We start from the raw sequence: 144,179 nt of genomic DNA, 5'->3' as shown, positions 1-144,179 counted from the left end.
TGGCAGCTGGTGGAATTTAAATTCAATTAATAAATCTGGAATGAAAAGCTAGTATCCATAATGGTGATCATAGAAACCATTGTTTAAATTAATGCCCTGTAGGGAAAGAAATCCACTGGCCTACATGTGACTCCAGATCCACAGCAATGTGGTTGACTCTGTTACAACTGAGTGTCTTGCTAGGCCATTTCAATCTGTGACAGAGCCAAAAAAGAATGAAACTCGATCTTGGCACCAGAAAAAAACAATGGCACACCCAGCCCTGTCAAACCTGACAAATCCTCCTTACTAACAGCAGGGGAGGGTGGCTTGTGCCAAAACTGGGGGAGCTATCCCACAGACCACCCAAGGAACAGCCAGACATAGTCATACTAATGGAATTAAACTATTGAATACCTCTCTAAGGTTACCTGATATCTTGAATACCTCTACCAGTCTTCTCTTTTCCAGGGATAGGAAACCCAGCCTGTTTGGTTGTTCCAGATATGTATATTCTCTCATTTCTGGTATTTTGTGCATCTTCTCCATGGCCTTTTTTTAATAATAATGAGACCAGAACTGTTCAGAGTGTGGTTCAGCCAAGGGTCTGTACAAGTTTGACAGAAGTTCTCTGCTTTTCAGTTCTAGCCCTCTAGAAATGAACTCCAGGGTTTTGTTTTTTTTAGTGACCTTATTAAACTGTGTTGCAGCCTGTCAGTGATCTGTGGATCTGTTACTCTGCCACCCCCCCCACCACAAACCAACCCCCCACCCCACCCCCCCCCCCCACCCGCCCCCACCCCCAGATCCCTCTGTTCCTCTACCCTATTTCGAGTCTTATTTTCCAAGGCTCATTTGGTCTCCTTATTCTTGCTATAAAATGATACTTACTCTATATACTCATACTTACTATACTTTATACAGTACAGAAATTCATTTATCAATTGGATGCCAATTCTGCAAGTTTATCAATGCCTTCCTGTATTTTGTTGCAGTCCTCCTCTGTATCAACTACTTACCCAATTTGGCAGAAATTGTACTTGCAATTCTCAGATCCAAATAATTTATGCCAGAAAGTATGACTCTTATGTTTAACTTTCCCCTGGTAAACTCAAGGTAACTATGGTCATTAATGATGCTAATGACACACACCATCTGAGACAGAACAATATTTTTTGATTTAACTTAAAATGCATTTTGTTTGCTTTATGCAACAAAACAGCAACAAATTTAAATGTGAATAAAATTAATACTGGTGCAAGTAACATTGGATTTCAAAGGTAAGGGCCACTCAGCTCCTGACCTCATTGTACCATTGGTCCAAACAAGGACAAAATAGCTAAGCTCAAGAAATGGGGTGAGAGTGACTGCCCTAGACATCAAGGCAGCATTTGACTGTATGTGGAATCAAGGAGCCCTTGTAAAACTGAAGTCAATGGGAATCAGGTGGAATACTCTCCACTGACTGATGTCATACCTAGCATAAAGGAAGATGGTTGTGGATGTTGAAGGTCAATCATCTCAGTTCCAGGACATCACTGCAGGAGATTCTCAGGGTAGTGTCCTTGGCCCAACCATCTTCAGCTGCTTCATCAAAGACCTTCCATCTGTCATAAGGTCAGACATTTGCAGATGATTGCACAATGTTCAGCACCATTTGAGATTCCTCAGATACTGAAACAGTCCCTGTCCTTATGCAGTAAGATCTGGGCAACATTCAGGCTTGGGCTGATAAGTGATAAGTAATATTCACACCACCCAAATGCCAGGCAATGACCATCTCCCCTTGACATTCAATGGCATTACCATCGCTGAATCCCCTAATATCAATGAGGGTACCTTTAGCCAGGGGCTAAACTGGACGAACCATATAAATACTGTAACTACAAGAAATCCTGCAGTGAGGAACTCACCTCCTGGCTCCCCAAAGCCTGTCCACTATCTATAAGGCACAATTCAGGAGTGTGATGGAGTACTCCCCACTTGCCTGAATGAGTGCAGCTCCCACAACACTCAAGGAATTTGACATCCTCCAGGACAAAGCAGCCAGCTTGATGGCACCCCATTCAACACCTTAAACATACATTCCCTCCACCACCAGTGGCAGCAGTGTGTTCAAACTACAAGATACAATGCAGCAACTCATCAACGCTCCTTTGGCAGCACCTTCCAAACCCATGACCTCTACCACCTAGAAGGGCAAGGACAGTAGATGCATGGGAACATCTTCACCTGCAAGTTCCCCTCCAAACCACACACCATCCTGACTTGGAACTGTTAGAAAATAGAAACAGTTTAAGTAAGTTATATTTGTATTTATGGGTGTTAGGAATGAGTTATACCTTTGAAGTTTAAGTTTGATTTGTATTTCTGTATCTGTGTGTTAAAAAAGGTCAAATGGAGTTTTAGTTTCACTCTAAAAGGCTGCTTGCATTTCTAATGTGAAGTTTAAGACCCCTACAAAGTAAAAGTAAACACATAAGAGTTGAAAGAATAGTGCTGTTGGCTAACAAGGGTTGGTGGGGGAGCGGGGGGGGGGGGTTGTTGCAGATAGGCAGGTTCCTCCCACAGACATACACACAGAAATAAAGAAACAGCTGTTTTAAGTTCAGTTGAAGCCAGGACCCCAGAGAGACTGGAGTCTGGGAGAGGGAACTGCAGATTTCCCAAAAAAAAACAGGTCCCAAGCGAAGAAAAACTCCAAAAATCCAGGAGAGTGGAAGAGGGGAAAGTCCAAAGGAGACCTTGTAGTCAAAGAAAGGGCAGGAACCTGGGAAAATATCCTGTTAAGTGAAGTTAAGAGTGAGGGGTAGAGAGAAAGGCTCCAAGCTTCAGATTTAAAGTGAGAATGGCTTGCAAGAAGTAAGAAGGTTCAAAGAGGCAACTGAAGGTCGATAATTCTTTGCTATGGGCGTGTGAAGCAGTTGTTGTGAGGTATTATACAGGTTGGAATTAGAAATGGCGTTGGAAGTTGCTAAGGCTTTTTTACAGATGGAAAATGTAACTCTGACTGGTTTACAGAAATTAACCAAGAGTAAGTTGATGGAATTGGCAGATTAAGTACAATTAGGATTACCCAAAGGGATAAGGAAATCAGACATAATTGAAGGTATAGCACAGCATTTAGGAAGGAATACCTGAGAGGCCAAGTTCTCCAAGGGGTGGGTCGTTGGAATGGGTTCAAATTCAATTCCAAATGAAAAAGATTGAATTGGAGGAAAAGGAAAGGGAAAGAGCATTCCAAAGGGAACAGGCAGAAAGGCAAGGGAGGGAAAGAAAACAGGAAAGGGAGTTAGAAATGGTGAGGATAGAAAAGGAGGAAAAACAAAAAGAGAGAGAGACAGAGAATTCCAGGTTAAACTGTTGGCAGTTAAAAAAAAGAAACACCAGTAGGGGAGGAGGATTTATTTCCAGATCAGAATCCAGTAGGGCGATGTTTAAATTTGTCCAAACTCTTCCAAAGTTTGAGGAAAGGGATGTAGAGGTATTCTTTATTTTGTTTGAAAAGGTAGCTAGGCAAATGAAATGGCAAAAAGAAATCTGGATGTTACTTTTACAGTCTAGGTTGGTAGGTAGAGCTCATGGGGCAGAATTTTACCCCCATTGGGGGGGAAGTTTAAAAGTGGGTGTGTGGAGGCGTGCCTCCGATTGAGCGCACTGCCATTTCATGTGGGTGGGCCAATTAAGGCCCACCAGCGTGATGTCTGCACAGAAGCACTGTGCACTCCCTGTGCGGGTGGGGGGAGGGGGGGAATTCTCTGAGCCAATAGTGCGCTCTTTCATGCATGCGCACAAAAGAGCGCACTCATCTCCCTGAGGCTAAGTGCTGCCTCTGGGCAATCGGCTATACAATAAAAAATATGAAAAATAGAGAAAAAAAAATTCCCTGACATGTCCCCTCATGTGACACTGTCACATGAGCTGGAACATGTCCATAACTTTTAAATACACTTTAATTACATTTTTAAAAATCTACATGAAACCTCATCCCGCCCATGACAGATAAGAGTCAGGCATGGTGTGTGCTGCCAGATGTGCCCACATTCCCTGTACTCTCATCATTTCCCTTCAAGAAGCAGAGAAAGGACATTCCCATAGGAAATCCCATTGCTGCCTTTGTAGACTGTAAACTCTGCAGGCATAAAATTTGAAACCCCAATGGTATTTGAGGCACAGTATTTGTCAGGGGAAATACAAAAGGGGAAAAAAAGTTACTGTAAAAACAACCAAAATAAATCACCTCAAACTCTGATCACTATGATCTTTAAATTAACTCCTTCATGTAAGCTGATACTAAGCAATGATGAATGTTTTTTATATATAAGCCTGCAACAGGACACTAGCCACCAGTCTCAAATATTCACAAGTTTTCTACTCTTCTTCCCATCATATTCATTCCTTTTGTGATTAACCATAGAAACTAGTGTTTTTCCTGCTTTAGATTGCCTTTGAATTCCAAACATGGTTTATCTTGTGTAAAGGAAATTTCATTTTTTTTCCTAATATTATTGTGGCATACTGAAGCAGGCTTGTATGGGCTGTGTATATGTGTTATGCGTGGGTGACTAATTTAATTCATCTGAAGATAGTTAAACTGCAAGGTTAAATCATCAAAGGGCTAAGGTGAAAAAACAGGCATTTTGAAATGGAAATGGACGAGCTAACATTTGCATTTGTAGATAAGTTGAAAGGTTTGAATTTCAAAGAGGCATGGCCAGAAGTTTTGCAACTGGCAAAATTATAAATAAACAAGGCAAAGTTATTAAATTTATTTTTCCCAAAAGTACTGGCCATAATGACAACATGAAAGATGTTCATATTCTGGGAAAGGTAACTACCAAAGAAAATTTAAAACAATGCATTTTAAAGATCAAAAAGGGAGAAACTATATTTACGGAAAGATTGAAAGCTATATGAGAGTGGCCATGTGAGACCTTGAAAAGTGGGTTGTGTGGAGACAGACATTAAAAAAGCAGTCTCTAGCCACCCCAGAGAAGTGCTTGCTTGTTCCAGAGAGCAAGGTTTTGTTAAAAGCTTTGGATTTCCATTGTCAAGCGAGAGGGAGAGGGAAGCTCTGTGAAATACCTCCCCTATAGCAATAGTGGGTGCCTCGCGGTAATATTACTGGATGTTTTATAGATTAAGAATCCATTTGGACTGTTGCCTGGGAAAAGGGTGTTTATTTGGGAGTCTAGTTAAGTAGAAATCTCTTGGGAAACGTAAGACTAAATTTAGCTGTGTAACTGTAATCTTGTGTGTTTAAGTTTTCTTTTATCTTGTTAATAGATGTTTTAATTTAATATTCAAAATCCCCAAAAGTGGTAGTAGAATCTTTACTTCTGTCTTCAGTGCTCATACTTTCTCATAATAAAAGTATAAATTGCAAATTGTTGTGATAGCTTGGCCAAATTTCCCTTTGGGATTTGGTCAGCCCAGCAATTACCACCTGTCATATCACAACGCTTGATAAAATAAAAAAGATCTGTGGTTCCCATAACCTTTATTTTGAAATACTCACCTTTGTGTAATTATGCATTCTATATTAAACTGGTCTCTCGGTCTTGCTGCAAACAAACCTTTGGAATTAACATTGAGCTCTTTAAAGTTTATATTTGTAAAAACTTTTATAAAAATTTATTTCCACTTTGTTTTAACTAAAGGTTTTCATTTAGCCATTTAAAAAAATCTACTCACAGGATGTGGCACATCAAGACCAGCATTTCTTGCCCATGCCTAACTGCCCTTGAGAAGGTAGTAGTGAGCCACCTTGTTAAACTGCTTTAGTCAATTTCGTGAAGATATTACAGTGGTGCTTGGGCAAGAATTCCAAAATACTGACCCAGGGACAGTGAAGGAACGGCTAGATAGTTCCAAGTCAGGATGTGTGTGACTTGGAGGGACTTGCAGGTGGTGGTCTTCTCAAATGCCCAATGTCCTTGTCCTTCTAGGTGGTAGAGGTTGCAGATTTGCAAGCTACTGTTGAACAAGCTTTTGCAGCTTCCTGCTGTGTGTCTTGTAGATAGTATACAGACTGCAGCCATGTTGCTCCGCTTGTGGAGGAAGTGAAAGTTTAAGGTGGTAGATGGGTGCCAATCATGTAGGCTGCTTGATCCTGGAAAATGTCAACCTTCTTGACTGTTGTTGGAGTTACACTCATCCAGGTCAGTGGAGAGTATTCCATCACATGCCTGACTTGTGCCTTGTAGATGGAGGAAGACTTTGGAAGCTCAGGAGATGATTAGCTCATAATAGCTTCCAGCTTCTGATCTGCTATTGTAGTCACAGTGTTTATGTGGGTGGTCCAGTTTAGTTTCTGGTTGATACAAATCCTCAGGATGACAGTGGTGTGGAATTTGATGATGGGGCAATGCCATTGAATGTTAAGAGGAAGTGCTTAGGCTCTCTTGTGTTGGAGTTATGGCCTGGCACTTGAATAGCATGCATGTAACTGCCCAAACCTGAATATTATCCAGGTCTTGCTGCATGCAGGCATGGACTGCTTCATTACCTGGCATGCTTTCCTCATTGAACCAGGGAAGGATCCCTAGACTGAAAGCGATGGAAGAGTGAGGAACATGCTGTGCCATGAGGTTAAGGATTATGGTTAAATACAATTCTGCTGCTGATGGCCCACAGCATCTCATGAACACCCAGTTTCAAGCTGCTAGATCAGTTCTGAATCTATCCCAGTTAGCACAGGGGCTGTGTCATATAACATGTTGCAAGGTATCCTCAGTGTGAAGACAGGACTTTGTCTTTACATGCACAGTTCATTGGTCATTCCTACCAATACTGTAATAGACGCATCTGTAACAGGTGAGGATGAGGTCAGGTAGATTTTTCCTTCATGTTGGTTTCCTCACCACCTACCACAGACCCAATCTAGCAGCTATGTACTTCAGAAGCCAGCCAGCTTAGTCAGTAGTAATGCTGCTTAGCCACTGATGGTGATGGACACTGAATGCCCCCACCCAAAGTACATTCTTCCACATGGTGGTCAACTTGGAGAGGCATTGATTCATCAGCTGAGGGAAGGCAGGAGGTTGTAATCAGTAGATTTCCTTCTTCATATGTGACTGATGCCATGATACTTTCTGGAGTTAATGAGGAAGACTCCCAGGACCACTCCCTGCCAAATGTATACCATAAACTGGGACTTCTAGCAGATTTGTCCTGCTGGTATGTCAGGACATAATCATGGATGGTGATGAAGGAGTCTAGGACATTGGCTGAAAGGTATAATTCGGTGAGTATGACTATGTCAGATGCTGCTTGAATAGTCTATGGAACAGCTCTCCCAATTTTGGCATGGGCCTCCATATACTAGTGAGGATGACTTTGTAGGGTTGACTGAACTCAGTGTGTTTTTGTCATGTCCGAGGCCAATGTCTAGGTCAATTCTGGGTGGTTGTCCAACTTTATTCTTATGAAAGCCTTTCATAATGATTTTGTACAGCTGAGTGGCTTGCTTGGCCTTTTCAGAGGGCAGTTAAGTCTCAGCCACCTGTGTCTTGAGTCATATTTAGTGCAGAGTGTGTAAGAACAACAGATTTCTTTCCCTACAATACATTAATGAACCAATCAGGTTTTGACTGCAATCCCAGGAGGAGAATTTTCTCCTCGTCGGGTGAGCAATGTACTAGATTATGAGGGGAATAGAGTGGATATGATAAAATTGTTTCCCTTGATAGAAAATTCTAAAACCAGGGACAGAGATTCAAGATAAGTGGCAGAAGGTGTAGGGGGGACATGGGGAAGAATTTTTTATGCAGGGGGTAGTGGGTGTTTGGAATTCACCGCCCAAGTTGGTGGTAGAGGCAGAAACTTTAAACTCTTTTAAAAAGTACCTGGATCTGCACCTTAAGTGCTGTAAGCTGCAGGGCTTTGAGTTGGGTGCAGGAAGGTGGGATTAGAAAGGGCACCTGGGTGTCTTCGGGCTGGCATGGACAAGATGGGCCGAATGGCCTCCTTCTGTGCTGTAACTTTTCTATGGTTCTATGGTAATGAATGGCGGGGCAGCTCGAGGGGCTGAATTGTCTACTCCTGCTCCTAGTTTTAATGTTATATTCTTGTTTTATTAATGACCTTAACAGGCCTTTTGACAGTTCAGCGGATGCACAGCCGCCTCTGGCATGTGCCCTTTGAACAGAAGGTCAGAATGACATGTGGTGACGTTGGGACCCATGCCCGACATCACTGTACATCATTTTACGTGTCGGTGTGCAGGGCCCACCACTGCACGCTGAACAGAAGATTCTGGCCCAGGTCTTTAGTGTTGCCTTTACTGATACTAGCATTTAAATTTATTCTAACTGAATTTAAATCCCCAGCTGCCCTGATGGGATTTGAGCCCATAATGGATTTGGAGTGACTTAAAACTGGGATCCCTGTTTCTGAATCATTATCGTCCAATCCACTGGGACTAGGCCAGTAACATTCAGAAGGGAAAAACAAGTGGTTTATCACACTGGTGTCCAGTTGAAGATTCTGCACATTTCGACTGTGTATTGAACGCCGTCTAAGTTGACGCTCACTTGCTGAAATTGAGCTTTCACATGTATGTTGAGCGCATTTATTTTCTCACCTGACCGAGGCAGGGAATCTATAAAATCTCCAATGCTTTTTTCCAAGGTGCTCACACTCGAGAAGGGGCGATCTGTCCAAACTGCAGCTGCAATGAGGGGACATTTCTCAATCACATTCCCAAACACATCGACAAACTCTTCATAACTCATGGAGTTAACGGCTCGCATCTCCGTGACTGTTCTCCGGCTGTCGCAGGGAGCAGAATGTAAAGGTCGGGAGGCAAGTGCTTGGTGTTTACTCTCGGTGACACTGAACGCGGGGTCAGTGCACCTGTATGTAGAATAAGACCAGGCCGGCCCTGAAGCCTCAAATTCCTCGACAACAATTCCTCATAGGTTTTCGGTTTTGGGGTGGGTACGGGATGCGCGAGGCATCTGAGTTATTGAATAGGTGGTTTCCTGGAACGGGGGGGATCTCGCTATCGGTTGCATGTTGGGTGGGTAGGAAACAGGAGCTGCTGAGGTTTGAAAGGCGAGGCACTGCCTCGCGCCCAGTCCACTGAAATGCGCACCAGCTGCTTTCCAAATTTCCTTCCAGGAAATCAGCGGGAGAATCTGTGGAGAATCACCATGAAAAGGAACAACAGCTTGCATTTATAGAGCACGTCTAACATCGTCAAATGTCACAAGATCATTCAGAGAAGTGTTACAAGCCCAAATTTGACACCAAACCACATGAGGAGATATTAAGACTGATGGGCTAGATTTAAGGAATGTCTTAGGGTAGGAGAGGCTAGACTTGGAGGAGCACAGAGATTTTGGAGGTTGTAGTAGGGCTGGAGGAGGGTACTGAAATAGGGAGGGGGCGAGGCCATGGCAGAATTTGAAACCAAAGATAAAAATGATAAAAGCGAGCCAATCTGAGCACCTCATAAAATTGCTACATTTTAATGGTTTTCGCTGTTCCTCTGTCGTTGTTACAACGTGAAAGCAGAGAATTCCAGAGAAAAAATCGCCTCCAGTTTTGCAGATGTAGAACAAAAAAAACCTGCAGATTTTGCAAATCTTAAATGAAATGCTAGGAGCACTCTGCAGATCAGGCAGAATCTGTAGAGAGAACCCGAAGAGTTGTTGTTTCAGGTGAGGGGCCTTTGCTCTTTGAAACATTGATTATAGTCATGGAAATGTGAACTGATAATTCCATGTATTACAGAGAGTTTAACTGTATGTTTGGGAACAGGCTTGAAAAATGCCCAGATTGCTGCTGACGTTTAGACAAATCATCCCTTTACAAGCTTTTGTGCCTGGAGATTTTATTGATTCCCTGCTTCTGACAGAGAAGAACTTAAGTGCTTTCATATGTATTACTTTAGGAGCTCAATTTAAACTATTAATTCATTACACTCATAAGTTGCCTTGAGGGGCTGGAGGCCCTCCTACAGGGAGATGAGGCAGAGGAGACAAGGCTAGTGCACTGGGAAAGAGGTTGTCAAAATCAGTGGCCAATCGAGGTAGGTGATATTCAGGCCCAGATTTTCGTCACGACGGAGAGCCTTTCCATCGTGGCAAAAATAGTGGAACTGCCCAAAAATCGTAAGTCCCGCCCTCAAACATAGCCCTTCCCATTTTCGCAGGGGTGAGAATGGGGTTGGGGTACATTTCGCACATGCACATTGTATGGAGGCAGCTGGCTATTTAAATCAGCAGCTGCCTCTGCATTAGTCGGATTTTGTTAGCCCAGGGGTGTGAAAACCAAAGTGTGCAAAATAGACCCAGTAAAAGCAGATCTGAACTTGGCATATTTCTTTGGAAAGGTAGGGTACCCTTGTGGAATTTGCCTTAAAATCTTATTCACTGCCCCAGAAATGGCACAAAATAAATTTCAACTCTCTTGCCTTGACCCAAGAGAGTAGGAGGTGGGGCTCCTGGTCTCACAGGGCAATTATTTTTGTCCTTACACGCTCCTGCACCAAGCTGCCAGGAAGAGCTTTGTGCTGGAGAACGGCATATAGTATTTTGTGTGAAGAAACTTCAAAGGTGGGCATGGCACCCTCCCACAAAGAAGCCAAAGAAGCCAGTCACCATGAGCAGCTTGGGGACCAGAGGGATGGCAGAAAGTCAGGAGGGAGAGGCTGCCTCCCATGCACCAGGAAGGAAGAAGAAGAGAGGCAGAACAACCAGGTACCACCCTTTGGGACAGGCCTAGGATATCCTACCTCAATATGATGAAGTACCAGTGCCAAAGGTGACTGAGGCTAAGTTGTGAGGTGGTGACTGACATGTGTCACATGGTAAAGGAATAACTCAAGCCACAATCCATTGAATCTCATTCCCTATCAGTGACTGTGAAGGTCACACTCAACTTCCATGCCTCAGGATCTTTCCCAGTATCATCAGGAAATCTGTTTGATATATCCCAGTTAACACCACACAGCTGCATTAAGGCAGTAGCTAATGCCCTGTTTGCTTGTGTAAAGTGAATACATTAATTTTCCCATAGATTTGACATCTCAGATGCAGAGAGCCATGGTCTTTTCCCAATTAGCAGGCTTCCCTCAGGTACATGGTGTTATTGATTGCACCCATGTTGCCATGAAGGCCCAACTCAACGTGCGAACAACTTTGTCAACCGGAAGCCTGCCCTTTCAATCAGGGTGGTTTGTGAACACAGCAGGGTCCTCCTTCATGTATGTGCAAGGTTCCCTGGCAGGTGCCACGACACTTTCATACTAAGGAGTTTCCAACTCCCTCAGCTATTTCAGTCATCAACACAGATCTGTAGTTGGCTCCTGGGAGGCAAGGGCTACCACTTAAGAACTTGGGTAATGACCCTCCTTTAGATGCCCACAAACTGAGGCAGAATGCAACTACAACAGCAACCATTACACCTTCGAGGCCTTCCATACTTGGTGGGCACCGCGTGGGAACTGGGGTGCTTTATCAAACCCTTTGATCACATTTTGGTTTAATGTTTGTAAGTTTCTTTTGAATTTTGCCTTTTGTTTTTGCAGTTTCCCTTTAAAGGGCTATCTTTTAATTTGTCCCTTGGTTTGTTAATTTAGTTCATTTGTTTGTGTTCAAAAGGGTTACAACAGCAACCATGTCATCACCAGGAATACCATCAAGCAGGCAATTGACATTTTAAAGATAGACTTCTGGTGCCTTCATCAATCAGTTGGAGCTCTGCAATATGCCCCAGGAAGGGTATCAAGAAAAGTAGTGGTGTGCTACATGCTGCACAACACTGCACAGCAGAGGGGCTTACAAATCAATGATGAAGAGGCCGGGGCAGAGCTCCAACCTCTGAGGAGGATGATGAGGGGGAGGATGAAGCCTCTGTCCATTTGGAAGATTCCAAAGCAGATGAAAATGAGGAGGCCACCAATGACAGAGCAGCTGGGAGGCATCACCATGTAGCCAAGGCTGATCCTGAGCAGGAGTGGACCATTGCCAGATGGGTCTTTGCGCAAAATAGTTTCTTATAAGGTCCTCCCATATTACAGTTGCCATCAGCCAGTCCCTGCACATACTTCCACCTAAAGAACCTTGTACGTTGACTCCACAATTACTCAAGGGATTGCCCATCCCCCACAAGGGAGAGAATAAACATCAGTGAATTGGACTCAGTCAAATTCATATGGCTGAAACACCCACCGCCATAACCATGAGCCTCATAATATTGCAAACATACAGGGTGATAAGTCATTCACAACTTCCCTCACATGAACATGTGACTGTAAATGAGGGGCCCATCCCACCAAATTGTCCATAATCAAACCATACCTACAATGCTGAGAGTGACACAACATCAGACTCCAAACCCTTGAAATGCTGATAGGTTTGTATGTTGCAGCGTACACGCAGATAAGACACTTCACACATGATGAGCCCATAACTGTGCAACAACAGTTCTTTGGAAGAACTTGTGCACCATCCATTCCGGTTAATAGTTCTGTTTCTGATGTGGGCGCCACATGCAACATTCCTGGCTTCCATATACGTCTGCTTACCACACAAAGCACATCTTGTGATACCTGGAAAGCAAATGCAGCCAAAGTAGTGGGCAGAGCAGATCACCAATATTACCAGGACAATACATGGTCTCTTGAGCTGTGATGCCTACATCTAGGCCAATGTGTAATACTGCAGTGCAGATGAATGCCTTGCACCCAGCATTCATGCTGAGATGCACCTGCTGCCCAGCATCTCCTCATGGAGTGTGATCATTGAGTCTACCTTAAAGTCAAGCTGGGATGGACAATGAAAGATACAAGGAACATTTCAGTACTTGAATTTTGACCTCTGGAATCTTAAGTTATACAGCAGAGAAGGAAGAAATCCTCCATAACATCACAAACCAGCCAACAACGTTGATCCTATTGACAGCACATTGAGATAGACCTCAGCATGCCATTCTCATTATTACTGGTAAGAACTGCCTTCATAATGTTAACCATTCTTTTTGAGTCGTTTAGTGTACAAACACACATCGAGTTATGTACAAGTGTAAGTAAATGCATGAACCATTCTCATCATATCATCAGTGATTACTGGTAAGGTTTGGTGGGCAAAGTGGCTCTGCACAAATGCTTGGTGCCATGTATGTTGCAGCTGTGAATCCAAGGTGGCATGCTGAGCTCTGTGACCACTGACAGCCCTACTGGCTTTCTCCCTCTTAGTCACATTGTTCTGCAGTGACAATGTGCACCTGGTCAAGGGTTAACTGTGTGGGTGCATCTGATAGATGGGCAGCAAGAGGGAAAGTGGATGGGATAATGAGTGTGGCACTGTTCACCATTCATCAGCCTATTGTGTCTTGGCAGCTAACTACATGACTGCATACTATCTGTACCAGATAGTGGTGGCAAGACAATGCCACCTCCATGGCTGTGAATTGAGAATCCACTCCATGCCTTCAGTGGTTCAGTAGAGTACACTTTGAATAAGCAGCAACAATGACAATTCTCCCACAGGGAAAGCCCATGATGGGCCATATGATCCAGGATCAGTCAACATTTGGACAATATTTAAGTTTTGACACTCCCTGACAAGGTAATGACATCTCCTCTGAGGCACAAGGACTTCACTATTGATGACCAACCTCTCAAATGGGCCTTTCTGAAGGCCCGCTTTTTATCTGTGCCCAAGTTGCCCAAACTGACTCCGGGGTCACCCACCCGAACTCCTAATCTAGCCTGCTCCCCAGAACCGAAAACCAGAAGTTTGGACACCCATTTTCAAAGGTCGCTTCACAGAACCAGGGATTCTCCTGTCTCTGCACACCCAACCCAGGAGTGAAAATCTATGCCTCAATCCCTGTCATAGCACCAAAACATCACTATCCAAGCCCTTTCACTGATATCCTCCAGCAAAAGCTTCTCTTCCCACCCTTCCATTGTCCCTTTGGAAGTTCCCTGAGGATTCATTCTTGGCTTCATCTTCTTCCTTATCTACATGCTGCCCCTTGGTAACATTGACAGCAGACAGTTTCCACATGTTCATCAATGATACCTAGTTCTAGAACAGCATCACCATGTCTGTGGCTTCTGTGCAATCAGATTGTTTGTCCAAATAAAGCAAAAAAGAAAGATTTGCATTTAGTGCTTTTCACATTCTTGGAATATCCCACTTCACAGCCAATGAAGTATTTTTGAAGTGCAGTCATTAGTGTAAGGTAGGAAACACGGCAGCCAAAATGTACTGAACAAGATCCCACAATGTGACATGACCAGATAATCTGTTTTTTTTAGGTTGAGTGATAAATACTGGCCAAAACACCAGGGAGAGCTTCTTTTCAAAATAGTATCAAGTGGTCTTGTACATTTGAGGGGTCAGATGGGGCTTCAGTTTAATGTCTCATCCAAAAGAAGGCATCACTGAAAGTGCAACACTCCCTCAGTACTGAACTGAAGCTTCAGCCTGGATTTTGTGCTGGAGTCCCTGGAGGTGGACCTGAATCCAAAACCATCTGAGTCAGAGGTAAGACTGCCACCCACTAATATCACTTGAGCTGCAATATCCTCCAGGAAATCTAAAATGAGGATCTCTTCACCCTGACACAAACTCTGCCCCCTACCACCAGTTCCATCCCCATCTGAATCACGCTGAGCCAGATTGTTCTTAACTTCAGTGTCCTTTTTGGCCTGAGCTGAACAAAACTAACTTTGGACCTCATATCCTCTCCATCACAAAGCATATTTCCACTTCCATAACATGGTCTGCCTATTCCTACTTCAGCACTTCTGCTGCTGAAACCTCACTCATACCTTTGTCTGGTCCAGACTCCATTACTCAAATGCTCTCCTGGCAACCTTTTCACCTTGCACTTTCAATTCATCCAAAACTCTGCTGTCCATATCCTATCCTCAGCCAAGTCTCACCCACTACTCAAAGATGTAATAGAAAAATATCTAGAAACAGAAAGTATAATTCTGAGTAGTCAATACAAATTTCAAATGGGAAACTCATGGTTGATCAATCTTATCAAATTCTTTGAAGTAATGAAAAGAGTAGACACCGGAATACAGTAGATGTAAATACTTGGGTTTTCAAAAGGCCTTTCATGAGGTACTGCATAGTAGACTAAGATCAGAACATGTGGAGTCAGGCAACAGGTCATAGAATGGATAGCAAGGTGTCAGCAAAATAGGAAACAGAGCATGTTAAGTATAGTTACTTAGATTGGCAGATGGTGGGAAATGGTGTTCCAGAAGGATTGGTGTTGGGATGACTGTTCAGCATTTGCATAAATGATTTAGACTTGGGAATCAGAAATATAATTTCAAAATGATGCTAAAGTTTGAGCAAGAACAAAAAATGCTGGAAAAACTCTGCAGGTCTAACAGCATCTGTGGAAAAAAAAAAGAGTTAACGTTTCGGGTCCATATGACTGTTCTTCAGAGCTAAAGAGAAATGAAAATGTGATGAAATTTATACTGTTTGAGGGGGGTGGAGCAGGTGAAGCTGGATAGAAGACCAGTGATAGTTGGAGGCAAAGGAGAGATTGCCAGAGATGTCGTGGACAAAAGGACAAAGATAGTGATACTGGCTAAAGGAGCTGCTGAAGGTGGCATTAAGGTCAGAAAGCAGGATGTGATAATAGCAGGACAAAGGTAAGCACTCTGGAGAGAACAACACGAACAAGTGACAGATGGCCCTAGTGGGGGTGGGGTAGGGGGGAGGGGACGATGGTGGAAAAGAGATTGAAAATAGGATAAAAGGTGGGGATAAAACAATGAATAAAAATAAATAAAAATAAAAATGAGTGGATAAAAAATAAAAATTAGGAGTGGACCCTAGGAATATCCAATGTCATATTAACAATTTCCAATTCCCTAGCCCTACCCACCTCCTCATCACCATGGATGTCCAATCCCTCTACACCTCCACCCCCACCAGGATGGTCTGAGGGCTCTCTGATTCTTCCTTGAACAGAGGCCTGAACAATTCCCATCCACCACCGCAATCCGTCTGGCTGAACTAGTTCTCTCACTGAACAATTTCTCCTTAAACTTGTCTCACTTCCTTCAAATAAAAGGTGTGACTATGGGTATCCGCATGGGCCCCAGTTATGCCTGTCTCTTTAGTGGGTATGTGGAACATTTCTTGTTCCAGTCCTACTCCGTCCCCCTCCCACAACTCTATTTTTCAGTACATCGATGACTGTTTCAGTGCCACTTCATGCTTTCAACTGGACCTGGAAAAATGTATCAATTTTGCTTCAAATTTCCACCCTTCCATCACCTTCACATGGTCCATCTCTGACACCTCCCTTCCCTTCCTTGACCTCTCTGTCTCAATTTCTGGTGATAGACTGTCCACCAATATTCACTACAAGCCCACCGACTCCCACAGCTACCTCGACTACAGCTCCTCACATCCCGCTTCCTGTAAGGACTTCCATCCCATTCTCTCAGTTCCTTCACCTCCATTGTATCTGTTCTGATGATGCCACTTTCCAAAATGGCGCTTCTGACATGTCTTCCTTCTTCCTTAACCCAGGGTTCCCACCCACTTTAGATGACAGGGCCCTCAACCATGTCTGACCCATCTCCCGCGCCACTGCCCTCACACCTTCCTCTCCCTCCCAGAACCATAATAGGGTCCCCCTTGTCTTCACTTTTCACCCCACCATCCTCTGCATTTAGCGGATCATCCTCCGCCATTTCTGCCAACTCCAGCATGATGCCACCACCAAACACATCTTCCGCTCACCCCCACTGTCAGCATTCTGTAGGGACCGTTCCCTCTGGGATACCCTGGTCCACTCTTCCATCACCCCTACACCTCAACCCCCTCCCATGGCACCTTCCCATGTAACCGCAGAAGGTTCAACACCTGCCCCTTTACCTCCTCCCTCCTCACTGTCCAAGGGCCCGAACACTCCTTTCAGGTGAAGCAGCGCTTCACTTGCACCTCCTTCAACTTGGTCTACTGCAGTTGCTGCTCCCAATGTGGTCTCCTCTACATTGGAGAAACCAAACGCAGACTGGGTGACCGTTTTGCGGAACACATTCGGTCTGTCCACAAGCATGACCCAGACCTTCCTGTCGCTTGCCATTTCAACACACCATCCTGCTCTCATGCCCACATGTCCGTCCTTGGCCTGCTGCAATGTTCCAGTGAAGCTCAACGCAAACTGGAGGAACAGCACCTCATCTTCCGATTAGGCACTTTACAGCCTTCTGGACTTAACATTGAGTTCAACAACTTCAGACCATGAACTCTCTCCTCCATCCTCAACCCCCTTTTTATCCTCTTTTTTCAATATTCATTTTCAATTTTTATTTTTTCATTTTTATTTTTTATCCACTTATTTTTATTTATTTTCATTTTCATTCATTGTTTTATCCCCACCTTTTATACTATTTTCGATCTTCGTTTCCATCACTGAGCCCTCCCCTCACCCCACCCCCCTACAAGGGCCATCTGTCACTTGTCTATGTTGTTCTTTCCAGATTGCTTACCCATGCCCTGCTATTATCACTCCTACTTTCTGGCCTTAATGCCACCTTCAGCAGTTCTTTTAGCCAGTATCACTATCATTAACACCCCTTTGTCCTTTTGCCCATGATATCTCTGGCAATTTCTCCTTTGCCTCCACCTATCACTGGCCTTCTATCCAGCTTCACCTGCTCCACCCACCTTAAACAGTAAAAATTTCATCAGATTTTCACTTCTCTTTGGCTCCGAAGAAGAGTCATACAGACTTGGAATGTTAACTCTGTTTTTTTTTTCTCCGCAGATGCTGTTAGACCTGCTGAGTTTTTCCAACATTTTCTGTTTTTGTTTCAGATTTCCAGCATCTGCAGTATTTTGCTTCTAAATTTGGAGCATATAGTTAATACTGAGGAAAACTGTGACAAAATAAAAGAAGACATTAATAATCTTGCAGAATGGGCATGAAATTGGCAAAATGATTTTAATATAGATTAGTGTGAGGTGATCCATATTGGTAGGAAGAGTAAAGGGGCCACATAGAGAGAATAGCAAAAGCAAAGGGATCTGGAGTTCAGATACACAAATCGCAAAAAGCAACTAGGCTAATAAACCCATTATGAAAACAAACAGAGCACTGGGGTTCATTTCTAGAGGAGTAGAATTGAAAAGCAGAGAAGTTAGTTTAAACATGTACGGAACCTTGGTTAGACCACACTTGAAGTATTGTGGTCAGTTCTGGTCTTCACGTTATGAGAAAAAAAGTGGAGGAAGTACAAAAAAGATAGACAAGGATGATACCAGAACTGAAAGATTATAGCTATCAGAAAGATTTAGCAGGCTAAAGAGAGTCTAAGGGTGACCTCCAAACTTTTTAAGATTAGAAAAGTGTTTGATAGGTTAGATGTAGAGAAGTTTTTTACACTTGCAGAAAAGACTAGAACTATGACCAGAAGCATAAGACAGTAACTAATAAATGCAGTAGAGGGTTCAGGATAATCTTCTCTCCTAAAGAGTGATTAGACTGTGGAACTCAATACCACAGGGAGTAGTTGAGGCAAATGGTTGAATGCATTTAAAGGGAAGCTAGATGAACACATGAGAGAGAAAGGAATAGAAGGATATGTTGATATGGTTAGATGAAGCAAGGTGGGCTGGGGCTTGTGAACATCACCATGGACCAATTAGGCTGAATGGCCTGTTTCTGTGCTGTACATTCAATGTAATTCTGGCTTCAGTAGGTTTGAGAATTGCTAAGAGCAGGCTACTCATTGGTGTCATTAGGAGTGCTGGTCTACCAATCACATGAGGCAATACCCTATGGCAGCAGCACAACTGGAATGAGCACAGATTATGAGGTTGTATTTCAACCTATCCAGATTCTCTGTGTAGAAAGCAAACAGGGCCAGGCAACACACACAGTAGTGGTGTTAGATGGAAGATACTTGGGAGGGCAAGTTGTAATCCTTTTTTGACAATATTTTGACTTTACTAGTTGCTGGCTGTGAATCCAACTGAGCAATTTATTTGTTTCAGATATCACCTTCAGCAGCTCCTTTAGCCAGTACCATTATCATTTACACCCCTTTGCCCTTTTGCCCATGACATCTCTGGCAATCTCTCCTTTGCCTCCACTTATCACTGGCCTTCTATCCAGCTTCACCTGCTCCACCCACCTTAAACAGTATAAATTTCATCACATTTTCACTTCTCTTTGGCTCCGAAGTAGAGTCATACAGACTTGGAATGTTAACTCTGTTTTTTTTCTCCACAGATGCTGTTAGACCTGCTGAGTTTTTCCAGCATTTTGCATAACATACCAAAGCCGTGGCAAACTGGTTACACACTGGGCTTATCTCTGCCACACTGCTGTGAGGTGGCACGAAGTGGAAGCCATTCACCTTCCTGTCATGGAGACTGAAACCAGAGGAAAGCTGTCTCCAGGCCACTGTCTGTTGCCTGTTGGTGGCTAACTCGGAGTGGCATGTAATTCACCCATAGTCAGTCCAGGAGGAGAATGAAAGGATTAAATAGATTCATAACTTTAAAAAATAAAAAATTATTAGTTCAATATAACTGTTAATAAACACTGAAATTTGCTTCACCAAAATTGCAGAATGTACTTCTCTATGTTCCTTTCTAACTGTTTAACTCTGTCCATCACACACAGGTGCTTCCTTAGAATAATCTCTTACAGCCCTTCTAGATTTAGCTGGTTACCAGAAACCTTAGTGAGTTCCTTCTTCATGTTCTCACTTTCCTCCTCAGGTTTCCTCATATGTTCATACTAACCTTCTATGAGTCACCATGAATCCACCACATCCTGTTGTAGTTCCTGACTGTCCTACACTATTTTAATTGTCAGCTTCTAACCTGATTGTATTTAACAAATCATTCACCCAATCCTGGTATCTCTAAAGAACTCTGCTTTCCCATTCTCTTGCATCAATGCCACAATTATTAGCTTTCTATCTAGATAGCAAACAGCAGTCAGGGAGTTGTAATGTGTCTTGGCTTTCCAATGCAGTGAATTGAAATATTAATGGAGCAGTTTTAAATATTAATGGTACACATTTAGGGGAGGAGAAATATGCTGGCACAATTTTGATTTTGCTATCATCTGCAAATAGAGTGGCATTGGGACCAGAATCTCCTGCTGACTTACTGCTGGTTGACCATCCACTCCAATTTTTTAGGTGGACACCACCACCTGCCAGTTCCCTTCAAAGCCACTCACCATCCTGACTTGGAAATATATCGCCATTCCTTCACTGTCACTGGGTCGAAATCCTGGAACTTCCTACTAAACAACTCTTTGGGTGTACCTGCAGCAGATGGACTGCAGCAATTCATGAAGGTGGCTGACCACCACTTTCTCAAGGGCAGTTAGGGATGGGCAATAAATGCTGGCCTTGCCTGTAAAGCTAACATCCCAGGAACGAATAAAAAAACATTTTAATTGGAAAGATTTCCCACTGGACACTGCCCAGAAATGAGGGGACATATTTCTTCTGTCACATTGCAGTTCTTTGCTACTTAAACTGTTTTAGAGTGCTGGTAATAGCTGTAAAGGGGGCTGGTTAGCTCAGTTGGCTAGTGTGTGCATCAGATCAGCATGGGGTTTGATTCTCATTCTGGCTGAGGTAGATTCAAGGCCTGCCTCACCATCCTACCCATAGTAAAAATCACAGCACTTAGCCAAGGACCTGCCTTCGGACAAAGAGCTGAAGAACAAGAAGTGGCTGTACAATGTTCTGAACTCTTAAAGTACTTGCTTACTTCTTTATGAAGTCCAGTTCCACTTTGGTGAGAGGATAAGGAGCTAGTGAGCAGCAGCAGGAGAATAAAACAAAGAGAACTACCGCTGCAGAAAGACCAAATAAAAGGAGTTATGTTCACAGCAATGCTTGCCCTGTGATCAGAACTATTAGGCCGAGGACAACATACCTGCAGTTCTCTGAGGAGCAGTGGTTAAGGAGGCTGCACAGAGTTATTCCAACTTCTGCAGTAACCTGCAACCAACAGCTAGCCAAACACAGCAGTGCCTGTTATGGTGAAGCACACTGGAGTCTGAACTTTCAGGTTCCTTTCAGGCTGCTACATTGGTTGTCAGTACTATAGGCCATCCTGCAATTCATGGTTGCAAATGGTTGATGTCATTTTAGATCAAGTACTTTCATCACTTTCCCCATGAACAACTTGATGCAGCAGGATAACACTCTAGAAAAGGGCACAGCGACAAGAATTAGTGCTTAATGGCAAAAGTAAGCAGTAGCAGCTGAGTGGCAGCACAATGCAGCTCCAGATTGCCATTGTGTGAATGTGCTTGTGTGAGAGAGTTAAGTACAAAGCAACAAAAGATGCAAATATGCATAAATGTTCTTCTGAGCTTGGCATCCCATATGACCATCTCTAATGCTGTGTGCCCTTTCTCTGCCAGTGCTGTATCTTCCAAAGGTTGCAATGTAACTTCCTCCTTCTCTTGAAATCTTCCATTGTACTCCAGCTTCTCCTGCAAGAAGTGGGTTTGTCTGTGTCCTACTGAAGGGTTCTGAAGATGTGTGAAACAGCTTAGCATTACATGCATGATGAAAGAAAAAAACAGTTCAGTGTGGCCTAGGGGACATGAATGTGAGGCAGTGGCCCCCAATCAGAGGCCTGGCAGCACAGCAGTCTTCCTGGGGTCACTTTTAGAGGTGTCCTCTGCTGAAGTTGAAGGAGGAAGGAGGGCACCTCCATGCCAAGATGTTCTTGAAGACAGGTATTCTTATTGTGCTGGGGCCAGGCAGGCAGGCCTGGTGAAGGGGCACCTTCAAGCAAATGCACTGTAGCTGTGGGGGGTGGCCATTGCCACGGGGGTGCCTCCATGTACCATAGAGTGGCCATAAAGGAGGGCTTCCTACCCCCACCTTGATTACCTGCAGGGATGTTGCCAGGGTTTACCTGGCAGGCTCCCCAAATAGCAGCAGTGCCTCCCAGTTCCAGTGGGGGCAGGAGGGGGCCCTTGATTGGCCACAAAATTGCCACAATTTTGGTGAGTAGCCGTGTGCTGATATTCCCACCACTGGTGAATATGCCATGGAAGCGGGAAGACATCGGGTTCCCCTCCTGTCACTTCGCAATTGGTAAAATACAGCCCATTGTATTTTACTCCTCATTGCTCTGTACACAATCCCTCTTTCAGTTCGTTATCTGAACATGTAAATTGATCATTCAATATCTCTAAACTCAAAGCCATGTGATTTCTACATCTAGCATTATCAAGATAACAAGGAGAAATACCAATGTTCCTGTTCCTTGAACTTCACTGTAATATTCATTCAATCATGACAACTACTGATGAGGCAGATAATATAGCTCATCTTAATGCATCAATCCAGAGAGATCCCAAGCTGCCTCATTTTGGTATCTAATAGCTTTTCAAATGATTTCAGGATTTTTGATTCCATTGCTCTGTCTGTAAGTTTGTTCCATACTTTGATCGTTCTTTGTGTGAAGAGTTTCCTGATCAGTCCTAGAATAATTTGTTAATTTGAATCTACTCGTTCAGCTCCTTAATAAAAAGTAATATTCCATGTTTACTTTTTTCCATATCCATAGCCATCCTGTAGGATTATCTCCTTTCCAGGTTGAAAAGCTCATATTTCTCCAGTTTTCTGCAGGACTCAAGCTTTCCGCAGGACCTAGTAGCTCTTTGTGCTACCTGCAGTGTGTGAGTGTCTTTCTTATGTCATGGTGACTGGAACTGGATGTTGGGCTGGATTGTATGTGCATGTTTCCAGCGAGGTTAGATGGGAGGGTGCAGTAGGGCATATAAAATACGACGACTGCCCAGTCCACCACCTTCCCGCTTACCTCCATAACATGGTAGGTGGGCGGGCGCTGCAATCGGCAGCCCGTCTGCCATTTTTAAATAAATAATTAGGGGTCAATTCAGCGTGTTAGCAAGCCAATTGACCCCAATGATGTGCTACCCATGCCATAATACAGTTGGCAGTTGGGTCAGAGTAGGCAGGCCGTTTGAGAAAAAGTTTTAAAAGGATGGGAAGGAAGTGGGAAGTACTATCCTCGGGAGGTGCACTTTACACATTGGGTGGGGATGGGGTGGGGGGCAGGCCTTTAAGATAGTAGCCCCTTTCTTCCTACCCCCCTGCTTTCCAAAACCCACCACACTCAGCCCCCACCTCTCTCCCTAAGCTGGCCAAATCCTCTCTGCCCAATTCCCTGGACTTACCTTACTCCAGGATCCATAGGACCTTCTTCTTGGAACTGGCTGCAGTCCCACAGCACCCACTAATGAGCTCTTGGCACTGCTGGGACTGCTAGAGCTGCCAACCAATCAGATTAGCCAACAGCTCCTTAGGGCAGGTCTTCTCTCCACTGAGGGGGCAGAAGTCCAACAATTTAGCTCACCCTGAGTATGCAATGAATGTGAGGTGGGCTGTCATGGAGCGAGGGGTGAGCCATCTGCCCCGCTGTAATATGCAGCCCATTGTCTTACCAGAGCACGATAAAGTTTAACTTCTAGTGGTGCCTCCTTATTGTCCAGTGACTCCCTCTGGTTACCAGTCTCTTTCAGCAGAATTGGAATAAATACAATCAATAAATCCAGATTTCTTGGTTTTGAGTTCATTCGTCTGTCTAGTGCTTCCAGCTCACTAGTGTAAAGTAATTGATCTTACTTGGGATATGTTTGGAGAGAACACATTGCTCATACGTTGTGAATAACTGGAGAAGGCCTTCATTCAGAATATTTATTATTTTTTGCTTTTTTATTTCATGCTGTTTTAGGACCATCTGCATCTTATATAGTTTTCCTCTCTCAGTTGAGTGTACTCTTGCTCTTGTAGCACTGTGAGATTGTTTTTACTGTTGTGCTTAACTTTGTGCTTTTTTCTCAGGTTTCTTTTGGAACATCACCACCACCCCCCACCCCCCCATCAGCCCCCGCCGCCGCCCCAACCCAACATCCAACCATTCTTTTAAAATGTTTTTGCATTTCAGAAGAAGGGTGAAACATCTAATTCCTACCAAATTCTGAATTTTTAAAAAGTTGGCATTTTATAACAGGAAAAATTAAATATGAAGGGCAGGATGAAGGGAAATGACCCTCAACTTATCTTCTGTACATTGATGCCTTGGTACTTTGCTCACAATGGTAGCTCTGCTGCCTGCTAACAGCAGTTTGATTTATTGGTATACAATTTACACAGCACGCTTGCAATGCTTGACACTGAGACGCTCAGACATAAAATCACACCACAGGCTGCAATTGCATTTTTTGTACAAAATTGCACTGACATAAATAAACAGCATAAAAGAAAGGCATATTTATACATGTGCTAACTGTATTAATAGCTCATTAAAGATTCCTCAAAAAGGTGTTTACTTTCTATGAAGATTATAAATAAAATACATGCGTTTTACAACAATGACAAGAGATTTGACATTTAACTTCAAATTTTATTCAAATGCAATACAAAAGGAAGTACACTGGCAAAAATCGCAGCTTTTGGTATCACCTCATTAGTATAAATATTATCCAGAACAGTATAGGATGACAAAAATGCAAAACCATATAAAAGTTATTCCTATGATATAATAGTAGTAAACACATCATACTGTCGCATTCTAATAACCCTTGTAGCTATAATTTGTAAATAAGTATGCTTTTTACATTTTCAAGGTGAGTGCCAATCAGCTAAGGAACAATTGATTAATTATTTCCCCACTTCACACTCAGTGACAATAGCATTAAGTAGTCCGAGTAAGTATGGTACAGATCAACTGCAATGAAAGTCTCTCTCCACATAAATGCTACAATGCATTCCTTCTATTTCAATGTTCACCCTGTACAGTGTATCATTCACAGCTAAAAGAGTAGCTAAGCTTCCTCTTCACAGCCGCACACTAGCCTGCTGCTAAGAAGTGCACGGAAGCAGCATAGGTTCCTTCTCCCTCTAATTTCCTTCCCCTTTCTACAGAAGAGTATCTGTTTTATACACGGCACTATTCCCCACATAAGCTGCTAAAACGTAAGAAATTGCCATGTAGTTTAAATATAATGGGCACCAGGTTAAAAATTAGGAAGTTAGTCTGGAAACCAGGTAGAATGTTTTGCTAATAAGGGTAAAAGGACTAGCGGAATCAGGCTATCAGGGAAATTAACTGAAATAAATTTTGCACATTGAGTGATGACAATTCTGGAAAAGGTTTGAAATATATGGTGAGAAAGAAGGTCAGGTTTATATCTATCAAAAAGGGGCAAACATTTTGAACCTGATAATCTTTTTCCCTTTGTAAGGGAGCCAGCTATATAAACCTGTATCTTTCCATGCAACATGCTCAAAAACATGCTTTAATCCCAGCTGCAGTGGGACACTTGACCTGTAACAGTTTTCCATTTCCATTTTTCTAAGTTCTTTAGAATGAATAAAACAGTGACTGGCTTGGTAAAATATTGGGCTGTCCAGATGATTCAATGATCCAAACTTATTTTTAGTCAGAGCACTCAACATTCAACCCAAAAATGTTTTAATTGCATCTACCTTGGCCACACTTTTGTGCCACACCATCACCGTGTAACTGCATGCTGAATGAACACTAGTGATATATGCTACATACAGGACTGGAATGGTTTACATTGAAAGCATTGTCAAACCAGTAATATAAATACAATCTTAACTAATACAAAAATACGGAAGCATACATCAACAAAATTAAGAATATAGATAAATATAGCAATACATGTTGCAGCAATGAAATATTTGCAACCAAGCATGTAATATGCACACTTCTGAGAAATACTATATGCTGGAATAGATGCACTGATACAATGCTCATTTGAAGATATAAATAGCTTTTCCCTAATCTCACAACAGAACTGAAAAAGTAATTTTTGGAAGAGCAGCATAGTGATTATTTGTATTGATGCCATGGAATGACAGGTTGCTGTTTCACCCACTTGATTCTCCAAACAGTGCAATTCTGAAAGTAGCTGTATCATTATAGAAAGGTGCTGACTGAAAACCAGGTATTTCCTTAAAAGAAAAGTGGGAAAATAGCAGGAAAACAATTCTGAGACCCCTCCACCTCTCAAACTCATCCAATAGCAGATGCCTGGTTACCTACCTGCCCTGTTAGCTGATCAGTGGTACATAGTGTCAGAAGAAATAAAAAGGTGCAAAAAGTTTAAAATTGTATTTTGAGAAAGTAGCTATCAAACTTAATTGATCAACATGTTTTATCTTGATTATCAAAGGCTTGAAATATCAGCATTGTGCCTTTCCAATCACAGTAGTATAATCTCAGAAAGCTTGCAAAATAAGCAGTGTTCTTTCCCAGGATCACATATTAAAGAGAGTTGCATTACAACAACTCTGAATGTAATCATCTGAATGAATCTGTTTTGCCTATAGCTCAGCAGTCAAACTGTCCTTGTCTGAACTGTTCTTGTTTTCTACGAATAGACTGGAGGTGAATATTTATTTAAACCCCTCAAGGCTGTTCCCCATTTAATGACATCATGGCTGATCTGTGACAACTCCATGTACCCACCTTTGCCCCACAACCATTAAAACCAATCTCAGATTTAAAATTAAAAATTGATCTAGCATCAATTGCCATTTGTGAAAGAAAGTTCCAAACTTCTACCACCCTTTGCGTGCACAAGTGTTTCCTAATTTCACTCCAGAAAAGGTTTAATTTTTATGCTCCATGATCCTAGATTCTCTGACAAGTGGAAACAGTTTCTGTCTAACCTATATGTTTTCCTTAATATCTTTAAAAAATAGATCAAATTACCCCTTAGCTTGCTACGTTTCAGGGAACACAACTGCTGTTTGTGTAATTTGTTCTTGTAATTTAATTCTTAGAGTTCAGGTATCATTCTGGTAAACCTACCCAGCACTCTTTCCAAGGCAATTATATCCTTAAGGTGTGGTGCCCAGAACTGTTCACAGTACTGTAGATGTAGATGTAGATCTAACTAGGGCTTTTGATAGCTGAAGCATGACTCTTACTCCTGTATTCAAGTCCTCTAGATATAAAGGTCAGCATGTCCTTAGCCTTTTTGATTATTTTCTGCACCTGTTATTGGCATTTTGATGATTTATATATCTGGACTCCCAAGGCTCTTGGGAGTTCCACTGTTTCTAGAATTTCCCCATCTAAAAAGTATCCTGTTCTAGCCTTTTTGGGTTCAAAGTGAATGACCTCACATTTGCCTACATTGAAATTCATTTGTCACAGTTTTCCCCATTTTCAGTCATGCTGTCAAAAGGAAATGTCAAGCAGGTGTCAGTCCTTTCCACGTACAGAATGAAGGAGGGAAATGTGAAGAGCTAGTGCCCCGGAGCTACATATTGACACATCCTAATGGTTGGCTTGGATGGCACTGCAATTGACTGAAATTTGTTGCCGACCCATCCTTTAACCAGTTGGAGAAGACAATTTCTTAAATTGAACAGATACTAAAACCTGTAAGTCTTCACATTAGACATATTTTAATATTTATAAAAATGGATACTCTATATGGTAAAGTGAGAAATGTTTAAGTTACTTTGTTTACAACAATGTAGCAATAACATAAGAACATAAGAGAACAGTTTACCAAATCCACTCCACAGAACATGCACAACATTCTCAATTATGCACTTTTTCCAATCTATTTAATCACTGGGGAAGGACAATGAAAAGTTGTTCTATGCTCCATAGTAGAATTCTCATTTTCATCCTCGTGTTTAAATTACTTCACAGTCTTGCCCTTCCTATCTATGTAACCTTCTTCATCCCTAAAACTTTTTAAAGAATTCTGCATTCCTCTAATTCTCGCCTCTTGTGTACCTCCCGCTTCTCTTGCCCCATCATTGGCGGCTATGCTTTCAGCCACCTAGCAACTAAATGCTGGAATTTCTTTTTAAGCCTCTTCATATTTCTGCTTCTCTCACCCTTTTTAAAACACTCCTTTGGCTTGCTGTAAACCTTTTTGTCAGATTATGTCTCATGAAGCACAATGGGACTTTTTAAACTACACCAAAGGGGGTATTTAAATGCAGGTTGTTGCAACAGTAATTTAAGCAATAGCTCCTAAAACCTATCTAATCTTAAATCCTACAATTCTATATCTTATGTAATGACATTTCTTTGTAATGTGCAATTTTTTGTAATGATATTTCATTGCCTCAAGGGCAAAGGGAAAAGGGAGGTGATGGTGTTGTGGTATTGTCGCTGGACTAGTAATCCAGAGACCCAGGGTAATGTTCTAGCGACCTAGGTTTGAATCCTACCATGGCATAAAAATCTGGAATTAGAAGTCTAATGATAACCATGAAATGATTGTTGTAAAAACCCATCTAGTTCACTAATGCCCTTTAGGGAAGGAAATCTGCTGTCCTTACCTGGTCTGGCCTACATGTGACTCCAGACCTACAGCAATGTGGTTGACTCTTAAATGCCCTCTGAATTAGGGGTGGATAATAAATGCTGGCCTGGCCAGTGATACCCACATCCCATGAATGAATTTTAAAAATGATTTAAGAACCATGATGTTCAACACAGCATTTGATTATCTATATTGGTATCTAAATATCCCTTAGCCCCCATTTCTAACCATATATGCATCCATTTCTTCATTTCTAAATGTTACCTGCTTTAGATGGGACCAATTTCACTATTGTTTTATTCATTCATGGGATGTGGGCATCATTGGCAAAGCCAGCATTTATTATACATTCCTGATTGCCCTTGAGAAGGTGATGGTGAACCATCTGCTTGACAACTGAGTGGTTTGCCAGGCTATTTAAGAGGGCAGTTAAGAATCAACCACATTGCTGTGAGTCTGCAGTCACATATAGACCAGACCAGGGAAGGACAGCAGATTTACTTCCCTAAAGGACATTAGTGAACCAGATTGGTTTTTATGTCAATCCAGTAGTCACATAGCCATTATTCTTTGTATACTAGGTTTGGGGAATTCCTCCTATTCTCAATTGTTGCTTGAGACTTGTCAATTTTATACACTGCCCACTAACTCTGTACTCACAATGTAAATTAGATAGCTGTTTGCAGCTACATCATCCATTTTATAAAGCAGGCTCATTATCTCTATCTTTTTATTATAATTTTCATCACCTTTGAGCTGTTAACTTTCAAAGTTTAATTGTAAATGGCTTAATTTCCATATAGTTTTAATCTCCATTTTTGAATAATCTGTACAATACAAAGGAGAAAATGTAAATTGATGACAGTCTAGCCTTCCAGCAACGACTGAACTACAACAGAAGAAAAATCAAACTGTTTCAATAATTGCAACCTTTTATATGTTAGCAGCTTAGACAGTCATTGATTAGCTTAGTGGTGGAAAGAAAGTATTCAGGGTCCAGTGAAACCACCTTTGTCTCAATGATCAATACAGCAGAAAAATTACATTTGCACATCTTCATTCCTTAGAATAATTTCCTCCAGTGATGATGTGGCAGTTGGTACACTCCTAAGAACTAATACTTAGGTTTTTATAGTTTGAATTGTATTTGCACACATTTTTGTTATGATAAAGCTAAATAAAAACAAAATAAAACAATGAATTAGTAAAAAAGCATATTTTCAATAGATCTGTCATATGTAGGAATGAATCTCACTAAGGATTTTTATAAAACTGCAAGATGCCAACATTTCATACTGCCCACTAACTCTGTACTCACAATGTAAATTAGATAGCTGTTTGCAGCTACATCATCCGTTTTATAAAGCAGGTTCATTATCTCTATCTTTTTATTATGATTTTTGAAAAAATTGTCCCTCTTGCAGAAGTGTAAACTAGAACAAATAATAATAGGATAATGCAGCAGCTATGAAGTGACAGCAGTGGCTTAGTTTCCTCTGTCTCTTGCCCCTTAGACAGACATTTATAGATTCAAGTCCCACTCCAGAGACTTGAGGCCAAAATTCAGGCTGACACCTTTGTGCAGTACTGAGAAAGTGCTACACCGCTTGCCGTCTTTCAGATGAGATGTTAAACTGAGGCCCTGTTTGCTCCCTCAAGTAGACACCAATAATCCCATGGCACTAATTCAAAGAAGAGTGCAGGAGTTATGCCTGGTGTCCTGGTCAATCATCACAAAAAGCAGATTATCTGATCATTTTCACAATACCGTTTGAGAGAGTTTGGTGTGCATAAATTGCCTGCTGTAGAAACTACCAGTTCAAACTGAATTAATCAAACAAGGTAATGACAAATCAATTTGGTAGGTAATCATGGCAGTTTAATAAAAGTAAGTTTCTGGATCCAGACCCAATATTGTCACCTTTGCACCAGAGTCAGAAATTTATGTGTTCAAGTACCACTGCGAGATTTGAGCAGATGGTCTAGACTGACATTTCAGTAAAGGATTAAGGGAGTATCACATTGTTGTAGGGTTCCCCTTTCTGCCTTTGCTCGTGGCATTATTTGAAAAAAACTACAGTCAAGTTCTCCTGGTGTCCTGGTTAATGTTTATCCCTCAACTAATATAACTAAAAACAGATTAACTGATGACTTATCTTATTTAATGTGAGACCTTACTGTGCACAAATTGGTTGCCATGTTTGGCTATATAACAGGGACTATACTCAATAAGACACCCATTGATTGTGGAGCTGCTTTCAGATGTCTCAAGGATATAAAGAATGCTGTTTAGATAAGTCTTCCATCCCTAGACAAAAGCCTTCATATCAAGTACTGTAATTATGCTGCTATCAGTTCTTCCTGTAAGACTATGTTCACTTACAGCTACTTCAGCATCTGCAAGCTGCTTTTCAAAAATAGAAACTAGGTCTGAAAATGCAAGTCTTTTTCCTGGATCAAGAGCCCAGCAGGATTGTATCACACTGTATCTAAGAAAATATGGAAATGCATGTTAGGAAATAGGAACAGTAATACACTTCACAGAAATAATAGAACTGCATTGAATGTTTTTAACAATATATACAAGTTCCAGATGCTAGTTTGAAAATGATTGTACATTGCTGCCTGTGAGTGACATCTATTGAAGAGCAAATTAATGGTCAAGGTAAAATCTAAAGTGTCAACAGCAGAGATTACAATACAATATTTCTTCATTTCAAAGTAATTTTTTTACATTTTGTAGATTGCTCCTGCAACTTACATCAGACGCCAACCAAGAGGATGGGCAGTGTAGAAACACGCTCTGGGAGGCTTCTTAGTCAAACAAAACAAACTTTATTTACATGACAGCTTCTGTGGCTGCTCATATCCAGCCAGCCCCTCATACAGCCAATTTTCCTAGGAAAGCCCTCTCTCGAATTTATTCTCCTGTGCTAACCTCACATTGATTAAACACATCACATGACCCCAACTCAGCTGAACAGTCACTTTAAAGTCACCACAGACAGACAATCAAGTCAAAGGCTTCCACCACTACAGCTGTTAATCAGTCACTAGAGTTGGTCGGACAGCTCAACCTCCAAAATGTCCTCCTCCCAGTAAGAACCAGTTTCCATTTTGCATCACGCCATGAGATTGACAACATGCCAGAATCAAAGTATGAATTCATGTCCTCCTACCAGTCCATGGGACATATAGTGTGCCAGGTGACTTTAAATATTCAATTTTTTTTCTTATTTTCTTCAGAAGATAACGCTAAAAGCAGGTGCGGAGTACATCCACAGAGTAAAACTGGCTCAAGATTTCAACTTCAGCTTTCTTTTCTTTCCCTTTAGTTTTAAATTCTTATGTAACATTGAAAGTAAGGAAACTTACATTTCTTCAGTAGCATAAAATGGCTGATCCATCTTAAACCCACTCTGAATTAGCTTGTAGAAATTTGCATCTACTTGAATTCCAGGATATGGATTGACACCTGAGCAGGTATTGAAAATATGACATTAGGCAATGCAACTGAGTAGAATTCATGGGACAATATCTGAATTATGAAAAATTAACAATTACCAAGTGAAAATATTTCCCATAATAAGATTCCATATGACCAGACATCACTACGAGTTGTATAACTGCCTTCAAACAAGCTTTCAGGTGCCATCCACTTGACAGGCAGTCGTGCCTAAATTTTATTGGGAAACAGAAGTTAACAATTGAAATGTGTTACTTATATATAGGCTACTCTAAATTACTTCTTCTCAGTATAATGAGAGGGTCACTATAGTGAAAGTTTTCTGTGGCTGCAAATGGGAAGCACAACAAAGTCAATGGCCTGTGTCGGGATGACTCGGGAACCATTTAAAAATGGTGGGCTGGTCCCGATTCTGGGATTCCTGAACTCATTCCCGGGCTGTCTGATTTTCGGGAGTGTCTTCAAAGGTTGCAGGTTGGTTCCTGTCAAAAGTCTGCATTCAACACTCCCGAGCTGGCCGGCTGCATTGCAGGGATAGGCATGTGCTACATTTCCACTATTTTCATGTCATCGGGCCAGGTTTTTAAAGAGTCGTGGTTCACTCCTGAGTGGACGTGAACCCCAACTCTTTAAAACCCTGGCCCAACTCCATGAAAATTGTGGACCTTTAGAGGAGTCATGAACCCTAGTTTGCATGAGGAGACCTTTTAAAATGTCTTCCTCGTGCATTCTATGCCAAGTTACAACCCCTCATTCAACCCCTTGGCCCCCCATTCCACTTCCTTTGCCGGAGCTGCTTGGGGCCTGCATCAAAAGACTCCTCACAGGCCACAGCAAAGTCTAGATCCAGTGGATTCAAGGAGGCCACACCCCCTTTTTTACAGCACTTGCTGCCGTAAAGCAGATAAGTTTAAAGGGTCAGGGAAATTGATAGGCCAGAGTAAGGTATGTGTCTAAGGTAAGTGGGTAGGATTTGGGGTGTCCGGGGGGGTAGGGGTGGGCGTGGTGGGGAGGGTAGAGTCGGTCGGAGGCCTGGAGGGGAGTCAGACGGGTGGGGTGCAGTCGGAGGTCTGGGGATGGGAGATTCGGAAGTCCAGGGGAGGGATGAGAAATCCGGTGGGGGATGCAGTCGGAGGTTCGAAGTGGGGGGTTGGAAGTCCATGGGGAGTGAGGTGTGTCAGGGTTGGATGGGGAGTTGGAGGCGTTGGGGGTGGGGGGTGGGAGTGTTGGAGGTTGGGAGACGTGGGGTGTTGCGAGGTTGGGGTGGGTGAGAGGGACCGAGATTAGGGGCGGTGGGGGGGGTTCTGAGGCTGGGGTGGGTCCAAGGTCGGGGGGTTGTTGGAGGTTGGGGGAAGGTCTGAGATTGAGGGGGTGTCTGAGGTCTAGGGGTGGCGAGGGGTTGGGGGATCCAAGGTCTATGGGAGGGTCTGGGTTTGGCAGAGTCCAAGGTCAGGGGATGGAGGTATCCAAGGGGATCCAAGGTTGAGGGTGGTCCAAGATCAGGGGTGGAGTTCAGTCAGAGATCCGGGGGGGTTCTTTTGGGGGGGAGGGGGGTCTGAGGTCCAGAGGGTGTGGGTAGGAGTCAGAGTTCGTGGGTGTTGGAGGTTGGGGGATGGGGTGAAGGGGGCCACAGTCCAGGGAGGATTAAGAGAGGTGGAGGGGGATTCCAAGGTCGGGGGTGTTTGTGTGGGGAGGTCCTGAGGTCCAGAGTGGGTGGGTGGGATTCGGAGGTCCGGGATTTTGGAGTTTGGGGTGGGGTGGGGTGGAGGGAGTCCCCTGAGGGAATGGCGGGGGTGTGGGGGAGTCCCATGGGGTCAGTCTGGATCTTTACAATAGTTACTCAGAAGTTAGAAGAGGTTTTAATTCTTCTAACTTTTTCTGGGTAACTATTGGTATAACCTCAGCGGGACCAGGTTTACAATTTAAACCACATTTCCGGATGGCTCCCAGCACAGCACAATTGTCCAGAGGAAGTGTGCACCTCTGGGCTATTGCTGTGCAAACCCTTACTTGGGAACTTCCCAGAGGGATTCCCCAATGCATCTTTGGGATAACCCCCAAATGCAACACTGGGGAGCTCGGGAGTTACAGGCCAATATATTGGCACAATAACAGGGCTATATCAGACTTTGGTAAACCACCTCTGCAGTAGAGAAGGACAATGTGGATGAATCCTGGGCTGAGAATGTTAACCTATGAAAATTAACACCATGGGCAGAATTTTTAGATCGGCGGGCGCAATTGGCAGGCTTGGGAATGGCCAGGGAACGGACCACCGACCACGATCAGCCCCTGACCACAATTTTACGCTGGCTGACCAATTAATGGTGAAACGCATGCTGAGAAGCTCGGTGCTGCCGGGGTGGGGGCGGGTGCTGGCGTCAGCGCAAGTGTGGGTGAGCGCTGCGAGAGAGCTCCTTGAAGGCAGAGAGCTGCCTCAGGGAGCTGAAGACCTGAAAAGCATTAAATAAAGTTTTTAAAATCAGGACAAAGATGTGCAAGCATCACAATCAGTCACCTGAACATATACATGATAAAAATGCTATTCATAGATTTTGCTTTTATTTAATAACGGAAACCTCATCCCGCCCTTGGATGAGGTTTCATGAAAAATGCAAAGTCCACCCAGTCAATTCGCCCATCTGCCAACCGTAAGGTTGAAGGACCATGAAAAATCAGAGACAATACACCTTTAATTGGCCTCTTAATTGTCGGCAGATGCGCTTCTGAATTTTGTGCCCGCTCGCTGGCCAAAATATCGCACAAGCACGCGGTGATATCAGGACACTTGCCCAACATCATCTCGTGCTAGTTCGCGTCCGATCAGGTCAGGCGCGTACCTACCCATCCACTGAGCTAAAAATTCTGCCCCATGTTTGTACTTCCTGGAGAGATGGAAACTGAGAGGAAGATTTGATTCAAGTTTTCAGGACTGTTAAAAAGCATGACAATCATTAAAAATGATAGCGCATTTAATGCGGTGAGGTCTGCTAAAGTATCGGCCACCTATACAAACTGTGGAAGGGGAAACTGAAGTCGGATACCTGGAAGTTTTATTTTATCTCGAGGATGCTGGAGCTATGAAGCAGAATTCCAGAGGAGTAAGTGAAGATATATTCCTTGCTGGCTTTCATGAAGGTGTTAGATGTATGTAAAGCAAGATCATTGCATCATATAGATAATAAGAGTAAAATATTTCTGGATAACATTTGTGGGTCTAAGGTCTCCTGAGACTTTTCTGATTAACCTGAGATCAGAAAGAAATGTTTGTCAGATATATCCCATTTTAGCTGGCTATGTTTTGGTTTTTCCCCAGAGGTGGGATTAATGGTGCATGGAGTGAAATCTGCTGGTGGATAGGAGAGATGGGTCTCATGCTCTTTCCTCATCCTGGATACACAAACATATAAACACAAATGCATCTCTCACTACTGTTCTGCAATTAGTTGTCAGATCTTTGGGAGTAGCCAAGGAATTAATATTTTCTCCTGTGGGGAAAAATCATAGGTCTGTTTAAATCTTTCTTCATATATCCTGGCAAAAGTCTGGAATTCCCCATATGAAAAACTGTTAATGCATGTTTGTGTCACACTTCTGTATTGGTAAACCAATGTACTACGTCACTGAAAGTAATAGATTAACAGAATAGAAACTACTCACTATTTTTCTCAGTATTGCAGTATTTCTCAGTATCAAACAAGACAATGCAGGGAATGTGTCATGCTTTCCTGAACGTTATTTATGAGTTTAGTAACCCAGGGATTCCTAGACTTTCTGGAAGTATAGGGTGTTTTCACGTCTGCAAGTTGATTTGCCAAACTCATCTTTACAAATTCAATGGGCGGAATTTTACAGTCCTGCCGAAGTCAATGGACTTTTGAATGACTCATCACATTTGTCAGTGGGGGAACATTTAGGAGACAATGATCATTGTATTATACGTTTTAGGATATTGATAGAAATGGACGATAGGCAATCCATAGTAAGAATAATTAACTGGATGAGAGCCAACTTCGATGGGGCAAGAACAGAGCTGGGCCAGATAGACTGGAACGAGAGATTGGCAGGAAAAACTGTAGCTGAACAATAGGCTACCTTCAAAAGAGAATTAGTTTGGGCACAGTCAAGGGCAAACAAATCCAGACCTCCTTGGATGAAAAAAGAGATAGAAATTAAGATAAAAAAGAAGTGTGCTTATAACAGGTGTCAGGTAGAAAATACAATTGAGAACCAAGAGGAATACAGAAGGTTCAGAGGGAAGGTGAAAAAGCATATTAGAGAATCGAAGAAGGATTATGAGAAAAAACTGGCAGCCAACATAAAGGGGAATCCCAAAGTCTTCTATAGGCATATATATAATAGAAAGGTGGTAAAAGGAGGAATAGGGCCAATTAGGGACGTTAAAGGGAATTTACACATGGACAAAGGGGCCATGGCTGAGGTATTAAATGAATACTTTGCATCTATCTTTACCAAGGAGGTAGATGTGACCCAGGCCATGGTGACAGACAAGGAAACTCTGTCACTAGAAGGATTCAAAATTGATAAGGAGGAAGTATTGAATAGACTATTTGTACTTAAAGTTGACAAGGATGAAATGCATCCAAGGATATTGAAGGAAGTGAGAGTAGAAATTGCAGGGGCACTGGCCATAATCTTTCAGTCTTCCCTAGACTCAGGGATGGTGCCAGAGGACTGGAGAATTACAAACCTTATACCCTTGTTCAAAAAAGCTTGCAAGGATAAGCCTAGCGATTACAGACCAGTCAGTTTAACTTCAGTGGTGGGCAAGATCCTAGAAACAACTATTTGGGATAGAATTAGTAGTCACATGGAAAAATATGGGTTGATAAGGAAGAGCCAGAATGGATTTCTAAAGGGGAAATCATGTTTAACTAACTTGCTGGAATTTTTTGAAGAGGTACAGAAAAGGCTGATGAGGGTAATGCTGTTGATGTGGTGTAGGTGGACTTTCAAAAGGCATATGTCACAGTGCCATACAACAGACTTGTGAGAAAAGTTATTGCTCATGGAATAAAAGGGACAGTAGCAACATGGATACAAAATTGGCTGAAAAATAGGAAGCAGAGAGTAATGGTCAATGGATATTTTTCGGGCTGGAGGAAGGTTTGTAGTGGAGTTCCGCAGTATTGGGACTCTTGCGTTTCCTGATATATTTAAATGATATAGATCTTGGTGCGCAGGGGACAATTTCAAAGCTTGCGAATGATATGAAGCTTGGGAGTGTTGTAAACTGCAAAGAGGACAGTGTAGAACTTCAATAGGACATAGACAAGTTGGTAGAGTGGGCAGATAGGTAGCAGATGATGTTCAATGCAGAGAAGTGTGAAGTGATGCATTTTGGTAGGAAGAACGTGGACAGACAATATAAAATAAGGGATGAAATTTTGAAGAGAGTGCAGAAGCAGAAAAACCTGGGTGTATATGTGCTTAGGTTATTGAAGGTGGCAGGACAGGTGGAGAGAGCAGTTAATAAGGCATATAGTATCCTGGGCTTTATTAATAGGGGCGTAGACTACAAGAGCAAGGAGGTTATGCTGAATTTATATAAGACCCTCATTAGACCTCAGCTGGAGTATTGTGTACAGTTCTGGGCATCATATTAAAGGAAGGATGTGAACATGTTGGAGAGAGTGCAGGAGAGGTTTACAAGAATGGTTCCAGGGATGAGAAAATTCAGTTACGAGGAGAAATTGGAGAGGTTGGGACTGTTCTCCTTGGAGAGAGAAGGCTGAGAGGACATTTGATAGAGATGTTCCAAATCATGAGGGGGCTGCTCAGAGTAGTCAGGGAGAAGTTGTTCCTGCTCGTAAAAGGATCAAGAACGAGAGGGCACAGATTTAAAGTTATTTGCAAAATAAGCAAATGTGACACAGGAAAAACTTTTTTCAGATGACTAGTGGTTCGGGTCTGCAATGCACTGCCTGGAAGTGTGGTGGAGGCAGGTTCAATTGAGGCATTCAAGAGTGTATTAGATTATTATTTGAATAGAAACAATGTGCAGGGGTACAGGGAAAAGGCAGGGCAATGGCACTAGGTCATAATGCTCCTTCTGTGCAGTTAAAATTCAGTGATTTTACGACCCCACCTCTGCCACAATGGGGACATAAAATTCAGTGCTATGTGGCTTTTCTGTTGATAAAGTTTGAAACTATGGCCAGGATTTAACAGCCCCTCCCACCCGATGGGATATTACCGTCCTACTGAACTGAACGGCTCACCGCATCCGTTGGGGCGAGAGACATGCTGTGACAGGGCCGTAAAATCCTGGCCCATAAGAATATAAGATAAGACCATAAGATGTAGGAGCAGAAGTAGGCCCTTCAGCCCATCGATTCTGCTCTGCCATTCAATGAGATCATGGCTGCTCTGATAATCTTCAACTCCACTTTCCTACCTTTTCCCCATAACCCTTGACTGATTAAAAATCTGTCTGTCTCAACCTTGAATAGACTTAACGACCCAGCCTCTACAGCCCTTTGCAATAAAGAATTCCACAGATTCACAACCCTCTGAGAGAAGAAATTCCTCCTCATTTCTGTCTTAAATGGGCAACCCCTTACTCTGAGGTTATACCCTCTGATCCTAGACTCTCCCACAAGGGAAAACAACCTCTCAGCATTTACCTTCTCAAGCCCCCTAAGAATCTTATATGCTTCAATAAGGTCGCCTCTCATTCTTCTGAATTCCAATGAGTACAGGCCCAACCTACTCAACCTCTCCTCCTAAGAAAATCCCTCCATACCCGGGATCTACTTAGTGAACCTTCTCCGGACTGCCTCCAAAGCCAATATATCTTTCCTTAGATAAGGAGATCAAAACTGTTCACAATATTCTTAGTGTGGTCTAACCAGTGCCTTGTATAGTTTTAACAAGATTTTCCTATTTTTATACTCCATTCCCTTTGGAATAAAGGCCAACATTTCATTTGCCTTCCCTATTACGTGTTGAACTTGTATGTTAACTTTTTGGGATTCATGTGCGAGTACTCCCAAATCCCTTTGTGCTGTAGCTTTCTGCAGTCTTTTTCCACTTAAATAATATTCAGCTCCTCTATTCTTGCTGCCAAATGCATAACCTCACATTTTCCCACATTATACTCCACCTGCCAAATTTTTGCCCACTCACTTAACCTGTCTATATCCCTCTGTAGACTCCTTTTGTCATCCTCACTACTTGCCTTCCCGCCTATTTTTGTGTTATCCGCAAACTTGGGGCAGGATCTTCCAGTCAGCGAGCGGGGGCGGGGCCCGTTCACCGATGCGTAAAATGACACAGGGTGACGTCGGGTGGAACTCCCAACGTCAACCTGCGTCATTTCCATTTTCAGGTCGGTGGGGGCGAACCAAGTCAGCTGTGCGCCCGCCGACCTGTCAATGGCTTATTGAGGCCATTGAAAAACTAATTAAGGTAATTAATGGACCTGCCCATCCAACTGGGATGAGGTTTCATGAAGGTATTTAAATTTTTATCAAATCTTTCAATAAAAGTTATGGACATGTCCCAACTCATGTGACAGTGTCACATGAGGGGAATTGTCAGGGAAATTTTTGTATCATTTCTATTAAAAATTTTAATTCTGAGCAGACCTCCCTGAGGCAGCACTTAGCCTCAGGGAGATCTGTGCGCTTTTTTGTGTGCATGCGCAAAAGAGTGCACCCCCAACTCAGGGAATCCCCCCGCCCCCGCCCGTCCACACAGGCAGCGCCTAGCACTTCCTGGCGGACATCACACTGGGCGGGCCTTAATTGGCAGCGCGCCTGCAATCAGGGTGCCGATCGGAGGCACAACCCCCTGCACATGCTCCCGCACCTCCCCCAACGATGGGGGGAGAATTTTTCCCTTGGTGATGGTACATTCACTTTCCTCATCTAAGTCATTTATATATATTGGCCCATGTGATTTAGAAAAGTGTTTGCGATAAATAGGTATAAGAATAACTACGCTGGTATCTTTCTTACTACACCATAAATAACAGAATGTAATACTTTGAAAATAGAGACCGAATTATGTCCAGTTCTCCTGTCCTCTGACCCCACCTTTCAACTGAAAAGTCTTCACTTCCCATGTGCACAGTCGGTCAAATAGGATATTAAAATTCTTAAGGCTTTCTATTTTTCACACTCATTAACAGTTGTCATGATTAAGTTCTGCTTTTGTGACATGTAGTAAGCTTGTGCCTAAAGTGCACTATTATAACTAACACTCGGAGATAATGCCCTTTTCTAACATTCTAAATAATTACCACTATAATACCTGTTATTCTGTCCTCCCACCACAAGTGACAATTTCACAGGTTGCTAAAGTTCATGTGGCATTTTGTTTTCTCACCAGATTTTTCAGGAAAATTGATTTAAAGTTTTTAGTTTAATAAAATTTCTTTAAGGTTTCACTTCTAAGCCATTAATAATATTTTGTGCTAGTTTGTCGTTTGGTCATTTAAGCACTGCTTCCCTAGTGCCCTCTGTCCTGCTGGGTCAGCCATTAATCTGAGACGCTTTTGGCTCCTGTTGGCTTGATCCGCAATGACTTATTTTCATTTTAGCTTCTTGAGTCCTGCTCCTGGATCCCGCACTCTGCCCAATCAGCTGCCCAAATCCCATCATGATTTGCTCAGAAAAAATTCTGCCACATTCTGCCCCAGCACCACTTCAAGACCCCACTCCTTCACTTATGCCAAGCCTTGCATTTATTAGAGACATTTTGGACCAGATAGGAGGCAACCTTGAGGAAGAAATACAAAGTGATACCAAGGCTAGAGAGATTTGGGGGAGATTGAGGAGAGATAAAAAGGGAAGAAATTTTCAAAGCGAGAGACAGGGAAAGATCATAGAAAGGGAAACATGGGACAGGTGGAGGAAAGATTGGGATGTAGAAAGATGGGAGAGCAATATGCAAGGGAGAGATGGGGAAGAAAAAGTAACATGATTGTAAAGCATTATGGGAGATTGGTAAAATACATCACAGACAGGGCAGAGGGAAATTTAAACAAAGCGAAATGGCAAAGAAAGGCATACAATAGAGAACAGAGAATGATATCAGAGATATGGTGGACAGTGAGGAACATACATTCACAAAGTGCCTTTCACATATTCAGGATGTCCCAAAGCACATCATGGCCAGTGAAACACCTTTGAAGTGCTATCACTGTTGTAATGTAAGGAAACACAGTGGCCAATTTGAGCACAGCCACAGATATCAATGAGATAAATTGATAAATGAGATGTGTTAGCTGAGGAATAAACTTTGGATCCTCTGATAAATCATCTGCTCTTATTATATGTGCACCTAAATGGCAAGAACTCATTTAAAGATGTTGAGAGGTGAGTGTAGTACATCAAGGGGGAGACAAATCAGTGAAAGAGATTTTAGAGAGTTATAAGCAGCTACATGGATAAGAGAGAGAGAGATCAATGTAAAGAAAGAGGAGAACAGGGAACAACAATATCGGAAACAGTGAGAAGCTAAAACAGATAAACTATGAGGATACACAGAGATTGAAAGATCAGGTAGAGAGGAAAGAAAAAGATGAACAAAGGGAAAGAGAAGGAAACAGACATGTCAGAGAGACAAAATGTGAGAAACATGCAAAGGCCATAGGGCAGAAAAGTCGCACAGGTTAACATCACACGTCTACGAGTATAAAAATAAACTGTGTTCAAGGCAACCACAGGTCCTTCCCTCAGCTCTGATGCCTTGAAGAGCATATTATTTATTTCTTTGAGAACTTGATAAAGGATCAAATTAGCAATATTAACCTGCATTTCCATTTACTAACACTAATAAAGCTGTCATATATTTCCAGCAGTTTTGGTTTTATTTCTGATTACCAACATTTGTGCAAATTTTTTAAAAAGTTCAATAAAAAACATTTATTTGCCCTGATATATCCAGTAATCTTACCGGTCAATAGCTGGGCAAATCAGAAAGGTCAAAAGTCTGTACTGAGTTAGATAATCTTAGCGGGCGCAGTGACATGATTACATGTTACTGTTGGGTTAGGGAGTGGAAAATTAGGAATCCTACTTCTGATTGCTATCCAGCAACCGTTTATAGAAGAGAGTGCAGATAATTTTAACTTTTGACAATTGTTTAAAACAGACAATAGCTGATTAGTCACAGTTAAACACTTCTCCTGATTTTCTTCTTCATTGCCATAAAATAGAAATGAGAATTGCGAGTGTTGTATAATGGATGGCTGATCTGCTATCATCCACACCGACACTGAATGTTAAAATTACTCACAGTATGTGTGGATAGATCCATGAGGAGATGACAAAAGGAACATATACACGACTTACATTGCCTCTGACAACGTAGTTAGAGTCTTGCATGATGTCCCTGGCCAATCCAAAGTCACATATTTTTGCTACTTTCCCATGTGTCACTAACACATTCCTAGCTGCCAGATCTCTGTGAATACACTAACAAAGATCAATGATTAACTTACTTTGGTAATACAAAGCTGCAACTTTGAATATTTGACCCAAAGGCTTTATAAGTAAGCTTACACTTCGTGAAGTGAGGAATTCCATCCCTTTGGCAACTTGATATGAAAAGCTGAGAAGATCTTCAAATGTAAGAACATGTAAATCTTCATCTTCGTATCTCCTGGCATTCTGATAGTTAATTTCTATAGAAAGGTCCAAAAATGACTGAGTAATTGCAAGTATCTGGCATTCATGGAATCTCTTATATGTTCCTCTGTAGATAATAATCTGCACTTTATATTTTATTGGAATCTTTAGATCAACAGTGTTAATTGCCATAGCTATGTACTGTAGAATAAATAAAGTTTGAGCATTACTCAGTTTTAGATTATTGGCTTTTGACCTTACACTTGAACTAGAGTTAGATGACTGAGTTTGCAAATTTGGTTTAAAAAAAAGAGTATCTACAAAATAAATATCAACCTTTTGAAATGTTTTCAATGTTAGTGTAAATTTTTTGGGGCAAATTAAATATAGTCTACTTGTGACACTATACTCAGGAAGTAACCTGCATATGTCACTGTTTTACACCAAATACTCTTTAGTTCTCTGCACGACTTTTGGGAGCTTGATTCACATATCAGTGCATCTTCCTACTTCTCAGCCATGGAAGAATCAGCCTGATATAATGCTTCTCTCTTGTCAGTTGATATAATTGAATTGCAATTCAATATATATGGTATATAGATATAACATCAGACATATACATTGAGCAATACTGGTCACTCCCTCCTGAACTGCATGATATGCCATAATGAGCTAGTTACATTTACAGCACACAGAGCACTGACCTTGTCTATGGTTTTTACCCCTTACGCTCAAATGAACAACAGATCAGTTACCATAAAGTTTCCAATCACATATGCTCTATTTCTTAATATTTATACTTACAATAATAAAGAATCTGTGGTTACTTCCTGAGTATTGAGTCACAAGTAGAATATATTTCATTTGCCCCAGAAAATTTACACTAACAATTAAAAAATTTCAAAGGGTTGATATTTATTTTGTAGGCACTCATTTTCCTGTATACAAAACTTCTTACCTCCATTTAATGGGCATGTTAGTTCACACTCGCAGAATAGTAAATGACAATCACTCCTTTGTGATAACATACCAGCATCGGGCTCTCTATTCATTGGTACATAAGATTCATTTTGCAGAAAATTTCTAGCTTTGTAGCTGTGCAAAACAGAGAACAAAGATACTAATATAATAGGTTTGATTCCCACTTAAAAAGCTTCTCCTTATAAATATTTTTATCAGGTAACAACATAAACCTTTATTATTGCTTGTAATTAATTCACAATTGCGTAGTAAATCTGAAAATAAGGATGATCTTGTATGATACTGATTTAAATGTTCTCATGTTTCATTGACTAGTTAAGGCATTAAGTGGCTGAGTTGTACAGAAGAGGCAGTAATTGTGACACTATAATTATCCTCAGTGACTCTGGACATAGAGGAGAAAATAAGTCAGGGTTCCCATTCCTGATCGCCAACCAGAAAACCTTGCTGGAAGTGTGTGTGAATAGGCATTGAGAGAGAACATTATCAGCTGACTGTGATACCTCTGTGATGTAATTGCCCACTGACACTCAATGTAGGCTCATGTGTGAATAATTGGTAGTTGATTAAGGCCCAACAGGGAGACTGGGATAATAAATTGAGTGAACGTGTCAAGGAGAGAGGTGGAAGAGAGAAAATTGGTGGAAAAGGAAAGGAGCAGACCCATAACATCAAAGTTTCTATCCTTTTTGCACTTAACATGCATCTGCTAGGATATATAATAAGTGAGCAACATCATGATGCCTACATGACATTTTCCAGGATTCCATGCACTGGATGTCTGTCTTGAAGTCCATTAAGGGAATGCTTCAAACAGCAGACATCATGCCAAACATTACTGGGAATTCCACTGCTACAGGCCTGCAGCAGAGCACAACTGACCTCCCCCAATTTCCTGTGAGCACCAGTTCCCAGATAGTAGTCCTGATGGTGTTCATTCAATATATTTAAAAGTGCTAAACCAAAAATGTGTGTGTTGGTTCAACTAGGTTCAAGTTGGGTCTGTGCAAAATGCACACTGTCCAGCTTATGCTGGGGCAAGGCGGATACGAAAATCATCTTCTGTATGTCCAGAATGAGGGCATGGTTTGGAAAAAATACATTCCTTGGCATAGATTATGCAATTTGATTGAAATAACAAATATTAAATCATTCTTTCAGCTTCACTAATTATAGAAAGATATTCTTTTCATGGCCATTATTATTCCATTTTACTATAATTTCTAAATGTTTTGCAAAACTTCTATGAATCACAACTGAACGATTTTCAGCAAATACACAATACATTTGCTGATAACTGAAAGATAGATCTTAAATTTATATAATGCGTTTCATATTCTGAGAGTATGTCAAAGTGCTTCATAGTCAATAAATTACTTTTGAATAGCGTGCTGTAGGCAAATGCAGCAGCCTATTTGCACACAGCAAAATCCCACAAATAAAGATATGAATAACCAGTCAATCTGCCTTGGTGGTATTAGCTAAAGGATAATTGTAGACACTAAGCTGTATTGATTAGGGGTATAGGGCCCTTTACATTCATCTGAACAGACAGAAAGGTACCATCACTGACAATGCAGCACCCTCTCAGCCTGAAATGTCATGCTAGTGTGAAAATGAAAGTTGAACATATGATCTTGCGACTTAAACAAGGGTTAACATTGAGCCATGGTAACACTTGCAAAATATTATTGAATAAGAATCCAAGGCAAATTTGAATCAATTTGATTACTTTGGTGACCTGATAGTATTTCTCACTGAATTTAGAAATTGAAATTAAAACATTCCTATCATTATGTGCTTACATTTGTTGATAACAAACATGATAAAAGTCATAAGGACTGGAAAATAATAATACTGACCAGCAGTAAATTTGGTAAAAATATATTTTACCTGCATTGTTCATCATTGTAGAGATTATGATAGAAGCTGAAGTTGTTGTGTGCAAAGACATCTGTCAATGTCTTATGAAATTTCTCCCTGTTATTTCTTAAGTAATTAAGAAGATCTCCATAGCAACAATATTCAAAGATTAAGTATACTGGACCTAAAATAGCACATAATTAAAACGTTGAGTAAGCAAATGTAAATAGCATAATTTAACTATGAAGATATGTAAACAAAGGTTTAGGACATAGTTTCTTACCAGAAATAGTACAAGCTCCTAAAAGGTTCACAATGTTTTCATGGCGCCCCATGTGAATCATCATTTTCAGTTCAGACATTAAGGCATCTTTTTCAGAAGGTTCATATTTTTCTTTTAAGTGGATAATAAAAGATACTTATGAGTTCATATAGATTTAATTTAAATTATTATTCAAGACACGGTTTGATATTGTTAACTTGCTGAAATATTTGTGCAATCAGTTTAAGTTTTAGAATTCATTCTTGCAATATAGGTGTTGCTGGAAAGATCATCGTCTATTTGCCATCGTTATTTGCCCAAAGGAAGTGATGGTAACTGAGTACCTTGCTGGACCGCTTTGGAGGGCAGTTAAGAGTCAATCATGGTGATGTAGGATTGAAGTTGCATATAGATCAGACTAGGTAAGGATGGCAGTTTCCTTTCTCTAAAGGACATTAATATGCCAGTTGGATTTTTAGAACAATCCAACAGCTTCTTGATTGCTTTAATGATATAGATTTTTATTTGCATGTTTTTGAAACTGACTTCAAATTCTCAAACTGCAATGATGACATTTGAACTTGATAATGTACATCATCATTTTAACTGGCTTTTTATAAAAATTGTACTTTTTAAACAAATATACTAAATTAATAGACATGATATATTACATTGCTAGCTATCTTTATTATTAAACAAATTGTGTACATTTAACTCTTACTATACCTTTAAACGAATAAGGAATAAGACACATTTGAAATCACAATTTCTAGTTGCCTTTAATTTTACCCTCATAGTTATCTGAACACCTCAATGGTCTTTGCCTTCTCCAGTTTAGTATCCTACTTGACTTTAATTTGAATAAGATACGTAGAAACTAAATTGCATAGTGTCCATTATGTGAGCACTGCACAGACACCAGGCACCAAAATAGCAGATGTCAAACACATGCTGTTCTGTTCAGAAGTGCCATGCCCAACATAGTGGGTAAGGACAAAAAAAAGGCCTCCTTTACTCATACCTGAAGCAGGTGTTAGGCATTTGTGCACTATTATTCAATAGCAGGGGCATCCTAGACCTTATTGAGAATTTCTAGGCAGTTAAGTTACATTTTCAAGATGATTATTTAGTTCTCGGAATAAGGCATGGATATATTCAAGAAAGGAGATTTTCCATGAGACAGCAATTCTGTCAATTAATGCACCTTCTCAGATGTTGATAAATGACATTAACGAATTGAAATGCCTCTTTTAGCATATCAATTATCATATTCTTCTGAAATTCCTGTGTGTTCTACTTTATTAAAGTAATTAATCTGTTTATTTGAAATGGGTTAAGACTCAGTGGGATTGAGTAAATCTTGTCTGTTTAGATATCCTTTCTTCCAAGCTACCAACTGCTAGGTGTTAAGATGGCTCTAGTGTTGACATCTTTCAACCCAAACCCCACCCCCCGCCACACACACACCTTAAACCAGCTTATATTTCACCCCTTTCTTGGATTCACTCAGTTCTGTCGAAGGGTCATGAGGACTCGAAACGTCAACTCTTTTCTTCTCCGCCAATGCTGCCAGACCTGCTGAGTTTTTCCAGGTAATTCTGTTTTTGTTCTGGATTTCCAGCATCCACAGTTTTTTTGTTTTTGACATCTTTCATATTGGCCTAATTTGATCCTTACTGGTTTGGTGCTATGCTATTTATTCTACATCTACCTTACCATTTTTTAAACTCATTTACAGGATGTGAGCATCTCTGGCTAGGCCAGCATTTATTGCCCATCCCTAATTGCCCTTGAAAAGGCGGTGGTGAGCTGCCTTCTTGAAACGCTGCAGTCTCCCTGTGGAAAGGTACACCCACTGTGCTGTTAGCAAGGGAGGCACAGATCTAGGCAAAAATCCTTTCTAAAATTCCAATAGCTAAATCTATAGGATGATGTCCCACAAAAGGAATGATCTCAGAAGATTTGAGGCTTCTTATCCTTTATTATTATCTGCTTATTGTAGCCTCCAACTATTAAAGTTTCAACATTCAGCTTCATTTCTAACATTGTCATTTATGAGTTATCCAATCAGTTGGACATATTTATTCAAGCTTTGGATTGACCCATTATTATCTAATCAATAACGCAGGAATATAAATCACAATCTTTTTTATTTGTGATCTTTTATTCCTGGCTTCTTCTGAGCACCTGCTAAAATTTGAGCTGCTATATTGAACTAAATGCACTTAGAAGCGGTAGGGTCCATCCAACTATCTAGGAAAACATAGGCAAGACTAATTCTGCTAATCTAAATATTAGTCTGAAAATAAAAATAATAAAAATATAGCAAAATGCTATAAGAATGGTCACTGAGTTGTAGCTTCTATTTCTCTGCTATATTTAAGCTAATAAATAAGAACTAAAATACAATTTTTAATAAATTGATACCCTTTATAATAATTCAATGGAATCCACAATTGTATTAATATATTGGGGTAAAAACCATAATTCATATTTGCATGGTTACCCAAGTGTGAGTCAATATTTGTACAACATTGCACATAAACATTCTACTTAGATTAGTGTGGCATAAGTTGCACATACCCTTCAACATCTTCACAGCTACTTGGATAGGGACATCTGCTTTACTAATTCCATATGCCGTGGCTTCCATTACTTTTCCAAATGCACCAGAGCCAAGTACATTCCCTACAGTGTACAAACAATTAATTAAGAATAGTACCAAATTTGTCTACAGTTAGTACACATACTGACCAGTGTTATCAAAGAAGGAATTTTAACTTATTGTGGATTAAGAAAGAAATTTTTAAAAAATTGGGATTGTATTTTTGAATACCAGTTACATAAATACCTAAAATGTCATGACATGCCTTTTCTCTTTATAGTTGATAATTGACCTGCTGTATATTTCCAGCATTTTATTTTCGATGATGCTGTCTTCAGTTTTAAAGGTAAGCACTTTTTCAAAAAAGTGTTAGCATTTGTGAATTATTGGAATAGTTCATTGGTCTTCATTTTCTTTGAAACCATTTTCAGGTTAAGAATGATCAAATACAGACACATCGCTCAAATTCATGTATTCAACTCTTACTTAATCTGCTACGTAGGTTCAACAGAAGAAACTGTTAGTTCTTGATAATTAACCCTTTGTCATTATTTTGTGTCCAAGAGAAAGCACTGAATTCTCAAGTGATAATGTCAATGTTTTCAAATAACTAATCTTTTGAAAGATAAGGTTAGTTTTTTAATGTACACTTTCATTAAAATATTACAAAATTAATGGTGGCACTTTAATCACATTAGATATAAAAAGATAGTTGGAGCTGAGTAGCCTGTCTTATTTTGTCACGTTATTTGTCATGCTATTTTAGTGGAAATATTTATTTTGTATTAGGTTTGGAATAGATTACCTACCCAGTTCCAGGTTTTCTCGAGGAAATTCCCATTTTATGTCATAATCAATGTGGGTAAAATCAACATAAATGTAGTCATTCTCAGATGATCCAACAACCTGTATCATGTGGAGCTGTCTTTCATAGCCAGGTTGCTTGAATGAAGACCAGAATGAGATTGTACATTAACCAATGTGAAAATTTCTGATATGCCAATAATTGCTATGCATCATATTATAAACAACTGTACTGAAGGAGAAAATGTTTGATTATAGAATCATAAGAAATTCAACACACTTGGGTAACTAAGCCACTGCTAGGTTCACATTGGAGCTATTTAGTCTAACCCCATTTCTTATTTTACAAAGAGTACTACCTGAAAAGAACATTAAATCATTTTAGTTAGGATAACACTACTCTCTAGTTCCTTCTCTTTCTTATTTGCTGTGGCTCATGCACAACTCTATGCAAGGGTTGGAAGAGGTGAACTATTCTCTGCTGATGGAGCTATGAACCAGATACTTGCAAATGTGTGAGAGCAAAGAGCAAAATGACTGTCTTGCTGTTTCCCCCCTTCCCAACGTGAAGCAACATTTAATCTCCACTTAATACTTATCTCCAGTAACACAACTGGGAATTTATGGATGTAGTTCTGTCGAAGGGTCATGAGGACTCGAAACGTCAACTCTTTTCTTCTCCGCCAATGCTGCCAGACCTGCTGAGTTTTTCCAGGTAATTCTGTTTTTGTTTTGGATTTCCAGCATCCGCAGTTTTTTTGTTTTTATTTATGCATAAAGAGTAAATGAGATTCCACCACTCTCTTACTGCAAATCTCTGTGCTATGGTATTGCTACACAATAGATAAGCTTTTTAGTGTGATTAAAAGCTGCCTCATGAGCTGCTAAATATTAACAATCCAGTCTGCACACAGTGCATTGATTCTCATATTGGGTGTTTCATAGCACTATAGGATGCAGGGTTGCACATAGTTCCTCTAGCCCTGAGATCCTGCTCTCGGTTCTGCCCCCAAGGGAAGTGCTGAGTGGAAGACACTCCTGCACAGAAGTGAGACACTTTTACACAGAAAGGAAGATGAGAAAGACTAAGCTACTTTCAAACATTTCTGGTGTCTGATTACAAAGTGATACTAACAGAGGTCTTATCACTAGAAAATTACCGCCAGGAAGACTAATTTGTAAAACTTACCCCATTCAATATTATCTGGGTCTGATCAGTGAAATGGGAGAATGCTTGCAAATTGATTTTACAATTCTTAAAAACTACTATGAATGTTGGTGGCAACTAGATAGAATGTACTTGAAGATAAAGCCACATCATGAAGGCTGTGTTTAGTTTTGGATTCTTCATTATAAGAATAATGTTATAATTCTGGAGAAAACGCAATGCAGGATGATTAATAAATAACTGAAATCACAAGGCAAGGTAGGACTAGCAGAACTGGAGCTGCATTTTGGACTTGAGAGATTGAGAGAGAATTTGATAGAAGTGTCCAAAATGATAAAAAGGATAGACAATGTAAATACTGATAAATTATTTCCATTGGTATGAAAACACAAAGCTGGTAATTAAAATGGAGTGGATGAACCCACTACGTTCTGCTCTAATGTTAACATGCATGATTTTCCAGGCAGATGAAATGCTTGCCAGAGTCAAGCAGCTGCCAGATAGATTTAGGCAAATCACATTGTGTCAATAGGACCATGGTGCAATTTCAACCAAGAAGTCAGCATGGCACCCGCTGCAAACTTTACAGGTAAGCTTAAAATTTGCTTTCATGGGGCCCAGAGGAGCACCACAAAGGAAGGTGTGGAACCGACTGCCCCACAGTCCTCCCCAACACTTACTTCTTCACAAACCGTAGACTGTCCTGGAACCCCCACAGTTACATTGGGTCGGTGGGCAGTTTCTGGGGCTCCTTCCTTCCTGCCACCTCCTTCTCACTTTAGGTGGAAAGCTGGACTGTGACATGTTAATGAGGCCCAGCCGATTTTAACAGCTGAGCTCCTACTGTCACTTCCAGGCAAGCAGACCGTTTGCAGGGATGCTTTCCCACCTAGGTGTTAAAATTCACACCGAATAGTTCTTGGAATATGTAGAATGCTTTTCCACAAGTAGTGATTGATATTAAATTTATTGTAGTATTCAAAAAGATAATAAATTAAAGAAGAAGAACATAAAAGGGCAGTGAGACAAAGCAGGAAAATTAGATTCGTTTAGAAGAAAAGAGGAAAATTAGCACTTGGGAGGAGTTAAATTCACTGCAGTCAATTGATCTCTCCAGTATTAAAAAGGCAATATCTCTGTCTTTCCTATCTAATTGTCTAGTTTTATCAAATAAGAGTATATCAGAACTTCTCATCACATAATCCTTAGCAATTTGAAATATTATACATAATTAATAACTAAAACACATGGGGCAGGATTTTCCCCCCATCAGGGGGGAAGTTGAAGTGCAGGCGCACCTCCAATTAAGGCCCACCCAGCGTGATGTCCGCACGGAAGCACTATGTGCTCCCTGTGCAGGTGGGAGGGGGAATCCCAAAACCTGAGAGTGCGCTCATCTCCCTGAGGCTAAGTGCTGCCTCAGGGAGCTCAGCTCTACAATGAAAAATATTAAAAAATAGAAAAATAAGTCCCTGACATATCCCCTCATGTGACACTGTCACATGAGTTGGGACATGTCCATTACTTTTTGAAGATCTTTAATTAAATTTATTAAAAACTTACATGAAACCTCATCCCACCTGTGGATGAGGTTTCTTGCTTTTTCTGAAGCTTGTCAGGGCTCCCGGCGTGCCCACCAACCTTAAGGTTGGATGGGCAGATCCATTAATTACTTCAATGACTCTGTCAATGGCCTCAATTGGCCATTGACAGGTCAGCAGGTACACAGCTGATTTTGCTGCGCTCCCGCCTACCTGAAAATTTAAATGGGGCGCGGTGATGTTGCGAGTTCTGCCCAACATCACCGCACATCATTTTATGCGTCAGTGAGCAGGCCCCGCTCCCCCACTAAGTGACGGGAAAATCCTGCCCATGAGATCTTTTGCATTTGCATGAATATGAATCTGTTAAACCTGTAGGAAGAGCTATGCTCCTGCATTTTTCAATTGTTAAAAACAATTAATGCTTTTAACTTGGGTTCTTCCTGACAAAACTGTTGTTTTCATTTTTAAATGCAAAGAGATAAACACCATTTTGATAGGCCAGTTAGAACCATTTACAGGACATGAGTTTTAAAGACCCATTCATATCAATGTTAAATTATTGGCATCTTTGGTCTAACATTGGGCATACTGCATACCTAAATGTAAAGGGATATCCAAAGTGAATAGAAACATTACCAAGGACCTCAACTAAAAACCAATTATAAACTAAAATGATGAGATTTAGCTAATTTTCAGGACTCTTTCAGAACATGAGCATTTTTTCTAGTGATTTATATTCAATGTGAATATCTGATTGGTCTTTTTACTACATTAATTTAATTGTAGGAATGAGGTTGAATAGAAATTTGAATAAGCTCCTGAGTGATACAACCTGTTAATTGATGTAACAGAACATATTATGGTTACTTTATTCTGCTTCTTTTCTAAATTAGTTATCAGATCTACTTGGAAGTATATTCCTTTCTAGTAATCTGGATTTATGTAAATGTAGTTACTACCCAACCTTCTTCATACTACATTTCAATTGCTCTGATTGCAATGATTTAACAGTTAAAGCAGCCTTAATGGCTTTGATCTGTGTGTGCTGTAGAAATAGGCATAGACATATAGGCCCTGAATTTTCTAGTGGTCCGATTCATAATGGTGGTGAGGATAAATTTAGTGCAAGAGGTCTGGCAAGAGTGAAAAATTGGGAGAAGCACTGCGTGTCTGCCTGGAAATCACCCAGCAGTCAGTTTCAGATGGAGCCTTGGGGAAGTGAAAATTCCACTCATCTCAAACAAGCCCAAAACTTTACAGAAAATGAAGTCAGCAAGAGAGATTTCCCAAACTAGAATAACAGTTGCTCCTATCTCTTTTCAGTCCACCAATCTGGCAGCTGCTTTCTTATACCTAGGTCATTCTAGAGGTGGAAGATGTTTGTAAGTTGTAGTAATATAAAGATGTGTTTTTAGGCCATTTCTGGATTTTTAAATTTTTTGTTGTTCATTTTTAATCTCTGCTAATGCTTAGATCCTCAAACCTTTGGACTCTTAAAAAATATATATTTATTAATTTGACACCATTATAGGTACTCATGGGTTTCTCACTGTGAATCCTCTTATCTGAATAGTTAGGAAGAAAAAAAAGGAGGACCAATGTAGGAATTCCAGGCAGCTGAGGCTGCATGAGGGATGTGCTAAGCCCATTCACCACAGAAAGTAATATCAGGGTCTTTGGGAACTTTAGGGGCAGGATTTTTCGCTCGGCGTGTGGGCGCACACCCAATACGTCTGAGTGTGAAATAGCGCGTGATATTTCAGTCGGCAGGCCCGCGCGAGAGTCAGCAGCCCGCCAGCCGGCAATTAGGAGTCCTATTGAAGCCATTAATGTAGTAATTGACCTGGATTTTTCACTGCCCGTCCAACATTACGGTTGGCGGGCAGACGAATCAGCCAGGCGGCCTTTGGATTTTAGAGGAAACCTTATCCAAGGTCGGGATGAGGTTTCCGACATTAATTTTTAAAAATGTTTGGGCAGAATTTTTATCATCAATATGCTTAGGTGAGTGATTCTAATGGGTGGAGATTTTTTTCGGAATTTCGTAATGTTTATTTTTGGCTTCAACCTTCTTCAGCTCCCTGAGGCAGCTCTCTGCCTTCAGCGAGCTTTCATTGCGCGCTCCCCTACGCCTGCGCTGACTTCAGTGCCCAGCCTACCCCTCCGTGCACCAGCAGTGCTGGGCCTTTCAGCCTTTCATGCTGGCTGGCTGTTAATTGGCCAGCCAGCATGAAATCGCAGTCGGGAGCCGATCATGGGTGGCAGCGCGTTTCCCAGCAGCTCCCGGGCCCACCCACCATGCCCGCCCGACAACTCGAAAATCCTGCCCTAGGTGATTGTCTAAAAAATGCATTATTAAAATGGCCACATGTTATACACTTCCTATTTTTATTCCCACTAAATCAATAGAAATCAGCTGAGCTACCATTGTCCATTTTACACTAGCAGCCATAATTTAAATTGCCCCATTGTGTCTTCATGCATAAAATGACACGGGGTGATGTTGGGCGAGTGTCCTGATGTCACCGCTCGCCATCACAATATTTGGGAAAGGGGGCACGCTATAAATTAGGATGCGCGCCTGCCATCAATTAACAGGCCAGTTAAGGCCCTTGCGGCAGCAATTGATTTTGATTTTTTACAGCCTGTTCGATCTTCAGGATGTCACATGGGCAAAACAGGCAGGCGGGTAGGAGACATTTGTATAAACCTCATCCACGGGCGGGATAAGAGGGGTGAGTGGGATCGCGAATGTGACGTTTGAGGGATTTAAGTGTCATAGTAACTTTTACTTGCCAGAGTGAGCAGGAAGACTTCAAAACTCATACCAGCTGCTAGGACAGGAATAAAAGCCTTGGTCAGCACTTTACAGTAGAAATCATTTCTGGGGCCTGCAGCTTTCAGGAAGCCGTCCCTTAGCCTGGGAATGCGAGTTATGCTTTCCACTGGAGGCACCTCCTCTGAGGAGGAAGGGGGGGGCCAGAAGGGGGAGGAGGCCAAGAGTCCACATTCAGCCTCCAGGGGAGCCACCTTTGGGAGGAGAGGCGCAGGCACAGGGGGTGCAGGGCCAACAGAAAGTGCAAGGCAAAAGGGGCCACAGAAGACGCCACAATCCTGTTGCCAGGGTATACAGGCGGCGAAGCAGCTACCTCAACATGTCTGATGTCCAGTGCCGATGGAGACTTCATCTCTCCAGGGAGACAGTTACTTCCATCTGTCAGATGATAGGCCCTGAGATTTCCGCAAACTGTGTGGGTGGACATCCCATGCCAGTGGCTCTGAAGATCACAACTTCTATGCCTCCGGCTCTTTCCAGGGGTCGATGGGTGATCTTTGCGGTGTCTCCCAATCAGCTGTACACATTTGTGTCAAGCAGGTGACAGACGTTCTGTTCAGGTATGCATTGACTTTCATCCACTACTGCTAGGATGATGCCAGTCAGACACAGCGAGCCAGAGGCTTCGCGGTCATTGCTGGCTTCCCCCGCGTCCAAGGTGCAATAGACTGCACACATGTGGTCGTCAAGGCGCCAGCAGGTGAGCCCGTTGCCTTCATCAACAGGAAAGACTTCCACTCCATGTACGTGTAGATAGTGTGTGATCACAGGATGCTGATTCTACAAGTCTGTTCAAGGTACCCAGGCAGCTCCCACAATGCTTACATACTCAGACACTCCCAGGTGCTGAGGCTCTTCAGTGCTCCAGCTCAGCTGGATGGATGACTGTTGGGTGACAAGGGCTATCCCCTCAGAAGGTGGCTCATGACACCTCTCTGCCATCCAAGAACAGAGGCTGAGCAGCGGTACAATAGGTGCTATGCCTCCACAAGGGCTGTGGTGGAGAGAACCATTGGTGTTCCAAAGATGCACTTCTAATGCCTGGACTGCTCAGGCCACACTCCAGTACCCCCCAGATCGTGTGTCACTGATAGTGGTTGCATGCTGCACTCTCCACAATCTAGCGCTGGAAAGGGGCGATGCAGTGGACGAGGAAGACGTGGACGCAGTTGCTCCAAATACACATGATGAGTCCAGCAGTGAGTCCGAGGATGGGCATGCACAGGAGAACGCTGAGGGGGTAGAAGTTGACCCCGGCATACTCCAGGGAGGCAGGAACACCAATTTAATCCAAAGAACCTTCAGCTAGCCCACAACAGATGGACCTTCAACACACACCAGGGCTCCAGGCTCCACACTTCAGTACCTGAGCGCTAAATCAGCCTGGATACTAACATTATCTAAGGCCCTTGTCAATAAAGCTCAATATCAAGCAACTCAGTCATAAGATCATGGGCTCCCCGTCCACATGCAGAAGTAAGGAATCACCCTGAGGCATGGCAACATATCAAATTTATTGAGTAAACAAAAGTAAATTCATAAAGGAAAACAAAAATGGTGTTGCACATCACATCGAGTCTTCCAGAAACTACTATAGGCCAACATAAAAGTACCAGTGAGAAACCTGTGGTGTATTTAAGGTGCTTTAAATTTACGTTTACGGGTCCTATGTCTAGTTGCTGTCCCCTCGCTGACACTGGCATCTGAGACAGCCTGCTCACTGCGCTGTCCTGTTGGCTTCGATGACCTTGGTGGATGTCCTCTAGCCTGTGGAGCATTTGATGGCCCTGCCTGGGAGGGTGGCCAGCTCCACAGCTGGTTTCTCCCCAGTCGCCGCAGCCTCATCGGATGCCACAGTCACTGGCAGAGGGGCGGAGGAGCTGCTGCCCTCATCTGGAGCACCCTGAGAGGAGCCCGCAGAGACAACTGTCAGCTGCTGCACTGATGTGAGGTTTCTTCGGATCTCTCTGCTCATTGTAGATGGATGGGCACCGAACTGGGATACTTGGTGCCCAGACCATCTCCCACACCGGCACTGACCAACTGAGGTCAATGTCACTGTGAGGGCTTGCAGGTCTGAGCGCAACCCCAGGAAGCCCGGATTGTTCTCCTGGAGGTGCCTCTCCACAAGAGTTGCCACTCTCCCCATGGAGGAAGCATGGCGCTTGGCCACGAGGCTCATCGGTGATGCTCTGTGTGGACTCCTCCAGCATGAGCACCGTGCCACGCATAGCCTCATGTATCTCTGGCAGATCATCCCACATACCCTGCTGCACTTGCAGCGTCTGCTGCCTCAGACTACTCCAGGGGCTCATCATCATCCACCGACGAAGCAAGTACCTGGTTCCCAGCAGCCTTCTAACTGCCGGAGCCCTGGGCACTCTCTGTTTCTACCCACACCTCAAGTGAGTGTGAAGTACCCTCACCGCCATGCCCCGGGACACTAGCTGAAGATTTAATTCCCACCAAGGTGCCTGGCTGAGATGGTGTGACGCAGGAGAGCGTATTTGCTCTGGGGCTTCAGGGGTGAGAGGTGGCCTCTCTGCCTCCTCCTCCCGGCCCTGCTCTGGTGATGCTGAAAGGAAGAACAAGGACATTTGATTAGTTACAGTAGAGACAATGTCAATTTGCATGCCGCTCCCCCGAATCATTATGCGCTCATCCTTCCATAATCAATGGTCAACCCACATTGCTAACTTCAATCGCTGAGCATTCAGCAGTGCCGTGGCTTCTGCAACACAGGTAGTGATCTGGCTGCTCGCCAAACATACCTCCCCGTGGCATCCCAGCCTTACCACCACTGGTGGACCTGGGGTCATGGCGCCTCTCAATGTCCACGGCCTGCAGCTCGAAAGCCATTAGGATGGCCAACAGGGCCTGCCCTCCGCCAGTCAGCATTCATTCCAATGCATTGTGCACAGCCTTTTCCTGAAAAGGAGAGAGGGGCATTGATTAGTTCAGCCTGCACCTGGATTCCCATCGCATCCTTGCCAGCCCAGCCAGAGTGGGACATTACAGGACTCCAGTTCTTCATCACTCTGCAGCTGCCGCACACTCACCCAGAGAAGCCAGGGCTGACCCCCACCCTCACCCCGCCATTGGCCAAATGCTGCCTCCTTCACATGTGGCACAACATGTGCTAAGCAAGGAGGCACAAGCACGTGGAGCGCAAGAAGATGGATTGGTGCCCTGCCATCTGGAAGCTCCCCTCCCAGCATGTTAGCACCCTGACTTCGACATGCTTCGCAGCTCCAGCACTTGCCTAGGTGCAGATCCTTGACTTTTAAACCCATTCTATACTCTGGGTGTCAGTGTCACACATGCTGCGGATGCAGAACACATCCTAGCTCAGGGTGAACTGGGTATGGGCAATCTCTGCTGTCACACCCAGCGAGGGATCCATGCCATGAGGGATTCAATGACATTACTGTACTCAGAGTTGGCGGGGGTGTGGGGGGATCGGGTGGGTTTGGGGAAAAGGGCTGCATTAAGTGACTTGAGGCAACATGGTACTCACCCTTCTCGAGTACAGGAGATCATTGAACCTTTTGCGGCACTGGAGCCATGTGCGTCACACCAATCATGAGAGCTCACACTCTCGGCCTCCTCCTCCCATATACGTTTGGTCAGGTGGGGGGCCTCCATCTCCCGTCCCTTGAAAGAAGGACCTCCTGCTGCACTGTCACCTCCTCCAGGAGGGCAGCTAGGCACTCATCGGAGAAACAAGGGACACACTGTCCCAATGGCCCACCCTCTGGCCTGGCCTGCTCCAATGGCCTACCCTCTGGACTTGCGTCACCAACATTGCCCCTCTGCAGAACCCTTCTCCTGGCCATTGCGAGCAGCCTTTCCAAGGCTGCCAGGCCTTCCTTTATACAGGCTGCAAGGTTGCCATTGGACCCAGAGGTTCGAGCGAACCCGCCGCCAACCACCCACTCCTACTATGTACAGGAGTCATGAAATACGCTGGGTGGGCCTTAATTGGCCTGCCAACGTAAAATGGTAACACAGACCTGATCGCGGGCAGTGATTGGGTCCACTCCTGCTCCCGACCGGCCCGCCCAACATGGGGAAAAATTTCCCCTGTGGCTGCATCTGTTACTACAGCTAAGGTACCGGAATTTCAAAGACCACAGGGTATGATTAAAATTAAAGTAATGGTGTCATAATACAAGAAATAAATAGTAAGAAATACATTGAAATATTACAGAAAAATATTCTCTAGAAGGCATGAAAGTGCAGTAATTTTTCATCATTAAAAATGTTGCTTTCAAAAACAGATTTGAACAGTTGACTTAAAAGATATTTCCTTTTCCCAGTTTATGTATCAATCATTCAATTAATGTTGGCTGAAACACACCTTGCATATCTCCCACAAACCTCCAAAACAGTTGGTCAACTAGATTTAAATTGTTTGTCAGTTTTCAGAGTGCAGGCAGAAAAAAAATCACTTGCAGGGTGAACATATTTCCTCGCTTGGTCATATCGAATAGGTAAGATATTAATTTCCAGTACACATTATTCATAAGTAAAGTGCTTATTTACCTTTTGATATTTGTAGAATATGAAAACTATTAACAGGAATGTAGCTGGAACAAAGATTCCAATTGTCGTGTAGAAAATAAACTGCTGGAATGGTGTGCCTGGAATAATAAAAAAGGGTATTATATAGGTGTGAAAAATAACATAGTGCAGTGCAAACCTTGTGCAACCGTTTGCATTCTATTTCAGTTTACTTTTTCTTGTATCACAATTAGTTCAGAATGTTGCCACTAACATAGCTTCAAGAATTATACAACCTTGACATTACCTTGTTTTGGAAGATAGCTTCTCTTGCAGATTGAACCTATGGCATTCTCGGCACAGCACTCTATTGAAAACCCACCCATCATGTCGGTTGTATCCAGCATACTGATTACATTTTTGGACCCAAATGCTTTTCCATCTGACTCCTCAGTCTGAATGCCCTCAGTTACATTTTCGCTATCACTACAGCTTAAGTACAACAACAGAAAAAGGACACGTTAAAATCTGCATTTCCGAATCTTACATGTATCAACTTCACACACCGTTTGAGTTAATTGGACAGAAGTCACCCAATCAATGTTTATTCTTGAAAACTTCCATTTTTATTTTGTTTGCTGCAGCATTTTGATTAAAGTCTTGAGAATGTAGATAGAATTAGCTAGTATTAGAAAAATTGTGCTGCAGAGGTAACCTCAGGTTATATTTGCAATAATTTGCTTTACCCATTGATTAAAAACAGGGTAATAGTACCGAATTACCTCTCATGATTGTACAAATATTCAGAAAAATTACATTATATTTTTCCAAAACTTGTTTCCAATACAGAAGAGTATCAGTATATTTGATCAATACCATGGACATTTTTATAAGATTTATGGGGTAGAGTTTCTGCTTTGCACCGAAAACGTGTTAGAAATTGCAGGTTAGGTTACAATACAAACTTCTGCTAAAAACTCATTTTCAGAATCACAAATCTAAAATCCTCCATGAACCAGCACAATCGGTCTTCTTCTGTTCATTAAAATTATTCTTTGACATATCTCAGAGTGGTATCCCAGTGCAGTTTTACTGATGCAGATGGAAGTGAGAATTGTTGAAAAGAACGTCCAGCTCACCACTTGTGAATAACCTGACTTTAAATCACTGAAAATAACTTGAGAAACTAGACTGAACCATGTACTTCTTTCGCTAATGTGCACCAGATGGATTCTTAGTAAATTGGATATTTTTTGATATGAAAAAACTTTAAAATCTGCCTATTAATACCTGTGCACCCAAGAAAATGTGCGAACCAGTGCAATTGGCAGAAGCTTGCAATGTCATCATTGTGGTGGTGGGGGGTTGGTGGCTGGGCGATGGGGGCAGCTTTCATGCGTGGGGCCTAATCCAGGCGAACTGAATCTTGAACCAGTGCAAAAGATCACAGATACTCCAGGCTGGAGCAACTGGTTTTGTTGGTAAATCATGTGTGTTTTAAATTCTCCAATCCTTTGTGCTGGTTCACCCAATCCGACCCAAGTGGCACTGCTGTTACTAGAGCAGAGGATTAGAATTCTACCCTGTGAATGCCAAACATATGATTTCATCTGGACTTTGAATCTATACTTATGGCCAAGGAGATTATGTACAGTATGGGCATTTGAGCAATGACAGGCAAAAACCCTCTCTTGCATTTGCATGAAAAGTTAGGGCTTGTCCATGTTAATGCAATGAAATTTTAAATGGTGTGATAATTACTACCAAACAACAGACAGGATTTTTCAGCCCCACAGGACCTGCCACGGGGGATGCAGTGGCCCAGCTAGCAGTCCATTGACTTTTGGTGGGACCAGATGATCCTTTGGTGGGCAGGGCTGGAAAATCCCACAATACTTCTCTGCCAATGAAAATGAACTTTTCACAAGTGTGGAGTCTCATTCTTTTAGATTTTTTATTATTGTTAGAAGATATTCCTATGTGAAAGCAATATCCTGCACGATATTTAAAAGAACAAGACTTTGGTTGCCCTGTTTTGGAGTACTGTGCCCAATTTAATCCTAATACATGACAGGGAATGTAGAGGCTCTGGAGATGGTACAGAAGAGGACAGGCAAAAGGAAAGCCAGTCCTGGAGCTTGTAGCTATCAAGTTAGGCACCAGGAGATACAACTATTTTCAATAGAGAAATACAAAATGATGGAAGGTGTTGTTGACAGTTTTATCAAGCTGCACTTACACAGCAAAACCCTGCTCACTGATCCTCATATTGGGTTCTGCCAGGGCCACTCAGCTCCTGACCTCATTATGGCCTTGGACCAAACATGAACAAAAGAGTTGAACTCAAGGGTGAGATGAGAGTGACTGCTCTTGACATCAAGGCAGCATTTGACCGAGTTTGGCATCAAGATGCCCTAGCAAAACTGAAGTCAATGGAAATCGGGGGAAAAACTCTCCACTCGCTGGAGCCATACCTAGAACAAAGGAAGGTGGGTTGTAGTTGTTGGCGGTCAATCAGCTCAGGACATCATGGCAGGCATTTCTCAGGGTAGTGTCCTTGGCACAACCAACTTCCGCTGCTTCATCAATGACCTTTATTCCATTATAAGGTCAGAAGTGGGGGTGTTCACTGAAGATTGGATAATGTTCAGCACTATTCATGACTCCTTAGATACTGAAGTAGACCATTTGCATACACATCAAGACCTGGACAACATTCAAGCTAATATTAGTGCCACACAAGTGCCAGGCAATGACCACCTCCAACAAAAGAGAATCAAACCATCTTCCATTGACATTCAGTGGCATTACCATTGCTAAATCTCCCACTATCAACATCCTGGAGTTTACCATTGACCAGAAACTGAACTGGGTCAGCCATATAAAAACTGTGGCTACAAAAACACGTCAGAGACTGGGCATTCTGAGGTGAGTAACTCACCTCATGGCTCCCCATGGCCTGTCCACCAGCTCATTGTCACAACAGCAGTGGCAGCAGCTGTCCGTTGATTTGGGGATGATGTCTATCCAGAGTCACAAGTTTATGCCATGGGTCTTCATGTGACTGAACAGGGCAACTCTTAGCCTGCAGATCTTTGGGCACATGAGACAGGTTATCCTGTCAGGTACTGGGAACCAGAGTGCAGCATTTGCTTCCTTTTGTTTCCTTCCCTGCTGCCACTCTGCCTCATTAAGGTGTTCGGACTCGAAGCATGATGTGGCTTGGTGGACAATTTGTTGCATTTTGAATGATTGGCAGCAAGTTCCTTCCAGTCATTAATGTCAATGCTGCCATGCTTCAAGGAGAGCTTCTGAATATCTTTGAAGCATTTTCTTCACCTCGCCCCCCCCCCCCACCCCACCAGAACACTGGTCATTTGAGAGTTGAAAAAAACCAGGATGTGGTGGGGGAGACATTTTTCAGCCATCCAGACACAGTATCCAGTTCATTGTAGTTGATTTTTCAGGTGTTGTCCCTGAATGCCTGTGGAACTTGCTTCAAAAAGGACATTAGCGTATGTTTGACGGTCCACCAACATCTTCTTATGGATGGGCAACAAATGCTGGCCTTGCCAGAGTCACCAACATCCCATGAAAGAATAAAAAAGCCATAGGCTTAGAAGCGGTATGATTAGGTTTTTAAAATAATGAAGATAAGAGATTATATTTGGTTCAATAGGCTATTTAAGATTAATGGGGATGGAAGAACTGGAGGATATGGTCATAAAATACATAAGCAAAGAGTTAGGTTAAATGCAAGCTAGTATTTCTTTTCACAGAGTCTTTACCCTTTGCAATGCATTGCCAAAACAATACTCATAAATTGCTAAAGTCTTCCAGAGCTTGCTTAAGATGTCATAGAAGACTTTTCCGATGTTTTTCCCTAAATGGGCTAGAATATTTTCTCACTATTTTTGTCTCTCATGGAAGATTACGTGATTGAGTTTGGCATTTGGAGGGGATGGGAATGGGTGTCCAAATTGGGATAAAAGATCAACAATGCGCAAGGTAGCACCTTCTGAATGGGACCATCTTCATGGGAGATGATCTTTTCTCGCCCTTCTTATTCACAGTCCTTAACATCAGACACAAAGCAGTTTGGAGTTCAAAGGAAATGATGAATATGTGACACAGGGCCCAAATACTGCATTCTTTGAAGGGTAAGAAAAATCTAGGAAAAACACTTTTTTCAAAGTATTCTCTTTTTTAATAGAGTAAAATATGAAGCTGAGGAAGTTTTTGATGTTTTTTTAAAAATGTCAAACATTTTATTGACACGGACACAATCTGCCCCTCTCCTGTAAAACTGTTTCTTGTAATCATTGATAGGGATTATCACTCTGGAGTGTTTCATGAAATGGTTCAATTGTCAACCAGAGAAGCACTTGATTTCAAAACAGTCGGAGAGTTCTTCTGAAGCCTCTGGGTGGCAGGAACCCAAAACGTTTGTAGATTGTATTAAAAATTCTTGAAAGTTCAATTGAGACTTTTACCGATGATTTAGAGATGTAATTTTTTCATGCAAATAGCAACCATTATTGCTTAATACACCTAGGGACTGATATTCAGTACGTTAGGAACATTGCTATACAGAGATTGAATGTTCAAATTCTCTTTTTATCGCATGGATTCTATGATCCTTAATATTGTTTTAAAGATTGCATTCTACAATTTATTCATTTCTTCGTAAAAAGAGAGAAACAGTGGACTTGCCTATAAGCAATTGTAATCAGATAGAATGAAACTCCTTTGGGTACAGAACTATACATACACAAACAAATTTAAGATTTTGGTGGTCCATATATTACCCTTGTGTACTGGCACTATCCATGGTCAGTTTTGGATCTTGCACTACAACGATACACATATGCAATACAAGTAGTGACAGGGTTACATCATACACTTAATATTCTTCTTTGCTCCAACGGATCATAGAAATTTTGCTTTGCCAGCTCATATTTGAAAGAACCTAATCCTAAACGGTGTGTGCTTGAAATGGTGTGCACTGGTTGTCCCAAACTTATTAGACAAACAAAGATCCTGTTATATTGATGTAGGAGCCCAATCACTGACCCTTAATTAAAATGTTGCAAGTTACTTTATTCCAAAACGTTGGGGGAAGACCACTATTCATGGTACTGCATTTTGTACATATTTTCCACGAATGGCTATGGCTGTACCCAAATTGCACAGTATTACAACATTTGGATTGTCTTGTTAATAGAATGGATATCTAATTCACACACATTATACACTGGGGATGGGGCTTAGGCTGTGCCTGCGTTTGTGCTCCCAGAATCTGTGATTATGACTGTGGAGGTCAAATATAAAGTGCTTTAATCACTGTGGACAGTTAACATAGAGTAAATAGACCCAAAAGAACTTCTCTTAATAATCAATGGCAAAAAATTCACTCTGTTACTTTAATTGTGGAATCTTGTTGCTTGTTTGTCTTACTTACAATTTTCCATTGCATTTTTTCCAAGTCACTGTGGCTGATGGATGGCTTGTGGACTTGCACAAAATATGATTTTCTCTCAATGATAGCTCTAGAGATGGTTTTTCTGTAGAGAGTACAGTTTTCAAATTTAGTATATATTTGAGGCCATATGAAGAGGTCATGAGGTCCATCTAAACTATAATGGTAATAAAAAACATCAATTTCACACATACAATTGATGTTACACATATTTCTACCAGTTCATTCCAGATATGATAGCTTCTTACATGCAATGTAGGAACAGGTTGTTCAGAAGTGAATAATATAAAAGGTAGCATGATAAATGCAGTTATTAGCCCATAATATTGATTACGCCTGTAAACAGTCAGTCACCTGTCCAGCAGGTCACATGAACCACGTTAAGTTGTTGCTTCCAGATCACTATAATGATTCAGGGGTACAGAGGTCAGTAGGGCACTAGGCTGTTCAATTTCACAAAAACAGAACCCTACAGGCTTAGGACCCTTACTTAAATATGATAAAACTTTTAAGTGATTCTGGCACACACACTGAGTATCCACAGAGGAACCCTATCCAATATGGAAGGCAGTGCAGAATGCGTGCATGTACACATCTTGCCATATTGGATTTTCAGGAGCCCTTTTTACACCTGTAAAATGGGTGCAGATCTAAGGCTTTCTGTCTAAATCCTTAAAATTAAAATTGCTGCGCTGATGTTCTATAGAGATACTGCCATGGGTGCAATATTAAAATTTTAATATTTTCAAAGGAAAGTAATTATTTCCTTCACAACAATATATTTTGAAAGTTAACAAGACAATTATTTCTCACGTAAAAGCAGAAACTGCTGGAAATACTCAACAGGCCCGGAAACAACCATGGCAAAAGAAACAGAGGACCATAACCCTCCTCAGAGTGGCAATCAGTGTCAAGTTGCCACTCTGCGCCCAATTATTTATGCAAAATTTCTTCCAGGTCTGTCTCACTCGACCTTCTCACTCAGGCCGGATGAGATCTATGCAGCGCAGCTGTCTCTGAAGCCCAGCCTCACAGTCCAGCAGAGTTGGATTGAAGAAGGACACGTCCTTTTTTTTACAGCACTAACTGCCGTAAACCAGGTAAATTTAAAGGTCTGACTGAAATTGACAGACCAAGGAGAAGGTAAGTGTGTAAGGTAAGTGGATAGGATTTGTGGGGTCTGGGGGATCGGAGGTTGGGTGCCTGGTGTGTCGGACATCGGGGGTGGTTTGAGGGGTGTCGGACTTCGGGCGGGGTGTCGGACATCAAGTGGGGAGGTGAGACATTGGGGAGAGGGTGTCGGAGGTTGGAGGTGGGGGAAGGGCAGGTCGGGACAGGAGTGGGGTAGAGCCTGTGGCGGTGGGGATGTGGAAAGTGGGTGTGGCTGGGTCAGGTGGTGGGAGGGGTCAGCCTGTATCACTACAATAGTTGCCCAGAAGTTATAAGAGCTCTTAATTCTTCTAACATTTTCTGAGTAACTATTTGTGTAATACAGCTGGAACTATCCGAAGTTTGGAATTTAAATCACATTTTCGGATGGTTCCCAGAGCAGGGCAATTACCTGAGGAAATTTGCGCTTCTGGGCAACTGCTGTGCTAACCCTGGCCTTTTAAGTTCTGAGAGGGTTCTCTAGTGCATCTTTGGGGTACCCCCCCACAATCCAATGCTGGGGAACTCAGAAGTTACAACCCAGAGTTAATGGGCAGAACCTCCCAGTCCCACCAGCAGTGGGAAGTTTGGGGTGGGGGGAGCTTAATTTGGCACGATGCCAAAAATCAGTTTCCCGACGTTAGGATGAACTTTAGGAATTCTGTTCTTAGGACTTTAAAGGAGGATTAAAGGTGGGTCAAGCTTCCCGATGAACAATTTCGGGAAGCCCTTTTGCATGCGTTAGCATGTCATGCATGGTCATTAAAAGGCCACCTCGCTGGAGTTAAGTTCCCCGTCAGTGAGAAGTTAGAAAGTTCACTTTCATGCCTGCACATAAGTGGCATGCACCTGGCAGGGTAGAGTTCTTCCATGGTGAGTTGAGGCTGCATTGTCCTCTTCGGGGAGCGTCTGTAAATGCCACTGCCAGCGGGTGGTAGCAGTGCAAGTTTCATGGAGGATGACCAATGAAGAGAGGAAGGGTTAGCGAGGTGTGTTTGAACAGTGGCTGGGCAAAGATGGAAGGGTTAGTGCAGGCTGTCCGGGTGCCTTTTAAATATGGTGCTAGGGCCTTTGACCCCATAAAGTAACGATTGGGACAGCGACTTCCTGCCCGCCCCAACACATGATTTGCCATATTCAGCACGAATGTAACGAGCTGACCAGCGCAAAATTGTGTGTGGCCAGCTGTCTAGCCCCCACGCTCTCAGTGGAAATCACTCTGACTTCCACTCCCGCCATCAAACTTAGGGCAGAATTTTGCCGTCGGTGAGCAGGGGGTGGGGCCCACTCTCTGGCGCATAAAATGACGCAGGATGATGTCAGGCGGAACCCCCAACATCATCCCGCCCTATTTAATTTTCAGGAAGGCGGGCCCACAGCAAAGTCAACTGCACGTCCGCTGACCTGTCAATAGCCAATTGAGGACATTGACAGGATCAATTAAACAATTAAAGGACCTGCGCGTCCAACCTTAAGGCTGGCGGGCAGGCCAGGAGCCCCGGCAGGCAATAGAAAAAACATGAAACCTCATCCAGCGGTGGGATGAGGTTTCATGCAGGGTTTAAACAGTTTAATAAATTTTTACTGTAATTTATGAACATATCCCATCTCATGACATTGTCACATGTTATGGATTTTTGTTTTCTGTTTTTAATCTTTTTAAAAGTGTCAGCGACCTCCCTGAGGCAGCACTTAGCCTCAGGGAGATGTGCACTCTTTCGTGCATATGCGTGAAAGAGCACATTCTGGCTTTTGGAGAATCCCCCTCCCCGCCCGCACAGGGAGCACATCCCGCCAGGCGTCATGCTGGGCAGGCCTTAATTGGTCCACCCACGTAAAATGGCAGCGGGGCCTGCTTCTCCAGCAGGGATCGGCTCCCTGCCCACTGGAGATTGGGTGGGGCCCGCCCGCCCAACAGGCAGAAAATTCTGCCCTTCAACTCAAGAACAGAAGATTCCATCCAACAACTCAGGCATTAGCTCTGTTTCTTGCCACAGATGCTGCCAAAGCTGCTGAGTATTTTCAGCATTTTCTCTTTCTATTTCAGATTTCCAGCACCTGCAGTACTTTTCTTTAATATTTCCCATTGTCTAGTCTGGTGGTTAATGGTACTGTGCTGCACTAAGCCATACAGATAATCCTCAGTCTGTCTGAGCTAGCTAATTGCAGACAGTGCAACACTGCAGCATGACAAATGTGTTTCCACTCCTGATTAATATCCAATGACTTCAGCTGAAGAATGCACACATCTGAAAATTGAATAAGAACAGGATTGAGCTCGTCTGTACTGCACTCAATGATAGAATAACCTGTTCACTCACACTTGAAAAATGGTTATTTGACCAAGGTACAGCTTTTGAAATGTGACTCTGATGAAGAGGCCTTAGAACCAGCAGGACAGAGCGAAGGACCAATGAATTTGTCCACAGGAAAATCAGACTCCCAGCATCTCATGGACTTTTAGCTGAAGTGAAGAAGCATAAATTGAGAAAATATGACCATTGGAAAAAGCGGGATGAGAGTCTAGAGTTGGCGAAAAAGAAGGTGAAGCATCAGGAAGGAACAGGCCATTATGGGAAGGACTGGATGGGTGGACAACATCAGAAACTGGATGGAGGGAGGAATGACACTGGTGCGCGGAATTACAATGAACAGAGAGAGAGAGAGAGAGATGCCCAATCCTTTGTGGACTATAGTTCATTGTGGATGGATGGACCAGAGGCCAATAGCTCACAAAAGGCCAACATATTCAAAAAGAGAGAAATAAACCACAAAAAAATCAACAAAATAATGTCTCAATATTGCCAATTATCAAAGGCCTGGCAATTTCTTCGGTATAAACTTTTTGAGTGGACATTCTACACCAAGGAATTCAAATTCCGTATTCTGTATTCCAGAGTTCATTTTTCTCTTAGGCCTTTGGCATTCTAATTCCACGTTGTATCATTTTTATGAAACTTAAGTCATTAAATGCACCATCTTTCTTATCAAAGTAGAAAGCAAATTCAAATTAAATGTGTTCCTGGATCTTTAGTAACAAAGTTTATATACTTATCTCAGTGATTTTGACTTACTCTTTATATATAAAGTAAAAAATGCCTGAAATTCTGCCTCCTTATTTTCTGCAAAGAGTTCATAGATTCCTGGTTTATGATCATTACCACAAAATGATGCAGAATAACTAGGAAGCAATAGAAAGAATAAGAATTAGAATATTATGGAATATACAAAATGCATATCCTTAACAGGAAAAATCTGCAATTGTATTGTACCGAATACAATTCATAAAAATGGAAATTGTGTGTGGGCTTCTTTGATCTTACAAGGACCGTTTAAAAAGTTTTCTTCTGCCTCACTCATGCCAGTCCTAAAATCAACTCTAAGACCTGAATTTCCGCAGAGAAAGAAGAACTCCACACCTTAGCCAAAATGGAGACCCAATTCCGGAAGTCCCTCACCCAAATCCACCAATTTTGCCTGGTTAGGACGGGTGGTTGGGGCGGGGGGGCGGCCGTGGGGGACAAGTGTGAGGGTGGTTGTACTTCACACATCGATAATTCATGGAGGGGCAGCTGCACATGTAAAAGTGCAGCTGCCTTCAAACAGATCAAATTTTAATTACTGGGATTTCCAAAACATGACTTGTAGGCTTTAGGCAGTTGAGAAAAAGGTCCAAAGTTGCCAGTGTAATTTATAGAGGTATGGTACCCTTTTTGGAGAGGTAAGGTACTCCTTTTGGAAAGATAAGATGCCATTTGGGAGAGGTGCGGTGCCTTTTGGGAGAGGTCTGTGCCCTTTGGGAAAGGTCTGGTGCCACTTTGGGATTGTTAAGAGTAGACATGAATGTGCGTAAAAAGTGGATAAAGTCTGTGGAACTGTCAAGTTATTTAAATCCACAAGCCCTTTAAATTTTTGAAAGAAAATCCAGCTGCAGTTGGAAAAAAATGTTACTGCTATTTGACTGTTTGTTGGCATAATTATTAGTTCTGCTTTGCTGCTTCCACAACCTATTATTCTCACAGTGTAAGTTCACAGTTTAATTGACAGCTCCAAGTGGTTATAAAGGGATTAGCTATCTTTGATGTGGGGCTATGAATACAAATGAATGCTTTCATAAGGGGATAAATACGTGAATAAAATGTCTGTTTTTATAAGGGATTTAAATGTTAACAATGAGAGCATTTTCTAATATAGTGACATCTGCAATAGAAATTTTATTTCATTTCATCATGGCTCCTGAGGTCTGCCCATGGTGGATTCTGAGTGAGTTTCCATGGAGGGTGTAAGGGCAAAGGGTAATGAGTAGGAGGCATGGATGGTATGATTTGGCACTAAGCTGGCATAGGGGCTATAAATGTCCATGGAGGGCAGGTAGAGGGGCAAAGGTTGGCATGGAGGGTATGGGGGCCATGGGGAGCAGGTAGGGAGGCTGAAGTTGGCATGGAGGGTATGACAGGCCATGGGGCTGGTAGAGGGGCATTGGTTGGCATTTGTTGGCACAGATGGGACATGAGGATTATGTGGGGGGGTTGGGAGGTATGAGGAGTGAGGGTTAGAGGGCTGATATTTGTTTATTTTTGTTATTTTTATTGTAACTAGGATGAAGCCCCAAAGCACTGAGGCGGGCCTTTTAAGCAGTCTGTCTGGGCACCCAGCAGCTCTTGTGGCTACTTCCGAACACTTTCTGGGGGTGGCTGACCCGTTCCCCTGGAACAAAAGTCCGAACATTTGGGGCACTTTCTCCTTAGTCGGGTTCATGGAGTTGGGAATTTTCTCGATGCTGTGCTCCTTAATTGGGAGCGAAAATTCGACTTTATGTTTTGTACTCTACTATTTTCTCCTCCACCTTTGTCCTAATACTCCATATATCTTCTGCCATAACTAGGCAATTAACTGGTTTAAGACTCCCTATGGCATATGCCATAATAAGGCAAATAACTTACCTGCCGCCAGGTCTCTGTTAAGCCACAACTTTATCAGAGGCTCAGTTACAATGACAAAAGTAGCTGGAAAAACTCAGCAGGTCTGACAGCATCTGCAGAGAGGAACACAGTTGATGTATTGAATCAGTATGACTTGTCATCAGAAGATCTTTGAAGAGTCATAGGGGCTCGAAACGTCAACTGTGTTCCTCTCCGCAGATGCTGTCAGACCTGCTGAGTCTTTCCAGCTATTTTTATTTTTGTTTCAGATTTCCAGCATCCGCAGTATTTTGCTTTTAGCTTAATGACGTTGGCTTGGGGTGACTCACTCCCTCACACAAAGCACCTGACCTCCACCCTGTGTCGTTCCCTGATGATGTAATTGGGAATCCTGAACCACTGACATCAACCTGTGTTCTGGGATACCATGGTGCAGTTCTGCACCATGACACTGCATACAAATCCAGTTTATTAAAGGTGAAAATTTAAATTAGTCACTATTTTCTGTTTTAATTTCATGTATTCCTGTTAATGCAAATAAGAAATGGCTAACAATAGCAAAAACTAACTTCGGAACCTTGGGCATATTTTTAACAGCCAGTAAGTTTCAGTTATTACTTCATCTGTCTGCAGAGTTATGAAGCCAGAGTAATTTTATATGCTGGGCTTCATTAACATGCCACTAGTAAACTGCCCCCTGCCAAGAGCTGCCTGCCAGCACTCAGGTAAGTATGGGGTTCCAGGGTAGGGACAGGAGGGCAGTCTCAGACCTCAGAGACCTATACTTTTTTGTGAGGCTTGGAAGAGCACACGTGCTTCTCTTGGCCCCAAAACAGAAAGTTAAAAAAACACTTCAGCTTCCTGATTCTCTTTGTTCTGTTCTTTACCTGGCAAGAAACCCACAATGGCTTTCACACTCAGGTCACAGTTAAAATCACTGTCAGGGCCCAGTGCCATGACTGGACCTACATCAGCATGTATGAATTAGGTCTCCACTGGCATTGGATAGGCAGCTTTTTTGCCTGCCAGGAAACGTCTGTTAAGATTGGAATCAAAGGATCCAGGAGGGGAGTTTGAGCAGGTAAGTAACCAGAACTATTTTAATTATCCACCTACCTAGTTTCCGTTGTTCCAACTCCCCTTGACATCTTATGCACATTAAGTGGAATATATAGTGCTTAGTAAAGATAATTGTTGAAGTTATTTAGCTGGACATTGTAGCATCTTAATTGCCATTAGTGCTATGCTACTACTATGCTACAGTAATACCACTACACCACCATTTACCCCCAATTAGAACATGATCTCTAAATATTGGCTGTCAAGCACAAGTACTTGCTTAGAATAAATATTGGTTACGCCCATCGTAAAGAATAGGAAAGCTCTTTTTGCCTTGTTTACAGCCGACTTGGAAGAACTTATTTTGAAAATTAAAACTGTGAAATAAACAACAAGAAGCTACATCAATTATTTTTCCTCTGTATGTGGCACAAGAGTCTGATCTGTGAGATTTGATCTGCTGAAGGGGAGAACACGACATACTGTATGGATATTGTCATAAACTCACTTTGAGAAGTTCTCTTTTGCAAAATGCATTGCATGTTGTGAACTATCCAATAAATTCAATTCAAAAACCTGTACCTGTTTTCAGATAGTTCTTTAAGCCAACAGGGAAAAGCTTTTTGGGAAAAATACCACTGGCATCTTATAAGTGGGAATGCCTTCAGTTTGGCTTCAAAGCAAAAGTTCTCTGCTTCACCAATAGTATAGGTGTTGTTTGTAGTTGTTGAATTTATAAATCCTTCCTCTGTTTAAAAAAAAGCAGGGTATCAATTTACTGTAATGTTTTATTATATTACCATATATTACTTTAGAATGTCTCCACATTTATTAACATTTACAAACGACATTAAATTTAACTTGCCCTTCTTTTAAGATTAGTAAGAAATATAGCATAATTAAAATATTATAACTATATACCATGCTACTTCGAGAAGATGAATTGTCCAAACCCGGATTTACTAAATTTGGTTCATGGGGCTGAATCTTCGGCTTGGTGAGGGGGGCCGGGACCCGCTCGCCGAGGTGTAAAATGACGCATGGTGACGTTGGGCGTGCGTCCCAGCGTCACGGTGCGTTATTCAGACTTATAATTCGGCAGGCATGCACCCGAGTCGGCTGCACACCCGCCAAACTGACAAAGGCCTACTAAGGCCATTTAACTGTCAATTAAAATAATTAACAGAGCTGCCCATCCAACCTTAAGGTTGGCAGGCAGGCAAAGTGCCCAGGCGGCATTCGCATTTTTCATGGAACCTCATCCACGGGTGAGGGATGAGGTTTCATGAATGATTTTAAATTTTGAAAATTTTTTTTATTGAAATGAATGCACATGTCCCAACTCATGTGACAGTTCCACATGAGGGGACATGTCCGAATACTTTTTAAAAATCTTTTTTTCAGTTTTTCACAGTCAAATTAATCTTTCTGAGGCAGCTTCGTGCCTCAGGGAGATTTCTGCGCTCTTTTGTGCGCATGCACAAAATAGCGCACTCCTGACTCAGGCAACCCCTCCCCGAACCCCCGCCTGCACAGGGAGCGTTTCCGGGTGCGCAGGGCAGGGCAGGCCTTAATTGGCTGGGCAGGCCTTATTTGGCCTGCCCACGTAAAATGGTGGCGTGGACCCAATTGGGGGCACCGATCGGGTCTGCGCCCCCCCGTTCCTGCTCCCACACCGCCCACCTGACAGGCAGAAAATTCTGCCCACGGAAATTGTTTAAATATTCCCATTCCTGATCGCTATCCAGTGCCCACTGCTGTATAGCAGTTGAGGATAGTGCTCTATTTTCTTATGTTCTAATCGAATCATGGGACATGGCAAAGCCAGAATATCAAGTTGCTTCCTCTTTATATCTGAAACAAAAACAGAATTACCTGGAAAAACTCAGCAGGTCTGGCAGCATCGGCGGAGAAGAAAAGAGTTGACGTTTCGAGTCCTCATGACCCTTCGACAGAACTGTCAACTCTTCTCTTCTCCGCCGATGCTGCCAGACCTGCTGAGTTTTTCCAGGTAATTCTGTTTTTGTTTTGGATTTCCAGCATCGGCAGTTTTTTTGTTCTTATCCTCTTTATATCTGAATCAGCTTGGATCAATGGTAGCAGTCTCACATCAATCAGAAATGTATGAGTTTAAGCACAATGCCAGTGATTGGAACACATGGTCTAGGCTAACATACCAGTGCAGAACTCAAAGAAGAGGTGTTTAATTGTTGTGGCCCATCTGCCTGATTAGGTGAAAGGAAGAGATCCCATGAAAGTATTTGAAAAAGAGCAGGCTAGGATGTCCTGTCGAATATTAATCCAGTAACCAACACGACTAAAACATATTAGTTAGTCAATTATCTCTTTACTGTTTCTGTGATCTTGCAATGTAATAATTATTTGCCTAGAAAACAACAGTGACTACATTTCAATAATTTGTTAGCCGTGAAGTACTTTGGGACATCCTTCTGACTGGAAAAACGAAATACAATTTTTTCAACCATGTTCAATTTACATAGATTATGCTCTGCCCACTTATTTTTCTGAGGGAAAGTTCCATATAAACATTCCTGATCACTAAAGGAAATCAAAGAAATAATGACGTTCCTGTGATTGAATTACCACAGATGGGGGGAGGCCAATTAAACAGCCCATTGCCGAAGCATAGCTGATGTTTTGACATAGCCTCCCGCCGGCAGACTGGAAGGGCCATCGATGGATATAGCATCCTGCTGCAAATGCCATAGGGCCACAGGCCATCCTTTTTTTTTATTCATTCAAGGGATGTGGGCTTCACTTACTAGGCCAACATTTATTATCCATCCCTAATTACTCTTGAGAAGGTGGTAGTGAGCTGCCTTCTTGAACCGCTGCAGTGGTGTAGGTACACTCACAGTGCTGTTAGGAAGAGAGTTCCAGGATCTTGACCCAGCGACAGTGAAGGAACAGCAATATATTTCCAAGTCAGGATGGTGCGTGGCTTGGAAGGGAACTTCCAGGTGGTGGTGTTCCCATCTATCTGCTGCCCTTGTTCTTTTAGATGGTAGTGGTCATGGGTTTGGAAGGAGCCTTGGTGAGTTTCTGCAGTGCATCTTGTAGATGGTACATACCGTTGCTACTGTGCGTCAGTGGTGAAGGGAGTGAGTATTTGTGGATGTGGTGCCAATCAAGTGGACTGCTTTGTCCTGGATGTTGTCAAGATTCTTGAGTGTTATGGAGCTGCACTCATCCAGGCAAGTAGGGAGTATTCCATCACTCTCCTGACTTACGCCTTGTAGATGGTGGACAGGCTTTGAGGAGTCAGGATACGAGTTCCTTGCGGCAAGATCCCTAGCCTTTGACATTGTCTTGTAGCCATAGTATTTATAGGGCTAGTCCAGTTCAGTTTCTGGTCAATGGTAACCCCTAAGATGTTGATAGTGGAGGATTTAGCGATGGTAATGCATTGAATGTCAAGGAGTGATGGTTAGATTCTCTCTTGTTGGAGATGGTCATTGTCTGGCACTTGTGTGGCGTGAATGTTACTTCCCACTTGTCAGCCCAAGCCTGAATATTGTCCAGATCTTGTTGCATTTGGACGTAAACTGCTTCAGTATTGGAGGAACCATGAATGGTGCTGAACATTGCGCAATCATCAGCAAACATCCCCACTTCTGACCTTATGATGGAGGGAAGATCATTGATGAAGCAGCTGAAGATGGTTGGACTGAAGTCACTGCCCTGGAGCTGAGATGACTGAACTCCAACAACCACAACCATCTTCCTTTGTACTAGGTATGGCTCCTACCAGCAGAGAGTTTTCTCCGTGATTCTCATTGTTTCCAGTTTTGCTAGGGTTCCTTGATGTCATACTCAGTCAAATGCGGTCTTGATGTCAAGGGCAGTCATTCTCACTTCACCTCGGGAGTTCAGCTCTTTGTCCATGTTTGAACCAAGGCAATAATGAGGTCAGGAGCTGAGTGACCCTGGTGGAACCCAAACTGAGCGTCAGTGAGCAGGTTATTGCTAAGCAGGTTTCACTTGATAGCACTGTTAATGACCCCTTCCATTACTTTACTGATGATGGAGAGTAGACTGATGGGGCAGTAATTGGCCGGGTTGGATTTGTCCTGCTTTCTGTGTACAGGATATACCTGGACAATTTTCCACATAGCTGGGTAGATTTCAGTGTTGTAGCTGTACTGGAACAGTTTGGCTAGGGACACATCAAGTTCTGGAGTACATGTTTTCAGTACTATTGCCAGAATATTGTCATGACCCATAGCCTTGCAGTAGCCAGTGCCTTCACATGATATTACATGAAGTGAATCGAATTGATTGAAGACTGGCATCTATGATGCTGGGGACCTCTGGAGGTGGCTGAGATGGAATTGATTGAAGACTGGCATCTATGATGCTGGGGACCTCTGGAGGTGGCTGAGATGGATCGTCTGCTCAGCATTTCTGGCTGAAGATTGTAGCAAGTGCTTCAGCCTTATCTTTCGTACTGACGTGCTGGGCTCCCACATCATTTTGGATGGAGATATTTGTGGAGCCTCCTCCTCCAGTGAGTTGTTTAATTGTTCATCACCATTAATGACTGAATGTCGCAGGACTGCAGAGCTTAGATCTGATCTGTTGGTTGTGAAATCGCTTAGCTCTGTCTATAACTTGCTGCATGTGCTGTTTGGCACATAAGTAGTGCTGTGTTGTAGCTTCACAAGTTGACACCTCATTTTTAGGTATGCCTGGTGTTGCTCCTGGCATGCCCTCCTGCACTCTTCATTGAACCAAGGTTGATCCCCTGGCGTGGTAGTGATGGTAGAGTGGGGGAGTACAATTCTGCTGCTGCTGATGGCTCACAGAGCCTCATGGTTGCCCAATCTTGATTTTCTAGATCTGTTTGAAATCTATCCCATTTAGCACGGTGGTAGCGTCACACAACACAATGGAAGGTATCCTCAAGTGAAGACGGGACTTTGTCTCCACAAGGACTGTGTGGTGATCACTCCTACCAATACTGTCATGGACAGATGCATCTGTGGAAGGCAGGTTGGTGAGGATGAGGACAAGTATGGTTTTCCCTGTCGTTAGTTCCCTCACCACCTGCCGCTGACTAGCAGCTGAGTCCTTTAGGACTCATCCAGCTCGGTCTGTGGTGGTGCTACCAAGCCACTCTTGGCGATGGACATTGAAGTCCCCCACCCAGAGTACATTCTGTGCCCTTGCCACTCTCAGTGCTTCCTCCAAGTGGTGTTCAACACGGAGGAGACTGATTCATCAGCTGAGGGGCTGCTGTACGTGGTAACCAGCAGGAAATTTCCTTGCCTGTATTTGGCCGATACCATGAGACTTCATAGGGCCTGGAGTTGATGTTGAGGACTCCCAGGGCAGCTCCCTCCTGACTGTATAACACTGTGCGGCCACCCTTGCTGGGTCCGTCCTGCCGGTGGGACAGGGCATACGCAGGGATGGTGATGGTGGATTCTGGGCCATTATCTGTAAGATATGATTCCGTGAGGATGACTATGTCAGGCTGTTGCTTGACTCGTCTGTGAGACAGCTCTCCCAATTTTGGCACAAGTCCCCAGATGTTAGTGAGGAAGCATTTGCAGGGTCGACAGGGCTGAGTTTGCAGTTGTCGTTTCCTGTGTCTATGTCAATGAGACTTTAAGACTTTTTAGTGGTTTGATACAACTGAATGGCTTGCTCGGCCATTTCAGAGGGTGTTTAAGAGTCAACCACATTGCTGTGGGTCAGGAGTCACATGTAGGCACAGGTAAGGATGGCAGATTTCCTTCCCTAAAGGACATTAGTGAAATAGATGGTTTTTTATGACAATCGTTTCATGGCCATCATTAAACTTTTAATTCCAGGTTTTAACTGAATTCAGATTTCACCATCTGTCGTGGTGGGATCTGTCACCTGAGCGGGGACATGTTATAAATGAAATTTTAAAATGTTTATTTTACTTTTATTTCCTAAAAAATGCAAGGCTGGAAACCATAAGGCTGGATGGGCAACGAGAAATTTGTTTCAATTACCTTTTTAATGGCCTTAATAGGCCTTTTAAGTGTTGGCGGGCGGCTGCAGACTCTGGCCGCGCCCGCCAACTGAAGTATCGCGTGAGTGCGTGATAATGTTGAGATGCTCGCCTGACATCATCACGTGTCATTCTACGCTTGGTTGGGTCGGGCGCACACCCGCCTGACCAGCTAAAAATTCTCCCCCAGAACTTAATTCACGCCCCATTTTTGCAGGCTACAAAAACCTGTATGAAGGTGTGGTTTATATGCAAGGGAATGTCAATTAGGTGCAATGCCTTTATTTCAAAAACTGGAAAATACCAAGTGTGCAAGGCAAGAATTGAAAATATGACTTCTACACATCTTCGATCCATTGTTCAGTTAGGAAGATTAGGCAGGTACACATTTAATTTTTAATTTGCATCAAACACATTGGAAAATTCATCTTTATAACCCTAATGAATGGAATGTTCAACTGTGAAGCATAAACTTACCAAGGACTGTTAATTTAACTGTCTTGTTTGAATGGCATGTGGAAGCACATGTATATGATCCACTGTCGTCCAAACGTACTGAACTAATAAACAGGAATGTGATCCTTGTAAACCTGTTTCGATCAGTGCTTGATTCTTCAACTTGCAGGACCTGTATCATTGTTGAAACAACAAGAACTATGCTGAAGCTGATTAAGTAAAACTTAATTATGCACTTAGGTAATAGGCAATCTCAAGTCAATGCCATACCTTTGTGGTATTTCCTATCTTTCTGTTTTTAGTCCAGCCTATTCTGAATTTGTACGTTTCATGTGAAGCAACACATCTGATCAGAAATGGATCACCAACTTTCAGGAAAACATTCATGACTGAGCTTTCTTTGTCTGATTTGATATTAAGATCTACAAAAGGGAAAAAATATATTATAAAATGACATGTGTTTAATTGAAATAGACTACACCAAATAAATGAACTAATTTCAGCTTCAACCAGGGAATTTTTTTTCTGATTAATTTTAAGATAGAAACGTTTGGATTGTAGCACATAAAATTTCAACTATCCTTTGTGTTGGAAGTGTGGATGTCCATAAGATCAGCCCTTATGCAGTTGTTAGTAGATATTTTAACTGGTGATTACAGTTCTATCAGTATGAATTTGTAGGAGGCAGGTACTGCTGACCCTGATGAGAGTAGCTGTACTGCTGAGGAGTAACATGCTTGAAGTCTCACAAAGGACAGCTGAGGTGATCTCAAGAAGGGAAACAGCGGTGTCCTTTGAGAGAAGTGGGGGCCGTCTCAGCGAAGAGAAGTGGTGGCAGAATTTGCAGAACCGCAAAGCTGATTTCATTGAGGGAACTTATTGTGAGAAGGAAGTGGTGGGAAAGCCATAGGTGGTACGGGGAAAGATATATACAAGATGAACATGAACCCTATCTAATTGTAATGAGTTCATTTGGATACTTTAAAGTAATTGCTAGCTGAATAGTAGTGTAACTATTTGAACAAAGGTATAGAAAGTTATAAGTTATACATCATACTAAATTGTCCTTACAAGATGGTAATTCTCTTCTATGTCCAGAAAATCCAGAACTCACCAAGCCTTCTTGGATAACATCCTCAAAACCAACGACCTCTCCCATCTAGAAGGACAAGGGCAGCAGACAGATGGGAACACCACCACCTGGAATTTCCCCTCCATCCTGACTTGGAACTATATCACCATTCCTTCACTGTCACTGGGTCAAAATCCTGGAACTCCCTTCCTAATAGCACTGTGGGTGTATCTACATCACATGGATTGCAGCGGTTCAAGAAGATAGCTTGCCACCACCTTCTCAAGGGCAATTAGGGATGGGCAATAAATGCTGACCTAACCAGCGATGCCCACATCCCATGAATGAATAAAAAAAATAATTTTGAGGATAAATATCTGTGTGTGGGAAAATGTTATGTTGATTCACTAACAATGCGACCTGCATTCATTTGTTTATAATTCAATGTTGATTTGATATTTTTTTAAATGAGCATTGGGTAAAATAAAGGGCCCCATATTTGAAATGAACTCTTCCAAATCTACTTATCTTTTCAGTATTACCATGTGATATGGCATGTTACAGCACAACTGCTTCTTTGCTTTTAATGTCATATTCCTAGAAATATAAGGCTTTGTTCATATCAAAAGTGAAAAGGGATTTCTTTTTCTTTTTAAGTACTGGTTTGTTCACCTGTGTTTTGAGAGTGGTGGACTTAAGGGAGAAAAGATTCTCTAAGTACTATTTGTAGTGAAACCATGGATTTCCCCTGTGGGCTTCTGAACCCTGTTTTCAGGCTGTAATGTATGCCAGAAGTCTGCACTCTGTGGGAAACAGTCATCTGTGATTTTCCGTGGGGAGGCCAATTAATGGGCAGAGTCGTAACCACAAAAGGAGTCACTCTGTCTCTGGAAAATCTAACAGATTCCATCTGAGATTGATTACCTTGGCCCTAGTAAGGTTTGGGGCCTTTGGAAGGCTTCACAGGGACTGTTGGGCCCAGATTTGTGCTACAGTGGAGGGGCTCTCCATTATGGCAAAAGTCCCAGAAATGGCTGAAAATTCCAAATCCTGCATCTGAATACAGCACTTCCTTTTTTTGTGGGAGCAGGACTGGAATCAGGCCAGGATTCGAGCATGCATGGTTTATAAAGGCATCTGGCCATTTAACTCACCAACTGCTCCATTGGAGTGGGATTTTGGTAGGCCAAGAGTATGAAACTCTAAGTGTGCAGATTAGACCAGGTAAGGGGAGGTTTAAACTTGGTGGGTTCATTTAGAGAGATAAGGTACCCTTTAGGATCGTTAAGGGTAAACATGATTGTGCGTAAAAAGTGCATAAACTCATTGGAACTGTCAAGCTGTCAAAGAACAATCAAAGAATTGTCAAGCTGTCAAAGAACTGTCAAAGCTGTCAAACTGTCAAACCTTTCAAAGCTGTCAAACTGTCAAAGAATTAGTTGTTCGGTAGTACAAAACTTGAGCATTGCTGAAAAAAGCTTTTTCTCTTGCACTCATCAGGACACTTCACAAAAATATCAATATAAGGGGAAGACAACAATTTATGCTGTATGTGAAGAGAGTGCTGATTGATTGGCAAGTGGACACTGTTTGGTAGAGGCATTGCCATGGAGAATGCACCAGTGATGGTGACTGACAGTTAACTGTCAAGCATTGCTCGAAGTTTAAACCTGGCAGCTTGACCCTGATTGGTTAAGGCATTGCCCTGAGGAATGAGTCAGTGAATGGCTGTCACTTATTTTGTTTAGCTGAAACAGGTGCAATGTGCGTACATATTCTTTCTGTCTGCAAAGAACAGGGCCCTATGTATTAATATAAGTAGCTTCCAGAACACGCTAATGTGCCCAAATGACAATCTTAAATTGGCTGTCAATGTAATTCTTAGCAAGCTGAGGATTATTTAGCAAAAGTTGCCTAACCATGGAATTATATCTAATATTGCACACTGTGTTTTGAGTTTTACAAGCACAGGCTGGTTGGGTATGGCCTGTACCTTGCCCGTTACGAACAGTAGCTGGGACTTGCTGTTTGATACAATCCATCAGTCTTCGGGATGTATGGCCGACATACCTAGCATCACCTGATACTGAAATTCATATTCCAGCATTATTCATCTGTGTGAAAGGCAGAACGTCTTTTTGGCTTGACGGCAGCATCCTGTTAGTGACAAACACCACGAGTGTTGCTACTGCATAGTAGCAGCGTGAAACAGCTCACTTCACCTGTTTCTCAAATTTTTGAGATACCTTCAAGGGTAATCTGAGGTAGACTGGGCACTTTTCAGGGCTGAAAGTGACGGCCTTAGGCCCGTTCATGAATTTGTGTGATATACAGCGCAAAATGATCTGATCAGGGTAGGAGGTTAGGTGCAATTCCATTGAAGACACGTTTCTCATGGAACTGAACAAAAATGTTCCTAGAGGGGATCCCATAGCAGCACCATCTATTTAGGCATACATGGTGTCATTAAAACTGGACTCAACTGCACAAGATTCTGAGTTCATAAGTTCAATGAATACTGATTCACGCAATGGTCGTGGGTCTGGATCGCCATGATATAGTGCTGCAGCGCAAGTATCTATGGCTTCCTTAAGTATAACATTGATGAATAGACCAGCAATGTCAAATGAGCACATGGACAGAGCATTGTTATCGATATGCAAGTCCTGTATGGACTCCGCAAATGTGAAGGAATCCTTCAACGTGTATCTGGAAAACTTGGTCAAAATTGGTTATAACAATTCGCCCAACCAATTGGCCAATTCATGTTGTGCAGAACCAGTCATAGATAAGATAGGGCATTAAGGGACATAACTTTTGTGTGTCTTGAGCAGCCCATACAGATGCGATCGTAGCGAACCGCAAGGACGAACCCTGTCATATATATCACACTGTAGCTCATTGCTCTTACACAAGTCCAGCAAGTATTTTTTTAGCTTACTTTTGAGCAAAGCTGTCTGATCATCTTGAGTGGCAGGTCCAATGGACTCGAATTTGGACCTGTCATTAATAATGGCGTGAATTTTGTTGATATAGTCATGCTTGTTAAGGTTGACTATTCCCATCCCTTTGTCAGGTTTACTGATGTGTATGTCCCAGTTGGTCTTAAGGCCTCACACCACTGTTAGATATCCACGTTGCATGTGAAAGGCTGTTCGTAATCTTGCAATATATGTGCGTTAGACCAGCTTGGCACGCTTTCAAGGATTCAGCATCTTCAGTGGACACTAGTTTGTAGCGCGATAGTTGGGAGTAGAGGAGTTCGAACTCAGCAAATACCTCTTTCCATTTGATGTGGGATGAAGGCACACCAAAACTGAAACTATGTGCAAGAACAAAGTCCTCGCTTTCTGAGAGTACATGATCAGACAGCATGTCCCAGTCGCTGTTCGAGTCAACCAATCAGTACTCTCTTCACATACAATATAAATTGTTGTCTTCCCCCTATATTGGTATTCGTGCAAAATGGCCTGATAAATGCCAGACAAAAAGCTTCGACATGTCTCTTTTCTCAGCAATGTCAAGGCACTGTCAAACCTGTCAAAGCTGTCAAGGAATTGTCAAAGGATACTAGGTGAGGTGGCACGGAAGGGGTAAGAGCAAAGGGTGGTGGGTAGGGGGCATGGATTGGCATGCACTGACACTAAGTTGGCATAGGTTCTATAAAGGGCCATGGAGATGTGGGGGGAATAGGGGATATGAGGGGCCATGGGGGTAGATGGGAGGCACAAGGTGGCATAAGTTAGCATGCATGAGGTATGGAGAATGTGTGGGGATAGGAGGGGTGAGTTGGACAGCTGTTTTTTGTTTTGATTGATTTTCAAATAACTTAGAAAAAGTGCCAGAGCACAGAGACAGGCCTTCCATCCAGGCCGCCTCTGCACTTGTTCAGGGGGTTGTGGGCCCCACTCCTAATCCAGTCCGCCCCACATCCTTGGAATGAAAATCCCAACTGTGGCTGGCCATTTTTAAAAGTTGGGTTTGCAGAGCTGGGGATTCTCCTGCCTCTGCACATCCGACCTGAGAGCAAAAATCTGGGCCTTAGCAGGTATGAATTCTAATTAGGCATTTTAATTGCATAAAGGGTGGAATTTTCAGGATATCACAGGAAGTTATCCAGACAAACTCCATGATGCAGAGGTGGGGGCAAAAGGTTTGTCCATATCCTTCTCTCCTCACCCCTGTCAGAATGTAAAAGGCCAGAGTATACGGGATGGAATTCCAGCATGACTGGATTCCATTCCAACTTCCAAGTCCATCCATGGCGGAAATCAAGCTTTCTGACATCTCCATAGAAAGAATATTAGGGACACAGTGTGTAGTACCCAGAATATCAAAAAAAACAGAAAGCAAGAGATAGTTCATTACAAGTCTATCACGTTTTATGATATTATCTGAATTCCTGCATGGAATTACCATTTAAATCACTCGCTAATATCTGTTACTGACTGCTTTTGAGTTAAGAACATAGAAACATAGGAACATAGCATATAGGAGCAGTAGTAGGCCATTCGGCTCCGCGAGCCTCCTCTGCCATTCAACTAGATAATGGGTAATCTTCTAGCTTAATGCCATTTCCCCCCATTATCCCCATATCCCTTGATATCTACATAATCTAGAGTTATAATTACCTTGAGTGTAAAGACTTGAACACTCTGATCCAAGGGTATTACTTGCACAGCAACATACATTACAATGAGGGCATTTTATTTCAGTGAGCTTTCTTGTCTTTTCAAAGGTTTCAGTGAATTCAGCATGACCCATAGAGCTGTAATCTCAAAATATATTGTTATTGCAGCAAACTATCAAATTCTTCCAAGTTTTATTGCAACATTTTATAAAATATATAAGACTAGAAAAATGTCAAATTGTTACAATAATGTTGCAGCATTTTGCCCTTAAAAATTTCCCTCAATACTTTATTGCGCAGCGAGGTTTCTAGAACTATTTTCCACCTACCCATGGCAATAATGTGCCTTTTGAATCATGTGATGAAGTTTTTCTGTCTGCCCCTGACAGCTAACATGTTTTAGCTTCTGTAAGGAGAGGTCCATTCAATTGGGAGGAATGAAAAGGAATGTGTAGCGATAGGGAATGTATATACTCAGGAGAATAGATACTGGGGAGAATTTTCTCCCCGTCGGGGGTGGTGGGGGGGTGGGGGGTGGGGGGGTTCGCTGAGCAGGCGTGGGCACAGGCGCTGCCATTTTACGTGGGTGGGCCAATTAAGAGATCAAATGGAAGTAACAATAACTGAATCCATGAAAGTGGAAAGCATACCTGTTACAATTAGATACCCAACGGAGCACAGGAGCAGGGTAACTTTCTGCTGTGCATTCTAACGTGCCTATATTTTCCCTTTTCTTCAGAGTCAGCTTTGGTTTCCTGGGTTTTGCTGCCGAATGGAATTACCGAATATTATTGGAAGAATTCACTTGAGTAACAGAAACATGTAACACTTAACAACTCACATTAATGAAGTAAGCCTGCAGTTACCACTAATAATAGTTTGTGAGAGTGCCTAGTTCACTCAAATTCAAAATAAATTTAATCTCAGCAGTTTAAAGGGTTTCTTGTTCTTCCCCACGTTAATAGTTCTTAATAATCTTAGATAGTTCTACTTCCAAGTTTTCTGGAATCTAATTATGTTGAAAGCCTTATGTCAAACTTGGTTTGCTCACTTTAAAGATGAAAGAACTTGCATCTATGTAAAACCATTCATGTCCTCAGGATGTATCAATGCTAATGGCATAACTATTGTTAGGTAGGCAAATGCCACAATCAATTTGCCACAAATAGCAAATTATATAAATGGCCAGTAAATCTGTTTTTGGTGATGTTGATTGATGGATATGTGTTGTCAAGGGCACAAGGAGAACTCACTGCTCTTGTTTAGATAATGACATATTACCTTTTATCTGAACAAGCACATTAAGCTTCAGTTTAATATCTCATCCAAAGACAGCACCTCTGAAAATGCAGCACCCCTTCAGTATTGCACTGAAGTGTCAGCTTAGTTTACAAGTTCGAGCTAGAGTGCAATTTCAACCCACGACCTCTTTGTACAGATATGTTAGTGTGTGTACCAGTTTGATGATATATTCTCTTCAATAATGTACCTTCACATCCGGAAACAATCTGAGAAGTGGAACACTGTAGATGTGGGTATGTGAATGAACAGAAGCCAATAGTTTCTCATGTACTGAAAGTTATTTTATATTTTCATTACTTGCCTCTAACAAAAATTGGAAAGCTAATTGTATGGTTAGTGTTTCCACTTTCAACGATGAGGGTGTATATTCCAGCATGTCTTTCTCTGATCCGAGAAATTGTGGAAGTAATGACTTGACTGTAAAAATGAATAAGAATCAAGTTATCAAGAAAGAATAAGAGCATTTCATATTCATAATGTAAGTTGTGAACTTGTTCCTTATTGCTGCATTATTATTCTTTAAGGTACTTCCATTCATCTCATTGGACATAAGGTAAATTCAGAAAATGCGTGACATTGGATTGAAAAAGCACAATAAGCAGTACAATTGTAAATGTGGTTGACCAAGCTCGTTTACCCTTCATACTTCACGAAGGGAAGTAAAGGAACCACATACCAAATGAATATGAACCACCAAAAATGGCAAGATAAGAAGAACTAGAAGGCAATAATATTATTATTGAAGGTAAATCAAATTGAGCTTAATCATCATGGTAACTAGAAATTAGATTATTACGTGTGAGTTGAGATATACTACAAGCAAAAAAATACTGTAGCCTTTCCAAGCTACACAAGTTTGCACAAGATAAATCCTTGCAGTTTTAGAGGATCATTTTATATGCTATTGCATTTTTTCATTAAATTTTATTGATTTTAGAGCAATTGGAAAATTTCTGTCAAATTTCTGTCAAGTATTTGAATTACTTGTTACTTAGCAGAATGAGCACATGTACCAAAGATTCAGTCCAAGTAATTTTTCACTTTTGCACTCCTGTCACAGAGCATTGTATACTTGGACCATATGTCTGAATATTGGGCTCAGAGGTTTCAATTGAAATTAAAGGGTGGAAAATTGGAATTGTTGCTAAGTAAGTGCTTTATCCTCTGACTAATATGTTGATTCGCGTTCTTAAGGGGAAGGGCTGGTTTGCACTGGGAGCTCAATAATGGGAAATTAGCCTAAAGAAACAAAATATCTGGCCAAATGAGATATTGTAGTTACTAAGAAAACCTTCTGATGCTGTTTTCAATATACAATCTCATGTATTTTTAATTAACCAGCTAGTGTATCTAGCAGATATGCCCTTTCATGTCTATAAAATCCAATATATTGTAAAGACCACTGATTTATTGTGACAGAGTGTCTCTAGTTGTGTTTTCTTTTCTTTATTTATATCATAGAATATTGTAGGCATGTTAGAGTTAACATGAAGCTTGAATTCTATTATTTAATGTATATTTACATGGAAACTAAATTGGTGGTTTCGATTATTATTAAAAGTTTGTTTAAATATGTAAATCTAGAGATACAGAGGAAAATTTTAGGGAATGTGTACCTGATTGCAGGTAGGTAAGAGGTAATAAGATTAATGAGTTGTGGGGAGGCTGTGTGATTTGACATTGTTCCAAGGATTGTTTTAGAATTGGGTGCAGGAGTAATCAGGAAGGTAGGTGCAAAGATCTGTAAAAATCAAGTAGAAAGATATGAGATGTATGAGCATTGGGAAGGGCAGTCATGATATTTGCCTGGCATTAACGTGGGTGGTAACAGCTCCAAAATGAGATTGGAAGACTCATTACCCTCTGACACCAGATGGCTCCATTTTGAAATCTACCAGCAGGTGTCCAAAGTGCCCACTGGTCTTTTAATATAGTAGCCAGGTATTATGATGTAAATAAGACCTTGACAGCCATGTTTGGTCATAATGTGGTTGGCGTTTGCACCTTGCAGGGCCCAATCAGTTCCTCAGGCTGAGGAGACAAGGAAACGTGCCAAAGGTGAGGGTTGAATTATTTTTCTGAGCCCCATAGCAGCAAGAGTGCTGTCTGTGGCCCACAAACATAAACTGGTCTGCTGCTCCCTGGGACTCCTCTCTCTTGAATCGTCACCAACATGATGTTGCCCACCCTGGCCTGATCTTGAGACCTCAATAAGGTGAGCTGCACAGGACACCCATGTGGCACATCATAACTCCTTGCAGTGCAATAAACACAGCAAACAACACAGTAACTGGTAACTTTTTGTCTCTTGCTTATGATTAAAAAGGCTAAGGAATTTTCTCTCCCCAAAAAGTTGAGGCTAGGCCAATTGAAAATTTCAAAACTTAAATGATAGATTTTTGTCAGTTAAGGGTTACAAAGCTAATGTTAGTAGATGGAGTTAAGAAGCACATAGGCTGTGATATAAGTGAATGGCGGAAGAGGTTTGAGGGGCTAAATGGCTTACCACTGTTCCTACGTTCTTATAACTCATGCAGCTGGATTTTATGGGGTGCCATGGTCCCAACCCCAAGCTAAAACAGTGGTGGGGAGCCGCGCAGAGAAAAAACGGCTGCCCTGCTGCTAGGTAACGGTCAACTGGCAGTTGATAGGCTGAAGGTGTCATTTCTGCCCATCCGGGACAGGAAATCCCTCTTCAGAGGGCTGTCAACCAATTGGGTAAGAGCTCAGTGGTTCCAGCAATGCCAGGCAGGAGCGGTGGCCACTGTCTGGACTACAAGCAGTCCCCATGGAGATCATCGCTGAAGTCGGACACCAAGTTGGAGTGGGGTGGGTGGGATTTTTGCTGGGGTCAGACTGGTGAGGGAGGTGAAGGGAGTGTGGGGCCAGATTTTAGAGGCCATGAGGTAGGGTAAATGTGGCAGTATGACCTGGGTCGGCTGCCTCCAATGGGCACAGGGGATCCGCAAAGGAGGTACCTACCCCACCTTGGTCGATACTAGCCTGCACAGCTAAGCTGCCGGGTTACGTGCTTGGCATGGACCTCCCCCTGCTGTGAGTAAATTGGTAACAGGGTTGGGATGGCCACTTATGGGCTTCAATAGGCCCAAGAGCTGACCGGCCATCCGGCAACTCCCTGTGAACTTTCATACAGGTTGGGGGCAGGTGTGTAGGCGGTGAGAAGGCCACGCACTGGATTTTACAAGCCCCACCCCACCTTCAAACCCACCAGCAGGGGAGTGTAAAATGCAGCCCAAGGTGCTTGTAGAACAATGACCTTTTCTCAAACACAAAAGGGCAACTTCAGTTCGGTTCACATTACAAATCAGGAATATCACTTAATGGCTTTTAATATACAGCCTAATTTGTAATAAAAAAAATAAAGAAAATTACCTGTGCATGTTGCAATAATTCACATTGCATTGAGTTCTGTTGTTCTTAAAGTTCCAGTGACAAGATATATTCCCAGAAATATTCACAATCACGTTCAGTATTATTGAGCCCAAAAGATTAATTTCCATTTTGCTGACATTAACCTGAAATTCTAAGTCATATTTTATATCAACAATGTAGAAAAGAAAAAAAAAATGACAAAATCTGGAAATCTTTTAGTTAAAATTCCATGTTAAAAAAGCATGTTTATGTCTTACAGAAACATTAATAAATAGTTTGGCATAGTAATAAAAATAAATCACTATGGATCACAAATAATTTAATTCATACCACTGGCTTCGTACATCAATAATTGTCTTCTTTCCGAAGTGTTGGTGTTCAAACAGAATTGACTTTGATTATGATTTTCATCCATGGCAAATGTCTATAAAATTAAGATCTGAAATTAAATGTCCCATATATATATTTTGTATGTACATTTATAATTGTTGTGTATAAACAAAATGATTTTGAAACACTAAATAAAGCTGAATATCTGCTCAGCAATATGATGGCCAACCAAGAACAAAAGAAGACAAGAATTTATTTAATAAATAAATGTATACTCCAATGGGGGACCCAAAGGTGCCCCGAGTTGGATGAACTTAGATGGATAGAATGGTTTTCCTAATCCTTAATATTTTCTGATGTTGAACAAATTCAATGGAATGCAATATCATTTCTTCAATCTCGCTGCATGCAGATGGTTAATGCTTATCCTGAGATCAGAAGAGCAAACAGAAATTACAGACAAGAAAAAAACACCTGTTCCTTCAGCCTTTCTAAACTCACAATGCCTGCAGCATTATGACGAGACACTTCCTTCCCCATAACACTCCTCTGCAGTCACTCAATTTCCTGGGAGAGGCAATAAAGGAAAAGAAAACTCTGGAAAATGTAATTTTGATACCCTCTGGCAAATAATGCCAGTCCAGGAGATTACATTGGAAATGCTTATGTCAACTCTTAATGCACCTACCTTCCATATGGCATGTTCTCTGCCACAGCCAAGAACCTGTCCAACTCCCTTTTGAAGGGACTCACTGCACTCTGGGAAAATAAGGATGCCTAACATTTCATCTATTACTACTTTTGTGTAGTCTAAATGCATGTTCCTGGTCCTCCCCAATCCATCAATGTTCAATAATCTATCATTCAGTATGAATTATTTTATATACTTCTGATAGGAGTTCCTCTAAGTCTACACTTCTCTAAAGTGAACAGACCCAGTTCTTTAAGCCTAGTTGAATAGCTACAATTCTCTAGCTAGAAATCTGTCTCATAGCTCTCCTGTGAATCTTTTGCAAAGTCTTCCATTACCTACCAGATGATGGGACCAAAATTGGGCTCTAGGTGCAATCTAACCAATGACCTGAATGATGAGAGACTGGTCCGCTTTGATTTATATGGAATGGTTCTATAACCATTCAATACTCTGTTTTGGCTACAGGTTCTCTGCATTGATCATGATAGTGACATGTACAATGAAACCTAGATCATTTTCTTAACCTTTCAATGAATGCTCCCATTCTGATTGATGTCCACAGATCTATACTACAAAGTACCCATTTTGAACACAAGATTAAGGTTCGCTGTCATGCCCCAATTATTTAATCACTAATTGATAATCAATCTGTCGGTTTACACATGAAGAATTGTCATTTTAGTGAGTTATACATCTATTGGCACAAAAGAATGAGTCAGCAACTTCAGGAGTGGAAAGAGAAAATATTTTTTTTTAACAGATGAAAAATAAATTGAATTGCAGACTAGAATGAACAATAACTTACCTTATTTAATATGTGTAATGATTCCAGATGATCCATATTGGTAAGATAGATCAAAACATATTCCATTTGAGAAGATCCTTTGTTTACTGTTTGTTCAGAAACCACAGGGAGTGCAGCATTTGTGACTGTTGAAAATAAAAATTGCTCTTTAGTATGCTCCCCTCACACATATTCAATTGAAGATTTCTGTGATCACAACTGTACAGAATAGTAGCTACATTTTTAAACTCAATTTTGGGATCTTTCTTCTGTTAACCAGCTAGCAAAGCCCATAAATGATATGCTGGGGAGGTCCCACAATTTGAAAATGACAAATTGAACATCATAGGGTGAATATTCCTTTCCTTCACTTCCTGTAGAATGCACAGAAAGTGCATGAGCCATTATGGGGCTGAAGCTAGAAGATAAAATTTTGATAAGTCTAGAATTTTCCCACATAGGAGCAGAGGAACTAAGTCTAAGTAAATAAGTCCTGGATTTTCAGAAACCATAGCCAAAAATGAAGGTGTATTTCCCTCACTCTAGGAGACCCCAAGTATGAAGGAGGCTGAACATCAATAAATGGTAGTTCATCTGCTGACAAGAGTGGGTTAGAAGTCTGGTAGTGGGCTAGGAGATATAATTCACAAAGGTAATAAAGGATTAGCGTCTCCCACTGTTAGATCTGCACCATTGGTACTGTTTGGTTCAATGATGTCAACCAGCACCAGAACTGGGTTGTGCTTGGGGGATCCTGGTGTAGATGGTTTCCTGTTGAGAAGTCCAATTTGGAGCTGAAGTTAAGAATCCCTGAGCCACAAAGTGTTGAATGATTCCCTGCAGCTGGAGTCCCTTTGAAGATTTACTCTAGGATGGTGAGTAATGTCAATGCTGGATCCATTATTAACACAGATGTTTGGTCAATACCAAGCAAGTTTGAGTCTTAGTTAGAGTTTCAGTGGTGCTGAATATCTAATAAAAAACTGGAGGTGTACCTTAGTGGCACCATTGTCAAATATGCAGAAGGGATTTACTTTGTTTGGCAACAGCATTTCTTCATTGCAGCTAATGAAGAGATACATCATTCTTGGTTCCAGGATGTTGGGACTTAACACCTAACATCAGTGTTGTCATATTAACTACCAGAGTGGAACAGAAGGATGCTGATTTACTTATTTATGAGCCATCAAGAAGGGATTCACACCAGCAAAACAGTGAATCACCTGCAGGCACAGAAATATGCAGGTCGTTCAAAACATTATTTGTCCCTTGCTAGCAACTGCTTCTGGAAAAGTAACAGTATGAAAACATTTCCAGCTGGAATAGACAGCCACTTCCTGGCAAATGGGCAGAATTGTTTGGGCTTACAATGCATTGAGATTAATGCCCAACAACAATATAAGATGACCTTCAGTTGACCCCTCAGGAAGTTACCACACATACTCCTCTCAGTAGTATATCACTTGGTAATATACATAATAATATGTATCTATATAGGACATTAGGATAGTAAAGCAGGCTAAGGTGTCTCACAGGAGCATAATCAGCCAAAGATTTAAAGGAGGTAAGTTTTAAAGGAGAAGAGAGGAGTGGAGAAACAGGAAAATTTAAAGAAGAAATTCTAGAACTTAGGACCTGGACGTCTAAAGGGACCGCTGCCAATGGCAGGCCAAAGGAAGTCGGGAAGTTGTTGCACAGCAGCAACAACAACTTGCATGTATCAGAATCTTTCAAGCAAAAAACGTCCAAAAGTGCTTCATCAAAACGCAAGAAAATTGTATGCTGAACTACAGAAAGAGAAATTAGGAATGGTCGACCAAAGCTTGGTTAAATAGATGGGTTTTAAGGAAGATATGAGCAGAGGAGTGGGATCTTCCCGAGTTTAGAGAAGGAATTCCTGAGAGTGGAACATTGGTGGCTGAGGATATTGCCATCAATAGGGTGGCAGATGGAAATTAGGTGCACAGGAAGCTGATGTCAGAAAAATAGAATCTGGGAGGGATCCAGGAGGCTGTTACAGAGATAGGGAGGATCAAGGCCATGAAAAGATTTAAACATAAGGACAAGGATTTTAAATTAATGCATTGGAGGTTAAAAAACCTTGGTTGGTGGTTGATAGGTGAACAGGAATTCATGTAGATCAGCAGAGCTTTGGATGAGCAGGAATTTTCGAAGTTGTAGAACGGGAGTCCGGACAAGAGAGAATTGGAAAAGTCGGGTCTGGAGGTGACAAAGACATGAAGGTGCATCTCAGAATCAAATAGGCTGAGTTCAGGGTTGAGGTGTGTGACGTTATAGGGATGAAAGTCTTTCTGCTGGAGAGGATATGGGATCAGAATTCAGCTCCAAGTTAAATTGGATGCCATAGTTACAGTCTTGTTGAATCCAAGACAGCGGCTGATAAGGAGAACAGAGTGGGAGTTGAGACAGCTGTGCATGTGGAAAGCTTCAATAATGATGCCTTTGAACTTTCCAATATTTAATGAGAGGAAGTTAACCCATACAATACTGAATGTTAGACAAGCAATATGACAGCACATAAGCAGTGGAGGGATTGAGGGAGATAATGGAGAGATGAAGATGATAGATTATGTAGATATGATCTGTAGGACTGCTGCTGTATTCTGTCTACGCAGTCACGAGATTACACATCACATCCTATCTTTTGGTGAATAATGATGGACAGCAGCTTAAGATATGCTTCCTTAAAGGTACATGTACATCACATCTTTTTTTCAGAATTAAAATTTTATCCTTAAAGAAGGAGGCAATGGCGTAGTGGTATTTTCACAGTGCTGGTAATCCAGAGACCCAGGATAATGCTCTGGGGAGCCACATTCGAAACCCATCATGGCAGATGGTGGAATATGATTTCAATAAAAATCTGGAATTACAAGTCTGTTGAAGACCATGAAATCACTGCCGATTGTCACAAAAACCCATCTGGTTCACTAATGCCCTTTAGGGAAGAAAACCTGCCATCATTACCTGGTCTGGCCTACATGTGACTCCAGACCCACAGCAATGTGGTTGACTTATAAATGTCTTCTGAACAAGGGCAATTAGGGATGAGCAATAAATGCTGGCCTAGCCAGGGACACCCACACCCCATGAATGAATAAAAAAATCCAAAAACTATTTACATTGCATCAAAAGTAAATTATGTTGTGTTTGAAAATGTCATTATACAAATTAATGAATTTATAAGTCTCTCAAATATATTGCCGGTTTACTTATACGACCAGACTTAGTTACTGTAAACTTGGTCTGTGAGATTACCATTTGTCTTCAGAATGCTGGCTGTCATAGGGATGCTGTGTTTGGATTGTGTCTTAGACTGTATTCTACTAACAATAGGGTTACTAGGTGTTTCCGGTTGTGGTATTGATCTGATTTGGCATCTGTTTCATTGCACTGTCATGCCATTTGGTGTTCATACTTGATACATTCTCAGCTCTGGGTATATGCTGACAATTCCTGTTGGTTCCATGTGGCATTGATAGGCGTTATATTTGAACTTCTTTGTCAAATGTTTAGCTGGGATAATTTGTTGTCTGCATCTTGTCTTGAGCATTTTTCATCTTCCCCTGATTTTCAATCAGTGCATCTTGCACTCCTGGGAGTATCAAGTGATGACTGGGAAGGGTTGTCCACACTTGTCTGCCAAATAGTAATTCCACATTTGTTCCACAGTAAGATGAAGTTTGCAAGTTTGGAATCAGTATACATATTAATCTTTAGACCATGCCACATAGCCTGATGGATGATATTTACAGAGTTAAGTGGAGGGCTTCTCTTACTGTAAGCCTGGGGTTGTCATTTGTGGCCTTCGTCATTGTCTTGACAGTATCATGGATGATGACCAAGGACACATCCCTGCATGCCAGTAGGCCTGCAATCACTGTACCTGTGGTGTCCACCTGGGTGACTTGAGTCAATCGTTGTAGCAACACTTGAGTGTAATGGATCCCAAGGACGGAATCTCCGAGCTATTGTATGCGGTGAGTTTGGCAGTGGTTGTTTAAGCCATTACTTGTCCCTTCTATGGGTATATGCATTCCAGTATGAAGTGGAAGGATGTTTGCACCTTCACTGGCATCCAGTTTTGCATATAATTGGTGCTGTCCCTGCTTCTGTAGTCATATAATCTGGATGGTAGCAAAGGCTTCTGATGGTACCACTGTGCCAATACGTTCTTTGACGTTCACTGTGTTGCACGTCTGTTCACTTTGTATATCGATATTCTGGTCATCCTCTTCTTCTGACACAATAGCTTGGCTGGTCATTTTGTGGATCTTGTTTTGATGTGCCCCTGGTTGTTCGGAATGCTGTGCCCATCTAGCCTCTGGTTGTGGCTTCTCGTGGTGTCAAACCATGTGTTCTAACCTTTGTTTTCTGCATTGGTTCTTCCAGTGTCCTCTGGTGCCACATGCCTTGCATATATTGTTAAAAGCTGGGCAATTTCTGGGTGCATGTGTGAGAACTCACTGCCTGCATTGCTTACTAGGCTTGCTTGTGTTGCTTATCCTGCCAATGATGGATGAATTACACATAGCTTGTAGGCTTGTACTTGCATCCACTTTGTAGTAGTGTTTCCATATGAACATACAAATTAGGAGTAGGAGTAGGCCACTCAGCCCCTTCAGCCAGCTCTACCATTCAATAAGATCATGGCTGATTTGATTGGAATCTCCCGCCTACCTCCGATAACCTTTCACCCCACCCCCCCTCCCGCCCCCTTGCTTATCAGGAACCTATCTACCTCTGCCTTAAAAATATCCAAAGACTCTGCTTCCACTGCCTTTTGAGGAAGAGAGATCTAAAGACTCATGACCCTCTGAGAGAAAAAATTCTCATCTCTGCCTTAAATGAGCAACCCCTTATTTTTAAACAGTGACCCCCCGCCCCCAGTTCTAGATTCTCCCACAAGAGGAAAAACCCTCTCCACATCCACCATGTCAAGACCCCTCAGGGTCCCCTAAAGGTTCCAATCAAGTCACCTCTTACTCTTTTAAATTCCAGTGGATACAAACCTAGCCTGTCCAACCTTCCTCATAAGACAACCCGCCCATTCCTGGTATTAGTCTGGTAAACATTCTCTGAACTGCTTCTAATGCATTTACATCTTTCCTTAAATAAGGAGACCAATACTGTACACAGTACTTCAGGTGCGGTCTCACCAGTGCCCTGTACAACTGAAGCATAACCTTCCTACTTTTGTATTCAATTCCCCTTGCAATAATCAATAACATTCTATTAGCTTTCCTAATGACTTTCTATGCTTGCATACTAGCCTTTTGTGATTCATACACTAAGACACCCAGATCCCTCTGAATCTCAGAGCTCTGCAATCTCTCACATTTAAAGAATATGCTTCTTTTTTATTCTTCCTGCCAGAATGGACATTTTCACATTTTCCCACTTATACTCCATTTGCCATATCTTTGCCCACTCAATTAACCTATCCATGTCCCTTTGTAGCCTCCTTAAGTCCTCTTCACAACCTACCTATCTTTGTGTCATCAGCAAATTTAGCAATCATTCCTTCAATCCCTTCAAATGAGTCATTTATATAAATTGTAAGAAGTTGAGGCCCTAGCACTGATCCCTGTGGCACACCATTCATTACATCCTGCCAACCAGACTGCTTATCTGACATCCAGTATGGAATGAACAGAAATTTCCTCCAATTAAATATTAAATATTGGAAAAACTGAAGCTATCGTCTTCTGTCCCCACTCCAAACCCCATTCCCTGGCCAGCAACTCCATCCCTCTCTCTGGTAACTGTATGAAGGTGAAGCACTCTTCACAACCTTGGTGTCATATTTGACCCCAAAATGAACTTCCAAGTACATAACAAAAACAGAATTACCTGGAAAAACTCAGCAGGTCTGGCAGCATCGGCGGAGAAGAAAAGAGTTGACGTTTCGAGTCCTCATGACCCTTCGACACCAAGTACATACCTGTGTTGTTACAAAGACAACCTATTTCTACCTCTGTAACCCTACAATGCCCTGCTTCAGTTCATTTGCTGCTGTAATCCTCACTCGAGCCTTAGTTACCTCTAGACATGATAGTCCCAATGCACTCCTGGCTGGCTTGCTGTACTCCATCCTTCATAAACTTGAGGTCATCCAAAATTCTGCTGCCCTTGTCTATATTCACACCAAGTCCTGTCCTCCTATCATCCCTGTGCTCATTGACCTAGAGTGGCTGTCAATGCCTTGATTCTAAAATTCCCTTCCTTATTTACAAATCCCATCATGGCCTTGCCTTATCCTATCCTGGTAATCTCCCCCAGCCCCATGACCCTCTGAGAAATCTACCCTCATCTAATTCTGGCCTCTTATGGATTCCTGATTTTAATTGGTCCACCACTGGTGGTCGTGCTTTCAGGTGCTAAGGCCCTAAACTCTGGAATCTCCTCCCTAAATCGTTCTACCTTGCTTTCTTTCTTTTTTTAAGATACTCTTTAAAACTTATCTCTGACCAAGTCTTTGACAACCTGCCACAATATCTCCTTATGCATGTTTAATCTTGCCTTATAACATTTCTATGCAGTGCCTTGAGTGATTCATGATATTAAAGGTGTTACATAGATATAGGTTGATGTTGTTACAATATCCTACTGAGGCATTATAAAAAACAAAACCCCATCACTGCATGATTGCAAAAAGGTTGATAAATGCATAACATTTTGACTCTACAAAGGACATGACATTCATAACTAAATTTACTTGTGCTCCTCAGTTAGTTCCAAAACTACAATATATCTGCATGCCATGGTCAGAATAAACTTGACAATTTTGGGACAAATCTGTCCTCAAAAAATAATGATTCAGATGGAACATACATTCTCATATTATAGGTATTGAGATTTATTACTATAGCTTATATAAGCTTTGCTTGCATCATAGTTGGTTGGCCTCAGCGGCAGAATGTTTTATTATCTGTACAATTCTAAGTGGAATTCTAATAACCATGTATACTAATCAGGAGAATGGTAAGTGGATCTCAAGATTAGAGCCTTGAAATAGTTATTATCCAATTCCATTTATCTGAGGAAATATTGATGTAAAGCTCATATTAATAGGAATTCCATTACATTATTGGCAATTGTTTGGATGCACAAAGTTAACAAAAAGTGGTGAGCGGGCACAGGTGCAAACTGCTGCTGAAAAACATTGAGTTTAAAATTAAGAAATAGATCCAAAAATATCTTTCCCTGGCTTGCAGAAGGTTTTGAAGTATTGATTAGAGAGCTTGGATCTGGGTGAGTAGATGATCTGGCTGAAATATTGCTCTCAATGAGTGCAGTCAATTAAGACAATTTAAGCCATTGCTTAGCTGGGACCCATCTGGAACCATTCAAGAAGGACTTACAAACCCGAAGTCTGCTGTGTGTGGTTACTAAGCTCTGACATATGGGGGGGGATGAGTTGGTTTGCACCCATTTTCAGGTGCAAATTGAAAGGCACACGTGCTGCATGCCCCAGTACAGGCTGGCTAATGGGCTTCATTTTAATATTTTGAGCGAGTTGCCAGAGGAAGCTTGCCTTTCTAGTCGTTGCGCCAGCAGCAGTGGGCAGGTAAACAGGAGAGGGCCAGCAGGAGCCTGTAGAAGTGCTAAGGAGCCAGGTAAGGTAAATATATTTTCAAATCTTTTTGGAGGCAGTCTCCAGCCGTTGCTATAAGGACTATTGCCTAGGTTCACACACACAGCAGGTAATCCTGAATGCAGAAGATCACCCACAGCAAATTAATTAATATGATGGGGTCCTCAAACAGACTTTAAGCCCCTTATTCACATATTCAAGAGGTCTAACACCTATTTGAGGTAACTGCCAGCCCTGTCGCTGCATCACATGCATCGAAATAGTATCCAGTAGTTCATGTCAAGACCTTTGGCTGGATTGTGTGCTAGTCTGAACTGCAACTTTTTCAAGTAGATGATTCATAAAACAAAGCAATCCTTAAACAATCTCCAGGCTAATATTCTTACAAAGTTCTTCAGCTTGTGGCTGCATTGCTTTTGGCAAAAAAAGATAGCTGTTTCTTTAAGTTTCACTGAGATATAGCAAAACAATATTTAGTACATCTAACTTTAAGTTCATAATTTGCACTGTATGAAGTTGTGGCACTGTTCAGGTACAGGGATTGACCCCCCTAAACTGGAACTTTGAACCCTCACTTTCTGCCTGGAAAACAGACAGACATCTGATTTCGAAGTTGAGGAAAACATCCTCACTGGGAATGACCAATGATAATGACTTAGTATTTGCTTTTAAAGACAGTGCAAATGTTAACACAGAGTATCAAATTAAACTTTAGATAGCTTTATACTAATCAATGACTGCTCACTCCTGTAGTACAAGTCACTTGCAGTAACATCAATCTACAACTAAAAGACTTTTGTTTTAGAACAGTGACAAGAAAAGATATGGTTTTCACTGATTCTTCCCAACTACTCACAGGTTTATTGGGGTGAATAAATACTGTATTATGTCATTATTATGCGCAGATGTTTCCATTATCCATATTAATAAATAATGTCATGCTGTTGCTACTCCCTGCAAGGACTCTCACCAAAGTGTCACAACTATCCTGATATGTGGGTCAGCAAACCTAAAGACCAAAGATCAGTGGGAGGTGCTCAAAAAAATAATTTAACATGATGCATAACCAGTTTATATTCCCAAGGGCAAAAGCTTGAATTGCCAAAAAAAAGCCGTGGATGACTAGACGTAACCAACAACCTAAAACTAAATGAAAAAGCATTTGTTATAATGATATATCATTCGTAAAGAACCAGGAACTAATTGTTATGTGAAAAAATATCCCGGGGTGCCACATTCGCTGTTGCACTGCAGTCATATGCTGACTAACAATGTATCCGTCTACCAGCATGTGGAGAGCAGCAAGAAATGCACGTAATGAAACTCCAGCATTTTAGTCTGAAGTGTGACAATTTCAAACTTATGGAAACCAAAAGACATAACATGGACAAAACAACAGTAATGGAGAGGAAGGAAGGTGTTTTATTAACAAACCCTGATGAAATAAGAAAAAAAGATGGAAGCAGAATATTGAAGAACTATAAGCAAAAAAATGAAAAACCTGAAATGATTGAGATAGAAGAAGAGAGTAATGCTGGCATTGATTTCATTGGACCAGAAATAACAATGAGATAGGAGCAGCAATAAATGAGATAAAAACTGAAAAAGTGGCTGGAATAGATGAATTACTTACAAGTAGGATAAAAAGGCAGCATATTATTTAATTGGAGAGAGATTGCAGAACTTTGAGGTACAGAGGGATCTGGATGTCCTGGTACACGAACCACAAAAAGTTAGCATGCAGGTACCGCAAGTGATTAGGAAGACAATTGGAATGTTGTTGTTAATTGCAAGGGGAATGGAAGATAAAAGTAGGGATACTTTGCTAAAACTGTGCAGGACATTGGTGAGACTACATCTGAGTACTGTGTACAGTTTTGGTCTCCTTATTTAGGAAGAGATATAAATGTGTTAGAAGCTGTTCAGAGAAGGTTCACTCTACTGACACCTGTAACGTGACAGGGTCGGGGAGGGGGGTGTTAGTTATCTAATGAGGAAAGGTTGGATAGGCTGGGCATGTATCCATTGGACTTTAGAAGAATGAAAGGTGATGATGCAATGGTATTGTTGCTGGACTAGTAATCCAGAGACCCAGGGTAATGTTCTGGGGATAAAAACAAAAAACTGCAGATGCTGGAAATCCAAAACAAAAACAGAATTGTTGAAGGGTCATGAGGACTGAAACGTCAACTCTTTTCTTCTCCGCCGATGCTGCCAGACCTGCTGAGTTTTTCCAGGTAATTCTGTTTTTGTTAATGTTCTGGGGACTTGGGTTCAAATCCCACCATGGCAGATGATGAAATTTGAATTCAATAAAGATCTAAAATTAAAAGTCTAATGATGACTGTGAAACCATTGTTGTAAAAAACCATCTGGTTCACTAATGGAAGGAAATCTGCTATCCCTACATGTGACTCACAGCAATGTGGTTGACTATTAAAAATGCCTTCAGTTGTCACCACCACCTTTTCAAGGGCAACTAGGGATGGGCAATATATGCTGGCCCAGCCAGTGGAGCCCAAATCCTGATGGGATCTGGGACTTGACAAGGTGGATGCTGAAAGAATGCTTCCCTTTGTGAGAGAGACACAGTTTAAAAATAAGGGGTATCCCTTAAGATGAAAATGAGAAGAATTTTTTTTCTCTCAGAGGGTTGTAAGTCTTTGGAACTCTCTTCCCCAGAGGTCGGTAGAGGCAGGGTCAGTGAATATTTTTAAGGCATAGGTAGATAGATTCTTGACTAACAAGGGAGTCAAAGATTATCAGAGGTAGGCGGAATGTGGAGCAGGCTTGAAGGGCCGTTGGCCTACTCCCGCTCCCAATTCGTATGTTCATATGAGTTAATTAAAAACATGGGAAAGAGTTTAACATTAATGTTTACTAATGTGCACAAAGAGGATGCATTTATTTATCAGGAGAATGGCCAGAGGATTCTGACAATAATGACAATAATGATCACTCTAAGAAAGAAGCCAAAGGCATGAATAATGAGGCTTGCCTGAGAGCCCGGAAATCCATTAGCCTGTTGAAACATCTGGGCCAGAAACTTACCTATGTTGCAAGGGCTGGGCGGGTGCAGGCAGGGGCGGGCACGGAGCCGATCGCCACCCGCAATTGGCTGCGCACCGCCATTTTACATGGGTGGGCCAATTAAGGCCCACCAAATGTGACACACAGCCAGTTGCGCTCAGTGTTACCTGTGTGGGTGGAGGGAGAGTCGAGGCCTGCGCGAAAAAGCACAGAAACCTCCCTGAAGCACAGAGCTGCCTCATGGAGATTAAGTTGGTAATGGAAATCTTGAATAAAGGATCTGAAAAATTATTTAAACATGTCTCCTCATGTGACAGTGGCACATGAGCTGGGACATGTTTGTACAGTTAGCAAAATTTATTTAATTATTTTATTAAACCTTCAGGAAGCCTCATCCTGCCCATGGATGAGGTTTCCTGAAAAATGCGAAGGTCACTTGGGCTCTTTGCCTGCCTGCCAACATTAAGGTTGGATGGACAGCATTGGTAACAACTCTAATTGTTTTTTCAATGACGTTAATAGACTGTTGACAGTTCGGCGAGCGCATAGCCGCCTCTGGGGCATGCCTGCCGAACTAAATATCTAAATGACGCGTGATGACATCAGGACACACACCCGAAGTCATCGTGCATCATTTTGTGCATTGGCATGTCGGGCCAGCCCCCGCATGCCAACGCCAATATTCTGGCCCTGAGCTTGAAACAGCATTGCTTGATTAGCAGCTCTGGCTCTCTGATCGATTCTGTCTATTTTACAATGTTTATTTACACAATTTAAAGTGGCTTCAAGGGCTTGCAGTTTCTGCTTTTGATACATTAAAGGGTCTGGATGATATTGAGCTGTAGTAAAAGTAATTTTTATGAATGAATGGCTTTTTTTATTCCTATTGTCACTGCAGGGTTCATCGGTATAGAGTGTATCATCGGTGAATAAGCAGGAAAATGCCATAGCTTGGCATGGAGGAAATTAGGGGCCATGGGAGGGTGGGTGGAGGACATGAGGTAGCACGGATGGGGCATGTGGAATGTCTGGGGGAGAGGTGGACACCGTGCCCCCACCACCACCACCCCCCCAACCCCAAGAATGAAAATGTCACCTTTGCAGGCACTTTCTCATGAGGTGAGCAGATCAAGCTGTGTAATTTCCTAACTCCTGCCCCCTGCCTTGAAGAGAAAATCCAGCCCCAAATTTTTGTTTTGTAGATTTTGAAAAAGCATTCAATTGGGTTGACTGGATTAAGCTTTTGACAGTTTGAAAGACATTCAAATGGATTAGAGAGATAGATAACTCATAAGAAATCTGTAGACGTTTCAAACAGTGAGGGTGGCCAATGGGACGTCGGAACCATGTGTAGCTGGAAGAGGAGTTCAACCAGGGTGTTGTTTATCACCAGTCTTCTTCAATGTTGAAGCAGAAGCAATAATCAAAGAAGCATTTGAAGACACATAATCTGGTGTTAAGATTGGGGGATGGGGCATGAATGATAACATCAGTTAGATTTGAAGATGACAAAGCACATGTGGCAAGCACAGAAGAAGGATTACGAGAAATAGTAGATAGAATTGTAACAGCAGACATAAACTTTGTAATGAAAGTGAACACTGTCAAGAAGATATAATAATTTGCATAATGTTACTGGAATTTATTGTAAAATAGAGTAATAGTGGGATGTGCATATGTGTGTGTGTGTGTGTGTGTTTGTGAGACTTAACGCTTAACTGAATTAGAGGTAACTAGTCTGGGTGCTTTGATTTAAGAAGAGAAGTTAGGATTGAAATTTAAATTAGGTAAAAATGGGAAGTTTGAGAATGGAAATATTTGCATTTTTAGACAAATTATAGTGGCTTGAATTCAAAGGAAGGGGTGTAACGTACACCTAGCCAGCAGAAGCAGTAAGAAACAATGTGTTTATTTATTTTTCCCAAAGATGACTGGTGGAATTGGTACTATGATAGATTTTTTATTAGTAGAGAGGTAAAGTTCAAAAGGCATAGTGAAACAATGGGGATTTGCATTCAAACAGGAAAATAGGTATAAAGGAAAGACTGTAAGGAAGGCAGTTTAAGAACAAACAAGTGTGAAGAGCCTGCAGCCTATATGTACCAAACTGCTGCCTCCAGGGATAGAAGTTAAGAGAACTAACTTTGAATCTGACTGTTCAAGGCATGCATGCGAAAGAGCGCAGAAAGTGTTGAAAATTTTTTGACATGTCCCCTCATGTAAAACTGTCACATGAGCTGGGACATGCGCATTAATTTTAATAAAAAATTTTCTGAAAATTTTAAATCATTCATGAAACCTCATCCCGACCATGGATGAGATTCCATGAAAAATGCGAAGGCTGCCTGAGCTTTTTGCCTGCCTGCCAACCTTGAGGTTGGACGGGCAGCTCAGGTGATTGCCTTAATTGCTTTTTAACAGGCCTTAATAGGCCTTTGACAGTTCGGCGAGAGCACAGCTGTGTTGGCTGCGTGCTCACCGAACTGAAAATCTAAATAATGTGCAGTGACGTCGGGACACACGCACATGCCCAATGTCACCACGTGTCATTTTATGCCTCAGCGAGCAGATCCCACCCCCACTCGCCGAGCCAAAGATTTTTCCCCTTGTTCTGCTGGCTGCTTATGTGACCTGGACAGCTTCATCTCACTTCAGAGCTCATTCTGAGCATTTCTTGGCTTCATTTCTGGACTCATTGTTGTCTTCCAGGCCCCGGAGGAATCAGACTGTGTGGGGCCTTCCAGGTGTCAGACAGCCTTCCATAATCCTGGTGATGGGGATTGTGGTCTCTGCTGGAGGCACCTCCTCTGAGGAGGAACAGAGAGGCAGAAGGGAGGAGAGGCCAGGTATCTCAATGCAGATTCCAGGGGAGCGACCTGTGGGAGGAGAGGCACAGGCACAAGGGATGCAGGGCCAGCAGGAAGTCCAAGGCAGAGGGGAGCCACAGAAGACGGCACTATCCTGCTGCCAGGGTATAAAGGTGGCAAAGCAGCTACCTCAATATGTCCAATGTGCAATGCCGAAGGAGGATCCGCCTCTCCAGGGAGACCATTAACTCCATTTCTCAGATGATCAGGTCTGAGATCGTCTCCAATTGTGCTGGCGGACACCCCATGCCAGGCATCCTGGTGAGACAATGGAGATCGGCATCATGGTGCCATCATCTTTCGATTATCAATGGGGACTCCAGGTTCAAGGCTCCCATCAGTGAAGAGACTTCACTAGAATGGTTGCACAGTTTGAAACTCTCACCTCTGTGCACTGCAATGTTACCTTCGTCTTACACCCCAACCACTCACTGTGGCCAGTTGCCGAGGTGCATGCTGCCTCTCGAGCTCCAAGGCCTCCTGCTCATACTGGGTGAGGATGAGGAGGTGGGGTAGTCTCCTGCTAGTCCACGACCTCCCAGTACTGTTATGGGATATCTTCTCCTGAGAGAACAGAGGAGCATTGATTAGTCCACTCTCTACCTGCAGCACCATTGCAACTTCGCCAACACCTTGCATGCCATATCCAATTCCTGGCCCTCAACCTGCAAGGTGCTCAATCCAAGCAGCTAGGGCTCACTCTCTTGGCCAACTACAGCATCATTGACATGTGCCACTCAGACACTAACACCCCTGAGGTCCATGGGGGGATGGCCAGCCCGTAACTGTTGTCCACACTGACCCATGCCAACACAGTACTCATCCTTCCTGAGCGCAGCAGATCATTGAAGCACTTCTGGCACTGCACCCATATGCGCCTCACCTCGTCATGGCTGCTCACCTGGAATGCCACGTCCTCCCATGCCCTCTTGGTGAGGTTCAGTGGCTTCCTCCTCCCTTCTCTGGGGACAAGAGCGTCCCTTCTGGCAGCCACCTCCTCCAAGAGGGTAGCCAGGCACTCATTGGAGAAACGCAGGCCAACTGCCCCGCCGACCACACCTTCCACATGGATTCTCCTCCCTGGATCACAGCCATGTTGCTGCTGCAACTCTGACACAGGCAGCCTCCTTGAGGCCGCCATTTTTGAATCGGCTGCCAGATTGTCATTGGACCTGACAGACAACAGGCCCCCACCTTCCCCTTCTCAGAGGTTCTCCAGCCACCTTTCACGCTGGGTGGGCCTTAATTGGCCAATCAGCATGAAGTCGCCTTCCAGCCCTGATTGTGGGCAGCGGTTGGCTTCCCGATCGCCCCTACCAGCCCCCGCTGAGCCTGCCCACCAAAGATAAAGTTCTTCCCTACTGTTGCCTTAACGAAAATGTAACAGAGTTAAATTAATTAGGAGATTTAGAAGTTATTATAGTAATATCTTGTAGGCATACATATGTGCTTACAATCTTTTCTTTTATTAACAAATGTTTAATTTAGTTTTACAAAAACACCTTAAGATTCAGTGGTCTTATTACTGAATTCAAAGCCTGCATCTTGAAACATACAAATTGAAAATTAGTTATGACAGTTGTTTCAAGTTTCTCTCTGGTGTTTGAACAGCTCAGCATTTAACATCTGCTGTGTCATAACAAATATTGGGGGCTCTTTGTGAGATATATTTGAAATTCTTTGATTGGTTTGGAGTTGGTGAATCTTAAGGTTACAAGTAGGTGACGCACTTAGAATTCAGGAGTTTGTGTGATTTTTTTTGTAGTAGTGAGACTGCAACATGACTTTGGCAATTGTCTGGGAGTTGAAACTATAACTTTGATTGGTTTACAAAAGGTAAATAAAGCTAAGTTAATGGAATTGGCAGATAAGGTACAATTAGGATTACCTGCAGGGGTGAGAAAGTCATTGAAGGTATAGCACGGCATTTGAAATTGGAAGGAATACCTGAGAGACCAAGTTCTCCCAGGGGTAGTTCATTGGAATGGGCTCAAATTCAATTGCAAATCAAAAAATTGAACCAGAGGCAGCAAAAAAAAAATGAAAGAACATTTCAAAGGGAACAGGCATAAAGGCTGGAGAGAGAGAGAGAAAGGAAACAAGAAAGGGAATTAGAAATGGCAAGGTTAGAAAAGGAGGAAAGAGAAAAAGAGAGAGAGAGAACTCCAGCTTAAAATGCAGGCAGCTAAAAAAAGAGGTGCCAGGAGATGAGGAAGGACTTATTTCCAGATCAGAACCCAGTGGGGAGATGTTTAAATTTGTACAAACTCTTGCAAAGTTTGAGGAAAGAAACAGTGAAGCATTCTTTATTTCATTTGAGAAGCTAGCTAAACAGATGAAATAGCCACAGGAAAACTGGACATTGTTGTTGGTGGATAGAGCACATGAAATGTATGCTTCGCTGTCTGAAGAGGTATTGGTGAACTCTGATGTGGTAAAAAAAAGACTATTTTTTGTGCATATGAGTTGGTTCTTGAGGCATACAGGCAGAAATTTAGGAATATGTGAAAACAGCCTGGGCAAACTTATATTAAGTTTGAGAGAGTAAAGCAAAGTAATTTTGACCGGTGGATATGGGCATTAAAGATAGAGATGACATATGCAGCTCTTAGAGAAGTAATTCTTTTGGAATAATTTAAAGATTCAATTCCTTTGGTAGTAAGAACTCATGTGGAGGAACGGAGAGTTGAATCTCCAAGGCAAGCAGCAGAGATAGCTGATGAATATGAGTTAGTTCATAGAGCTAAACCTTTTTTCATCACACTTTCAAATTAGAAAAGGATAGAAAGTGGGAAGGTGAAAGAAAGGTGGGTAGTCAGGGAAGAGAAGGAGTAGCTGAAAATTCCCAGGAAGTTTCTTCTCAGAATAAAAAGAAAGATGCTGAGGGTAGAGGTGACATTCAAAAATTGAGGTGTTTTTATTGTAATAAAGTTGGACACATGATGTGTTAGAAATTGCAGGGAGAATCTGTTGGAATTTTGGGGTGCAGAAAAGTTCTGGAAGTAAACGTACTGTGGGTTCTGAGGTTCAGGTACAAGAAAAACCAGTGGTTAGTGTTCAGGATGAATCAGTGATAGGTAAAGAAGTGGGAATATGTTCACAATTTGCCCAAGAGAATTCTGAGCAGCAGATTGCAGAGATGTTTAAAGATTTTTTTTGTGAAGGGAAAGTCTTTACATGATTAGAGTGGAGTAGATAAAGATGTTAACATTTTAAGAGACACAGAGTCTAGTCAATCCTTAATATTGTGGGATAGTGATATTTGTTGTTCAGAGGGAGAGTTGCAGGAATAGGTGATCATAAGTGGGGTTCATGGAGATTCTAAACCTATTCCCTTGTGGAAGGCAAATTTAAAGAGTAAGTGGAAAACAGGTGAAATGATTGTTGGAGTGGTGGAAAATATGCCCGTTGCAGCAGTTCAATTTATCTTGGCTAATAATATAGATGGATCACAAATGTGGTTGATGCCAATGGTAGTTGAACAATCTGTAGAGGTGTCTTCAACAGAAGTGTTGCAGAGACAGCTTCCTGGGTTGTTTCCAGATTGTGTGATAATGGGATCATCGGCCCATAGGTTGAAATAATAAAACAGGAGGACAGGCAGTTCAAAGGCAAGAAGAAGATGTTGAAATCTAAGTAGCTGACACTGTGTTTGATAAGTGTTCAGGAAGAAAGACTGGAAAACAATTCAGCTGAAACGTTTAACTCAAGGCAGTTAGTGGAATTGCAGAAGAAGGATTTGCAAATACAACATTTATTTCTGAGCTAACTCAGAATTAGAGGCAAAATGTATTCCAGAATTTTGTTACCTTAAGGGTAATGTTTTAATGAGAAAATGGAGGCCGTATCATGTTTCAGCAAATTACCCTGGAGGGAGGTGCGTCAGATTGTTATCCTAGTTGGATATAGAATGAGATTCTGAGGATAGCTCATGAAATTCCAATGGGAGGGACATTTAGAAATTAGAAAGACACATGCAAAGATACAAAAACATTTTATTTTGGCCTAGATTGCATAGGGATGTAGCCAAATTCTGTCGAACATGTTAGATGAAAGGGAAACCACAAGCAGTGATTAAGCCGGCACCTTTAATTCCAATTCCAGCATTTGAAGAACCTACTACTGGGGTCATGATTGATTGTGTAGCACATCTCCCTATGATGAAAAGTGGAAATCAGCACTTACCAACAATAATGGATGTGTCTACCAGGTTTTCTGAAGCAATACCTTTGACAAATATTACAACAAAGAAGGTTGTGGAAGAGCTAATTAAATTTTCTTTTACAGATATGGTTTGCCTAAGGAAACATAATCAGGTTAGGTGTCAAATTTTATGTCACAACTGTGTAAGGAAGTAATGAACATCTTGGGGATAAAACAATTTAAGTCAACAGCTTATCATCCTGAGTCAAAATGAGCTTTGGAAAGATGGCATTAATCTCTAAAAGCTATGTTGAAAGCATACAGTCAGGATTATCCACAGGATTGGCAGGAAGGAATTCTGTTCTTGTTATTTGCTATTAGGGATGCTCTTAATGCATCGGGACAGGTTTTAGTCCTTTCAAACTAGCCTATGGTCATGAGGTAAGGGGACCACTGAAATTGATTTATGAGAAATTGGTGGGTCAAAATTCAGAAACTATCCTCCTGGATTACGCTTCAAACTTCAGAGAGAGAATAGACAGAGCATGTGAGTTGGTTAGGGAAATTTAAAGATATCACAGCAAGTGATGAAAGTGAAAGCAGACAGAAAAGCTACAGCTCAGAATTTTGTTACTAGAGAGAGAGTGCTAGTTCTGTTATCAGTACTGAGTGACTCATTAAAGGCAAGGTTTAGTAGGCCCTACAGGATTGAAACAAAACTGAGTGAAGTAAATGAATAAATATTCCCGATAGAAGAAAGAAGCAGAAGGTGTGTCATATAAATATGCTTAAAAAGTACTTTGACAAGGACAAGGAGCAAAAGGAGGTATTATTGGTGTTAGATAATAAGAAAGAGGTAGAAACGCAGCATTCTGAAACTGACTTTCCTCTAATCAAATTGGATGATGAGGGGGTACTTGAAAATGTAAGCGTAATATTGAATTACCTTCTAGACAAGTGTCAAAGTGAATTAGAAAAGCTATTGAATCACACAAAGCTATTTGTGGAAATAAGTTAGGTAGGACAGAGTTAGCTATACATGATGTGCCTGTAGAAGTTTCATCTTCAGTAAGGAAACATCATTATAGATTAAATCCGGCAAAGTTATCACAAGTATAGAAGAAATTGACTTCATGCTTCAAAATGATATCATTCAGCCAAGATAAATTGAACTCCTGCAATGGGCAAATTTTCCACCACTCCAACAAATCATTTCAGCTGTTTTCCTTTACTCTTTAAATTTGCCTTCCACAAGGGAATAGGTTTAGAATCTCCATGAACCCCACTTATTATCACCTATTCCTGCAATTCTCCCTCTGAACAACAAATATCACTATCCCACAACATTAAGAATTGACTAGACTCTGTGCCTCTTAAAATGTTAACATATTTACGTACTCCACTCTGTACACATGAAAAGACTTTCCCTTCAATAACAGTTTTTGTGACACCAAATGGACTATATTGGGTTAAAGTCATGCCATTTACTATGAAGAGTGCACCTGCGACATTTCAAAAACTGACAAACAAAGTAATTGTAGGTCTGAGCAATTGTGCTGTTTATATTGACGACTTGATAGTTTTCAGTCCTACGTGGGAGGAGCATTTTCAACATCTGGAAGAATCAATAACTTGATTACAATAAGCTAATTTGGTGATGAACTTGGCTAAAAGTGAATTTGCAAAAGTGCAAGTTATATATCTAGGTCATACCATTGGACATGGTAAGGTGGCTCGAAGAGATGTGAAAGTCAAAGCTATCGTAGGATTTCCCAGTGCCTACAACAAAATGAGAAGTTTTGAAATATCCGGGCATGAGTGGGTTTTATTGTAAATTTGTTCCAAATTTTAGCACTGTGGTTGCTCCACTGATTGAACTATTAAAAAAGAACAAGAGGTTTCAATGTACACAGAAGTGTCAGAAGGCATTTGACAGTTTGACAACTATTAACTATGACACCAGTTTTGGCAGCACCCAATTACACAAAGCAACTTAATCTGGCCATTGACACAAGTGATATAGGTATTGGGGCTGTACAGTTACAAGAAGATGACACTAGAATTGAAAAACCGATAGGGTATTTTCACAGAAGTTGAATGTACAACACAGAAGATATTCAACAATCGAAAAGGAAATTGGATTTGGTGTTAGTGTTGCAGTATTTTGAAATTTATGTGGCAAACAATTCATCAGAAACAATTGTTTATACAGACCACAATCCTTTAAAATTTCTGGACAAATTTCAAGATAGGGTGCAAGGCTATTCAAATGGAGTTTATTACTGCAACCATTTAATATACAAATTATACACGTCTCTGGATGAGAAAATCTGATGGCAGATGCTTTATCAAGAGTTTGAAGCTGAAAGGGAAAATTGGACATTTAGAAACCTAGACTCTGAACTGGAATGTTTTCTGTTGATGTGAAGGATTTCTATATATATTATGTTAATGCATGCATCTGGTAATGGAATAGTGTAAATTTATCAATAAGTATAGGAGATAGTATAAGATGGGTTAATAAAATTGAAGCCATCTTTTTAAATTATGATGGTTCATTTTTCAATACGGAGGGGATTCTCAGCCAGAAATAATAATCTCCATAATGTTATTGGAATTTATTGTAAAATAGACTAATAGTGGGATGCGTCTATGTGTGTGTGTGTGTGTGTGTGTGTGTGTGTGTGTGTGTGTGTGACTTAATTGAATTAGAGGCAGCTAGTCTGGGTGCTTTGATGTAAGAAGAGAAGTTAGGTTTGAAATGGTATTAAGGTAAACATGGGAAGTTTGAGAATGTGAAGTGTAAAGGAAACATTTGCATTTTTAAATAAAGTATTGTGGCTTTAATTCAAAGGAGGGGATGCAATGTATAGCATGTTAAGTTATTTTTCCCAAAGATTACTGGTGGAATTGGCAGTATGATAGATTTTTTTAATTAGTAGAGAGGTCAAAAGGCATAGTGAAACAATAGGAATTTGATTTCAAACAGGAAAATAGGTATAAAGGAGAGCAGACTGTTTGTAAGGTGGGCAGTTTAAGATCCAAGCCTGTATGTACCAAACTGCTGCCTCCAGGGAATTAGGTTAAGAGAACGCACTTTGAATCCGACTGTTCAGGGTATCGTTTACTTTGCTTGGGCCTTTTAAAATCTATGTGTCTTACTATTGTTTTAATGAAAGTGTAACTGGGAGTTAAATTAATTAGGAGATTTGGAAGTTATTATAATATAATTTGCAGGCATATGTTTGTGCTAACAATCTTTTCTTATATCAATAAATGTTTAATTTAGTTTTGCAACAATCTCTTAAGACTCAGTGGTCTTATTACTGAATTCAAAGCTCGCAACTCCAAACATACAAATTGAAAATAGTTGTGACAGTTCTTTCAAGTTTCCCTCTGGTATTTGAACAGCTCAGCATTTACCATCTGCTGTGTCATAACAATTTGCAAAACAAAATTGTTGCATATCTTAAAATCTCCAATATTATTATATTCATAGAAGGCAGAGAACTCGAACAGGTGCAAAATTCAAATATTTAGGAAGCAGAATATCTGCAGATGGAAGATACAACAAAGAAATAAGTAAAAGGATAGCTATGGGGAAGATCATATTTGGTAAGAAATGATAGTTGCTAAGCGGAAAGCTGAATAAACAATTCATGAGGTGACTTGTAAGGAGCTTGATTTGGAGTGTTGTTTTGTATGGATGTGGAACTTGGACCTTATACAAAGGAGAGACCAACTTGCTAAATAGCTTTGAAATGTGGGTTTGGAGGAGAATGAAAAGGATCAACTGGATAGCAAAAGTAACAAATGATGAAGTGCTGTGGACACTGAATGAACAAAGAAGTTTGCTGAATGTAATTAGGAGCAGGCAACCCAGGTAAGGTTCATCTTAAGAGGAAATAAACTTGTAAGAGAAGTGAAGATTTCAAGGAAAAGGAGGAAGAGGAAGGAAGATAACAAAAATGTTGGATGGCTTGAAAATTGAAGGAAATTATTGGCAAATTAAAAGACTGGTACAGTGTAGCGAGATATGGAAAAACTATTATGAGCCAAGGACTGCCTTCAGGTGGAGCACACATGAAGGTGACAACGTGAAGTACAAAAAGAATCAATTGGAAAGGGCAAGCTCGCAATATCAAAGGCTGTAGACACTGCCAGAGCACAAGAAGCCATGTGTAGACAGATGAATTCACTAACTACACAAAGCTTTTGGTTAAGTCAAGAGTAAAGCAGCAGGGTTGATGCAGTGAAACAGCAACAAAAGAATGCACACCAGACAGAGGGACCCATGTGCAAGAGCATGACCACATGTGTTCACAGACAGCAAGAAATGTCTCGCATATGAATCAAGCTACAGATCTTATGGAAAGCCCAATCACTGGGAAAAGATGTGCAGAACAAAGGAGATGATAAACGAGTTTTTTTTATTCATTTTTATGGGATATGGGCTTCTCTGGCTAGGCAGACATTTATTGCCCATTCCTAATTGCCCTCCAGAAGGTAGTGGTGAGCTGTCTTCTTGAACTGCTGCAGTGAATGGGGTGTAGGTACATCCACAGTGCTGTCAGGGAGGAAGTTCCAGGATTTTGACCCAGCAAGTTATCAGAGAGAGAGCAACAGGATGAATGAGATGGAAAAAAAAATCAAAACATCCATACCCTGGAAAATGAGTTTGAGGACACAACAGGCATAGGAACTATATAGCTGCATGAATGGCTGGATATGACAGTTCACGGAGAAAAGAAATTCACACAATCATTCAGATCAGGAACAGGGTGAGAAGTAAGCCCATAATCATAAATCTGAAGCTGAAGATTGATAATGGCACACAGAGTAACATCATCCCACTCAGATTATGCCAGGAGATCTTCGCTGAAACCTTATAAGAAAATGGTTACCCAAGGAAAGGTGCTTTGAAACCAAGCAACATCATACTAATGGCACATGGGGGAACTGGAATACAACAACTAGAAACAGCCCAAATCAGAGGGACACAAAGGAAAACATATGAACTATATTGTATATGTCACTGGAACAGATGGAACACTGGAACAGTCCTGCTATCCTGAGGTTGAGCAGTTACAAACAGCTGCAGCTTATCTTAGTAAACTATGAGATGAAGGAGGCATCACTGAGAGTTGAAGGTAATGCATCCATTGAAAAGCACCTTCTGATCAGAAACAAGGAAGATCCAGTACAAATGCACCCATTTTTGTTTTGTTTTGTTGAGGCTGTTGGTGCTTTGAAGATTTTGAGTATCACATTACTATTGATCCAGCAATGAAACCAACGATTCATCCATCCCTCACATAAAGAAAAGAAAGGCTGGAAAGAGAGCTCCACAGATGGAACAAAAGAAGGTGAAGATGAAAAGAAAGCCAGAGTCACATAGCCTACAGATTGGGTAAATTCCATCATGGTGAGAGAGAAGCCAAATGGATGGCTAAGAATTTACTTGGATCCTAAAGATCTTAATCAAGCAATAAGGAGGAATCACTATCCTATTCCGACACTGAAAGAGATCACACTAGCACTGGCAGGGGCAAAAGTTTTCAGCAAGCTTGTTGTCAGAAATGGCTACTGAAACATGAACTTTGACGAGGAATTTTCGCTGTTGACAACATTCAGCACATCCTTTGGATGGTACAAATTCCTGCATCTACCTTTTGCCCTTCAAGTGAGCCAGGATTTGTTGCAGCAGGAAGTAGAGGAGATATATCAAAGATGTAAAGGAGCAATCAGCATGAATGATGTTATCCAGATCTATGGTGTAGACATAAGACCATAAGACATAAGAGCAGAAATTAGGCCATTCAGCCCATCGAGTCTGCTCAATACATGAAGACACGGAACGCACCAGGAAAGCTGGGATCAAGCTAAACGCAGGCAAATGCACTCTGAAGGTGACAGAATGCCAGTTCTTCGGAATGGTGTACACTCCTGACAGAGTCAAGCCAAGCCTTGAAAAGTCACAGCCATCTCTGAGGTGGAAGCTCCTAAAGACAAGTAAGAATTGAGAAGTTTCCTCAGCTTGATCCAGTTCATGAGGTCTTTCAAATCTCACGTCTGAACACAAGCAAACCTGAGAGCTGATGAAAGAAGAATATAAGTACCGGTGGTTAAAGTCACACGACAGGACTTTCAACAAACTCAAAGTAGTAGTATACAAGGAGACATGTCTATCATACTACAACAGAAAGAAACCTGTCACTCTGCAAATAGATGTTTCTACTGGGAGCTGGGAACTGCGAGCAGCCCTGGTAACAGAAGAAAAACCGATAACATTCATATCCAAAGCTCTAACATCAGCTGAGACCAGATATTCCAAGATAGAAAGAGAGATTTTGGCAGTTGTGAATGGATGTGAGGAGTTCCATACATATGGAGATTGATCATCCTCTGGAGCAGATCTACAAGAAAAATCTTTGTAAAGCAGCAGCAAGACTGCAGTGGTTACTCTTGAGGCTTCAGTTACAATTTCACGCTGAAATACAAGCCGGGAAGAGAATTGATGCTAGTAAATGCCCCATCTTGGTTGTTGACACAGAAGAAACAGGGGATAGAAGATCTAGGTATAAAGATCCATCACCTAGTGAATTTAACACCATCAAAACCAAGTCAAATTAGAGATGAAACCAGCAAAGACAAAGAGTTACAGATGCTCTCTGAGCAAGTGATCCTGATAAGATACAGCAAGCACAGCCAGCAATGTGGCATACTGGACTATAGAGAAGACATCTCACGAGAAGATATTGTTCAACTAGCTGGATCCAGAATAATCACACCCAGAATGATGCAGGAGGAACTTCTCCAGAAGATACACGAAGGCACATGGGAATGGAGAAGTATAAGCTCGGAGCCAAATCAGCTGTGTAGTGGGTAGGCATCTACAAAGGCATTGAAAGAATGGTGTCTACATGCAACATATGCCAGAAGTACAGAAATACACAGCAGAAAGGAGAGATGACAGCTACTGAAGTACCATCTGGTACATGGCATACTGTGGAAGCCGATTTCTTCACACACAATCAAGAATTGTATCACAAAGCTGCAGTCTATTACTCAAAGTTCCTTTTATCCGAAAGATAAAAAATTTGAGAGCCGCAACAATCATCTCAGCAGTACGAGTTCTGTTTGCTGAGCAAGGGATTCTTGAAAGAATAATATGTGACAATGGAACCCAATTCACCTCCAGAGAATTTAAGGAATTCACTGAACAGTATGGGTTCAACAACATCCCTTCATTGCACAAGGGAATACAGCTTTATAGAAAGAGATGTCCAGACAGTCAAGAGAATGCTCATGAAATGCCGAGAGACAAGGGAAGACCCAATCCTTGCCTTTTTGTCACTCTGATCTACAGCTCTCAAGGCTGACATAAAATTACCTGCACAGCTATTGAATTGAAGAAAGTATAAGACAACATTGCCAAGAAAAATACTCCCTCCTAGCAAAAGCGAGGAAGTAAGACAACAACTCACTGATGCACAGGTAGGAGGAAGTTAACACTTCAACAAGCATGCCAAATCGCTACCCGAGTTGTTGCAAGGACAAACTGCACATATACAGGATCCAATCGTGAAACCCTGGAACCCAGCAAAAGTTGTTGATGAACCAGAGGCTCCAAGGTCACACATCAATGAAACTGAAACTGGTAAGCAAATGAGAAGGAACAAAGTCCATATTTGTCCTTCTTCTGAGCTGGAAAAACAGAAAAGGTCATCAACAACATCAATAGCATCATTAATCAGTGAGACAACATCACTAACAAGTGGTGCAATATTAACAACGTCACCAGCAAATGCCACAATATTAGTAATATCAAGCAAGACTCCTACACCACCAGGAGCAACACACACATCATCTGTATAGCATGCTTACTCATCGCTGAGTGATGAATGCCAAATCCTCAAGATGGAGACACAACATCCTACCACCTAAGCGATACAATGAATGATGTTTATCTATATAAAACACTCTTAAGGTGTTCAGTTTATTTATAAAAGTCGATTGTTGATCTCCTTTACTTTAGAAAAAATATTAATAATTGGAACAGTTATATTGATATAGAGGCATTATATATTTTTTAAAAGAAAATGTTATATAATTCATAAAGAGCCAGGAAGTAATCATTATATGAATATATATTCCAAGGTGCTATATTCACTGTTGCACTGCAGCAATGTGCTGATTAACAATGGGCCAGAACTTCCATGGAGTGGCAATCACAGTCGGATTGCCATTCCGCTCCTTTTTACTTACCTTAGTCAGGAGCTTCACATTTCTCGCACGAGCTTCTGACTCAGACCTGCTAAGAAATGTGCAGCATAATGGCTCCTGGGACTCTTCAGTGCCGGGCAGTAGCATCGGGAGAAGTGAAGACACACCCCCTTTTCACAGCACTGGCTGGGCCAAGGGAGGGGTAGGAAGGATTGGGGGTAGGATGGGTAGGGGGATAGTCGGGGGGGTGGGGGGGGGGGTGGTGGTTGCGTGGGGGGTACTCAGGAGGGTAGTTGGAGGGGTAGGGGTTGTCGGGGGTGGTCGGGAGGCTGGGGGGTGTTGGTGGTCAGGGAGGTGGGGCATAGTCGGAGCTGTAGTCAGGGGGCCCACTGGGGGGTTGAGGGGGGTTTCAGTAGTATAGTTACCCAGGAGTTAGAAGTGATTTTAATCCTGGGTGACTATTCTGCTAACAAAGTCAGACCATCTGAAATCTCCAATTTAAATCAGGGTATTGGATGTTCCCGACTGCAGGGTAATTTCCTAACGGATGTTTGAACTTCCTGGGTTCTTATGTGTGGACCTCATGGTGGTCCCGCAGTGTATCTTCTGGGGTATCTCTGGAGTACGACCCCACTGAGATCGAAAGTTCTAGGCCATTGTATCAGCCCACCAGCCACATTGAAGCTTTCAAGCTATTAAGGGGAACAGATAGGATAGATAAAGAGAAACTATTCGTGCTGGTTGGGGAGTTCAGGACTAGGGAACGTAAGCAAAATATTAGACCCAGATTTTCAGACCAGCTGCAGCCTTACAATTAAATTATTTTCAAATGCTCTCAGCTTTCTCAGGCTGGAGTTTCGTATCTTGCCTGTTCAGCCCCAAAAGCGTTCATCACATGTAAAAGGGACAGAGGCTTGATATTAGAAGTATTTCTGTTGAAATTAAAATATACGAATCAAATCAGGAGTCAATTTTGAGGAAACTTTTTTTAAAAGCAAACATTTGTTAAGCACCTATCAATCTTGTAGTGGATGGGGTGGGAGTTGAACTTACTGCCTTTGCCAAGTTTGGCAATTGAAAAATTAGCAAAAGTATAAAGTTGTGTTCCCTGGTTAAAGTTCATGTTGATGCTTTCAATAAAATGAGCAAAAAGTAGCAGCAATCTGGTGAGAGCATGCACCTGATGGAAAGTTTAGTTTTATTTTGTGTTTGCATTAGATAATGTCTGTACTCACAGTCAGAATCTCTTCCTATTTCCATTCTAAATTTCAGATTCAAGTCACTCTCGCTATTATTTGTGCACGGTTATGATTTGGTTGGGATATTCCTTCAGACATTTGGAAGAGTAGCTGTAACCCATTTACTTAGAAGTGCTAATCTGCCTCAGTACCTCTAGGTTAGAAAAGGGAAAATCAGTCTGGGTTCTTGTTCCTGATCAGTATCCAGTCAGCCCTGTTGGAAATGGACATCAGGTACATCAGGAAGAGACTTGGTTGACATGCCCTCACAGTCAAATAGCATGCCAACAGTCCCAGTCAAGATTCACATATGCATAAAGCCACTTCGGATACCCCCACTTCTTTCATCCTACCAGTGTTGCCCATGCTTTCAGCTGCCCAGGCTTAAAGCTTAGGAATTCCCTCCCTAAGCTTTGCTGGTACTCCATGCTCTCTCCTCCTTTAAGATGCTTCTTAAAATCGACTTTTTTGATCAAGTTTTTGGTCACCTTCACTGATCTTTTTTAGCCCAACATAGGCCAGGATTTTCCATTTGTAGTGGGGGGAAGGAGCAGGGGCTGGTGCAGACCCGATTGCCGCCCGCAATCAGGTCCTCTCCACCATTTTACACGGGCGGGCCAATTAAGTCCCGCCCAGCATATTTGCCAACTCCCGTGGATAGCAGGAGTGTGCGAGCGGCAGCGGGCGTGCAGAGACCGCTGGGGTCCAATGGCGACCCAGCAGTCTGTTTAAAAGAAGGCCTGGCAGCCTTTTGTGGGCTGCTCAATGGCCAGCTCCAGGCCACAGCTGAGGGCTTCGGATGAGCAGGCCAGGCTGCAGGGCAGGGCAGAGGAGCAGGGCAGGTTGCAGGGTAGGGCAGAGGAGCAGGGCAGGTTGCAGGGTAGGGCAGTGGGGGGTCAGTGCGACCCTCGTTTTTCTGATGAGTGCCTTGCTGCCCTCCTTGAGGATGTGGCAGCACAGCGGGAGGTGTTGGTCCCTGAGGATAGGAGGAGGAGGCCTCCCAACATGACCAAACGTGCCTGGGAAGAGATGGCAGAGGTGGTGAGCTCCAGCAACGTGGTGCGGTGCACCTGGACCCAGTGCCATAAGTACTTCAATGATTTGCTGCGCTCTGGTAGGGTAAGTACCAGAAGGTAGCCTTACCCTCTGAAGCCCCACCCCACCAAGTCTGTTGTGACTGCATTGAATCATTTAGGGCAGTTTTTCTTTGCTGGGTGGCCAAGCAGATAATGCCCATGCCGAGGTCAGCCTGAGTGGGTCATGAGGAGATGAGATCTCCCCCGCACCATGTATTGATCTTAGTTCCACATGACTGGTTTGGGGACTGGAGAAGCTGCAGCTAGGCACGTACTCAGAACTCCAGGACATGACCTATTCAGGATGATGAGATGGTGGAGGGGGAGCCTCAAGGTGTCATGGTAATAACCATCCGCTGTCCTCTACGCTGCACCTCTATGCGGTTACGCCTCCTTGCTTTGGGAGGAAATACCGTGTGGTTCCTAATGTAATGTCAGCAGCATGTGTCCAAGGGGGCATTGGGGGGTGAGGAGCAGGCATCTTTGTCTGAGTGATCAGCAGCAGCAGGGAGAGGAGGCACTGGAGGCCTGATATGTCCCACTCTGGTTGGGGTGTGGTGGGTGCGAGCAGAGTCCATGTACAATTTGCCCTAATCAATGGTCTTCTCTCTTTTTTAGGAGGAGTGCTCATAACGCGGCCGAGCGTGTGAGGACTAGAGGTGGCCTGGCACAGCTCTCCATATTAAGCCGCTTCGAGCAAGAGGCCCTTGAGCTGGAGCGGTGCCATGCACCCAGGTCTACTGGTGTTGGTGAGGCTGGGGTGGCACAACCAGGTATTTAAGGCCAACAGGGAGGTCCGCATTGTCCTCCCAACAGCCATAGCACTGATGATTGTTAAATTAGTTATTGTTGCAATATTGTTGGGCCATTGGTTATGGAAGGTTGAGTGCATAATAAGCCCAGGGGACAGGGATGAAGTTTGTCAGTGTGTGCACACTAACTGATCCACTGACCTTGTTCTGCCTTTCAGCATCATCAGAGCAGTGCCGGGAGGAAGAGCAGCAGAGGCCCTCTCTCACACCTGAGGGCCCTGAAGTCTCACCAGCATCACATCATTTCTGCAAGGCAGGCACCAGCGCAGATACTAGCATCTCGGTGGGAATTTGAACATCGGTTAGTGTCCCGGGGAACAGTGGTGAGGGCACATTACAGTCACTGGAGGAGCTGACAGAGACAGAGAGGGCCCATGGCACCAGCAATTGGAGGGCTGCAAGGGACCAAGCACATGCTCAGCCAGTGCCTGATGATGTGCCTCTGGACTTGTCGGTGACACAACAGGTGCAGGAAGTGCGACCGGGTGTGCGGGAGCATCTGGGGGAGATACATGAGACTATGCTTGGCTTGGCCTCCGTGGTGGAGGAGTCTACGCAGACGCTCGCCGAAGCCAAGAGCCACTTGTCCGAGCTCCATGCGTCCTCCATGGAGAGAGTGGCAACTCTCATGAGAGCCTACTTTAGGAGACCCGCCAGGGCTTCCTGGGGATGCACTCTGAGCAGCAAGCCTTCACATCAGCATTGACCTCAGCTGGTCAGTGCCAGTATGGGAGGTGGTGTGGGTATCAACTTTCCCAGCTCGGTGCCCATCCATCCTTGGTGAGCAGGGAGGTCCAAAGCGACCTCAAGACGGCACAGCAGCTGCCTGTCATCTCTGCGGGCACCTCTCAGGGCAGTCCGGATGAGGGCGGCAGCTCCTCTGCCCCTCTGCCAGTGACCATTGCATTCGATGAGGCTGCAACGACTGGGGAGATGCCAGCTGCGGAACTGGCAGATCCCTCCCAGCCGGGGCCAGCATAGGCTCCACGGGCCAGAGGATGACCGCGAAGGCCATCGAGGCCAACAGAACAGCACAGTGAGCAGGTTGGCTCAGATGCCACTCCAAGCAATGGGGCAGCACCAAGACATAGCACCTGGAAATGAAAGCATAAGATATATTAGGCACACCACGGATTCTTCACTAGTGCTTTTGTGTTGGCTCGAGATTAGGCCCTTATGGTTTCTTTTTGATTGTTTACACTATTGTTTAATATTTGTGATAACTTCTGATTCACACATTAAATGCCAGATATATCACCATGGCTGAGGGTGCCTCGTTTCTTCTGCATGTGTGTGTTTAAGAAAAGTGTCATGTGTGTTTTATTGGATATTCACCTTTATGTCCAAAGCCTTTAGTTACTGCTGATCACTTGGCAGATTTTGCACTTAGGTGTCAAGTATCGAGGCAGCAGCTCAGGCTTGTCCTGGTGATCCATCTGTGGTGTGCTAGCTGAAGATTCATTGGATTAAAGCATCCCGGGTGTCCCTGCCTTCCTGGAGTATGCCCGGGTCAGCGTCTACCCCCTCAGCATTTCTCTGTGCGTGCTCATCCTCAGAATCACTGCTGGACTCATCGTGTGCAGCCGCAGTCACTGCGTCGACATCTTCATCATCCTCTACATCCCTCCTTTCCAGCGCAAGATTGTGGAGAGCGCAGCATGCAACCACTATCACCGACACACGATCTGGAGGGTACTGGAGTGCGACCCCTGAATGGTCCAAGCATCGGAAGCACATCTTGAAAAGACCGATGGCTCTCTCCACCACAGCCAATTGAAGACTAAAGGGCCTTCAGTGGCCCATTAATTAATGGCGGGCGCATGTTGGACTTCATCATGCGCCTGCCCAGTGAAATATTGCAATGGTGAGCGGTGACATCGGGACGCTTGCCTGACGTCACTGTGCGTCATTTTACGTGCAGATGTGCGGGGCCCACCCCCTGTATGTCAAATAAAAAATCCTGCCCATAATTTTTCTCTGATTAAGAAAATCCCAGGGCACTTCACATGTTAAAGATGCTATATAAATAAAAGTTGTTATTGTTGAGAATGAATTCTCACAGGCTTAGATCCTAAACCAACATAATTTATCTAACCCAGACCAGGTAATGAACAATATTCAGTACATAATGAGAGAGCTTGAAGCTTTCATTTCCCACTTTGACCCTGCAATGACTCATTCCAAATCTGGATATAGGCACATTCAAACATTATGCGTGGTTCCTATACCAATAGCCGCGTTACATGGGCACCCACCCAATGAATGAGATAGAATGTGAAAAAGTTCTTTGCTGCTCCACCAGAAGAAGTTAAAGACCAATAAAGCATAGTGATGGAACAGTCTAGAATTTCCTTGGACAGCTACTGAGGTGGTTGACCGATAATCTAAATGGGAATGTCATTTGAATCTAATGCTATGGAGCCCATATATAGGACAGGATGACATGTGTGCCTGCTTCTGCTGGTGTATATACCTGGTACATGTTGCCTTCCATCTTCCTGTGTATCTAAGGACCTAAGAATGCTAAGGATTTAAAAAGTAATAACATAAGGAAAGGAACATATATTCAAAGGATTTAATTAACGTGGAAAAGTGAATACAACCACAGAGCTCAATCTTGAGAGCTCCACTGGCAAATTCCAGTGGTGCAGGGGGTTGGGGAGGGGACTGGCTGTGGGTGGCCAGGCACTTCTTTTGCTCATGACCCTTCAGTATGGACATCAATTTGGGGCCATGAATGGGGAGAGGGTGTGCCCAAAGATCCCCATAAATCCTGGCAAACATGTAAACTATGCATGTTTACAGGAAGGTAACAGATGCTGCCATGTACCAGGTTAAAGATAGGCACCTTGGATTTACCAGCATTGCATAGGAAAGTGGAGTTTAGCCTTACTGGGAGGTTTCTGGGCTTAGGCAACATTGGTGTGTGGTCCTTGTATCATAGAAATTACAGTATGGGAGGAAAACAGTCAGCTCATTGTGGCAGTCAAAAAGTTAAGTAATTTTGAAACCTTCCATTTTATTCACATTAATGTTCTTTGTTCTAATAATATCAATGTTCAGATTGCACAATGTTCAGCACCATTCACAACTCCTCAGATACTGAAGCAGTCCATGTCCAAATGCAGCAAGACCTGGAAAATATCCAGGCTTGGGCTGACAAGTGGCAATTAACATTTGCACTACGCAAGTGCCAGGCAATGATCATCTCCAACAAGAGAGAAATAGCCATCGCACCTTGAGGTTCCATGGCATCACCATCACTGAATTCCCCACTATCAACATCCTGCAGGTTACTATTGACCAGAAACTGTACTGGACTAGCCGTATAAATACTGTAGCTGCAAGAGCAAGTCAGAGACTAGGAATCCTGCAATGAGTAACTCACCTCCTGACTTGCTAAAGTCTGTCCACCATCTACAAGGCATAATTCAGGAGTGTGATGGAATACTCCCCACTTGCCTGGGTAAGTGCAGCTCCCACAATACTCAAGAAGCTTGACACCATCCAGGACAAAGCAGCCCTCTTGATTGACACCGACGCACAGTAGCAGCAGTGTGTACCATCTACAAGATGCATTGCAGGAATTCACCAAGGCTCTTTAGACAGCACCTTCCAACCTTATGACCATCCCCATCTAGAAGGACAAGGGCAGCAGAAACATGGGACCAGCACCTGGAAGTTCCCCTCCAAATCACTTGCTATCCTGCCTTGGAAATATATCACCGTTCCTTCACTGTCGCTGGGTCAAAATCCTGAAATTCCCTTCCTAACAGCACTGTGGGTGTACCTACACCACATGGACTGCAGCGGTTCAAGAAGCCAACTCACCACCACCTTCTCAAGGGCAACTAGGGAAAAACTCTTGTTCTGAAAACAGGTCATCAACCCGAAATGTTAAACTCATGTTTCTCTCTTCATTCTCCTGCTGAGTGTTTTCAGCATTTTATTTTTTTATTCCAGCTTTGTGAACTCATACGATAACTACCATTTTTGGAGGCATTTAAGACTAGCCTTTCCATGGTTCTAATAGTCTTCCTATAAAGGAGTGGCCAGAAGAGCATGCAATACTCCAGCTGTAGCCGAACCGGTTTCTTGTACAAATTCAACCTCATTTCCTTCCTTTTGTTTATAAAACCTGAAATTCTATTTCTTATTTTTATACGTTCTATGTGCAGTCCCACCATTAAAGATTGATGTATTTGCACACTTCAATCTTTCTCTTCCTGAACTCTGTCTAAATATGCCTTTCACTGTTCTTTTTTCCCAAAATGTACCATATCACATCTCTCTGCATTGAACTGCGATGGAAGCAGCTTCAATAGCAACATTCAAAAGGAAATTGGAAATATACTTAAAAAGAAAATAATTGTATGGTTATATAAAAAAAAAGAAATTGGAGTAGGAATAGGCCTTATGGTCCCTGAGCCTGCTCTGTCATTCAATAAGGTAATGGCTGATCTGACAGTGTTCTGAACTTCACATACCTGCCTGCCCTACTTAATCATTGGCTCCATTATAGATCAAAAATTTAGAACTGGATAGCCTTATTAGGCCGCTTGATTGAGGACCCAGACTCAAAGAAGGATTTTATCAGCAGAGGGTTCTGTTTTGACAACGAGACAATATCTCAATGTTTATTTGCACAAGATTAAGAGGTGTGAAGTGTTTGATGCCTCTGTTATTTATAGACTCAAAGACGTCTACAACACAGAAGGAGGCCATTCGGCCCATCATATCCACGCCGGTCAACAAAGATCTGACTACACTAATCCCATTTTCCAGCACTTGTCCCATAGCCCTGGAGGCTATGACAACGCATGAATATCTAAATACTTCTTAAATGTTATGAGAGTTTCTGACTCAACCACCCTTTCAGGCTGTGAGTTCCAGACTACCACCACCCTCTGGGTGAAAAAATTTCCCCTCAACTCCCCTCTTAGCCTCCTACCTCTTACCTTAAATCTATGCCCCCTGGTTATTGACCCCTCTACTAATAGAAAAAGTGTCTTCCTATCCACCCTATCTATGCCTCTCATAATTTTATACACCTCAATCAGGTCCCCTCTCAACCTTCGCTGCTCCAAGGTAAACAACCCCAGCCTATCCAATCTTTCCTCATAGCTCAAACCCTCCAGCCCAGGCAGCATCCTCCGCACCCTCTCCAGTGCAAACACATCCTTCCTATAAAATGGTGACCAGAACTGCACACAGTACTCCAGTTGTGGCTAACCAGCATTTTATACAGTTCCAGCATAACCTCCCTGTTCTTGTATTATATGCCTCAGCTAATAAATGCAAGTATCCCATATGCCTCCTTAACCACCTTATCTACCTGCCCTGCAACCTTCAGGGATCTATGGATATGCGCACGAAGTTCCCTCTGATCCTCAGTACTTTCCAGAGTCCTACCATTCATTATGTAATCCTTTGCCTTGTTAGCCCTCCCCAGTGCATTACCTCACACTTTTCCAGGTTGAATTCCATTTGCCACTGCTCTGCCCACCTGACCAGTCCATTGATATCCTCCTGCAGTTTATGGCTAGCTTCCTCACAATTTACCACCCTACCAATTTTCATGTCATCTGCGAACTCCTTGATCATACCCCCTACATTTAAGTCTAAATCATTCATGTACACCGCAAACAGCAAGGGCGCCAGCACTGAGCCCTGCAGAACCCCACTAGAAACAGACTCCTAGTCACAGTAACATCCTTCTACGATCATTCTCTGCTTCCTGCCTCTCAGCCAATTTTGGATGCAACATGCCACTTTGCCTTGGATCCATGGGCCCTTACTTGGTTGACCAGTCTGCCATGAGGGACTTTATCAAAAGTCTTGCTAAAGTCCATGTAGACCACATCAAATGCATTACTCTCATACTTTAACATTCAGCCTGATTGACAATTTGCAGGATTGTAGGAACTACAGTTTTTTTCAAAAGAAGATTTGTGAATGGTTGCTTTCTTTTCAGAGCAGTTTCACAGATGCAGTTGTTACTATATGGCTCATTGATTTGTATAATACTGCGTGAATGGGCATGGAAGGGGCATGAATTGGCATGCAGGGTATGGGGGCTATGGGGGGTGGGTGAGGGCATGAGTTGGCATGGGGAGTAGGTGGGAGATGAGAAGGGTGTAGGGGACGAAGGCTAGAGGGCCTAACAGCCTTTAATACAACGGGGATAAAGTCCCAGAGAAGTGAGGCTGGCCTTCTAATCAGCCTGTCTTGGCACTCGACTGTGGCCACCTATGTCTGCTTCCAGGGTTGGTGGACCTGACTCTATACTGCACCAGAACCCCAACTGTCCCCCTACCAACAGCCCCCTTGAGCAAAGATCATGCCATTCAGGGGCATTCGTACTGAGGCTGGTCCTGCAAGTCGGCTAATTTCCTGACTTGAGCTAGGGTGTATCCGCTGGAGTTTAGAAGAGTAAGAGGTCACTTGATTGAAATATATAAGATCCTGAGATGACTTGACAAGGGTGGATGTGGAAAGGATGTTTCCACTTATGGGAGAATCTAGAACTAGGAATCACTGTTTAAAATAAGGGGTCACCCATTTAAGACAGATGAGGGGAAATTTTTCCTCTCAGAGGGTTGTGAGTTTTGGAACTCTCTTCCTCAAAAGGTGCTGGAAGCAGAGACTCTGAATATTTTTAAGGCAGAGGTAGATGGATTCTTGATAAGCAAGGGGTGAAAGGTATCGGGGATAGGCGGAAATGTGGAGTTGAGGTTAAAATAAGATCAGCTATGATCTAATTGAATGGCGCAGCAAGCTCAAAGTGCTGAGTGGCCATCTGCTACTCTAATTTATATGCTCATACGTACCCACCCGGGCAGTGAAAATATGATCCTTAGTGTCCTCTTCATGACTTGCTTTCCTACCTATCTTTGCATCGCCAGAAAATTTGACTACAATATACTCAATGCCTTCATCCAAGTCATTAATAAAGATCGTAAATACTTGAGGCCCCAACACCGATCCCTGTGGTACTCCACTAGTTATATTTTGCCAACCTGAAAGTGACTCATTTATCCTGACTTTGTTTCCTGCTAGTTAGCCAATCCTCTCTCCATGCCAATATATCACCCAACACCACGAGCTCTTACCTTATGTAGTAGCCTTTTACATGGCACATTATTGAATGGCTTTTGAAAATACAAATACACTACATCTACTGGTTCCCCTTCATCCACCCTGCTTGTTTAATCCTCAAAGAACTCTAACAAATTTGACAAATAAGATTCCATGTTCATAGAACCATGTTAAGTCTGCTTGATTGCATTATGATTTTCTAAATGTCCTGCAACTACAGATTGAGGATCCTTTATTTGAAACCCTCGGAGCCAGCTGCATTTAGGATGTCAAATAACTTTGGTTTTCGGACACCACATTACAACTGCCGAAGCCTAGGTTAACTAGACTAAAGTAAATAAAATGGCTAGAAAAGTAAAATGTACCACTGAATAATAAATACAGGTACCTGTAATAAGTTCCTACCCGTGGCACTACCTGCGATTCTGCTTGTAGGAGCAGGCTCGCAAGGTAAACAGTGCAGACAAAAATCACAAAAAGTGAGGAGACATATTTCTAAGTTTTCTTCACAAAGTGCACAGATTCAGACTTCTATTCCTGGCTATGCCAGGAACTGCTGGGCAGTACATGCTGGGAATTTTATGTCTACTGTAGCCACTGATGGCTGGAGAGACCATTAATTGAAGACTTATGTCAAGAATTTGCTTCATCTCAGGCTGCAGGCAAAAACTGGATGCAGACAATAATAATACACACAGAAAATACTGGAAATAACCAGCTGGTTAGGCAGCATTTGTAGAGAGACAAACAGAGTCACATTTCAGGTTGATGACCTTTCAACAAAGAATAATCCCTGTTTCAAGTAGGTAGGCCCAAGGAAGTTCCAATATTGTGTCACAAATATTAAAAATATAAATGCGTTTCAAGCAGTTCAGAGAAGGTTGACTGGACTGATGCATGGTATTATCTTATGAGGAAAGGCTGGACAGGCTGGGCCTGCCTCCATTGGAGTTTAGAAGAATGAGAGGTGATCTTATTGAGACATACAAGATCCTGAAGGGACTTGACAGGTTGGGTGCTGAAAGGATGTTTCCCCCTGTAGGAGATACAAGGATGAAAGGACATCATTTAAAAATAAGGCATCTCCCAATTAAGACGGAGGTGAGAAGAATTTTTTTTCTCTCAAAGGGTTGTGAATCTTTGGAACTCTCTTCCCCAGAGATCGATGGAGGCAGGGTCATTGAACATTTTTAAGGCTGAATTAGATAGATTCTTGACTAACAAGGGAGTCAAAGGTAATTGGGATAGGCAGAATGTGGATTTGAGGCCACAATCAGATCAGCCATGATCTTACTCAATGGCAGGGCAGGCTCGAGGGGCTGAATGGGCTAGTTCTGCATTAATTCATAAGATCGTATATGACGTTTATAAGATTGTTGTAGAAAAGTCTTAAAACATGAAAAGTTTTCGTATCATCCTTTCTGCTATTAACTGGAGGTTTGAATTTAATTTTTAAAATATTATTGGTCTATATGGGGATTGTAACAGTTGAGTCTCAGGCTTCATTTAAAAGATACTGATGAGTTGCAATCACATCTTGGCTATCCCCAGGTACCTTACTGGCATTGGATTCCTGGCCACTGTCATCGCAGGCAGCAATCCCCAGGTAGATGGATTGTGGGAGTGGGGAGGCAATCAGGGCAAGGGAAGTGAACTGGGAGGAGATGCAATCATGAGGAAGAGGGGTGATTGGAAAAATTGGGGGAGGAATATTGAGTAAGGAGAAGTGGTCAGGAGGGACTGGCCAATTGTAAGAGCAGGAAACCATTGGGTAGGAGATAAGGTGATTGGGAGATGACAAAGCAGGAACCAGCAACAGTCCTCAGCACTGCAGTGCTCACCAAATAAGTATCTTTTCACAAACTTGTCCTATTGATGGTGGCTTCCAATGACCACTTTAAGGAACGCTGGTTAGATTATAGAAACATAGCACAGGAAGGGGTTATTCATCACGCCATGCCTGTGCTGGCTCTTTGAAAGGATAACTTTGCTTAGTTCTGCATCCTGATTTTTGTAAGTTCCTCATTCTGAAGTACCTGTCCAACTCCCTTTTGAAATTATTTATGGAGTCAACCTCCACCACCTTTTCAGTTACAATGTTCCAGATCCTGCCAATTCCCTCTCAAGTAAAACATTTCTCATCTCACCTTTAGATCTTTTGTCCATGGTTTTAAAACTAAAATATGTAGTTATTGACCAACTCAGCAAAGGGAATAGTTTTTCCTCTATTTGCTCTGTTGAAACCTCTTATCACCTTGAAAATCTCTATTAGGTCACCTCTTAACCTTCTATGTTACTAGGAGAACAGTGCTCATTTTTGAGCACTCTTTATAACTGAAGTCCCTTATCCTTGGGAAACATCCTGGGAAAGTTCCTCTGTACCCTTTTTAAGGTCTTTACATCTTTCCAAATGTCTGACGCCTGGAATTATACATGAAACCCCAGCTGAGGCCTAATCAGTGGTTTACAAAGTTCTAGCATGATCTCTTAGGCCACATTTAGATTATGTTTTCCTGAATGCAGCCTGTGTTCAATTTTGCAAAGAGTCAGGCCCCTTATTTGCAATTGTTGTTTTAGGTTCAGACCTGGACATCTCTTTGTGTGCCTTTACCAATATGGTGGGCAGTCTATTTCCAATGCAGAATGTGTGCATGCACACCACCCGCTACATTGAATGCTTTGGCTTCCATTTTATAACAGTAAATTGGACACAGGGCTTCTCAGGAAGGTACAGGTCTCTGATAGAACATGCTGTTAAGCAAATTTTAACTTCTGATGTAATGTAATCTTGTTTTTGTAAAGTTAGTTTCTTTTATATTTTCATTATGTTGAAGACCTTATTTTTAGTACTGCATCTCAGTTGGACAGAGTTTATGTCACTGGAACTTCCAAAAGAATAATTTGAGCAGTTTCATTAGTTTGCTTTGCTTTAAAGATATTGCAGACTAACTATTTTTGATTGATAGCTTTTTGCAATTTTAAGATTAATGGTTTTAATTTTTGCTTGCTCCTTGTTGGCAGGTTACATTTGTCTGTTAAGTTGTGAATTCTTACAGTTTCATATTCATCATACAACCCTTCAAACATGCTCCATTGTTCAATATGGTCATGGCTAATCTTCTACCTCAACTACACATTCTTGTATTATTCCATATCCCTTGATTTCCTAAGTATCCAATATCTGTTGATTTCTGACTTGAATATAGTTAACAAATTAATATCCATTACCCTCTGGGGTGATACACAACTCATTGAGTAGGGAAATTTCTCCTCTTCTGCATCCAAAAGGTCTGAATTCTGAAACTGTACTCCTTTGTTCTGGATTCCCCAGCCAGGGGAAATATCCTTCCAACATCTACACTGTCAAATTTCTTAAAAATTTTATATGTTTCAATGAACTCACCTCTCATACTTCTAAATTCCAGGGAATATAGGCCTCGTCCGCCTAATCTCTGCTCATAGAACAATCCTGTCATCCCAGGATTCAGTGCAGTAAATCTAAATTTCACAAATAAATCCTTAGGTTGTTGTTGGCATCCTTCCATCTATGTAAGGTGAAGGGCATGCAACAACTCTATTGGGGTGGGATAGATTTTTATGGTTATTAATTTGGTAAGGAGATCAAAACTGTATACAGTATTCCAGGTGTGATAATTGTGGCATGACTTCCTTACCCTTATATTCCAATCCCTTTGTAATAAAGATTAACATGTAATTTGCTTTCCCAATTGTTTGCTGAACCTGCATGTGAATTTTCTGTGATTTGTGTCATGAGGCATGGTGTACAAAAAGCATGGGAGCTGTAAAGTTTATATATGATGACAGGCAGTGTCAGAGCCAGGTTACAATAAATATTATTGGTCCAGTACCTCAAGGAGGCTGCAATGGGGAAGAGACTGTCACATATCTCCTTCTGGAATATGCCTTTGCAAAGAAGGTCTGGAGACAGATGCAGTAGTTTTTGTCAATGTTCGTCCTGAGCAGCTCTGTGATGCAAAGCTCTGTGCTCAATGGGCTCTTCCCAGAGATGCAGATTGAGATAAACATCAATTGCTGCTGGAAGACCATCAACTCAGTGAAAGACTTTCTTTGTTCTGCCTGAAACTGACTGGTCTTCCAGTGCAAAGAGATGTCGATGGTCAAGTGTTGCAGACTGGCACATTCCAACGCCCAGGACTACGTGTTGAGTAACACACTAAAACTTGGGGTAGCCACCACAAAACTCGATGGGGAAAAGGCACTGTCTGAGGTCCACCTGCCATAGTATACCGAGGGGCCGGAAACTGTGTAAAATCCCTTGGGGGTTATCTTATGGGATATATATTGTAAATATCACCTGCAATTGGAATTGTATTGAGACATCTCAGAGTGCCACATGCCAAATAGAAAGAACTTGAACCATATTGCACTTACAATAATGTCCAATTTGAACTGTTATGGAAGATAATTTTACAATTTTTAAGTATAAAGTATCTTTTTGGAAAAATATAATATTGGCCCTGTACTGAGTACCCTGTACCCAGATGAGGTCAGAGCAACTGCCCTTGACATCAAGGCCGCATTTAACCATCAGTGTGGCATCAAGGAGTCCTAGCAAAACTGAAGTCAATGGGTATCAGGGGGAAACTCTCCGCTGGTTGGAGTCATACCGAGCACAAAGGAAGCTGATTATGGTTGTTGGAGATCAGTCATCTCAACTCCAGGACATCACTGCAGGAGTTCCTCAGGTAGTGCCCTCGGCCCAGCCATCTTCAGCTGCTTCATCAGTGACCTTCCTTCCATCATAAGGTCAGAAGTGGGATGCTTGCTGATGATTGACAATGTTCAGCACCATTTGCATCTCCTCAGATACTGAAACAGTCCATGTCCAAATGCAGCAAGACCTGGACAATATCCAGGCTTGGGCTGACAAGTGGCAAGTGACAATCGTGCCACACAATTGTCAGGCAATGATCATCTCCAACAAGAGAGAATCCAACCATCACCCCTTGATGTTCAATGTCATTACCATTACCGAATCCTCCGTTATCAACATCCTGGTGGGTCACCATTGACCAGAAACTGAACTAGACTAGCCATTTAAATACTGTGGCTACAAGAGCAGGTCAGAGGCATCCTGTAGCAAGTAACTCACCTCCTAACTCCCCAAAGCCTGTCCACAAGGCACAAGTCAGGAGTGTGATGGAATACTCTACACTTGCCTGGATGAGTGCAGCTCCCACAACACTCAAGAAGCCTGACACCTTCCAGGACAAAGTAGTCCACTTGACTGGCACCACATCCACAAACATCCACTCCGTCCACCACTGATGCACAGTAGCAACAGTGTGTACCATCTACAAGATGCACTGCAGGAATTCACCAAGGTTCCTGAAAGAGCACCTTCCAAACCCATGAACACCACCATCTAGAAGGACAAGGGCAGCAGATAAATGGGAACATGGCCACCTGGAAGTTCCCCTCCAAGTCACTCACCATCCTGACTTGGAAATATATCCTGGTTCCTTCACTGTGGCTGGGTCAAAATCTTGGAACTCCCTCCCTAACAGCATTGTGGGTGTACCTACATCACATGGACTGCAGCGCTCACCACCACCTTCTCAAGGGCAACTAGGGATGGGCAATAAATGCTGGCCCAACCAGCTAAGCCCACATCCCGTGAATGAATAAAAAAATTGCTCAGGTTGTGATTTGGAAGATGTTGCCATTATATGCACGAAGAGGTTTTCTGTCAAATTATGCAGGTTCCCGGACCAAAGTTGCGTTTTTGTTTCGTTTTCTTTGCCAGCAGCGTGTTAGGATATAAATATCACCGTGTTATTTGAAGTCAAATGTTGTTGTACTTCATTTAGAGGATAGCAGATGTTTACGTTTGTGGAACGGTATCGAGATCGCGATTTCAGGGCGTTTTTCTCTTCAGAATGGAGTAAAAAACCGTAATTAGTTAACAAAGGGGAAATGTGTGTGTGTGCGCCGGAGGGTGGGGGGCGTTTTTGTTTTACTGTTTTCCGGATCATTGCACGGGCAAGGGACATTTTAAGAACGAGAGGAAAAAATGTGTCATTTGTACTTTCGAACTTGTTTATGTCTTTCCTTTCCTCTTCTGTTACACGTGTTTCAACTACACATAAGGTAGGTGAAGAGCAGAGCGCTCAGATCGATGGTTCAATGAATTAGAAAACGCTCACGGAGTCCCACATATGCTGTTCTGCACATTGGATTTCACGCCAGGCTCCCTCTGTTTGAATTATTAGAAAACTTTTGGTCATCTTGACTATTCGTTGACTGAAGCGGTAACTCTGGCTTCACTGGAGTCTTAGATATTAGGGAGCAGCTCTGTATCCAAAATCAGATCCGGTACAGATTTCAGATCCAAAACCAACATAAGGTTTATCGGCAATATTGTTCCAGACTTAAATTTTAAATGCAATATGTACATTTATACAGAAGTGAAAACATGAGCCTAGAGGTGACCGAATTGATGTCTGCAGGGCTGCATGCAAACCTCACATTCAGTGTAAAACAAGTTCTGTCGCTGGTACAGATTTTCAAACTTCTAGGCGCGCACACATCTGACATCTTCCCAAGCATGGAAGTGAAAGGCCCATGTAAATGAGAATTTCCAGTTACCTTTACAACGCAGCAAAGTGAAGGTTTAATTTCATTGTGAACGATCGTTAATTTTACGTCCCCTCATCTTTAAAAACAAGTATTAAATCCAGTGGCATGTCCTTTATGTAAACTTGTTTATCTGTTTTCATACGGAATATAACTTGTACATGACTTCCATCTTTCACCTGGGGCTGGAAACACGACTCCAATCTTGTTATGCTCCGTACTAACTGCGTGGGTTCTACTTTTTAATTATCTGAAATGTTCCACTGATTACAAACTGGGACACGGAGGCTAGGAAATCTATTGGGAATGCGTTCTATGTGACAAGTATAAAACAAGGCAAGTGTTTGAGGTGTATTTCCAAATACAAGTCCTCCTCGTAAACATTAAGTGGAACAGAAGATCTTACTTTTTTTAAAAAAAACATATTTTGTTATGATTCTGTTACATAGAAAATTGACCCTTTTCAGCTTAAAGGAAATACAATGTTTGAAAAAAATGACCCGAGAAGTCATTATAACAGGTGGCTTAGATGCAGCGAAAATGTTTTGAATAAAGTATCACCGAAATTGTTGCATGGTAAGAGCTCCGTGTACATACATACACGTGGGTTTGCTGCGTGAGTGGCCCAGGTTCATAAATCAGCGGAACACAAACGAGATAGAAGCAAATATATCTGTTCATGACTATAAATGTCTATATGTTTAAGATACCTCTTCTCATAGTTTGAATTAATATACAACTGGCATTCAAACTAGTTAGCAATACAAACTGAAATACATGTATCAACGATTAAGATACCGCAACTGTAAGTCAAATCTCTTCACGCGGCTATTCACAACACATTTGGTCTTTCAAAGAAGTTAAATACAGGTGTCAGATGTATATACGTACTCAGAACCAGAATAAAGAACTTGCTTGCTGTTTCAAACATGAATTCCAACATTGTGTTTTTACACTTCATAAAAGTTAGCAAAAACAGGATATGAAAAGATACTCCACAAGTGTACTGTACCAAGTTATAAAGCTGAAAGTGACTGTGGCGCTTTATTTAACCTGTCTATACGTCACTCAACAGGAACCAATGCAAAGAAGGCAGTCCGTCCTCTTTGCAAAAACGCAATGCTCATTTATTAACCTGCAGTGAGAAAATATTAGTAAAAATCTTAGATTTTTTGATTTTGCTATGTGGCATCTGCCGCCTTTTCTAAATTCGACTGTAACGTATTCAGCGAAAGTTAATATTTTATTTCATAACGGAACATGGCGAATTTTCTGCCAACTTCGTCATCACGATTTTACTGGTAAATAAAAGATTTAATAATTTGTTTAATTTCATGAGACATTCCCAAGGACAGTTTATCAAGTTTGTGTTGCAACATGTTAAACTATTAAGCTGAACTCCTTCAGTAATTCTTCAAATTGAAAAGAAAGTAAGGGCTTTTAAAAAATAATTCATTCTTGGGATGTAGACATCATTGGCAAGGCCAGCATTTATGGCTCATCGCTAATTATCCTGAGAAGATGACGGTGGCAATGATTTGATGTAACTCAGTACATTGCCAGGTCAGAATAGAGGGCAGTTAAGAGTTGCGATGTCGGACTTGAGTTCCATATGGGCCAGACTAGGTAAGGAGAGAAGTTTCCTTCTGTAAAGAACATTAGTGAACCAGTTGGGTTTTTATTAGTTACATTTACTGATACATGTTTTTTATTTTTATAAACTGAATTCAAATTCTCAAACTGCTATGGTGCGTTTGTACACAGGTTCCGTGGCTTATACCAGTCGAGTAACAAAACCACTATGATGTATAATAAACGTACTGAAAGCAAATGATCCAACTAAACTTAGTTCAAAATCTACCAGGAAACTTTCATCAGTGAAAGTGGTTTCAGGGTGCCATGCATGGGAGTGAAGTTGCTCAAATGGAATTTTGACTAACACGATGTCACAAAGGTCTCCAGCTCTGAAGGGTCATACAGACTCCAAACGTTAACTCTGTATCTCTCTCCACAGATGCTGCCAGACCTGCTGAGTTTTTTTCCAGAATTTTCTGTTTTTGTTTCAGATTTCCAGCATCTGCAGTATTTTGCTTTTATCTGAGGCCACAAAGGTAATCTCATACTGTTTCAGCTGTTACAGTGAATGCAGAATTCGCATAGTACCTCCATCTTTCACTTGTATTTGAAAGCAGGTTTCTAATACAATTGGTTTAAAGCAAATTTTTAAACTTAAATTTCTCATTGTTTAATGTTAGTAAACAGCTGGCTGTCCATTGGGAGCATTACAGGTGTTAAAATTTAAAGGAGCATTTTGATGCTAGTAAATGGATCTCTGCAGGTACTAAAGCGTTAACAACAAGAAAACAAAGTCAAAATTACAGTATGAGTCAAATCCATCAGCTTTGCTCCAAGCAGGCTCCAAGTGTCAAACAGATACATACAATATTGAAGTGACATATATATTATTCATATCACATGCGTGTAGCCATGCAAAAGGTTAGGTCAGGGTTCTGCAACCTTAAGAATATTTTTTAAAAATTGCTTCAAAAACACAATGCTGTAGTGCTGTTAATTAGTTCTGTTAATTAATAAAACTGAAAAACAAGGCAGACACGTTTAGGAACTTCTACAACTTTTCATTGCTGCTCATAAATGTATTAATATCACTGAAAGAGGACATCTGATTATCAACAACATCTTAAAGGTTTTGATGGAAGTTGTTAATTGAATGATGCTTTCTCACAAGTACAATGTTAATAAAAATTTACATCATCCATACAGCCCATTTAATTAACATAAGAACATAAGGAATAGGAACAGGTGTAGACCACTCAGCCCCTCGAGCCTGTTCCACCATTTAATAAGATCATGGCTGATCTTCTTGTGTTTGAGTTTCCACATTCCCATCTAACCCTGATAACCTTTGGTTCCTTTGCCTAACAATAATCTATCTACCTCTGCCTTAAAAATATTCAATGACCCCGCCTCCACCATCTTCTGAGGCAGAGAATTCCAAAGTCGCACAACCCTCTGAGAGAAAAAAATTCTCCTCATCTCTTTCCTAAAAGGGCAACCCCTAATAAACAGTGCCCCCTAGTTCTGGACTCACCCACAAGAGGAAATATCCTTTCAATGTCCACCTTGTCAAGGCCGTTCAGGATCTTGTATAATTAAATCAAATCACCCCTCACTCTTCTAAACTCCAGTGGAAACAAGCCCAATCTATCCAACCTTTCCTCACAAGACAGCCCACTCATTCCAGGTATCAATCTAGTAAACCTCTTTTGAACCCTCTCTAGTGTTTTTACATCCTTCCTTAAATAAGGAGATCAAAACTGTACACAGTATTCGAGGTGTGGTCTCACCAATGCCCTGTATAACTGAAGCATAACATCCTTACCTTTATGTTCAATCCCTCTCATAATAAAGGATAGCATTCCATTAGTCTTCTTAATTACTTGCTATACCTACATACTAACTTTTTGTGACTCATGTACGAGGACATCAATTCATTCCTTAAATGAAAAAAAAAACTTTCTTTAAAGCAATTTCTGCTGATAGATTTCTTTGGGGAGTCATTCAATATCTGGACAGTATGCTGTTGTTTTCATTTTCAAGCAGGACCGTAAGTTTTCATCATTCAATTGGCTTCTCAATTTGCATTTTATGAAATTCATCCTTGAAAGCATTTGTTTACACGGGAGCTGAATTGACATCCTCAATCTGCCGGCTGGTGATATTCACTGTTCAGTCCCTCAGTCTTCACAGATAAAGGCATGTCTTTAAATTTTTGAATAATTATTAAAAATAACTTTGTTTTTTAAAATCACTATACTGCTGCTCTAAGGCTTTGATAAAGCATTCTGTTACATATTCACCATCTGTGAACAGTTTTCCTCATTTCACAATCTCTTAAGCTGCCACAAAACTAGCAGTAGTTTTCATGATTTCATCCATTTAGCAAATTTGTTCCTAGATTTCTCTGCCTTGTTCCTGAATTCCTGCATTGCTTTCTTTCAGGCTTCTCCAGCTGGATAACTTCTGACTAAGGCACTGGGCTTTTTACTGAAATGCCTCTCAGGATTTTTGCATTTGGCAAATTTCTCATTGCAAATGAGACACACAGGGAGGCCAGCCAAATTTGGGATGAATGTGAATGAATCAGTCCATTCATCTTGAAATTCACAATTTTCCTCTTCAATTCTTCTCTTCTTTGCAGCCATTTCCAAAGCAGCCTCCAAACAAGGGCTAGAATAAGTTTGTTCCATCAATGATTATGTGCCTGCTTGCACACGGTGCACGTGCTCACCAACACAGCCTCAGCACCAGGGCCAGAGTGAGTGCACTCTTTTATTCATTAATGTGCCTGCCTGCATGCACCAGCACACCATCAAAAGTACTGATGCTACAATTGACTAATCACCATCCTACTTGTTGTACATCCACCCAATCGTGGACTGTTAAGTGATTAATACCGATCAATCAGGTTCCAAATACGCTGACCAATCAGAATGTGCCATTTTGGTTGAGCTTTTTGAATATGCCAGTCAGGGCCAGGGTGAGTGCAATATTTTATTGATTAATGTGCTTGCCTGCACATGACCCATGTGATTGGATGGCAGTCAATAGTGTAGGATGTCATTTTTCCCGGTGAAGCATTCAATGGACAAGCACATTTAGCTGGAAAAACTCAGCAGGTCTGGCAGCATCGGCGGAGAAGAAAAGAGTTGACGTTTCGAGTTCTCATGACCCTTCGACAGAACTTGAGTTCGAGTCCAGGAAAGAGCTGAAATATAAGCTGGTTTAAGGTGTGTGTGTTGTGGGCGGAGAGATAGAGAGACAGAGAGGTGGAGGGGGGGGTGTGGTTGTAGGGACAAACAAGCAGTGATAGAAGCAGATCATCAAAAGATGTCAACGACAATGGTACAATAGAACACATAGGTGTTAAAGTTAAAGTTGGTGATATTATCTAAACGAATGTGCTAATTAAGAATGGATGGTAGGGCACTCAAGGTATAGCTCTAGTGGGGTTTTTTTATAATGGAAATAGGTGGGAAAAGGAAAATCTTTATAATTTATTGGAAAAAAAAAGGAAGGGGGAAACAGAAAGGGGGTGGGGATGGGGGAGGGAGCTCACGACCTAAAGTTGTTGAATTCAATATTCAGTCCGGAAGGCTGTAAAGTCCCTAGTTGGAAGATGAGGTGTTGTTCCTCCAGTTTGCGTTGGGCTTCACTGGAACAATGCAGCAAGCCAAGGACAGACATGTGGGCAAGAGAGCAGGGTGGAGTGTTAAAATGGCAAGCGACAGGGAGGTTTGGGTCATTCTTGCGGACAGACCGCAGGTGTTCTGCAAAGCGGTCGCCCAGTTTACGTTTGGTCTCTCCAATGTAGAGGAGACCACATTGGGAGCAACGAATGCAGTAGACTAAGTTGGGGGAAATGCAAGTGAAATGCTGCTTCATTTGAAAGGAGTGTTTGGGTCCTTGGACGGTGAGGAGAGAGGAAGTGAAGGGGCAGGTGTTGCATCTTTTGCGTGGGATGGTGCCATAGGAGGGGGTTGAGGAGTAGGGGGTGATGGAGGAGTGGACCAGGGTGTCCCAGAGGGAGCGATCCCTACGGAATGCCGATAAGGGGGGGTGAAGGGAAGATGTGTTTGGTGGTGGCACCATGCTGGAGTTGGCGGAAATGGCGGAGGATGATCCTTTGAATGCGGAGGCTGGTGGGGTGATAAGTGAGGACAAGGGGGACCCTATCACGTTTCTGGGAGGGAGGAGAAGGTGTGAGGGCGGATGCGCGGGAGATGGGCCGGACACGGTTGAGGGCCCTGTCAACGACCGTGGGTGGAAAACCTCGGTTAAGGAAGAAGGAGGACATATCAGAGGAACTGTTTTTGAATGTAGCATCATCGGAACAGATGCGACGGAGGCGAAGGAACTGAGAGAATGGGATGGAGTCCTTACAGGAAGCGGGGTGTGAGGAGCTGTAGTCGAGATAGCTGTGGGAGTCGGTGGGTTTGTAATGGATATTGGTGGACAGTCTATCACCAGAGATTGAGACAGAGAGGTCAAGGAAGGGAAGGGAAGTGTTAGAGATGGACCACATGAAAATGATGGAGGGGTGGAGATTGGAAGCAAAATTAATAAATTTTTCCAAGTCCTGACGAGAGCATGAAGCGGCACCGAAGTAATCATCGATGTACCGGAGAAAGAGTTGTGGAAGGGGGCCGGAGTAGGACTGCAACAAGGAATGTTCCACATACCCCATAAAGAGACAGGCATAGCTGGGGCCCATGCGGGTACCCATAGCCACACCTTTTATTTGGAGGAAGGAGTTGAGGAGTTGAAGGAGAAATTGTTCAGCGTGAGAACAAGTTCAGCCAGACGGAGGAGAGTAGTGGTGGATGGGGATTGTTCGGGCCTCTGTTCGAGGAAGAAGCTAAGGGCCCTCAGACCATCCTGGTGGGGGATGGAGGTGTAGAGGGATTGGACGTCCATGGTGAAGAGGAAGCGGTTGGGGCCAGGGAACTGGAAATTGTTGATGTGACGTAAGAGGAATCACGGTTTTGGATTTCCAGCATCCGCAGTTTTTTTGTTTTTATCTCTGTGTTTAATTGACTGCCACTGCTCTTCAAGAAATGCCTACCTCCTTGAAGAAGTTCTTGTCACAGAGAGGAACAGAACTTCTTCAAGGAGGTAGGCATCCCCCACCAGGATGGTCTGAGAGCCCTTAGCTTCTTCCTTGAACAGAGGCCCGAACAATCCCCATCCACCACTACTCTCCTCCGTCTGGCTGAACTTGTTCTCACGCTGAACAATTTCTCCTTCAACTCCTCTCACTTCCTCCAAATAAAAGGTGTGGCTATGGGTACCCGCATGGGCCCCAGCTATGCCTGTCTCTTTATGGGGTATGTGGAACATTCCTTGTTGCAGTCCTACTCCGGCCCCCTTCCACAGCTCTTTCTCCGGTACCTCGATGATTACTTCGGTGCCGCTTCATGCCCTCGTCTGGACTTGGAAAAATTTATTAATTTTGCTTCCAATCTCCACCCCTCCATCATTTTCACGTGGTCCATCTCTGACACTTCCCTTCCCTTCCTTGACCTCTCTGTCTCAATCTCTGGTGATAGACTGTCCACCAATATCCATTACAAACCCACCGACTCCTACAGCTATCTCGACTACAGCTCCTCACACCCCGCTTCCTGTAAGGACTCCATCCCATTCTCTCAGTTCCTTCGCCTCCGTCGCATCTGTTCCGATGATGCTACATTCAAAAACAGTTCCTCTGACATGTCCTCCTTCTTCCTTAACCGAGGTTTTCCACCCACGGTCGTTGACAGGGCCCTCAACCGTGTCCGGCCCATCTCCCGCGCATCCGCCCTCACACCTTCTCCTCCCTCCCAGAAACATGATAGGGTCCCCCTTGTCCTCACTTATCACCCCACCAGCCTCCGCATTCAAAGGATCATCCTCCGCCATTTCCGCCAACTCCAGCATGGTGCCACCACCAAACACATCTTCCCTTCACCCCCCTTATCGGCATTCCGTAGGGATCGCTCCCTCCGGGACACCCTGGTCCACTCCTCCATCACCCCCTACTCCTCAACCCCCTCCTATGGCACAACCCCATGCCCACGCAAAAGATGCAGCACCTGCTCCTTCACTTCCTCTCTCCTCACCGTCCAAGGACCCAAACACTCCTTTCAAGTGAAGCAGCATTTCACTTGCATTTCGCCCAACTTAGTCTACTGCATTCGTTGCTCCCAATGTGGTCTCCTCTACATTGGAGAGACCAAACGTAAACTGGGCGACCGCTTTGCAGAACACCTGCGGTCTGTCCGCAAGAATGACCCAAACCTCCCTGTCGCTTGCCATTTTAACACTCCACCCTGCTCTCTTGCCCACATGTCTGTCCTTGGCTTGCTGCATTGTTCCAGTAAAGCCCAACGCAAACTGGAGAAACAACACCTCATCTTCCGACTAGGGACTTTACAGCCTTCCGGACTGAATATTGAATTCAACAACTTTAGGTCGTGAGCTCCCTCCCCCATCCCCACCCCCTTTCTGTTTCCCCCTTCCTTTTTTTTTCCAATAAATTATAAAGATTTTCCTTTTCCCACCTATTTCCATTATAAAAAAACCCCACTAGAGCTATACCTTGAGTGCCCTACCATCCATTCTTAATTAGCACATTCGTTTAGATAATATCACCAACTTTAACTTTAACACCTGTGTTCTATTGTACTATTGTCGTTGACATCTTTTGATGATCTGCTTCTATCACTGCTTGTTTGTCCCTACAACCACACCCCCCCCCCCCCTCCACCTCTCTGTCTCTCTATCTCTCCGCCCCCCACACACACACCTTAAACCAGCTTATATTTCAGCTCTTTACTGGACTCGAACTCAAGTTCTGTCGAAGGGTCATGAGGACTCGAAACGTCAACTCTTTTCTTCTCCGCCGATGCTGCCAGACCTGCTGAGTTTTTCCAGGTAATTCTGTTTTTGTTTTGGATTTCCAGCATCCGCAGTTTTTTTGTTTTTAAGCACTTTTAGATAGCAGTTAATTTTTTTTATGTTTCTGCATTGGGAGCACATTAAGGGAACAATTCTCTGAAAACTCACTTAGTCAATGGTTAAAAGGTATGTTCATTTGGGAGCTGCGCAGGAGCCACGCATCATGCCATAGGTTGCTGAATCCTGCATTCGGTTAAACAAAAAACTTCACAAAACAAAAATAAATAAGAAAAATCTCGGCTAGTTGGAGTCATACCTAGCACAAAGGAAGATGGTTGCGGTTGTTGGAAGTCAATCATCTCAGTTCCAGGACATCACTGCAGGAGTTCCTCAGGTTAGTGTCCGAGACCCAATTATCTTCAGCTGCTTCATCAATAACCTTCCTTCCATCATGAGGTCAGAAATGGGGATGTTCGCTGATGATTACACAATGTTCAACACCATTCGCGACTCCTGAGATACTGAAGCAGTCCATGTCCAAATGCAGCAAAACCTGGACAATATCCAGGTTTGAGCTGACAATTGGCAAGTGACATTCGCACCCCACAAGTATCAGGCAATGACCATCTCCAACAAGAGAGAATCTAGCCATCGCCCTTGACATTCAATAGCATTACCATCGCTGAATCCCCCACTATCAATGTCCCGGGAGTTACCATTGACCAGAAACTGAAATGGATGAGCCATATAAAAACTGTGGCTACAAGAGCAGGTCAGAGGCCAGGAATCCTGCAGCGAGTAATTCACTTCCAGACTTCCCAAAGCCTGTCTACCCTCTACAAGGCACAAGTCAGGAGTGTGATGGAATACTTTCCACTTGCCTGGATGAATGCAACTCCAACAACGCTCAAGAACCTTGACACCATTCAGGACAAAGCTTCTTGATTGGCACCCTATCCACAAACACTCAGTCCCTCTACCACTGATGCACAGTGGCAGCAGTGTGCACCATCTACAAGGTGCACTGCAGGAACTCACCAAGATTCCCTAGACAGCACCTTCTAAACCCACAACTGCTACCATCTAGAAGGACAAGGGCAGCAGATGCATGGGAACACCACCACCTGCAAGTTCCCTTTGAGTCACTTATCATCCTGACTTGGAAATGTATCGCCGTTTCTTCACTGTCACTGTGTCAAAATCCTGGAATTCCCTCCCTAACAGCACTGTGGGTGTACCTCCACTACATGGACCGCAGGGGTTCAAGAAGGCAGCTCACCACCACCTTCTCAAAGGCAATTAGGAATAAACAATAAAAGGCTTAGCCAGAGAATGAATAAATAAATTATAAAGTTGAGATTGAAAAACACACAATGGGTAGAATTTTCCCAGAATTGCATTAAGTGTGGGAGCAGGCAGGTAAAATGGAGTCCTACCTGCCGATGAAAATGCTGGGTTTTCACACTATTATCTTGAGCCTGGCTCACTATTTATTCATTCCCACAGAACATGCTGTTTCCATGGCGGGCAGGCTCTCATTTGTCCGCCCATCATGACCCTACTGGCATCACGCCGGCCGCCACCTTTAAAAGGCAGCGGCCAGCAAAGCGCTCATCGCCACCAGCTCAGCACCACTGCCTGGGAGACATGGGCAGCCAAGGTAAAAATACTGCAGCCCCCCTGCTTCAATGATGGGTCCCTCGAGTGACTGCTGGATGCCGCTAGGCTCCACCCTTGCTCTGGCCTCAGGATGAGCAGCAAAGTCACCAACCTGGCTTTGGAGGCGATGGCAGTGGTGGTCAGTGCAAATGACCTGCAGAGGAGGACAGCCATTCAGTGCCGCAAAAGGATGAATGATCTCTTCTGTTCCACCAAGGTAAGTCATTCTTTTCATCATCTCAACTAACACACTCACAAACCCATCACACATCCATCCCTCACTCACTGCCAGTGCAAGGGACATCACCTTTCACTCTTACACACAAACAGTCATTGTCCTCATCCCATCCATGGGACCATTCACCACTCACACAGGCCAGGCATACTTAACATCTGGCCCATCAGGCATCCTGATACACTCTCCCCATTTCTATCCAAGCAGGACAAACTGGCACACAACAGGAGGGAAATATCGCACACAGGTGGAGGGATGCCAGAGATCAAAGTTCTGAGAGAAGTCGAACACAGAAACATCAAGCTGGCCGGTGATGACCGGGACCGGTCTTGTGATGACAGTGAGGTCGGCACTGCTCTACCAAGTGAGAATCCAGCAGTGCAACATCCACCAAACAACCATGTCGTGAGTGATGTGTCCTCTTTCACAGGCCACTGCCATGCATTAATTATCGCCCCTTGCTTTCGCAGGCACATCTGCCAAACAGTCGACATAGTCCATGACCCCTCCACTCAAGCTCTGAAGAAATCTCTGAAGAGGAATCTGAAGGCATCCTCCCTGAAGTCCTGTCACAGCACTCACCCACACCGTCCACCAGTGCAGAGACACACACCTCGGTGGGACCTAGCTTTAGAGCACCCTCGGGGTCACAATCTGGTGGGCACATAGCACTTTCTGATCCACAGCAGGCAGAGGCAGGGACTTCCCAGGCCCCTGGCGCTCGGAGGAATGCTGGAGGCCAGAACATTGCTGAGTCCGAGTCAGATGACGAGCCTCTGAACTCGGCAATGTCACAGTTGCTGGAGCTGCAAAGGCAAGCTCGGGAACATCAGAAGGGAAGACTGCTGCACTCCTCAGATTGCAAGGCATGATGG

At 42.4% G+C, this 144,179-nt stretch overlaps 2 protein-coding genes across 2 annotated transcripts in view; both read right to left on the bottom strand.

Moving 5' to 3' along the window:
• The window catches only part of urad (ureidoimidazoline (2-oxo-4-hydroxy-4-carboxy-5-) decarboxylase), a 16,099-nt gene extending 7,367 nt beyond the window's left edge, over positions 1–8,732 (bottom strand). Inside the window, exon 1 of the mRNA XM_041200017.1 lies at positions 8,564–8,732. Within this exon, the coding sequence (XP_041055951.1) occupies positions 8,564–8,732 (169 nt within the window). The remainder of the gene's footprint in view (positions 1–8,563) is intronic.
• A 21,899-nt stretch (positions 8,733–30,631) lies between these two features.
• Positions 30,632–94,513, bottom strand: flt3 (fms related receptor tyrosine kinase 3). The gene is made up of 19 exons (XM_041198675.1): positions 94,420–94,513; positions 85,324–85,443; positions 78,293–78,444; positions 78,044–78,194; positions 72,145–72,310; positions 68,656–68,762; positions 64,415–64,517; positions 59,261–59,445; positions 58,996–59,093; positions 48,908–49,040; positions 48,077–48,181; positions 45,515–45,625; positions 45,262–45,415; positions 43,418–43,482; positions 42,322–42,443; positions 42,112–42,234; positions 31,888–31,999; positions 31,699–31,798; positions 30,632–30,812 (listed from the first exon to the last, which is right to left on the bottom strand). Exons 1-19 carry the CDS (start codon positions 94,511–94,513, stop codon positions 30,632–30,634), a joined length of 2,382 nt encoding a protein of 793 aa, XP_041054609.1.
• Positions 94,514–144,179: the final 49,666 nt, after the last annotated feature.

The sequence above is a fragment of the Carcharodon carcharias genome, chromosome 11 (genome assembly GCF_017639515.1).
Source record: "Carcharodon carcharias isolate sCarCar2 chromosome 11, sCarCar2.pri, whole genome shotgun sequence".
Lineage (NCBI taxonomy): Eukaryota > Metazoa > Chordata > Chondrichthyes > Lamniformes > Lamnidae > Carcharodon > Carcharodon carcharias.
The sequence above is the reverse complement of the archived record's forward strand: the minus strand, read 5'-3'. Positions and strand labels throughout refer to the sequence as shown.

Bases quoted from the DNA above. Each gene is read 5' to 3' on its own strand.
- flt3 (XM_041198675.1), bottom strand. From the start codon at position 94,513: ATGACCAGCCAAGCTATTGTGTCAGAAGAAGAGGATGACCAGAATATC. The intron at 78,195-78,292 runs GTATGGCATTGA...ACAATGATACAG, and splicing joins AGATAGGAAATACCACAAAG to GTCCTGCAAGTTGAAGAATC. The intron at 64,518-68,655 runs GTAAGTCAAAAT...TACTCTCTACAG, and splicing joins TTTTACTTTATATATAAAGA to AAAAACCATCTCTAGAGCTA.